At 33.9% G+C, this 144,179-nt stretch overlaps 3 protein-coding genes across 4 annotated transcripts; 1 reads left to right on the top strand and 2 right to left on the bottom strand.

Annotated features, from left to right (window-relative positions):
• Window positions 1-25,116: 25,116 nt before the first annotated feature.
• On the top strand, window positions 25,117-119,359 carry LOC146536602 (adhesion molecule nephrin-like). Of its 2 annotated transcripts, none has more exons than XM_085188986.1 (17): window positions 25,117-25,254; window positions 42,599-43,023; window positions 75,095-75,218; window positions 88,928-89,136; window positions 89,253-89,366; window positions 89,546-89,731; window positions 91,758-91,906; window positions 92,191-92,335; window positions 106,965-107,101; window positions 110,403-110,562; window positions 111,174-111,331; window positions 111,710-111,869; window positions 112,095-112,252; window positions 112,967-113,162; window positions 114,326-114,506; window positions 114,790-114,968; window positions 115,396-119,359. In XM_085188986.1, the coding sequence occupies exons 2-17, from the start codon at window positions 42,942-42,944 to the stop codon at window positions 115,473-115,475; spliced, it is 2,418 nt and encodes an 805-aa protein (XP_085045112.1). In that variant the 5' UTR covers window positions 25,117-25,254; window positions 42,599-42,941; the 3' UTR covers window positions 115,476-119,359. The 2 variants fall into 2 exon arrangements, with proteins under 2 accessions (XP_085045112.1, XP_085045111.1); XM_085188985.1 differs by having other exon boundaries at window positions 115,387-119,359.
• A 2,297-nt stretch (window positions 119,360-121,656) lies between these two features.
• Window positions 121,657-122,769, bottom strand: LOC146536601 (uncharacterized). Its single transcript, XM_085189567.1, has one exon. The coding sequence runs from the start codon at window positions 122,422-122,424 to the stop codon at window positions 121,684-121,686; it is 741 nt and encodes a 246-aa protein (XP_085045693.1). The 5' UTR covers window positions 122,425-122,769; the 3' UTR covers window positions 121,657-121,683.
• Window positions 122,770-139,517: 16,748 nt separating this feature from the next.
• LOC146536600 (G protein-activated inward rectifier potassium channel 4-like) lies at window positions 139,518-141,920 on the bottom strand. Its single transcript, XM_085189375.1, has 3 exons — window positions 141,651-141,920; window positions 141,291-141,416; window positions 139,518-140,974 (listed from the first exon to the last, which is right to left on the bottom strand). Exons 2-3 carry the CDS (start codon window positions 141,412-141,414, stop codon window positions 139,899-139,901), a joined length of 1,200 nt encoding a protein of 399 aa, XP_085045501.1. The 5' UTR covers window positions 141,415-141,416; window positions 141,651-141,920; the 3' UTR covers window positions 139,518-139,898.
• Between the last annotated feature and the right edge of the window lie 2,259 nt (window positions 141,921-144,179).

Genomic DNA, 144,179 nt, shown 5'->3' with positions numbered 1-144,179 from the left:
GAGGTAAGACGCACGCACAGCCGTAACCGCTGTGCGTAGGAACGTGACATTTGGACAGATGTTTACTTTCGTAATCTGGACATCCACTAAGAAGGGATTTTGTAAAATTTTAACCCTAAAGGGGTGGAATGGGTATTGAAAGTTAGTATGGAAAAATCTTTAAATGTCCACCGATTTTCATAAAATTTGAAACTTACTCTTAAAAGTATTTAATTGAACACATGTTTCATGGTTTTTAAACGGTTTTATTTAGCTCACCCCGTTTGTTTGTTTGGGTCAAATTTAGTAATTGAAATTTAACCCTCTTCCCGTTAACCGATTGATCTGAAATTTGGTATACGCCTTTGATTCTGGTGACAATACAATTATCCATATTCAATATTATTGTGAATCCAAGATGGCCGCCGCTACAAGATGGCGGACAACTTAGTTTTTTTCAATCCCATCAATATGGATATCAAATGAAAGAGCTTGTCAAGTAGAATTCAGTGGACTATACAAAATCAAAATCCAAGATGGCCGCCACTATAAGATGGCGGACAAGTTAGTTTTTTTCAATCCTATCAATACGGGTATCAAATGAAAGGGCTTGTCAAGCAGAATTCAGTGGACTATATAAAATCAAAATCCAAGATGGCCGCCGCTACACGATGGCGGACAAGTTAGTTTTTTCGATCCCATCAATATGGGTATCAAATGAAAGGGCTTGTCAAGTAGAATTCAGTGCACTATACAAAATCAAAATCAAAGATGGCCACTGCTACAAAATGGCGGATAATGTAGTTTTCAATCCCATCAATATGGGTATCAAAATAAAGGGCTTGGTAAGTATAATACAGTATACTATACACAATTACAATATGAATCTCCCACCTAAGTCAAGATCTGGTATCCTGTCGAGGACTGTGTGGCTATAGGGTGCCTAAAAATGATACGTCGCTAGGGGTACCACCCAAGGTAAAAGGTAAAAGCGCGCCGAGAACTGTATGGCACTAGGTGGATAAAAATGATATGTCGTTAGCGTTTTCCCCTCAAGATTCAGGCACATCTTGTTGTACATAGCCTTGTCCCTCTATTGGACCTCTGGGGGGGTCGTTCGTAACATTCTCCATTAACCTTGCAATAATGAGACATCGAGCCTCATTTCAACGAATTGAATAGCATGAGAAATAAAAACTAAAAACTTAAAAATAAAAAAGTATAAAAAAAAATTTAAGTTAAACGGTTTTATATTGCAGATAAATGTACTAAAAGCTAAAAAATAATTTCATAGAAATTATGATTACTAAAATAAAATCGTGGGGACACTTGCTACTTACCACTAGGTGGGTGAAGTCTCACGCTATGTCTTTCAATTGTAGATATTGGACGTGCCCCACGATTAAATTTTAGTAATCATAATTTCTATGAAATTATTTTTTAGCTTTTAGTACATTTATCTGCAATATAAAACCGTTTAACTTAAAATTTTTTTTATACTTTTTTATCTAGAATTATCCCCCTAAGGGTGCAAATAAGGGGTTGAAAGTTTGTATGGAAAAATCTTTAAATCGTCACCGATTTTTATAAAATTTGAAATTGAGACTCTTAAAAATATTTCATTGAACACGTATTTCATGGTTTATTAGAATTCACCCCTAAGGGCCCAAATAAGCGAGCGAAGCTGCGCGCGCCCACTAGTTATTTATAAATATTTTCATTTCATCGCTCTGGCATCAAGACAAAAGCCCGGCGTTGAGTTTTGCCACTCAACACGTAACACGTTGTAATTTATCTGTAAGCTACGCCTATCAAGGGTCTTCCAGATCCAGCTCTTTGAGATCTTAAATCTTCCAACAAGCAAGCAGAAAGGTGTGGAAGCAGCCCTAAGAAGCATAAAAATATCTAAAAGAAATATTAATACGATAGCGATTATACAATTTATATAAAATACAGTCAAACAGCACCCTATGCCCTTTGAACGCCATTAATAATACAGAATTTAAGTAAGAAGGGCTTTCGAGACAAGACACGTCGTTTACTTACATTTTTTATAATCAACACGAAGCCTTCCTTGGAAGACTCCGCCATAAATTCGTTGCATGTATAAAGTTCGGGAGATTTACTCATATATCCCATGAGGGTGCAACCTCCTCTCTTATAATGAACAGATTTGGCTTATGGAAATATGCCTTGGTTGAGATTTTGTTTTTTTACCGACTTCAAAAAAAGGAGGTGACTTTTGATATTTACACTGAATGATGTTGTTAAGGTCGTAGTGGCGCAGAGGTAAAAATGTGCAACTGTTATGAGGTCGGTCGTGGGTTCGGAGAATGGAATATTTATTTTTTTAATTTCTTCGGTCTGTTTAAAAAAACGTGCTGTGTCTTCTAGAACTGTAAAATAACTATCGAACCCGCAACCATCGTGGTTACAATCAAACGGCCTAAATATATGACAACACTAATAAAACATTTAAAATGTAATAAAACTTCACCGGCCATATCAAAGGCCATCTGTTTGTGTGCATTAAAAGCTGTTTATTTTGATATAAAATAAAAAAAGTTCAGTCTTATTCCTGTGAGAAAATGATTCGTTTTATTTCGGGTGTCTAATAATGAGTTCAGTAGGGTTCCTTTGTGTTTTTATTAAAAGTTACAGTCGATTATGTAATATTTCACATATTCAGTTAATTTGAAAGGATTTTTTAATTTTTATTGCGGCGTTGAGTTCCGCTATGCCTCGGGAATTTGGTGGAAAGCGGAGAACGGAAGGTTTAATTGGAAGGGAGTTTCTTAGCACTAGGTTCCTGAATTCCCTCTAACTACCTAGCTATGTGTGAGATACAGCGTGAAGTTAAAACAAAACTGTCTTTGTCTATGAGATACAAATGCGTGGCAGACGGACGGACAAACAAAAGAGTTTTCGTTATAATGTTCAACTTTTCCATATGGAACCCTAAAATTACATAATATAAACTCTATTTTTTGTTATTTTAAATTAATAAGCTACTATTTCTTATATATATTTATTTTTTCATACTTTACTAAAAGCTTTGTTCTACTCTGCTTATTATTTCATACTATTTCTAACTATGTGACGTCACCGTTTCCTATAAGTCAACGAAAGATTTATAAAGCCGAAGTTAGTGCACGTTGTAACCAGATGTTGTATGAAGTATTTTTATATGTTAAACATATTTTGATAAAGTTTTAATTAAGACCGACTGGCAGGATTGTTATGTTCATTGGGCACCAGTTCGATTTCCACGTTGGGTAATTTATTTTTGTGAAATGTTTTACATAGGTTCGAGTAGAGTTAATTAGACCATATAGCGGTGTTTATATTTTTCTGTATTTCTACTATTATATAACATTTTGTTTCTCCAGTGTTGTCAGATTATGTGCTGCGTTATGTTCTGGTTATGCCCCTAAAATGAGCTTACCTTAAAATAGCAGACTAAGAGCTTAGACATTTAGATATTTAGCCAAATTTTCTCAGGCACAAGTCCTGGCACGTCTTATCTATATTAATATTATAAAGCTGAATTTCATTTGCTTATGAACGTGCTAATCTCAAGAAAATTCTGGTTTTAAGTAAAAAATATATTTTATAATGCGTATACACCCTATTTTTTGCAAAGCTTCACGCCGGGATACATCCCGCAGATAGCAGTATCAGGTCATACAATTATTTTTAGTTATTTACTCTTTTACCACGATAGCCAAACCATGGGTTTAAGCTTGTATTGTATTGTATCAAGACAATTATTATAGAAAGTCACCTTAACAGCATTTCTGCTAAAAATATGTAAATAAGTTTATCTAAATGTCCATTATTGTAAAATATAGCAAAGAAAATTTTCAATATTACTTATATTCATTGTCAAAATTAAAATTCCTCTTAAATTAAATAGGGTACGAGTGAGCTTAGTGATTCCAATATCAAATTAATCCCGGCTCTTGATGGAGATTGTCTCTGAAAATCCCATCAAAGTAGGGATTGAAAATGATGGTAAATTTTGCTATCTAATATACATTGCGAGGCTGTACTGCTATTGACGGATGAATTATTGTAATATAATTATATTGAGGTTGTTGAAGCGCAGGGGTATGAGCGTGTGGCTGTAACGTGATGGTGGTAGGTCTGATCCCCACTCGGGGGATATTTTCATGTCTTTGCTATGCCACCAAGGCTCAAGCCCGGCGTTGAATTCCGCCACTCAATAAGCAGTGCATCCAACATTTCAGCAGAAAGTGGGAAACGGGAATATCTTAACAGTAGGTTACTGCCTAACCTGCTTTATGCGGTATACAGTGTGATGCTGAACACACCGTTCTTCATTTCCTTGAAGTTTGCTATTTTTCTGTTCACATTATGTCCATTTAATCAAATAATAAAGCAGCCATATTTAAAACATACACATCATATTTGCCCACATTCCATATTCATTTTTTTTATCTACAAAAATAACCCACTCGCTCACATACGTACGTCAACAATATCATTGAAATACCAATACCCTGCAATAGTTCCCTACATATGTATGTCATACAAACATACATATGCATATGGGAAAAGTCCCCAGTTCAAATTGAGCCCATTTACATGACAACAATATGGTATAATAAAATTCTATCTAAACCTATACTGGGATTCAATTGATAAGGAAATCAGGCCGCGCACGTAAAAACTCAACCACCAGTGTGGACTGGAATCGCATTACCACGATTGGCATTAGATTTATTCTGTCACGGCGTACGCTATGACACTTGTTCCGGTAAACGAAATAGCTTAGGGGGCGGCTGGTGTAATTATCTTTTAATATTTTTTACGCTTCACGCTATATTTTTAACGGGATATATAGAAAAAACGAAGTACCAATCACTATGGTCTCTTTGTAATTCTTCCGCTTCATCCACTGTTATTGACATCAACATTTTCATATATCCCTGTCCAACAGTCAGAAGTCATGTAATTTTTTTCCAGTATCATTGGTACTATTTTCTTTTACAACTCACTCTTTTTTTATTAACTTGTTATTGTTTTTTATACAGCCTATATATTACAGAATATAATAATTATGTTTATGACATAACTTTATTATAATCAAAAGTGAAGGAGATATACGCATAACGGTTTCCTTTTACCCTAGCGATGCTACTGCTGCAGAGTTATGACGATTCTCCTTCTGCGCATAGAAGGCCTGCGTAAAAGAATTTCCCAGTGTTACAAAAAAGTAGCTCGATTAAATTATGGTCTGAATTTCTAATATTCATATTTAAACTATAGCAATTAATATCAATGTGTGTAAACTCTGTAAGCTAAATTAACATTAAAAAATATTAAAAAAATGCATTTGTTTAACTAAGGTGATGAAAGTAACATTTTGCAAGTAACGAGATAAAATGTAATTTCTCAAATCATATTTGGCTTAGAGAATAATTTTAAGCAGATTTACGTCTAATAATGCAAATTGGTCCGCCGGTTTCGCTTTTCCGCAATGAATTTAGGATTTTGCTCAGGGGCGAATTAGTCAATTAGCTAATGAAGTGGAAATATTAATTCACACGCCAAGACCCTTGCGATTAGCATGAAACGTTCACTATTAGATTATAATTGTTTTGGTTATGTCAACATAACAGGTGCTTTATAATCGTCTTTAGAGGATATGTTGCGAGTATGGTTTGTGATTTCCATTTACTAATGATATAAAATTCATTGATGTTGTGTTCAAACATATATTGTGGGTTAATATTTAATAAGGCCCAAGCTAGTATCAAAAATATCATTAAATATATACGTTCGCCAGTTTCCGTCAAATTCTGGATTTTAAGTGATGGAACTCAACACCGCCCTTTATGCGCCAGAGCCACGACACTAGAGCGAAGAAAATGAAAATATTAAATATTTCCTAGAGTGGGAATCGACACCACAACCTGTTGCGTTTACAATCACACTTTGTACCCCTGCGCCTCGACTGACCTTAAATATGTCATCGGTAAATATTAGTCTACAAAATACAAATTGAAATTGTCTTTTAATAATTCAATTCTTGCAAATAAGCAAAAAATCCAAAACTAATCCTACCGACAAATATTATATTACTCAAAATGTATACTTATACCTTTGTTTTAAATATAGAAAATGTTATTGACGAGCCCCGTGCTCTATAGGATTAAAGAGTTCAGTTACACAGTGCAAAGTAATAACTTTAAAGTATGAAACTACATCGGATAGTGGAGGCTTTACATTGACAGCTCAGGTTTTATACGAGCCATAAACATGTTTAGTTTGAATGTGGGATTAGAACTTTTATATTAAATATTTTGTGTATTAACTGATATAGTTGTTTGTTGTTTGTTAAAAAATGATATTTTACATGGAATTATTATATATGCTTTTACTTTTTATTACGAAAAATTAAATTCAAAAATTAAATTAATTTTTTATAAATTTATTTTTTTTTTTATTTTTTTTATTTTCATAAATTTTAGTAAAGTTAGTCAGGGTGGTTTTTATATTTTTCATATAGTAATTGTTTTCTGATCTTTTTAGGCAAAGTTGGGAACTACCGTCTAATGGGATGTATTCTGAACGATAATTGTTCTAATACGAGTAAATGAGTAAATACTGTGCATTTTTAAGAATCCGTAAATGTCTCATGTATTTTTTTTGCCAATCGTCTATTTATTCGATTTAGGATTTGATTCTTCTATCATTCCGAAAAAAAAAAACATTCTGAATTTAAAGTTTGTCTCCTGGACTATAATGGAAATATTATTAGGAAAAGTAGGCACGTATGTCAACGTTTGACTTGTAAGAGACGTTTAAATATCATTATGTCAATGGAATTTTTATATGACATTTAAAATAAGGGAAATAAGTTTATAGATCTTCTTAAGAGGTACATTTTAGTAATTCTATCAACTTAACGTTGTATCCAGAACACAGCAGTGTAGGCAGAACGAACCTGGTGTTGAGACACTCCGTTCCACATATTCCGCCGAATTCTGGAGACGGTTAACAGTTAGTAAGATAAGTAGAAATAAGTATATAGACTTTGTCTCTTCTATTTTTAAAATACACAAGGAAATGTAAACAAGTGTTGGTGGATTTTTTTTGCAACTTCTACAGGCTAAGCATAGGGAACCTAATGTTCCTGTTGTAGATATGTGTGTGTTGAGTTCAAAGGAGCACTTTATGTACCAGTGTTGAAGAGCTTGAAAATTAGGCGGTGCGTTTGCAACGGACTGTATTAACATAAGAGCCCCTGTGCCTAGCAGGATTTGCGAGATAAGGCGTGAAGTTAGATATATTTAAAAATTAATCTTTTTAGAGTAACAATAAGAAGTTATTCCAAAAAACATCGAGCTATTTCAATTAAATATCAATAATATATGAGCATTTTAATGATAGAAGTGTTTATAGCGACGTACGCAGATATCGCACAATGTTAGGCGTGCTAATATTTTAGATCAAAGTGCAAATTTTAATGAATCCGCCGTCGTAATAACGGTTGATTGATTTGACACACCATTCAGATCCGTTTTAATTAAAATTTCATTTACTTTTCATATGGTAATTATGGGACTTTTTTGTATAATTTTAATTATACTACAGTTAATATAGTTTCAGTTAAGACCGTCGTGGCCTGGTGGCACAAGGGTGTGTTAACGCCACGCATTGTTTGCGAAAACTAGGAAAATTTTTATTACTCTTAACTATAAAAGCCGATCAAATTCGAGTTGGATTTGCCTATCGAGGGTTCCGTACCAATTTCTGGATTGTAAGTGTAGGTCTACAGGAGCTACCCTATAGGTTTTGATTACGCAACAAATTTCATATATACTACTCGTATTTTAGGATTATATTGACTTTGAAGCTTGATTTTTTCTATATTTTATGTATAAATTTTCATAGAATCTAAGATATTGACAGACGCGCAACCAAGTGTACCTATAAAGGTACCGTTTATCTTTTGAGGAACGGGAACCTTAAAAGTATCATAAGTTCACATACGTTCTCAAGTTCAACATTCAAATGTTGTCATAGATATTGAATTATGTAATTTATTATAGTTTCCAAATTTCATATAACATTAGTTCCGTTGGCCTCTCTCCATGTTTAAACTTTCTTAGAGGTATAATTGAAAAGCCATCGAAGTGAATTATTTTAGGCTTGATTTATGATAGTTGTAGAATTACTTTTTGTTTAGCAGCATTAGTGTTATTTTTTCATTTCTTTTGCACTGAAATACTAGTTTAATTTTTAAAAATATTAATACTAGTTTAATTTAGTATGGATAACTCTTTAAAAATGTTAAAAATAGTTCTTAAAGGTATTATACGAAAATACATAGAAAAAAAATCTCTTCAAATGTATATATATTTCCATAGCGATTTCACTACGAAAACCAAGCCAACAAATCTGTGAACTTACTGTTACAATAGTTCTTTCACCTCGTCCACTTTCAAGTTCTTCACACATTCCCTTCGATGACAGCAGCGACACCTGTCCTTTCACTTAATTTTTAAGCTTCCGTACTTCAAAAGGATATATCTTTAAATGCGGTATACCGATGCCTTATAGGATCACTGTGTTGTCCATTTGTCAAGACCATTTATCTTGAGATCGCGTGGATGTATCAATCTGAAATTAATATAAAATATTTAGGTCTACTGTCCAATAGAGCACAGAAAAAAATCAAGCCAATTATACTTATGTTGACTTATTACAAAATAATTATGTTGACTTAGAAGTCAACATAATCATAACTAAAATAATAAAAAAATATAGGCTGTTTAAAAACATACATATGAATATATACAGGAATGGAATTGTCAGCACCACTTTAAATGAAACCACAGTTTTAACTACTCCATAAAAGCCTAATATAATTCGGAAAAAAAAATTCCCAAAAATGAAAAAAAGTAATTTTTTCAAACAAAATAAATAATAAAATTATCGTTTTAAAATAAAACGTCATTTGTAAAGTATAACATAGGCACGCACACACTTACCTGTCAAATCGGAAACGTCGCACTCGTATGTGTGCGTCACACGAAATACAGGTATGGATAAAAATCGTGAAATGAAAAAAAAATCCTACGTCCAAACTGTTGAGGTACCTTGATTAATTTCTTAGGTGTGGGTTTGAAATATATAACCCTATATGCAGTTTCAATAAAAGAAGCGCTGCCTCTTCCATCCTGTATAATGTGATTCCTGATATGAATATGGTTGGGTGATTCTTATTCTCTGTAAATAAGTTTATATGATGATAAATATTATTAAAAGCAGAATTACAATATTATGTACCTACAAATGTTGTAAATTACCCGTAAATAAGACAAATGACAATTAAAGTTAATTATTCCTCTCTCTTTTTTATCTATTATTTCTATCCACTGTGCTTTGGTTTATAGTTATTAATCTTCCATTGCTTTTTTCTTCGCACTTATTAACTTTTTTATTCTTTCGACGTGGCTGTCAATTAACTATCGACATCCGACGGGTGTCATTAAAAAGGAACGCTACTCATATATTTAAAGAGAGTAAATTCTCTTTACATATACAAGGTGGAATTGACAGCATCACTTTAAATGAAACCACAGTTTTAACTACTCTATAAAAGCCTAATATAATTCAGAAAAAAAAAAATTCCCAAAAATGAAAAAGTTATTTTTTCAAACAAAATAAATAATAAAATTATCGTTTTAAAATAAAACGCCATTTGTAAAGTATAATATAAACACGCACACACTTACACACACTTACCTGTCAAATCGGCAACGTCGCAGACAAGAAATCGAGTCGCAGCAACTAGCGTAGGTATGTAGGCAACGGCGGCGAGCTGATTTTAAATTAACGCAACACTTAGGAATACACTTTACACACACTTTTATTGAATTATTCTTATTAGGTTTTTAATTTTACTTTTGTTGCACTACAAACTCATATTTTTATTTTCCCTTTTTAAACTAACACTCATTTTTAACATGTTTACAAAATTATTACAATTATCATTTTTTCTCACTTTTTTTAACAATAAATATTACATTTTCCGTCCACATTACATTCAGCTCGACAATGGCCCATATTATTACACTTGAAACATTTAATATTTCTTTTTACAATAAATGCAGATGATGATGATGACACAATTTCCCCCCGTAGTAGTATTATGGTTTGGAACTTCCAAACATTCCAATTTTTTACTTCTTCCAGTTTTATTACTGTGCTGTTTCCCTTCCATCGTGATTGTTTTTTTTGCTTGTTTTTCTTTTTTATTCCTTCCCGGCAACTTAACCTCCAAATTTGAATACCAACGCCGAAGCGTCGCGTGAAGTAACGCTGTTTTAATCTCGCCAGTATTTCTAATTTTCTACGATTGATGCAATCTTTTTTATTATTGTTACAACGTGATCTGGGCCCATAACCCGTTGTATTTATATGGTTTAGTAAATAGCTTCAGCTATAGTCCGACCCAACTACTATTGCGCAGAATGTACGCGCCGCACTGATTCTATGGGAAACCCCGGTAATCGGTGCGGCGTGAGCGGGGAGTCTTTGTGCAATAACAAAATTAATTTTTAATATTGATTGATTGTTTAATATAACACTATAATTCATAATAAATGTAGATTATACTTTTTACGCATGATTTGGTATTAAAATAATTAATAAAATTATCAAAACTATTTACGAATAATTACTAAATATTCATTTATTTCGTATTGGGTTTTCGTAGGTTCTCGTGTAACATTATAAAACTCGTTTAATATTTAATTTTTATACGATGTTCTATCAAAATAATTATACAAATATAAATAATAATGAAAATCTTAATAAAAAAATTAATAGTATATTCGATAAGTATTTTAGTTAATGGCAACTATTACAATGTTTTTAATTATCTGTGTAAGAACAGAACTTAGCCGCGGAACGGCTAAGTTCTGTTGTATTTACATTATTTTGTTCGACTTTATACGTTGAATAATTATTAAGTGTTTTAAATTATTTGGATGTTGTTTAATATTAATTTTATCATTAATCGAATTTCTAAAATCGTGATGAATGTTTCGTGATCGTGATGATGTGATATTTTTCTCAATTAAGAAACTATTGTGTCAGTATTTGAGTGTACTATCAAAACATACATTCTTTTAAGACATTTCAAACAAATGTTGAATTTTTAATATTACTTATGATGTAAATATTAGTGGTAGTAAAAGGAGAATGCGACAACGACGATGTAAAACTACTGTTAAATGTAAGTACCTATCTATCGTAGTTCAATATCGTTTTGTGTGTTAAAAATTTTGAATATAATTTTGTGGGTGGTTCAATAACCATGCAGTATTTCTAAATAACTTAATAATAAAAGTGATATAATAAATTGACTTAAAGTAGGATTTTATTAAACAATTTTAATAAGAGCTTTGAACGTTGCTTAGATTTATAATAAACTAGCGGACCCGGACGCGGCTACGCCTGCTTGAAATATAAGAATATAATTTCTATAGAAATAATTTCAATCTAGATAAAAATGTTAAGAGTGACTATTATATTTTTCATAAGGATGAATATCAAAATGACGCGGTAACGAACGCGGTCGCGTAGCGACGACGGTTGTTATTAACATGGCAGAATAAATTGTATGTCAAATTAGAAAGTATTTTAATTTATTAGTATATATGTGTAATGTAATATTATATAGCCTATAGCACTTCTGAAGAATGCAGCTTTCATATAAAACAAACAAACTCTTCCGCTTTATTATATTAGTATAGACTAGTGGACCCGGACGCGGCTACGCCTGCTTCAACTATAAGAATATTTATTAAATATATTCATTAAATTATTTTCAATTTTCAATAGAATTAGTAAGAAAATATAAGCTTAAATAATCAAAAAGAATAATAAGTAGATACACATTATTAGAAAAAAATATCTGAGTTATTGAAATGAACCAACAAACGGATTAAAAGTAACTAAAGGATAGGTACTCTTAATATTAGAAAAAGTACCTAAAGTTTTCCGTGCGTGCGTACATAGATATCGACTCTACGAAATAACTAAACATTTCTCTCTATTAAGTAGGATAATTTTAACGGGCAATATCAAATAAAATAAGAAGAGAACCAAAGTGTAGCTTAAATTAATTATAAACAGCAAATAATTACATAAACATTTACAATAGTTCGAAAATGTATGAAAATTTATAAAACCATCAACATCGTCTGCCCGTTCGCGTCGGTCACACTGTGCCGCCCGCTAGGTGGCTAGGTCATATCGAATCAGTGACGTCTCCTTAATTATTTATTAGAATGTTATACAGTAAACTATAATTTCAATCTAGATGAAATGTTAAGAGTGACTATTATATTTATTTTCATAAGGATGAGTATCAAAATGTCGCAGTAACGGTTGCGTAGCGACGCGACGGTTGTTATTAACATGGCAGAATAAATTACATGTCAAATTAGAAAGTATTTTAAAATATATTAGTTCATATGTGTAATGTAATGTTATATAGCCTATAGCACTTCTGAAGAATGCAGCTTTCATACAAAACAAAAACAATGAAAATCGGACCAGTAGATCCAGAGATCTTAGCGTTCAAACAAACAAACAAACTCTTCCGCTTTATTATATTAGTACTAGCGGACCCGGACGCGGCTACGCCTGCTTGAAATATAAGAATATAATTTCTATAGAAATATTATTTCAATCTAGATGAAATGCTAAAAGTGACTATAATATTTATTTTCATAAGGATGACGGTTATCAAAATGACGCGGTAACGCTGAACGCGGTCGCGTAGCGACGCGACGGTTGTTATTAACATGGCAGAATAAATTGCATGTCAAATTAGAAAGTATTTTAATTTATTAGTATATATGTGTAATGTAATATTATATAGCCTATAGCACTTCTGAAGAATGCAGCTTTCATAAAAAACAAAAACAAAGTAAATCGATACAGTAGATCCAGAGATCTTAGCGTTCAAACAAACAAACAAACTCTTCCGCTTTATTATATTAGTATAGATAGATAAAATAAAATTAGTATAGATAGGTAATTGCGTGAAAAAGAACGCGAGATATCGTTCTTTCTCGTTCGGTTATGTTTTGACGAATCAAAAGTAGAAGTTTGGCAACGCTTAGTAGTATTTTTGTAGTAGTATGTGAATGTGTGCGTCACACGAATACAGGTATGTAGAAAAATCGTGAAATGAAAAGAAAAATCCTGCGTCCAAACTGTTGAGGCATCTTGATTAATTTCTTTAGCTTCGGATTTGAAATATTTTACCCTATATGCAGTTTCAATAAAAGAAGCGCTGTCTCTTCTCCTGTATATTACATATTTGGTTATCTAATGGAAATTACTATATTTAGTTCAAAAATTGTCATCAAATATCAAAATAAGAAACAATTACACAAATACTAAAGCATACGTTACAGATAAATAATATGGCATAGAAATAAATGTATCCAACCACAAATCGTTTATTTGCAGTTCGTTTATTGTATTCAATTCTATACATTATTTTATGAGCACTAAATGCTAATTTAGTATAGCAATTTTCATAAATAACCTAACCCTTCTCCGACTTAAGAACAGGTGGTTCTTTTTGCACGCCTTGAATGAACAGAATAACCTCATAATTTCACATTATTTTAGTTAACATTCGCGCTCGAACGAATGTTGTACCAAAAATAATATGTATTTTGGTGAACTTATGAATGTTTTAGAACTCGGCTCGTATTGTTATGGGTGTTGACTTAATTGCCTTGTCTTGGGACTTTCTAACGTATACGTTTGGAGGGCGAGATATTGAAATTATAAATTTTTATCAATTTTCACTATCAAAACATATCTACACGTATAAACTAACTAAAATAAAAAGCTAAAGGCAAATATTAATCTATATTAAGATTGCCATAAAAATACTATACATAATAGTTGTTTGGTATAAAACATTCAAATCGATGGGGTTTAGGACATGTAAGTATGTGACCGTGTGTCTTCAAGGAGAGCACGCGACGCGGTATGCCAATAATATTCCTGTAATTTTATGAGCAAAGACTATGAAATAACTAATATAATATAATGAAATAACTGAATAATGAAAATTTGAGGAACTCGTGTGATAGTGAACGCGATTGTTGTACATTCGATGCCTATATGGTGGAATGAATTATTATTGTCTACACTCTCTGATAAAAAGCTGAAATCGTGGAAGTGAGTTCCGTTAATCAAAGTTACGGCGAATTTTTCTAGTTGAGTTACTTCATCATCATTATCATCAACAGCCATCGATTGTCCACTGTTGGACATAGGCCTTCCCCAATTCTCGCCACCACACTCGATCTTCAGCTCTTCGGATCCATCCACCTCCCGCCAATCTCTTTAGATTGTTGGTCCATCTAGCAGCAGCTCGACCCACCGGACGTTGAGTTACTTATATAAAATATTTATATCTAATTAGCTACGTTAAGACTGTTCCATGATAACAAGACATATTCTGCACAGCAAGGTCCGCAGAGAGATTCAATATTAAATTAAATTCATTTGGTAGTGTTTTAACACTCCGTTCGCTAATTTTCTCTCAATTTCAAATCGAGACAGTTCAATGTTAAGTGACGGAGTTTAACGCCGTGCTATGTCTTTTCAAATAAAAAAAGAATTTCATTTGAAATTTTAACATTTAATTGTTAATTGATGGTATTTCTGTTTACAAATAACACTCTATGACCAAAACCAGACTTCAAACCGTTCACAAATCAGTGAGAGCGATCGCTACAAAGAAATGCCTTTTGAATTTATTTATATTGTTATTTCAGGATCGAGACGCTATTTATGTTAGAACTGTGTGCTAGGGACATATTTCTGTACAAATTTATATGGGATGCAATGGTATTTACTTTTACTTTGTTTTTTTTTATTTTGAATGCACGCATACTCCTGTAAATAGATGGATTTAAATAACGGAGTGTTTTTGGAGAAGAACAGAGATAGTTGTGGGTTTGATTTCCACTTGACAGAATGATTGTTTTCGTTTCCTTGCTCTGTTAATAAGAAAAAGGACAAATAGCGGCTGAAACAAGAAGAACAGGAAGAACTTATCATTAAGATTCGAAAGCTGTTTTCGAAGAACAAGGAGTGATAAATCACTGTTACCTTTCTGCACTTTTTTTTAAATACATTTTTTTCTAGATTTTTTTAGGTGCGGTCAGTCGTGGTATAGGGGCACAAGCATGGTATCAAAACAAAACGCGGCGTTAAGATCCGCCACTTAACACACAATGCCTCCAGAATTCGGCGGAAAGTGGCTACTGGAGTGTTTTAACACTAAGCCCCCCTGCTTACCCTGCTAAAAACAGGATACAGAGTGAAGCTGATAAACAAAGATCCCAACTGGGATTCGAAGTTCGAACCCACAGTTCAAAGAAGGCAGTATTTATTTTAAAACAAAACAAAAAATAGGTTAAAAACAAGTTCGTGATAACAATAATTGAAGGGCTATATATAATATACGAGGGAAGGATGGTCACATCCAAACATGCGATACGCTCGTTTTCCCTGCACTTTATGAATACCTTGTAAATACTATAATAGTATTTAGTTCGTAAAAAAGGCTTACACTATATCTCGCATGTAAGAGGGCAAAGGGAGCCTAATCCTAAAATCCACCTTCTAAAATGGAAAGTTATTTATTTTTTCATTCTCGGTGTTGTTATTTCCGTAGTGTTGAGTACCGCCTCCCAACTGGCAATATCCCTTCCATTTTATATGGAGGGTACTGCGGGAAGCTAAAAAAAAGAATATAATGCTTTATCGGGAACTGTATACGTATTCCTTTTATTGGTTTGCAGGAATGTTTTACGGCGGCCATGTGGCGTGGGCACCAGTATCCGTTTAGATTGATTCATTGTTGTTCAATATACTTCATTTACTTTGATTTCTTTGAAAATGTAATAAAATACTTTTTAATTCACTTTGCGAAGTTATAAAATGTCTTCTTTTTTAATTTTTGATGAGAAGCTGGTCGTGACAGACAGACAACAACGTGATCCTATATGAGTTCCGTTATTACGTTTTGAGGTACGGAACCCTAATAAAGAATACAAATGGAGTATATAGAGTATATTCATAATAAGGATTACTTACATTTGTAAAACCAATATATGAATTTCAAGTAAAAAATATCAATTTTCAATAAAATTTCGGCAAAGGATCGTGTAAGAGTGGTTTATAAATCCAATCTCGTGATGCAACGCCGAGTTAATTGAAAAAAAGCTATAAACGAATCGTATATAAATCTGTTACACCTGTTTCTTTGACATGTAGAGCAAAAAGTAGATTGGAGTGGTGGTGTACTTAGATGCAGGTTAACTGTGTATCCCGTATATGTAGTAGGGTGTGGGTTTCCCTCATGTCGCGGGAGCACTAGCGTGCAACTGTAGCGTGTCTCACGAAAGTTGAGAGTTCGAATCCAGTCGGGGTTTGAAGAATACTATACCTCATTTTCTCGCTTCGGTAATGAAGGGAAGCTCGGCGTTTATTAGCGCCCCGGTAAATTCGGTGAAAAGTATGGAGCGAAAGTGCCTTAATGAGATCGGAGTGTCTAAACACTAGGTTCTCATTTTCCCTCAGCTTATCTTGCCACGTGCGGGATACAGCGTGAAGCTAAAAAAACAAAACTCCATTCACTACACACCGCTCAATTTTTGAGACCTTATTGTGTGTTAAGTAGTGGAACTTCTGTCGTATTCTGTCTTGTTACCAGAGTGTTTTCATTCATTCACTTTATTCCGCAAATGGCAGAATAGGTTAACTTAATCAGGTTTTTTAGTGTTTAATACTAAAGACTAAAAAAACCCGAAGATTCTTAACATATATATGTTAAGAATTTGTATATTAAATCAAATATATACAGATTCGTAAAAACAATTCTTAGTACATAGTAAAATTTATGTGATAGTCGTGTTTAGTCGTCATACGAGAGCGTCGCTGTTTTATTTCACATGAAATATGAAATATTTTTAGACGCGAATGTACACAGAGCTCATTAGAAATCGACCTTGTGTCCAAATGTGACTTGTGGTTAGGAGATTTCTTTTGTTGGAAATCTGTGAAACTGTCTTGGCATATTTACTACGTATACGAGTGGTATGGTCATGGGTTCAAGTCATTACAGTATAAGAAGAGAAAAAATCCTTGTTATATGTTTTCGTAGAGCACTGGAACAAACAACAAAAAACAAAATATATTTTTCAGTAATAAATTTTATCAGAATAAAAAATATAAACTAGCTTTGACATTTAATAGACTTCAAATGGGCTGGCCTCGTAGTATACAGTAACTATTACATAGAAGACTTTAATGAAAAAGTCTATTTTATTCTTACGTTGACGTTGAAAATAACATAAAATATAGTGTACTATCACTTACTTATTTTATTTTTATTGCCAAAATAAGGTGATAAGTTGATGTCAATAGCTTTTATGTTCATTCAAGATAAATAGTGGATGAGTGACTCAGAGAAATATACTAAGTGTGAATGAAGGGTTCTTTTACACTGCTAGTATGCATGAGATATTTCTTTTGATTATTTTAGTATTAGTAGGGGTAAATTAGTGTTAAGACAATTCACGTCTATTCTCCATTAATTTTTGAGGCAATGCGTGTAGTGCGGGGTGTGTGGAGGTGGAGTGCTTCTCTTGTTACCGGAAAACTAAAATGAAAATAATAACATACTCGTAATATACATATTACATATTGTTTGAACTAAAATTTCAACATACAATGATAATATTCATAAAAATTAGAATTCTATCATCAAAAGTCTTTAAAAAACACTAAAATGGTTGATTTTTTAGCGCATGATAAAGAAATTAGTCAATTCGGATGTACCGGAAACACGTTCCGAATTACGACTAACTAGTTGTCAAAGGATGGCTCGTATCGCACGTGTTTCCCAAAATAGGGTGACCATAATATATTCGTATATATGGTACATATATATTTATTTATCTTTCGGCTAAACGCTGTTTCCCACACATAGCAAAGTAAGCAGTGAGAACCTGAAAACCTATGGTTAAGACATTCTGTTCTCATTAAAACACTTCCGTTTCCCACTTTCCGTCGCCTTTTTAGTTATACGGCGTTTCGCCTTGTTACCAGAGAAATTGAAAAGAGTGGAATGGAGTTTCTTAACACTAGATCCCCTCTACCTAACCTGTTATTTGGAGATTGTAGAGAAAACTGTTTTTCTTTTGTTCGTAATTTGTTAACATGCACGCCCTACACAAATTCGAGTAGTTTTTGGCCAGAGAGCTTTGACCTTATGGGCTTGGGTGCTTACTTTTTCGGCGTTTTTGAGCGACGCCGCGTGAAATTGATGCTGCGACGTATGCATTTAGATGAATCGCGCGCCCCATACATTTGTTCTTGGATTTTTAACAAGTGTTTGTGTAAATTTGGATGAATAATTAATAATGTAGGAAGAACTTTAGCTTCACACTGTATCCCGTATATATCAGGGAATACAGAGAGTTCAGATACTCCGTGTCTTACTTTCTGCTTAATTTTCGAGACAGTACATTCTTAGTGACGGAAAACAAACCGAGGAAATGAAATTAATTTCCTCCCACCGAGAATCGAACTTACAACTGTTTACAGTTGCTATGCCGCAACATTCTATATCTTCAAAGATTATTTATATTGGTAACTTAAAAAAATATCTATCTAAAGTAGTCGTGTCAAGATATGTATTATAATCTACATATATGGCATACCAACTATCTTATCACGAAGAACACCAGATTTACCAGCTTCTGGTAAAACTGTCAGTTTCTATGTGAGTCAGTTTATATGTGAGTATATACAACGGCCAAAATAGCAATTTAATTTTAGTTCAATCGTAATTCACTCATTTATTGTTGTTCAAATTCTTTATTGTCGCGTCTGCATTTTTGGGGAGAAGTATTTAATTTTTTTAGCTTTTTATTTCGTGTTTTAAGACGTTAAGGCAGCTGTGGCGACGCATCATCTGACTGTTTACGACATTCGATGGTTATGGGTTCCATTCTTGCACGAGAAAATGAATTATTCTTAAATAAGTATTTGAATCCCATATTCTGGAATATGGGATTGAAATCCTTAAATATTTCGAAAGAATGGCTTGATAAAATATAAAACTGCATCCTACCGTTATTCTTTTATCTTAAATGTCAGTTTCAACGAGCTTCGTAATTTAGTTAAAAAATAACATATTGTATGTAAAATCGATTACGGACGACAATTTAACATAATTACGTCATAAAAATAAATATTATGAATTCAATTGAATTATTATCACTGAATTATTTTGCTTAATACAAATAATTAATCAATTGTTTTTTCGATAAATTAACATTTATTTGCATTCGTTAATTCAAATATATTTTTACTGAAATTATACAGATTAATTATACAAGTACTAATGGCTATTAACAATTTATATACAACAATTTTCAGTTGTAACAGATAATATAATACCTCGCATGATATCACCTGCTATTTAATATGTTTATTCTTTAATTTGATTTGATTTAATTATTAATAATAATTTTTGATAATAATAATAATAAGGCCAGTGGTGAGGCAGTGGCATGAGCGTGTACTCTACATGATAGGTTATGGGTTCAATCCGCATTTGCCGAAATGAAATATTCTCTCAATACACAATGCCTTCGGAAACTTTCCGCCGAAAACTGGGGAGCGGAATGTTTTAACATCTCTATGTCATCTATCCTGGTACCTATTTTTATTTTTAAGTGTATACAATATTAAAATTGTACATACATTAATCACACCCATTCCAAAGCTCATTCCTCAACAGATATTATTATAGGAAATAATAAACAAAACTAAACTCCACCAAAATGATAGCAAATGGGCAACGTTCAAATAAACGTATTGCGTTAAATGATTCATAGAAAAATATTAGGCTGCGTTCCTGGTAGTCTATTTTGGTACTGATAAATGTGTGTATTCTGTTTATTTATTGGTCAGCCGCTGTTTTCTGTCTGCACTGACATATTTTACTGATAGTTTTGTAATTATGGTAATATAGAAGGTGTAAAAGATGGTTTGATCTGGGTCAGTCTTGGTTTAGAGGCGTGAAACTACGAGTATAAGCACGACAGGTTGTGAGTTCAATTCCCTCTCAAGGAAATGAAATATTTCATGTTTCCTTCCCTTTCGTTCGTTGAGTTCCGAAATTCAACACACATTGCCATTAGAATTCGATGGAGAGGGGGGAATGGAAATGTTTTAATAGAAACGGAGTGTTTTTATATTAAGTTTCCAGGTTCCCTCTGTCTATTGTTCTATGTGCGGGATACAGGGTGAAGTTAAAAGAAAATAGATGAAACTACTCAGCGTTATTCACCCTGCGGTGAGTTCATCGTGTTGTAGGGTGCAAGAGCAGTTTTTGAAACTTGTGACTTAAGGGTAGGTTCAATGGGCACCCGTGAAATTTTGAGTTGCTTAGTAATATAATGTAGATATTAACATGAATATATTTTTATTGAATTTTACGTAAGTTAAATAAGCAAAAGAAGTACTTACGTAAGTTCCAAATATCTTGTATGTAGAAGCAAAAAATGTTTTTGATAAAAACATGTTTTGAGTGGATAAATAATTGATTTCCTGCAGTTAAAATCGAACGCAAAACCTTCGCTTTCAGTCAGATGTGCCGTTGTGCCACGAAGGCCTTTACGTTTCAAGATATCACTTCTAAGAGAAATATTATTCAAAATAAATACTTCCCAATAAAATGGGCCATTGTGCAGAATTAAAAGAAAATTATAATTGTTTGATTTTACTGAGGCTTCTCTATACAAATAACAATGGATTATAGAACAAAGAGATTGAAAATTATCAAAGTACAATACCGAATAGGCTGAAATTTTATTTATGTTATTTTGTTAAGTATATTATTCCAGACTTCTGCCTACCCTGCTCTGATCGGGATACAGCGTGAAGATAAAAAAAACAAAAATTTTCCAAAATTTGTATTATATAAGTGTAGTGTTTTCTGATATTTATATACTAACTAGCGGACGCGCGCAGCTTCGCTTGCGTATTTAGGGGTTTTTTTTTTATTTCTAATAACCCACGAAACATGTGTTCGATGAAATCTTTTTAAGAGTCTAAATTTCAAATTTTATAAAAATCGGTTGCGATTTAAAGATTTTTCCATACAAACTTTCAACCCTTTATTTGCACCCTTAGAGGGAGAATTCTAGAAAACGATAAAACACGTGTTCAAATAAATACTTTTAAAAATCTAAATTTCAAATTTTATAAAAATCGGTGCCGATTTAAATTTTTTTCCATACAAACTTTGAAGCCCTGTTTCACCCCTTTAGGGTTCAAATTTTTCAAAATCTCTTCTTAGTGGATGTCCAGATTACGAAAGTAAACATCTGTCCAAAGTTCACGTTTCTACGCACTGCGGTTATGCCTGTGCGTGCGTCTTACCTCAGTCAGTGAGGACAAGTCCTTTTATATATATAGATGTTCTCATTTTTAAGTCACGAGACCGAGGTAATGAAAATAATTCCTTTCATATTTTGAAAGCGTTCTTAGTGATCGGAGTGCTTTAATTTTTTTTAGAATTTCCATAACCATATGAAAATAACTCATTTCCCCAATTGGAAATCGAACCCACAACCGGACAGACGCTGTACCACTGCACCACAAAAGCCTCAACATGACAAAGTAACAGAATTACGACGTATTTATGTGCCACAAGTTTTTATTCTCGTCCCATGCGGTGACGTAACGTCATAGTAAAGTTTCTATGGGACACCATAAATAATTCTTTTAACGCTGTCATTTGCAGCTATGGGTTCACTTTCACACTAGCTTTTTTTTTTTTGCTTGTGAACGTTTTTTAAGTGTTATTTAGACAGAAACGTAGTAAGAAGTTTTTTTTAGTACCATTTAAAATAATTGCAAACTATATTGAATAACCTGAACCGTTTTATATGGGAAAAATAGAGGGGATAAAAATAGGGAACAACACGTAGACTACTTACCTCGGAATCGGGATTTATACAGGAAAAATCTAATTTTTGTCAGTAGGCAAGCGTAATTCAGTAGCTAATAGCCTTGTGAAATAACTAAACATTTTGTGAATACGACAATTTTTGTGAGCAAGATCAAATACAATCCTAAAAGACTTGAACTACATTTTATTAACTGCATAACAGTATAGATAACCATACTAAAATAACTAATAATTATTTCCTTAATACATTTAAATAATATTAGTTTGTATTAGTCCAGCAGGCGAAGCATCGTGGGGCCGCTAGTTTACAATATTTTTAAAACAATCTTGAAATCTCAAGCGAAAGAATATATAATTGCAAAGCGCAAGCAAAAACACAGAATATACTCTAAAATTATTTTATAAAGCGTGTAAATTAATTTGAAACTCAGCACTCATTACGGTAAAACTCCTAACAATATAAAGTAATACAACGCTCTACGAGTTAGGTGACTACTGGCGCGGTTGACACTTTGTTGAATCTAATATAAAAAAGTAATACATGATACTAGAGACCCACGCGCATGGGCATAGGCGAGGGGGAGGAGGTGTTAGTGGTCCATGCCCATCCCAAAATAGTCCACCCACCCCAAAAATTTTACTTACAAAAAAGAAAACAACAAAGCTCAAGTCCAAGCTTCCAATACCCAGAAAATAGTGTAAGTAGTAATATGTCTAATATTATTATTTATTTTTTTTACTTCTACGATAAAATGTAAACCGAGCATCGGACTCGTGAAGACATTATTAGGCAACACGATACCAAACGATATTAATTTATCACAAAAGTTAGTAAAGCACTTTCGAATTAATTACAAGAGATGAATAACTGTAGAACCTCACACATTATAATGTAGGCTCTTCATTACTTGTTTTTGCAATGAAACATGAAAATATTTGTTCAAAGTTTCATTATATTTCTAATTCTGAGATCGTCATGAAGCAAAGCTTTCTATCCATCTATAAACATCTATGACGATTATAGATTCGATTCCTATTCGAGGGAATAAATAATTTTCATTCTGGTAAGAAGGCAACACGTAATGCTTGGACAATTGAGTGGAAAGTGGGAGGCGGAGTATTTTACATTTTACGTTAGGTTCCCTCTGTCTATCGTGGTACCCACAGTAATGAACAGCTAATAAAAAGACATTGATGTGGAAATTCATGGATTAGGTGCAAGATCCCAATTACACTATTGAATAATTTTTTAGACACTAGTCAGTCAGTCAGTTAGTCTTGATGACAATACAGAAAAAAAATATAAACGTATGTGTGAAAGTCAAAAGAAAGGAGCATTAAAATGACGTAAGGGCGACTCAGGGGCTTATTAAGATCCCTATATTTCGGGGTGCTGTTCTAGCAAATTTCAATAACGTCTCCGTGAAGTGTTGGGAAAAGGAAAGATTTAATTATATAGTCAAGCACTAACTAAGATGAATTGAAAAAAATATGCTTTATTTTTTAAAAGTTATTTAAAATGTCAAAACAACTTCAAGTATCTATAAATATTTATTGAATATTGTTATTTTTATATATATTTTTTGTTATTATTATTTTATCTATATAGCTGCATGTGGTTAAATAAAGAACTTAATTTTAAGAAACTCGAATGCCTTGGCTTATTATTAAAGTCGGACCGGAATAGAACCCACGACTACGCGTTTACATTCACACGATCCACTATATTACGTCATACTAGCGCACTTACTAAATATATTCAAAGTTAATGAGAGCTCCTTATAACGCCAATCATTACTGTAGCATACATTCTCAAACAGATTCGACCCAAATATGCGAATGACATATTGACCTAGTAGTTAATTCTTAGATGGTTGTAGGTTCGAAGTCTATTCAATTTCTAGTATGTAAACGCTTCTTCTATAAGTGCATGCTTGTTTTTATATAAAATATAAGTATCTATACTAATATAATAAAGCGGAAGAGTTTGTTTGTTTGTTTGTTTGTTTGTTTGTTTGTTTGTTTGTTTGTTTGAACGCTAAGATCTCTGGATCTACTGGATCGATTTACTTTGATTTTGTTTTGTATGAAAGCTGCATTCTTCAGAAGTCATATAGGCTATATAATATTACATTACACATATATACTAATAAATTAAAATACTTTCTAATTTGACATGCAGTTTATTCTGCCATGTTAATAACAACCGTCGTCGCTACGCGACCGCGTTCGTTACCGCGTCATTTTGATATTCATCCTTATGAAAATAAATACAATAGTCACTTTTAGCATTTCATCTAGATTGAAATTATATTTCTATAGAAATTATATTCTTATATTTCAAGCAGGCGTAGCCGCGTCCGGGTCCGCTAGTATAATATAAAAAAAAACACTTCAATTATTATATTAAGACCCTCCATTAACCGCTAAAGTCTTGAGGCAATGCGTTGAGTGGCGTAACTCAACGTCGCCCTTTGCCTCGTTACCAGAGCGTGAAAATAAAATAATTCATTACCCTGAGTGAGCATGGAATCCACAACTATAGCGTTTACTTACTGGATATAAAAATTGAGAATATTTAACAGGCTAATCGCAAGGCAAGAACAATGGCTCTGAACTAGTCAATATTATTACTGTAACTTACGAGAAAAAACACTAAAGTAATTTTTCTTCATAACTTATTAGTATTTGGGTTAAATCATCAAACCCATCAAAATTTCACAGAAATATCTATGATATAATATAATAGATTGTACTTTTTAATTTTAAGATATTTTTTCGTAGAATTAGGCGGCGACATAAAGTAAACACTTATGTTACTATGTCACATATACTGACAATAATAAGTACAGTTCGTGAGGCTTAAGAAGAAGAGCCAGAAAAAAACTTGCAGCGTTGAATTCCGCCACTCACCACGCAATATCTCGAAGTGGGTGGTGCATGGGGGAAAAAAGCACTTAACACTATGTTCCCTCTACCTACCCTGCTATATGAGGGATACAGCGTGAAGCTATAGCATATTTATTTATAGTAGCTTATAAATTCAGTAGTCGTTTCGGGTTCGGCGGCGGCGCACGCGCACGCCTTTACATATGTGAGAGTGATGTGAAATTTTGTTTTGGTTGTTCTTACGTGTTCTTTGGATATGCTAAGAAGATAAAATCGATATGAACAAAAATTATGGTGTGAAATTATTTAATTCGGTAATATTTTTTTCTCTTATCAATAATTGTTTTAGTCTTTTTTGTTGTGAATTAGTATTTATTTATATTTTTTTTAATTTATTTAAATTAGGCATACTCTGAAATCTGCTTTCGTTCATGCTAATTAAAAAATTGTGAGAAAAAATTGGATTGCGTATACCTACCATAACTTACCCTGCTATGTTCGGGATACAGCGTGAAGCAAAAAAGAAAAAAAAAAGACAATAAAAGGAACTTCACGCGTTTTCATCATAACAGGTTCTTTATACCTCACGTTAATTTTGTTTTGTTTGGCTCAATTTACTCTGTATCATCAACTGTAGAGGCGGATAAAATTTAGTGTCAGGACACTCCATTCCCTATTTTCATCCTGATTTCAAATCATTTCCACATTGTTTTGTCTTACAAGAGCAGAGAAATTAAAATAATTCTCCCCGAATCAGAATGGAACTGATAATCAATAAATCGAACCAGTGACCCTTTATGAATGCTAATAATATAATTATATATATAGACTAGCGGCCCGCTCGCGGTTTCACCCGCGTGTACTATGTTATTATTAATTTCTGTCTCCATGACTACGTCCTAGTGACGTCTATGCAAAATTTGAGACTCCTAGCATTTGTAGTAACGAAGTTTCATACAAACTTACGACCTCAAAAACAACCCCTTAGAAATCGAATATTGCAAATTCCCGTCTTAGCGAGCACCTACGTCCTATAAGTAACTCCTATGCAAAATTTGAGATTCCTAGCACATGTAGTTTCTGAGATTTCGTGATGAGTGAGTGATCTTTCGATTTTATATATATAGATAAACATTTGTAATGGTCAAACACAACCAATATATCATTTTACATGACAGTCGCTTCTGTCATAAAATATATGACGTTTTTATGATTCTATATTAAATTGCTAGTGTCGTTCAGTCGTTAGTGTGAAATCAATCAAATAATCATATATTTAATGGGGATATAGTAAATATTTTTTTCTTTAATAAATATTTTTTTATATTGGTTGCCTATATTTTTGAGGCTATGGCGTAGCCACATAGCATTTTATTGTATACACAAGGGTTTTGCTCTCAAATCCTATTTGGAAGATATGTTTTTATTTCCTCACAATCATAAAAAGATAAAAAAAGAGCTTTTTCCATTAGTCAATTCGCCATATCTTGAAAATTAAATACAAGTTTGACTTTGTCTATCCTGGTTACAGCTTGTAAAATGTATGTAAAAAATACTTTTTTGTGAATGCAACAATTAAATTTAATTTTACGATTAATTTTAATTATACAATTTGATTTGTTGTAAATTCTGGTACTCAACACGCAATGCCTCAAGATCGAAGGAAAGTGGGGAAAAGAAGTTCTTAACATTAGGTTCCCAGGTTCCCCCTGCCTACTATATTACTATATTATTAATACCTTATCTTCGAACAACAAAGCGACTTTATCATATAAATCGATACAGTATAAATGATATGTGGAACAAGGAGGCTTAGGCCTCGGTGTATTCTGCCTACAGCTTAACTACTTACTGACTTCAGAGAGATGTAAAAGTTTCACGCATACATTAAACAGAGCTTACAATAGGTATATGTTTTACAATGTTGTCGTTATACTAACTAATATGAGAAATATTTTAGTTTAAGTTAGGGATTAGGCAGTTTGTATATACAATGGTCGTGGATTCGATTTCTATTAGGGAAGATTGCCTATTTTCATTTTCTCACTAAATATAACACAACTCTAGTGCTTAGTCAGACGTCGATTTTAACGCCTATTATTAAAAACAGGAACAGCGAGCACTTAAAAATGCAAAATATATATATGTAAGTTCCATACCTCAAAATGAAACCTGTCTGTCAGTCTGCCAAGACCTCATATCTCGAGAAGTTGAAATTAATATAAGATATTCAGGTCTACAGTTTCTCTTCATGGAGCATAGAAAAAAACAATCTTTTAAGTTAACGTTTGTATGAAAAACGAACGGAATTCGTACAGAACCTTTGGTGAGCCAGTTGTACTCGTGCTTGACCGTGGCTTTTTCAATGGTGTCATCAGTGCCTCATTATTCTGTTCTCTTTTTATTATTTATAAAATATAAGTTTAAGTAAAGTCACAGAAATGACTAGTTCATATATAAAATGAGGGAAGAAACAAATATTGACATTGCCGTGCATTCATCATTCGTTTATCTCGTGTTTCCGCTTTTATGCCCACTTTATTGATAATAATTGTCGACAACATAAATCCTTATTGGCCGTCTGTTTCCTAGGATTTTGTACTTATATTATTTTTTCTGTCGACTTATATATTTTTTGGTCATCGTCATCAAAGTAAGAAGCTTGGGCTTGTTTTTTTTTTTAATTTTCCGCATTCCGGATTCCGGATTTTCCGGATCCGTACCTTTTGTCATCTTATACATTTCTTTTAATATTTTAGTTTTTCTTTAGATATTACCTAGAACTAGACTTATTTTATTATAAACATATATTTCTATATTTATACAATATTTCCTTAAGAGAGTCCAGTTATTAATTTCAGTTGCCACTTGCTAAGTTAAGTATAACACTATAATGCGGGTTTGTTTTGAAAAGTTATTAAATTAGCTCCTTCCATATTATTTCTATGTTAATATAATTTGCTGTCCAAATAAAGTATAATTAAATCCCATCAAAAACATAAATGTAAAAAGAAAGCCAAGTTCTGTAATAAAACGTATGCTTTCAGCGATAAAAGAAGTGAGATGTAAATGTATGCCAAGTTCAATGGTCAGTCCTGAAATTTATTTTTAACAATATAAAATATTTTATAACAACTGAAAATGCCCATTCTTCTTACAACTTGGAGACTTTATTTATGTGTAATATCTGACTTGGCTAGTTTTCATATGAATTTACAATAGAATCTTAATAGAATAGAATAGAATTTGAATACATTCATTAATATCGATGTAAATTAATTTGAAAACTAGCCAAGTCAGATATTACACATAAATGAAGTCTCCAAGTTGTAAGAAGAATGGGCATTTTCAGTTGTTATAAAATATTTTATATTGTTAAAAATAAATTTCAGGACTGACCATTGAACTTGGCATACATTTACATCTCACTTCTTTTATCGCTGAAAGCATACGTTTTATTACAGAACTTGGCTTTCTTTTTACATTTATGTTTTTGATGGGATATCATTACTTTTTGTACAGAAATTATAAGTAGGAAGGTTCATAATGTTATCAAAATCAAAATATTCTTTATTCAATTTGGCCATTACAAGTACTTTTCCTATAGGAAGCTACTCCTGCAAGAAACTCATATCAATACGCTCAAACAAAGAATATGCAAAAGCATGAAAGAGACAGCTCCCATCGGGAGGCATTGGAACAATTCGGTGTAAGGTTCTTGTTTCACCCACAAGCAATTCTATTGAATGACTCATTGTTCAACATGTCTTGGAAAAAATATAAACAATAAGTTTATTAAGTGCTGACGGTACCAATCTGAATTGATATGATCCCAAGGTTAACTTCGTTCTCTGCCGTTTTCACAAGTGTTCCTAAAACCAGTAAAATCATGAAACCCAGGCCAAAAAAACCAATAAAATATGAGCGCCTTCGTACAATAAAATGTATCTAATAAAATTAGGTATTTACTTTTTTTATTATAGTCAATAATATTATGTTTTATTACTCTTAAGATGATATTTAATTATATATGAATTTAGATTATATTTATCTATGAATCTCGACTATAGTTTTTATTTTGTTGATTAAATGACAGTTGTCAGATTATAAAGTAATTAATGTATGCTGCGTTTAGAAATCTGATAAATTTATTATTATTTTTTTCTAATTTTATTATTTTGTTGAAATAACTCAACACGCAATACCTCCAGAGTTCGATGGAAAGAGGGGAACTGAGTGTCTTAACACTAGGTTCCCTCTGTCTACCCCGCTATGTGTGGGATACACCGTAAAGCGGATTTATTTATTGGAACGAAGTTCCTTACGGCAGGCTTGGAAGGGATAGGGATTTCGCTGCGTGATCGAACTGAAAAAAATGTGATAGTAAAATCGTAAGAAAAATGCGTGGAATAAAACCGTGAAATGAGACGTGCGCAGGCGCGACAGTCGCATACACAGACGAGTAATGTATAATACCTTTCTCTTTCTCCCTCTTTCTTTTTTTAGTTGATAATTTGAATTACGATGTTTTTTTATTTTAAGTAATTTATTATTTCCTAAAATACTGAATTTTCTAAATACTTTCTTGTACTTAAATAAAAACAAATCAGCAAAATTTAAGAGAAAAATCAAGAAAACCTACATAAAATTGAGCACGACTTTTTTTGCAATTTGTGTCGATTCTACATTAGCCGAAGGACTCGTCGTTCGTCGAACTTCGTTCCTACCTGGTGTCCCACGACACCACATTTTGGTTTTTTTTATTATTTTGTTTAAGTAATTTTTAATTTTCTCTTTTTTTCTCTTATTTTTTTATTAACAATTACTTAAATTTTTACTGTTAATAATTACTTTATAATTACTTCTGTTAAGATAGCTGGTAGGCTGACAATATTTCAAAATAAAAATCAAATCAGCTTCACTCTGTATCCCGCACACAGAAGAGTAGACAGAGAGAACCTAGTGTTAAAACACTCAGTAACTAGTAACCAGTAACCAGTCAGGTTTTACAGTCACACTTTATGCCCCTGTGCCACGACTGACCTTACAGATAGTATATTATTATTAAATTTTATATATATTTCTATCAATATAATTACTTTTTAAAAGCTTTTATTTATATTTATTTTTTAGTGTATTTTTTTCTGTTTTAGGATTCTGTACCTCGAAAGCAATAAAACAGAACCCTTATAGGATTTAGTACTTAAATATTGTAATAATAATTTGTTATAATAATTTGTTATTTGTTATCATTGTGCCGATAGTGGTTTCGGTTAACGGTTTAATAGCGAAAAGCCTCGACCAACACCTTAAGAGGCTATCGCTTAGCTGTTGGATCAAGAACCGGATACAGAAGGCAGTATTACTTGAGACGGCACGTATTGTGCAGAGGTTCCTCTCTCTGGAGCCCTAGCCACCGATGGCTTGGACCCTTGTCCCGCCCTCGGAAGAGTGGTTTTTTTATATTTTTAAATGTATCTTTTTTATAATCTATATATATAAAATCGAAAGGTTACTCACTCATCACGAAATCTCAGAAACTACATATTCTAGGAATCTGAAATTTTGCATAGGAGTTACTTATAGGACGTAGGTGCTCGCTAAGACGGGAATTTGTAATATTCAACTTCTAAGGGATTGTTTTTGGGGTTGAAAGTTTGTATGAAACTTCGTTACTAATGACATTTGTCTTTGTCATTCGTTACTAAATGCTAGGAGTCTCAAATTTTGCATAGACGTCCCTAGAACGTAGCCATGGAGACAGAAATTAATAATAACATAGTTCACGCGGGTGCAACCGCGAGCGGGCCGCTAGTCTATATATCTAAATAATCCTAAAGGGGTGAAATAGGGGTTGAAAGTTTGTATGAAAAAAAAATTAAATCGGCACCCACTTTCATAAATTTTTTAATTTAGATTTTTAATAGTATTTAATTGAACACGTGTTTCATCGTTTTCTATAATTCTGCCCCTAAGGGTGCATATAAGGGGTTGAAAGTCTGTATAAATTTTTTTTAAATCATCACCAATTTTTATAAAATTTGAAATTCAGACTGTTAAAAGTATTTAATTGAACATGTGTTTCATGGTTTTCTAGAATTCACCCCCTCGGGGTGCAAATAAGGGGTTGAAAGTTTGTATGGAAATTTTTTTAAATCGCCACCGATATTATAAAATTAGAAATTTAGACTCTTAAAAATATTTCATTGAACACAAGTTTTATGGTTTATTAGAATTCACCCCCAAAATAAGCAAGCGGAGCTGCGCGCGTCCGCTAGTAATTTATATTTAAAAATGTAAAAGTGATTCACTAATTTAATAAAAGTTCTTCAGGTATTTCATATCAAATACGTTAATCGACTATGCAAATGCTCTTAGTATAATAAGTACTAAAATGTTTAAATTATCTATATATATAAAAGGACTTGTCCTCACTGACTGAGATAAGACGCACGCACAGCCGTAACCGCTGATGGTAGAAACGTTAAATTTGGACAAAAGTTTACTTTCGTAATCTGGACATCCACTAAGAAGGGATTTCGAAAAATTTTAACCTTAAAGAGATGAAATAGCGGTTCAAAGTTTTTATGGAAAAAAAATTAAATCGGCACCGATTTTTATAAAATTTGAAATTTAGATTTTTAAAGGTATTTAATTGAACACGTGTTTCATCGTTTTCTAGAATTCTCCCCTCTTATTATTCCCCCCCTAGAGAGAACCTTTAGGGGTGCAAATATTCATAAATATTCATAAAATTTGAAATTCAGACTCTTAAACGTATATAATTAAACATATGTTGTATGGTTTTCTAGAATTCACCCCCTAAGGGTGCAAATAAGGAGTTGAAAGTTTATATAGAAAAATTTTTAAAACGCCACCGATTATTATAAAATTTGAAATTTAGACTTAAAAATATTTCATTGAACACATGTTTTATGGGTTATTAGAATTCACCCTTAAATAGGCAAGCGAAGCTGCGCGCGTCCGCTAGTAATAAATAATAATGAAGGATGTTAATCCATTTATTATATTTTTATATTTTTACGTGAAGCCCTTGAAGTCCACATGATGACAGGCTTTCTCAGGACATAAATTAGAGTCATTTTCAGCTACAAATGGAGATATATCTTATCTTATCTTAAAATATACTTGAAAGCATCGTGTTGTTTGAGATGGCTTACGTAAGTAATAGTGAAGTTAGTCTACAAAACAAATAAAATATTTACTAACGTGTGACATAAATAAAAGCAAATATATATAAATAATGCATTGCTCTTATTTTGTTGGCAGGCGCTATGCCTAAAAATCAGTTATCATTAACTTTGATTGCTATGCTTTCATTACAGGTGCTATAAGTAAATGTTCCTAATTGAATCTATTTATTGAAAAATTATAAGAAAATATTTAAAAAAATACTAGTTTCGGATTTTTCCCTTGGCATACACCCAATTACTTAACCGGATGCTAAATTTCACCATTCTAGATCATCTGGAACTTGGTTAACATTAAGGTCTATAGGTCAGTCACCCCCCTAAAAATTTACGATTTTTGGACGTCATTATCTAAATAACTGTTTGAGCTGTGTTTATGAAATTTTATGCACGTATACAGGTAGGGGGTCTAAATATTTGAGCCAAATATGACAGCTTTAGGTGGAATAGTTTTTGAGTTACGAATAGGTAAAAAGTGGCTTCAAATGGTTCGTGTAAAATAACACACGGTGCTGCTCGCCAGTTCTGAAACCCAGAAACTTGGCACGCGCTCCGCGCGTTTTAAATAATAAATATATATTTTTTTATCACCTCACTGAACTTATTATCAAAAGTTAGTTGGCGATTGCGAACACAAATTCCATTACAAGTTGCTGCCAAGATTAGCGTTCTTGACATCTTTCTATTAGAATTATATTTGAAAACGTAAATTCTCTTAGGCAATATTATTATTTTTTTGCTAAGAAAAGTAAGGCGATTTTTGTTTATTAAAGGTAAGGTTTTTGTTGAGGTATTCAGCATTTTCATTTCCTCGTTCTGGTAACGAGGCGGCGTTGAGTTCTGCCAATCACCACGAACTGCTTCCTGAATTCGCCGGAAAGTGGGCGAACGGAAGTATCCTAATGAGAATGGAGTATCTTAACACTAGTTTCCCAGGTTCCATCTGTCTACCCTGCTATGTGCGGGAAGCTATAAAAATATCTTCCTCGCATTTGAACCCACATCACATTTACAGTCGCTCCCACAACAATAATTTCAATTGTTAAATTAAAAATCTCGAGAAAATTACTAGATAAAGTAGTGCTAAATCACTCACAAATTAACATATTGACCCTATAAGCAAAGTGTTTGCGAATCGTTCAGAAGGAAGTGTCAAATTTAGCGAGCGAGTGTTAGAGGGGACCTAGAACAGGCTAGATCGCAATTTGTATAGAATCTATGCTATTTGAATGCAAATCATGCGGGATACATGTTTGCTGGTATATGACATTGAGATATTCAGCTAAAGTTATGGTTTTCATATTCAACAGGTAGGAGAATGTATAATGTTGTTGATTTAAATTGTTTTGTTTAGGTTGTAGTTTGGTATTTTGGGTGTGGGGAGGTTTTTGGTGATTAATTATTCCGTTTTTTTATTAATAGAAAATTAAATTAGGTTTTTGTTTTATAGAGAAACAAATCTCTCTGGAAATATTAATTCAATTGTTCTATTGTAAATTAGTATTCTAATTATATAGAACTTATTATATTACACTTACATTGTCTATCTTGGATTCGAATGTGCTAAAAACGGACAACAGAGTGTCTTAACACTAAGTAGCAGAGGGTTTTTTCAAAATTATAGGTCATTTTATATCAAAATATCTTCCTTCTTGCGTTTTGACTGGATAAAATGGAAACTTTTCATTTTCTCGAGTGAGAATCGAACCTACAACTCGTCAGTTTTACACCCACAAATACCCACTTATTGCCTCTGCGCCACGACTGGCCTCTTAACAATTATAGCGACAAAAAATTTTAAATAAACATCTAGAGATACAAACGTCATCATACTATTTTAAATACATTTTTGTGTCATTTTATAAAATGATTACTCACTTTTATATTAAAAGCTTCCTGTTACGCACCGAGAGGAGTGTTGACTTTTAAAAATATGTTTTTCCACAAAATTAAATATTGTTTACTTTAAACCTTTTCATCTTTCCGCCTTATGACCAATTCGTTTACCACGTTATATGTATTACACGAAAATAAATATAATTTATGTATTTACTCTAAAGTGACGTAAAGGCAACATCTGGCTGGAAGGTACAAATTCTTCTCTAAATAGTTTTAAGTGTCGCTGGTAATTTTGGAGCAGAAAAGGAGTTGGTTTAGAACGGAGTGGTCTAGGTTTCCTCTGCCCACTCGCAGCTGCTTTAAAGAAATATAATATAATATAATAGCACTAACATGTCAAAATATTTATTTAATTAATAAATCTCATTCTTGACATCTTTGACAGTTGAATGATAGTTCAAAATGAATGGCCTCTAAGTATACGAGGAGGCTCATTATAGAAACGGACGGAAGTTTATTTCATAATTATAATGTTTGTCGTTCTTCATGTTTTATTTATATTATTTTATTCAAATTAAAAAAATAATTATGTAATTTAGATTTTATTTTGTAGTTCTGATGGAGCAGAGGGGAGGGAACATTGGAGTCTTGTGTTAAGACACTCTGTTCCCATTAAAACACTACAGTTTCCCACTTACCACCAAATTCTAGAGGCGAGTTGAGTGGCGGAAGTTAACGCCGCGTTTTTATCTCGTTACCAGAGCGAATAAATGAAAATATGAAATATTTCTTTTCCTTACGTGGTAATCGAATCCACAACCTATAGTGTCTACAATCAAGTACTCTACAAGTAATTACTTTTAATTAACTCACATTACCAACTTTTACCGTTACCAATTCATAAATTTAACCATAATTTACCAGTATTTACCGCAAAACACATTCTAACAGTAGCATGCTCACATTTAGACAAGAATGTATTCAAAAATCAATGTCGGTAATTCAATACCACGGAATCCTTTTCTCATGTAAAAATATTATAATTATGTTAGAACGTTATTTTCTTGTTCTATATCGGTCGTCGCGCTTGTCACTTCTCGTGTAGATAATTGTAGTATTCGTACCTACTACCTCCTATAACAACCTATTTGGGTTTAAAGTTAATATGTTTCGTAAATTTACATAATATTCTTAAATATTTCTTGTTTTTCAATGTTTTGTCGTTGAAATGGCGTTTTGACGTGTTGTTTATGTTTAGTATTATTTCCTTTTTAGCATCACGCTGTATACTGTATACAGTGAGGTAGGCAAAGGGAACCTGGGAACATACTGTTAAGATACCCTCCGTTCCTACTTTCCGCCGACTTTTGGAGTTATTTCGTGTTGAGTGGCGAAACTCAACAGCGCGTGTTGTCTCTTTACCAGACTGGTTCAACATGCAAATATCTTTTTAACCGACTTCTGTAAGAAAAGGAGGTTATCAATTCGACTGTATTTTTTTATGTTTGTTACCTCATAACTTTTCACTGGGTGAACCGATTTTGATTTTATTTTACATTTTACAGTCCACGCTTTTGTATAATACGACTATACACTTATACATTACACATTTTGTTATTTGAATTTGAACCTATAACCATTTTGGCAAGTATGACATACCCCAGTTCTACTGATCACGGTGTCAATTACAGATCACTTCAGTTATTACGTAGTTCAATTGTGCATATTCTTGTTTACAACGTTGCATTATAAGAATAATAAATTATACGATGTAATTGAGGCTAGTCGTGGCGTAGAGGTACAAGTGCGACAGTAAGTACAGGTTGTAGGTTCGATTCCTACTTGTGGAAATAAATAATTTCCCTGCTGGATGAGACGAAGAGAGGCGTTGAGTTACGCCACTCAATAATGTTTCCAATTGTGTTGGCAAGTGCAGAACAAATTATATTGATAATAGCTTTTCCGTCCTACCTATTGCTTTATCCCACGTATAGCATTTGCGGGATAAAGCGTGAAGCTAACAAGTGACAGCGAACATACATACTAAAAGCATAATCCCATAATTTGGCTACGACGCAGTCGGTTAAAAAAATATATAATTTGAATTAACCTTGACTTTGTTAGATCAGTGTCGGATGTTGATGATGTGACACATCATGTTGCAAAACTGCGCCTGGAGGTGTATTCCAAATATACTAAAAACCTATATATATAAAATCGAAAGGTCACTCACTCATCACGAAATCTCAGAAACTACATGTGCTAGGAATCTCAAATTTTGCATAGGAGTTACTTATAGGACGTAGGTGCTCGCTAAGACGGGAATTTGCAATATTCGTTTTATAAGGGGTTGTTTTTGGGGTCGAAAGTTTGTATGAAACTTCGTTACTACAAATGCTACGAGTCTCAAATTTTGCATAGACGTCACTAGGACTTCGTCATGGAGACAGAAAGTAATATTAACATAGTTCACGCGGGTGACACCGCAAGTGGGCCGCTAGTATTTCATATAAGTAGGGGCAAAAAAGTGTGACTGTAAAATCTACTGGTTGTAGGTTCGATTTCCACTCGAGGAAATGAAATATCTATTTAAGTTTATATTGTCATTTCTTTGCTCTAGTGTCAAGGCATAGGGCGGCATTATGTTCTGCCACTCAACACGAAAGTGGGGAATAGAGTGTCTTAACACTCGGTTCTTTCTGCCTACCTGCTGTTTATTTTTTTATATAAAATTTTGCCAAAACGATGTCTCGCTCGGTGAAAAAGTTAGCCAATCTTGTAAGTCCTTATATCAATTCTTATATCTATAATATCAAAGTTGGTGGAAGTTTCATACAAACTTCCATTTTTAGTTTAGGGGTGGGGGAGTAAAAGTTTAAAAAATTATATTTTTTTTTGTTTGTGTAGTAGTACTACAAACCAAGCTTTAATTCCAAATTGACGAAATCTTATACAAACTATCCTTTTCTAGATTATTATTTTCTAGATAGGGGGGTGGAAATTAAAATATTTTAAGAAAAAGAAAGATTTGTGTACTAAACTAGTCTTATAGAATTTTGAGAAGTTAGTTATTTATTATATATTCTTTTATTCGAGTCTTATTGCTTAGATTTTTTTGTATAGGTACAGAATTTATATAGAAAATATATTTGTATATATTTATATAATATATTACTCTATTTTGATAAGGAGCGTTAATATTTTTATAATCCTAACTGATAAAAACATCATTTTGTAAAGAAATTGTGTCAAAGCGCTGTTGAAATTTGTGAAGAAATTTATTAATGATTGATTAATATCTACATCTTTTATACTTATACACTAATAGGCTAGAGTAAGCTTAAAATGACGGTTGAACGCCCTAACCTCAGGAAGTACTCATAAGATTTTTTTTTTCTTATAGACAAACTATCCATCATATTTATAAGGAAGGAGATAATATGTGAATCGTTTCGATGTGACTCACTCTGCCTGGGGCCATTTGTCCATTTTTTCCTATCTTCCCATATAATTTTAAATTGATGTAAAAACAAACAGAATTCATTATAATTCACAAGACCCACTAGCGATTACGGCTTCTTAAGCTTATCGTTATATTATATTTAAATTAATAAATTAATTTTTAACAAAAACAAAAACCGACTTCTAACAACTAACTAAAAAGTGAAAAATAATTATATAAAGATTTTGTAATTTTGAAGTCGGTGTCAAACTACTGCTACATCACCTTTACTACAATATCTAATTACTAAGCCTGTTTGTTTTACTTGGCACCGACTTCAAAATTATAAAATCTTTATATAATTATTTTTCACTTTTTAGTTAGTTGTTAGAAGTCGGTTTTTGTTTTTGTTAAAAATTAATTTATTTTACGATTTTTAGTGATGGGTAGATCTTAAAATGATGCTTCTTGAACGAGTGGTGATGGTGGTGGTAGTGGTTGTCAACGAGTGGTTGTGATTGTTCTATGTAAAACTTCATTTAATTAGCTATTATTTTTGTGCAAAGTTACATTTTGGTATATTGACAAGAACAAACATAAAAAGTATTCGGGTGAATTCGGAATCTCCCTTTTTTGAAGTTGGTTGAAAATGAGAACATCCTCTTTTTTGAGAGTGGTTGAAAATAAATGCAACGATCAGGAATCTCACTTCTGACATCTATTTAAAAAGTTTTTGCTTGTAACTATTACAGTATAATTAATTTTTGACCAAAAAAAACAAACTTTCTCAATTTTCTCCGGATTCCATAATCGAAACCTAACCAAACTTTCACCAAATTATCCTTGAAGTGTATCCTTTCAAATAAAAAAAGAATCATCAAAATCGGTTGGCGCGACATTGAGTTATTCGGCTATTAGTCGCGCACATGCATAATGCAAATTTAAGACTTATGTGATTTTCTCATGGATACCATTGTCAGACATGGACCAAAAAAAAAAAATGGGACCATTCGGGAAGCTATACCTTTCAAATAAAAAAAAAAGTTATGAGGTAACAAACATAAAAAAAAAAAAAATACAGTCGAATTGACTCCTTTTCTTACAGAAGTCGGTTAAAAAAAAGGCAGGCAAAGCGCCGCGTTGATTTCCGCCACTCAACACAATGCCTCGAGAATTCAACGGAAAGAGTCACCACGGAAGTGTCTTAACGAAATAGAGTATCATATCAAGATAAAAACATCATCTTGTTACCAGGTTACCAGGTTCCCTCTGCCTACACTTCTATATGCGGGATACAGCGTGAACCTAAAAATATACAGATAAAAAAATAGATAGTACACGCTGCCATTTTATACCGCGTAGGCAGATAGAGATATCCGCCTATTACGGGACGCATTAGGTGACGCATCCAAACAAACGTGTCGCCAATATAGAGAATATAAAATTATTTTATTTGGAAAATGAACTTATGCTTAATGTTTCATACAGAATATATGAATATATAATTTCATACAGAATGTGGCTGTAAGCGTAACACTTGTGGGTTCTATTCCACTGGGAGAGACGATTTATTGCATATTTTTAATTATACTAAACGAATTATATCGCGGTATAGAGTATGATCAATAGAATTCGATGAAAAGTGGGAAGTGGAGTGTCTTAACACTGCTCCCTCTGCCTATCTTGCTTCATGCGGGATACAGCGTGAAGCTGAACAATAATCTTATTTTAAAAGTAAACGAAAATATTTATAGAAAATAGAAATAGACTTAATAAATGACACGAGTTGTTGCTATTTTATAATAGTGATAATAATCAATTAAATATAGATATATCTAAATATATCTATATTTTCCAATAGTCTACTATATTTTACTTCCCTTATATTTCCGTTGCTATAAAGTCAGTCGCTGAGTTACGCCCACGAGTATATTCTAAATATAAGCAATCCACAAAAGGAATTTGAACCTACAGTCACCGTGTAATTAATAAACGTCCTTTTTCTTATATTAGACATGCAACGTGTGTGGTACAACTGAAATGTAAATGACACTTTTAATATGCAAATATTAAATGTAATAAAGATTGGCGCCGTTGCCTCGTGGCCGATGGAACAGTGTTTGAGTGGTTCGAAAGCTTGTGGGTTGGATTCCGATTCAGGGGAATGATATTTTCATTTTCTCTCTCTGGTCACTCAGCAAAATACGGAGAAATATAATATCTCGAAAATTGGGCTAAAAGTGGTTTAACAAGGTTCATAGGAACTTCCCCTCTTCCTCACAGCGTGAATCTACCTTTATTTTTCTAAATACTGACACAGACATTCGTCTTGCCATCTTTCCTGTCTTAATTGCACCGGCGCCGACACGCCGTAGTGTATTCCAGGAACCTATTTAATACATATTAAAATGGCTAAAAATAAATTTAAATAATACTACGAAGTTACTAGGTAGTTAATTAGTAGGATGATTACTAGAAATATGTTTTTAGATCTTCTTAATAGTCTATTAAATAAAGTGCCCTAGGTTTCCTTTAACTATCTTGTTGTGTGCGGGATAAAGCGTGAAACAAGAAACAAAATAGGTTTCATATATTATCTTAAAAATTAAGTAATTACGAGACTATATTAAGTGAAGAAAGAAGAACATGAAAGACCTAAGGTGAAGATATAAAGTCTAGTAAAGTCACAATATTAATAAAATTTGATGGGTGTTAGGGTTTTAACCTAAGGTTCCTTAAGTCTACCCTGCTAAATGTGAACCCACTACCATTAGATTTAGATACATTTATTGAAGAAACGCCGCGATGGCGCCATGTGGACATTCCACACGAAAATATGGTATCTTCAGTCCACACGTCATTAAGTTAAAAGAATCTATAATTAGTATAACAATAATCGGTACGGTGTGCGCCGTAAGGCAAAATGGCGTATAGCATTTTTTGTATACATATGTGTCATATCAAAGAGATTAGTTCAAAAGAGAGGAGTGACAGTTTTATTTCAACTGCTCCTTGGAAATCCTTTAAAGTGAGATGGAGTAAATTTAACAGCTGTGTGACATTGGCATTGGAGTGTGAGACTGTTGAAGTGGGTTCGATTTCAGCTGTTATAGAATAAAACAATTTGGGGGGGACGAAAATAGTAATAGAATTAAAAAATTAATTTGTTATTCAATGATATTTAACATTTTTGTCAGTATGTATTTCTATAATAATTTTCTTCTTGCTTTAAAAAACATCTAATCTAAGTGTTTCATCTATCTAAAAAAATACTTAAAATTTTAAATGTCCTTTCAACAAAATCTCCTAAATTAAACTCGAAGAATGCTAACAGTCACCGTGTCTTTTTTTAAACTCGTATCCTAAAATGTCTCTCCCTACTTTTAAGCATTTCTCTTATAGATTTTTTGTTTCATCATAATGCATCCTAATTACGGATTTAATGTGACAAGTAAAACTTTAGTTTTTGTCATCACTCAGTACAGTAGCTGACGACATACAAGAGTGGGATGGTTTTTTATAGTCATTTTATGACATATGGAGAAACTGTTAAAACTTCAAAGCTGGTTTTTTATTTTTATATTAACTGTGGATTATCTTAAATGAAGTAAATACATAAAAAATAAACTATAATAACTTCTAAACTCACCCCACAAAATTATTTAAGATAAGTATCATGGGGGTTGGAAGTACACGTTATCTATAATAGTCACTTCTATTAAAATATCGTTACAACTTGTTAAAAATATATTTGTAAAAGTGGCGTGATGGTAACTTTTATTAATTTTTCCTTATTATTTTTTATTGTTTTTTAACTACTTTTATAATTGAAAGTCCTCCTGGCGCTGTGGCATAGCGTTACATACATAAATGTAAACGCAACGATTGTAGGTTTGGTTCTCACTCGAGGATATCAATTTTTTTTTAATTTCCTCTGGTAACAAGTAAAGCGAGGCGTAAAGCTCCTGAGTGACGTGATAATTCAGAGGAAAGTGGGGAAAGAAGTATCTTAATACTAGGGTTCCCTCTTTCTAGCTTGCTTTACGCGAAATGTACAGCGTAATGCAATAAAACAATAAAAAATATTTATTTAAAGATTAGACACAACCGTTCAAAATACATGCAAATTCCACAAAACGTTAACAATCTAAAAATTAAAAACGTCATCACATTATTAATAAGAGTGAAAAACCCATAAAATTTAATTACCCAAACTGGTACCACTTGTTAATAGTTAACATTTTCAAGGTAAAGGATACACATCCGTAGGGGATTGTAATTGGAACGGAAGTTGAGGCCGAATTATTTTGATCTCTCGCTAATATGACGAGTGATACGGCTGTCGGCTATAGCACGCTAATTGGTTCTTTGATCGTCACTTCTAGTTATTGACGTGACGTGGGGGAGGTTGGGGTAGTAAGAATTCTTAAAAAAAAGCATAAATATTATTCGGTTGTTGAGCGTTAGGATTTGCTTGACTGATGGTAGACACGATTGCTTTAGACGTTTTCCTCCCAAGAAATATTTAAAATATTTCCTTATTTTTTTATTCACATCATTTCCTTATTATAACTTCACGATGTATCGCGCGTATAGCAGGGTAGTCAGAAAGAACTTAATATTAAGATACTCCGCTTTTCATTTTGCACCGAAATCTCGAAATACGTGAGATCTCACAATACGTGAGTGTAGAGTGGCGAAACCCAACGCCGCTCTACACTTTATTACCAGAGCGAGATAATGAAAATATTAAATAATTCATCTTCCTGAACAGAAATCCAACCCAAAACCAGATACATGTTTGTGCCATTGGGCCATGAAGGTCTCCAATTTCTTATTTTGATATAAATTGAAACTGTAAACGCAATGGTTATTGGTTCGATCCTACTTGAGGGTATGTTATTTCACTTTTCCCATTCTGTTAATTAAAGTGCGTCGTTAAGTTCCACCATAAAATACGCAATGTCTCGATATAATACCGAATAATACTGGATAAAACTTGAAGTAGCATTTTTATATAAAAAAATCAATAACCCCCACCTCATTTCACCCAATGTCACCCTTCAAGATCCAAACACATCACAACTATAATGATTATTTACCAAAGCTTCAGCGTATCGCAAACAAACTAATGTTTATTTTATGAAAAATAATATTTCTTTACAGATTTCCATCACGAGGATCGCGAGGGAACGTGAACGAAAAAATATCTTGGACTCTATCCAAACATGACATTTTGATCAACGGAAATAGAATCACGATTTTAGATGAGATAAAGAAGATTTAGAATCACAGTTTTTTTAAAATCGCATTTTTCTATGAATCCGATTTAGAAAAAAAATAAAGAATAATGTAAATTTTGTTTCAAATAGAGCAAATTTCTACACAAAAGTACTTGCTTGTGTTTAAAATATACTGTTTCGTAAGTGAAGTTTGAAGTGTTATACATCAATGTGTGTTAAATCAAATTTTCCTGTGGAGTGCAGTGCAGTACGGATTGTTAGTGAAAATGGGGAAAGATTTATATGTGATTTTGACAACTCTAGTGTTGCTAACCCTGGTTAGGACCAGTGAAGAGATCGTGGAAGCGAGTACGTATATATATTTTTTTAATCTTTTATTATATTGTTCCCTTATTAACAATATGAATTATATTATTATTAATATTAACAATTATTCCCTATTTACAGTAGCGAGCAAATATTGCTAGTTTTTTAGTATTTCTTTGGATTAAAAGTGTTTTGTGGTGATAATTATTATATGGATATTTTAAACACGTTAAAACATAACATAATAAAACAGTATTTTCTAGTATTTGGCTCTAACATATCATGGATTATTATTTATATGAATGGATTCAAATACGAATTAGGAAACTTTAGAATCATTTTTTTCTCTTTATTGGACTCAATTTTGAACCATTTCTTTGAAAATATTCTTATACTGAGTTCGACGACTTCTTTTATAGTTTATTTTTAACAGCTGAATATTTAGATCAAAAATAATATAATTTCTAAATAACAAAAATAAATCCTTTTTAAGCGCAGCAGAGACCTATTAGTTACTTAATTTCAATAACAAACAAAAATGAACCTGTAACTTCCGACACCCCCAATCAACTCAATTCATTTAAGTCAAATAATGAATTAAGGTCCTTTGAAGTACCAACAAAAGCTAGCCCTTTCATAATTAAGCTTCTATCCTTTATAGGGCACGTATGACGGTTGGGGCGAGTGTACCCGTCCAAAATTGTAATTTACGTCTAAAGAACGCAATTATTATGATGGGCCCTAAATTGTGATATATTTTAAGGGATTGTACTTTTTTTTACTTTCACGCTGTATCCCCATTTAGCAGAGTAGGCAGAAGGAACCTAATTTTGTTTACCGATCTCCAATTTTCGCTCATTTTTCAAAGCATTAATTGCTTTGATAAGCTTGGCCGAGTTTTGTAAAACAAAAACCGTATTTGTTGTTAAAATGGCAACAGAAATACACCATCTGTGAAATTATCTACTGCCTATAATAGTTCATAAAGTACAGATGGACAAACAGAGGAGTCATAGCAACAGGGTCCCGTTTTACCATTTGGATACGGAACCCTAAAAACACACATATTATTTGAACATATTCATATTATAGAAAACCAATTTCCATTTACAATCTACAATTAAAGCCAACCTATTGACAAGGTACACACATACATTTGTATGTGTTATACATATATATATTAGACATCCGTACGAGTTAAAATTCTTCGAACTTGGCCTCGAGCCAACGAAAGGGTCGATAGTACATAAACGTCGCACCTACTGACACTGAATTCAGGGATTATGTAAACATTGACCGCTTGTGAGCTTTGTTGGTTAAACTGACAAAAAAAACTAGTTTTTAGTTTAGCTTTTGCATATACCTATACTAATCTAGGCTTTACCTAGAGACCGATAGTTGAAAATAACTAAAAGATGTGTATGGTACATTTAAGGTCTCCTAGGTAACTGCTTGCGGCTCAGGTGCATTGGATTATATAGACACGATTTAGGTATACCTATCTATACGATATATTATAGCTTTCCTCGATAAATTGACTATCGAATACGAAATGTTTAATTCGAACCAGTAGTTCCCGAGATTCGTTTGAAAGTTCAACCAAACAAACTCTTCAGTTTCATTATATTAGTAGAGTACCATAAATACACCAACGTAGTGTTAACCTTTAAGTATGGACGTCGGGTCTCACAGACCCATCTAGGTCTACGAATTCTACAAATCGGCCACTTCTCGGTGACCTCTGCTACTGAGTCGCTCCTCTCTGCTACCTTTCGTATTAATGACAAAATGAATGTGGATAGCAGTGGTTGTGTCTCTGGGTTCAAAACACGTGAGTATTTAACTTTCTAAACGGGGCCTGGGTCTGTCAGACCCGACGTCCATGTTTTCCATACATAATGATTTCAAAACACCATATATTTTTATAATATTACAAAATATACTTTAATATTTTAATTGTACTATTTGTATTCAAATGTTTTTGTTGTTATATATCATATATTATTTTGCATTATTTGTTATATATTTTAGTAATATAAATATTATTTACCTAAAAAAGATTAAATTTTTTTAGTTTTTATGATAAAATGAAAAAAAAATATCGACCAAGCACGTCAGGGACAAATATATCGGTACTTTATAATCAACATCAAATAAAAGAATGGGACGACGACATTTTATAAAGAAAATAGCACTTTATCAAATAAAAAGACGCGTTTCGTATACTAAACTACTCTAAGAATTGAGAATGACTTTGACTCGCGTTTCGCGATCTGATCTATCATTTATTGAACATGAAGCTAAAAAAATAGTGTTGGGTTCTTGAAAAACATGTATACTTTGCCCCCATAAGATATATAGAAAGACAACACATACTTATGTTGACTGCAATCGTCCTGTTAGCCAACAATGTTGAAAGCCATTATGTATCGATGTTCAATTGTACTATAGCGGTTGAGATGTGATACCACTATTTAATATGATCTTATTTATTTTACACTAAATGAGTAAAATTAAAAATCCAAATTTTGTGGAGAAATTGTCCAAATTTATTTAACTCACAGATACGTGAAGAGAAAATAATCACAGAAGGAAATAAAGAAATTTAAATAAATACCAATAGAAAATACAAGCTAAACTAGCACGTAATAGCAAGAAGTTAAGGTTGAGAATTGAATGCAAACTAAGAGAGCAATGGATACACAAGTGAATGTCGCAAGCGATTCTAGCCGACTCTTTAAACGTGGCGATGCTAGCTAGCAGCCTACGACACGCATAGCAAAAAAACTCGGAACAGGTTTGAATTGTTCCAATGCGCTGCGTGCGGATGATTTTAGTAAATGTAATAATATTAATTTAGAATAAGTAATGTTCCCTACAGTACTCCCCCCCAGAGACCTGGTTAAGGGCGATAGTAGTCTGGAAACTTGACTCTTCTTCCGCTTCTTGTCCGCCTCTCAAGTGTCTGCTCCACGTCAGATTGAGAGATAGCCTTTGGTGCTGTTATTATCCTCTTTGATGCAGGAACGGCCTCTCGCGTAACATATGCGGGCTGGATCCTGTCCACACTAACGTTATTAGGCTTACCACATATGTCTATTTTGAAATATTTAGGAGTCCTCTTGAGAACCTTGTATGGGCCAGCATAAGGTGGTTCGAGTGGTTTTCGGACGTGGTCCTGCCGTAAAAAAACATGTGTTGTCTCTGCAAGGTCAGCTGGCATATAAAAAGGACCTGTCCTATGCCATGACGTGGGCTTCGGTGAGAGTCGTGCCATACCAGCACGAAGACGAGTGACCAGATTTGTGATATCTGCAGTCCTGTAGTCTTCTGAGGGTGCCAGAAATTGCCCTGGAAGTCGAAGGGGCTCCCCGTAGACCAGCTCAGCCGCTGAAGCCTGAATGTCATCCTTCCAGGCACTACGGATGCCCAGCAGCACTAACGGAAGTGCTTCTGTCCAGGTCGAAGAGGGATGGCACATGATAGCTGCCTTCAGCTGCCGATGGAGTCTCTCGATCAAGCCGTTGGAAGCTGGATGATACGAAGTAGTCGTAAAGTGATGTGCACCAACCATGGCTGATAGTGCCTTGAAGAGATGCGACTCGAATTGACGACCCCTGTCGGTTGTAATTCGAAGAGGGCAGCCAAATCTTGCTATCCAACCAGAGAGAAGAGCGGCAGCACAGGAATCAGCTGTGATGTCCTTAAGTGGGAATGCCTCAGGCCATCGTGTGAAACGGTCGATGACAGTAAGGCAATATCTGAAATCAGACGAAACAGTTAAAGGTCCGACGATGTCGAGGTGGATGTGTTCAAACCTCGATGTAGGAGTTGGAATTGAGGATAAGGGAGCAAGGGTATGACGGTGAACTTTGCTCTTTTGACAAAGTACACACTCTCGTGTCCACTCTCTACAGTCTTTGCGAATCCCTGGCCATACGAATCTCTGTGTAACCAGCCGCACTGTAGCTGTCCTACCAGGATGGCTCAAGCTGTGTAAAGTTTCAAAAACTTGTCGGCGAAACTTCTCAGTAATGAACGGGCGCGGAGAAGACATTGATACGTCACAGTATAACTTCTGGTTACAGTGTGGCAAATCTACCTTAACCAGTTTTAACGATGAGCCTTTTTGAAGCAGACCTAGCAGTTCAGGATCAGTATCTTGAGCAAGTGCTAGAGCCTGGTAATCAATAGATCGACTCACCTCTTCCAGTCGTGACAGAGTATCAGCCACTACGTTCAAACGTCCTGGTAAGTATTGAATAATAGTTGTGAACTGAGAAATATAATCAAAGTACCGATATTGGCGCGGTGAGCATTTCTCTCTGTTAATGTTGAATGCATATGTGAGAGGTTTATGATCCGTGTGAATCACGAAGTTTCGAGCCTCAACCATGTGTCGAAAATATTTAATGGCTTCATAAATGGCTAACAGTTCTCTGTCGTAAGGACTATACTTCTTCTGCGCAGATGTTAATTTTTTAGAAAAGAAACCAAGAGGTTGCCATACGTTATTAACACGTTGTTGAAGAACTGCTCCAATTCCGACATCAGAAGCATCAGTGGCAATAGCTAGCTCTGCAGAAGGATCTGGGTGAGCCAGTAATGTGGCTTGAGATAAACAAGTCTTACATTTTTGAAAGGCTTCCATCATCTCCGGTGTCATAGTGATCGGCTTAGCTCGTTTCATCTTAGGTCCTAGAAGCGCAGCATCTAATGGTGCTTGGATATTTGCGGCGTCGGGAATAAACCGCCGATAAAAATTGAACATACCGAGGAAACGTCGTAATTCCTTAGCAGTTTTCGGCACATTGCACTCCTGTATGCTCTTTACGTTCGTCTCTAAAGGTTGAGTCCCAGAATCTGACTCTAGGTAACCAAGAAATTTTACCTGTCGCTGCCCGAAGACACACTTGGATGTGTTTATCAAAACACCATACTCTTTGAGCCTGGTGAAGAGTAGTCTGATGTGGCGCTGATGTTGTTCTTCAGAACTGGAAAATACCAAAATGTCGTCTAAGTAACCAAAACAAAAGTCATCAAAATCACGTAGCACTTCGTCCATGAACCTCTGAAAGGTTTGTGCTGCATTGCGCAGTCCGAAGGTCATGTACGGGAACTCGAAAAGTCCAAAAGGAGTTGTAATGGCTGTTTTGTGGATATCATTGACGTGTACTGGTATTTGATTGTACGCCTTGACTAGATCGATAGTTGAAAATACTGTACAACCAGAGAGTTGGTAGGAAAAATCCTGGATATGGCGTATCGGATACCTGTCAGGTACTGTGCGAGCATTGAGTGCTCTGTAATCACCACATGGTCTCCATCCGTCGTCCTTCTTCTTAACTAAGTGCAGAGCGGACGACCACGAACTGTTAGAGGAGCGGGCAGTTCCCTGTGACAGCATATCGTCAAATTCTTTTTTGGCTGCTTTCAGTCTTACTGGGTCTAAACGACGAGGTCTACTGGTAACCGGTGGTCCGGGAATGGTTTTGATGTAATGCACGGTATTATGCTTAGGTAAGGAAGACGTACCTGATGGTCTCGTTACCTTTGGAAACTCATGAAGCAGCTGATGGTATTTTGATTCTCCCGAAATGGCTTTGACTGACGCAAGGTCATCGGAGATATTTTCTTTTATTGCTTGCACTGACAGAGTGGTATTTCCATCGACGAGTCGCTGACATCTGCAATCTACAAGAAGATTGTAAAATATCAAAAAATCTACGCCGATAATAGGCTTTGAAACATCAGCGATGGTAAATTTCCAGGTGAAAGTACGCTTTAGTCCTAGGTCTAAGTGTAACAATGTAGGACCGTAAGTATGAATGACTGTACCGTTCGCCGCCATGAGTTCATACTTTGTCTTGGTACAGGGCGCCTTGGTAGCCAACCGTGGAAAAACGCAGAGATCCGAGCCAGTATCAATGAGGAAAAGCATTTTTGAAATACGGTCGGTAATGAAAAGACGGCCTGTAGGTAAAGGGCAGACGTTGGCCGCTACTTCCGGCTGCCCAGAGAGTTTTCCGACTCTCCGTAATGACATGGCTGCACACATTTTTTAGCATTTGAACCAAATTTAAAATGGTACCAACACTTTTGCCGGGTAGTCGACTTCCTGCGATGTCTGGAATGGCTCCGGGAACGCTCTTTAAATTTTGATGAGACCGAGTTGTGACGTACCTGGGTCGAGAGTTCCGATACCTGCTTGGTCAGGAGTTGGATCTGCTTGGCCATTTCTTCCAACATGGAGGATGCAGGGGGTGTGGCCATCGCAGATGTGCTTGCGACCTGTGGTGATGAGGGTGCTATCTCATGCACCTAGTCTGCCAGGTCAGCTAATTTTTCGATAGGCAGATCAGGCTGTGAAGCTATAACCGTTTGAATGTTTTGTGGTAACCTACTCGACCATAATGTTTTTAAAAAATCCTTGGGGACAGATGAACCCGCAAGATCTTGCATGTATCGCAGAAACTGTGATGGCTTGCGATCACCTAGCTGCTCGTGCCTCAGCAACTGCATCACTTTCTTTTCTTGAGACGCAGACAATCTTTTAATCAGTTGCGTTTTAAGAGTGATGTATTTATCCGTCTCGGGAGGAGAAATGATAATATCCTTCACCTCGACAGCAAATTGATTATCTAACTGAGCGGCAACGTAATAAAATTTTGTAGTATCACTTGTTATATTAGATAAAGCAAACTGACCTTCCATTTGTGAAAACCAAAGGGCTGGTTCTTCCGGCCAGAATGGTGGAATACGCACGCCAATTCTGCACACGTTGGATGTAGTCGCGTCCTCCATCTTGTATCAGAGGTCACTTGCCAAGGTCGTTAAAATGGCCTCCTGCCGTTTTAAATCTTCTTGCCAGCAGTAAACGTAGGTATTTATTGTAGTGCTCACCAATTTAGGGGTCACCAATATAGCGGTTGAGATGTGATACCACTATTTAATATGATCTTATTTATTTTACACTAAATGAGTAAAATTAAAAATCCAAATTTTGTGGAGAAATTGTCCAAATTTATTTAACTCACAGATACGTGAAGAGAAAATAATCACAGAAGGAAATAAAGAAATTTAAATAAATACCAATAGAAAATACAAGCTAAACTAGCACGTAATAGCAAGAAGTTAAGGTTGAGAATTGAATGCAAACTAAGAGAGCAATGGATACACAAGTGAATGTCGCAAGCGATTCTAGCCGACTCTTTAAACGTGGCGATGCTAGCTAGCAGCCTACGACACGCATAGCAAAAAAACTCGGAACAGGTTTGAATTGTTCCAATGCGCTGCGTGCGGATGATTTTAGTAAATGTAATAATATTAATTTAGAATAAGTAATGTTCCCTACAGTACCTTATCTTGAGGTGTTGTCAAAATTTTTATTTTATACCATAAGATGTAATTTCTTTATTTTTTTTAATTGTTAGACTTTATATTTTGTTAAAAAAATATTTATTTTATTATCTGTCTTTTTTTATAGTATTATTTTCTTAAGAGTCATCCCATGTGGCCAAAGACTGAAATTGTGACTTTAAGTTACTTAAATCGTTGTGATGCGTAAAGTTTAATAAAAAGCGATTTTATTTATATTGATTTTGTTTGATTAGAGGCTATTCATGTAAACTAAAACATAAAATTATCTTCTTCCTTTAAAAAACAGACGGAATATGACCAATAAATACACTGGTCTGACAGACCCGACGTCCATATGTGTGTTATAAAAAAATCACGTCCATAGTTAAAGGTTAAGAGAGTCGTTCTGGAAAGAGCTGACGCAAGAAACTAAGCAAGACTTTTTTTAGATCAACTATTTACAGAAATAGCTTAGCGTAAAGATAGTCAATTCCCCACGCACCACCCAATTTTGCAAACATTAAGTGTTAATTAGTGCAACTTAACGCCGCTTTCTCCGCTTACCGGATTGAGGAAATGCAGATAATTCCTCTTAATGGGCATCGAACCCAAAAGCATCTTGTTTATTGTCAGACGTTATGCTACTATGCCAAATCGTCCTTTATAAATTAAAATATAACTATAAAATGACAACATAAATTAATATTTAGTATGTCAATCTAAATAGAACGCTAAAAGGAAGACAAATCGTACAGTGAGCTAAAATAGTTCAGTACCACCAGTTGACAGTAAACCACCGATGCCAGCAATTGGCAGTTAGCCGAATATTTGTTACTACATCTTATTAAGATTAATGTTAACTTTCTTAGAATGGTATAGAGACATAGATTTTGTAATTATATGTGAGTTATTTCTTTTTCTAAGAACTTTTAATTGGTTTTAAATGGTAGATAAATCAATATAAAAAGGCAAAAAATGAGGTCATCGAGGTTGTTTTTTCATTCTCTTCAAACAGCGTAGCATTTTGTTTCTTTCCAACATGTAGTAGGGCTGGAAAGGGCCCGGGAACCTGGGAAACTAATGTTAAGACACTTCCGTTCCCATCTTTCCACCATCATCTTCAACGCCGTTACCAGAGCGACTAAATGAAAATAATAAATATTTTATTCCCCCAATTCTAAATTGAACCCATTCGCATTCACAAAATCACGTTTGTGCCCAACCCTTGGTGGGCGAGGGCGACTTACGCTTGTCCGGTTTTTGTAGGCAAAGATTACAAACTACTTTTCAAGCATTTTTACCAAAATAAAAATCTTCTATTATAAAAAATTGTTTATTTTACTCAACCAAAACAAAAAACCTATATTTTCAATAAAAACACAACTAAAATCGTTCCTTAAGCCACTTAACTATTCAATTATAATAAAAATATGAATGTAAACAGATTAATTTTCATATTACTCAAGATGGAATAATCCACGGCTTTTCCAATATACCTCAAATTGGTGCTATAAAGTGTTTTAATGTTACTCAGATATTCCGATGCTACGGATTTGCATAAGCTCGATAAATAAAATATCATCCAAGCCTTCTATTTTGCTCATTTGTTATTATATTTTCTGCTTTTTCTGTGTTTCCGATTAAATTTAATTTTTTTATATTTCATTAACGAAACGAAAGTGAGATATAATGAACGTGATTAGTGTCTGAGCACTAGGTTCCCAGGTTCCCTTTGACAACTCTGCTATGTGAGGGTAAAAAAAAAACAAGAAAAATGAGACTATATGGAAGAAGGATCATAATAAAGTGTGTGGTAACACTACACTACTCTTTTAATCCAACGGATGACCGACAAAATAAGTATGCTATGAGGATTTTTAAGACCAGCACAGTAATTGTCCTAAAGAGAGTTAAGTAATGGGCATTCGGTTAATTTAAACCGTAGTTAAGTTGAATGATTTTGTTTTTTTGGCTTTAATCGTAGTGGTTTTTCTAGTTAGTCGTGGTGGGAAGTACTTAGGATGTTTTTTAATTACAAGTTAACTTTGGAGACACGAGAGATTGAATTATTTTCAATAAAATCTGGTTAGCAAAGCGTGCCGTTATGAAAATTGGGTGAAAAGTGGGGAACGGTATATTCTGGGTAAACCTAGTGTTAAGACACTCCATTCCTATTAAAACACTTCCATTGAGTTTCGAATTTTCAAATATTTTTTTAGCCGTATAGGCTACGATCAGTGTAATGGTCGTGGGTTTAGTCCCCAAGAATAAAGATTTTATAAGGGTAACGGGTAACGGCGTTGAGTTTCGCTATCGTTCAAAAAACTTGAATTTGGGCTCAACAGATAGCAGGTTAGGTTTTCTCTGTATATCTCATTAAGCGGGATAAAGCGTGAAACAAAAATACAAAGCACATCATCTATCAATTAGCAAACCAAAGCCTTTATTAAGCGTCAGGCGACACCAGCACACAAGTCCAACAGTAACAGGTGACAAAACGTGGATGCTCTCCAAGCTGGGTCAATACCCTGCGTAGTACGTACGTAGTCTAATTTGTCAGTGCTATTTCTAATACGTACCTGAGTGTTTATTTATGCTCACCACTAGCTAGGTGGAAGTTGAAATATATTTTGTTTGGATTTTATATTGATTTTTCGTTTTATCCTTCTATTGGCATTGTTAAAATGGGTAACTTTACTCGTGGTGTTTAATTTTTAGGTTTAAGTGATTTTTAAGTATGGGGGCCATTGCAGCATGATGTGATTATAGATGTGATGGTTGTGGATTCTATTTTCACTGAGGGATTTAGTTTATATTAAAATTATTTTCATTTTCCCCGATCTGCCTGATGGAGTTTGACGAGCGGATTTGAGTTGCGCTATTTAACACGTAGTCACCAGAGCGAAGAACCTAATAGGAACTAAACCCACAACCTGTCGCATGCTTGCATGCTTGTGTCACTGCGCCACGACTGGCCTCAAAAGGAAAAAGAATTATGAATTTCTTAAAGACGTTTTGGGTGTATCAGCATATATTTTAGAAACTGAAATATTTTTAATCTCAAAAATAAGTATAGCAATAGTGGAAAATAACATAATTTATTCCAATTGTACTAATACTATAGAATCTTATTTTTATTACCACATTATGTTCTAAACTACATCACTATTTGACATGTGCTCTTAGATCAATTTATTTCCTTTGGCGCGCAGCCAGTGTACGTATTCTTTATATTACTTACTAGCTTTCACCCACAGTTTTGTCAGTTTGGTGAATGGAAGTAAATATGATATAAGTTACAGGTTGTGAGTTCAATTCCCACTCAGCACTTCAGCACTCAATGCCTCCAGATTGCGGCGAACGGAGTGCTTTAACATTAGGTTCCCATCTCTGCTCTACCTATGTGTATTAACGAGGTTTCCCCATTTTCATACTAAATTTACAAACACACCGTCATTGATCACAACATACGTTTAACTCTCACAAAATTTCCATTTTGCCCATCGCGTTGTAGTGTGAGGATCTCAGGGACTGGAAAGCCTGGACTTGTGACTCAAGAGAGGCTTTATGGCCTTCATCCCTTTGACAAGCGTAGCGTTCACCTTTACTGTTCAAGCCCCTCTCTTTACATTACCAAAGAAATGATCCTGCTAATACCGCCTTTGATAGATTCGTTCTAGAAACGTGATTTTTTCATCTTTACACCTTATATATTTTGTGGTTCTTTTCTAGTGGCGCTACGGTTAGTCTAATTTTATATTTGATCTTTGGCTTTCGTCCAAATTATGCTGATCTCTAAATATCGGATGTCGCGTGCAATTCTGTATTTAGGACAGTTTTGAAGGGGGATCGGTTATTTTTAGAGCGGAGTGACAGTTTTTTTAGATACACTCAACGTAAACATAGGAGTTTTTGTCGTTTAATTTTTTTTGAATTTAGTGGGCTACTTTAGATCGTAAAGCTTATGAACCCATATTGGATTTTTCTGCTGTGTTCCATGTTTAAGAGTTTTACAAAAAAGACTTATTACCGAAAATAATTTTAGTAATAATATTTATTGGTACCTATTGAATTAGTTGTAATTCGTTTTATTAATAAACTAGAACCTGTATTTTAGGGGAGTAGGATATTTTGGGAGCAGAATGACACTTTTTTTAGATACAGTCAACCGACACACTAGACTGCTTGTTGTATTGAACTTAGTTACATCTTTTATTGGGCTAATCTTTTTAAGTTTATAGAGGAGAGAGAAAAGAGAGAGAAAACTATGTAATTTGGTGGTTTTTTCTTTTTTTTTTATTTAGTTTTAAATATAGGTATGATTTGTTTTTAGCTTCACATGTATTAGTAGGCAGAAAGATCCTAGTATAGTATACCTATAGCACAGAGTTAAATGTTCTTTCTGCCCACCCTTCTACATGCAAAAATATAAAATGCTTAATACAGTTATTCATTAATTTAAGTGGAAGCTTAAAAAGGCACTTTAAAAAAAAATATTTGATTGACGTAGGTAAGATCACGTCACTTTTAGACAAGCTATGTCATCGCCATACATGTTACGGTTTGTTGATATCACATTTACCGTTTTTTATTGTTTTTTTTATGTTTTGGAATGGATAATATAACAAATATTTTTTATAACTCCACAGTGTATCCAATATTTATCATGGTGGTCAGAGGGAACCCAATATTATGGCACTCCGTTCGTAATATTTCCTCCAATTTTCGTATGTATTTCGATCCCGTTCTGTTATAAAAAATAACTTTAGGAAGTATAATATGATTCCTACTGACAGAAATATGGCTTCATCTACCTAGACTTTTTATTATAATATACCTAAATTATATAAAATGCTTAAATAAATTGTAGTTTGTGTTGTTCTGATTTATTATATTACAATAAATGTTTATCTTAATCCATTCAGAAGTGCGTAAAAGTGAAACAAACATCCACCCCGCAAACTTTCATATTTATAATAAAAGTAAGATAAAATTAATAAATTAAACTATAAATAAACAAATAAAATAGAAACTATAGCACATTAGTTCTTACTTCGCTAAAGACAGCGTTACATCAAAAGACGAGAGCCCGACGAATTGAGTTAGGTAGAGAACGTTTCCATTGACAGACGAAATAAACAAAAAAAACAGATTCTCTGGATAGGCAGAGTGAACTATTTCTCTTTGAGCGGCGGAACTAAACGCTGCATTATGCCTGGCCAGGACAAATATTTTTTGATTTCAGAAAATATAGATCGAATTTACAATCATTATGCTTATAATCAGATACTCGACTACTTATTCTAATAAACTATTGAGTTTATTTTTTCTTTTTGCTATCGGCTTTTCTGTTTATTTATAATATTTTTTTTATTTCACATTTTTTTTATACAATTTCTTAGCATCGTGTATTCCGTACATTATAGTGATTTGAACCTGCTTTCAATTATTTTTGAATACCTATTCATTGCTATACCATTTGACTTAGTTTGTCAATTTTTTTCATTTTGCCAACATGATAATTGGTTGTCGTTATAGTAAATTTGGATTACAGTAATCAAGTAATTGGGTTTAGTGATATCCTCAAGGTTAATATAAATCGATTGACAAACATCATCAAAATTGATCCAGACATTTGGTCTCTACAACGCAACATAGGAACACACGTATAAATATACATGCATAGACTGATAAATACATTACACTTCTTTGCATCGCGCATTCGGGTAAAAAGATCAAAATAACTAAACACGCACGTCAAAAATACCGTGTCGTCTCTAACAATGTAAGCAAAGTGTACACACGCACCGTTATTAGATCATAGCTGGTGTGATGCGGCAAAGAGTCTCTATGTTTTATGTATGCGGCGTTCTGTACCGTAACGACCGCTGCCATATTAGACCGGTTTTACTGGATACGAAAAATAACATTTTGTTTCGTATTATGAAAGGTTTTCAAATGAAATTGCTGAAATTTGGTGTGATATACAATTTTGTTGTTACGTTTTGCCGAATTATAATTGTATTAGAGAGTTTCTTTTGGCAGTGGAATAGTATGTGATTGTAAAATAAATGATTGTGGGTTCGATCTGTGATCAGGGGAATAATTATTATAGGTATATGGGACTGTCACATGGCCTGGCGTTGAGTTTTGTCATTTGCGCGGAAAACGGAGAAAAAATGTTAACTTACTAAGTATTTATTTTTCGTCATTTATTGTGTCGATGCCCCCATTGGAATTTATAAATTCATTTTTTGCGTTTTTTAAATATTACTTATATTAGTATTGTAAACGTGAAACTTATAAAAAAATATTTTTTTTAATTATTCTGTATATAACATTTTTTAAATTTCTAACTTATTCTTGAAAAGTATGAAGACAAGGTCAAGTAGTACATACTTTCGAGATACTCTCTTACACTTTCCACCCTAATTCGAGACATTGCGTGTGTTGTCGTCGCGTGGCATTGTTGTTAAATGGCGGCACTCAACGCCACGTTCTGTCTTTACTAGAGCAGTGATATTGATATTTTTAGTATTTTTAAAATGTAAACGCATAAAAATTTGAACATAACGTGATTTGAACCCGTCATGGGAACCGTTCAAGAAGCGTGGGTTCAAATCCCGCTGCTAAAGTCAAGTATCAACGAAATGAAATTAAAAGGAATATAAATTTTCCGAGCAATTAACACTAGTGGGTAGTTCGTTATATGATTAAAAATAAATTAAACTTTTCTACAGCAGAAGCAAAATTTTAAACTGTAACTAAAACAAACTGCACGCGTATCATAATTATGTAAAATATCATTCTCGTTCTCAAAGTATCTAACTTTAGTTAATTAACGTATATTATGAGTTAAACTAAAGCATTTGGATATACTCCTCTTTGGATATCTAATGTTGAACACTCGAGTGGTGCAGTTGTTGATTGTACCCAAGACCGTAGTGGATTCGATGGATGTTTACATTTTAGAAATAAAAAAAATGTCAGACTATAATTGCTTAGTAACACAGCTTGTGAATGTTAACTCGGTGGTTGTGGGCTCGATTCCATAACGGGGGAATAAATTATTCCTCGCTCCTGATAAGAAGACTAGGGCATGGCAGGTCAGGGAAGCATCATCACTGCTCATTTTAAAATGACTCAAAATTAAGTGCAAATTAGGGGACTGATCGGGGATGAATTGGGGATTGGGATTTGATTCTTCTCTGAGGTCATTAGGTTTATCTGGCTCTGGTGTTTTTCCAGCTCGAGCTCTTTTCTTCTTCGTTCTGACACAACGCGGCGTTGAATTCCTCCATTTAACGTACAACGTCTCTCAATTTGCGTGCGAAGATACAGGAGTGTCTTAACACTAATTTCTCTCCACTTACTGCATGCATACAAAAAAAAAGAATTGATAAAATAAATTGAAATAATAAAAAAGAGGCTTATTTGTAAAAACTTTTAAAAACCTAGCAGTGAAATGACAAAGAACCATCCTAGTTTTATTTTCTCAGCTACTGTACTAATGTAACTGTACAAGATAAATTTCATTACAGTCTGTATAAACTCAAAGCTTCTTGGGACAAAGTTAATAAACATAATATTAAATTTTGGATCTTAATCGAGTTGTAGGGAAGATGCTTGAAGGCCTTATCTTAGTGTGATTGTTTTAATAATTTTGGTAGCTATTTGAGGTTTAAGTTATCGAATTATTTAAAAATGTAAAAATGTTGAAAATGTAAAAAATTCTCATAATTTCTAGAGTGGTTATTTAATTTGCTTATAGTTACATTTATTACTCATAGCTTCACGCTATATCCCGTAGGCAGGACAGGGTAGACAGAGGGAATAAGGGAATATAATGTTAAAACACTCCGTTTCACTAAAAAGATGGTGGATTCAACAAAACCCTCGCTTTGTCCCGTTACCATAGTGATGAAAAAAAAAACTTTCATTTCCTCGAGAGAATATCGAGCCCACAACCTACAATGTTGATGATGCTGAAGGAAGAAGAAGCTTGAAGACCCCTTGATTATAAAACAATTTCTTATAAACTACATTTTATATTTAAATTATTTTCGTTTCTTAGTCTCGAAAATTGGGAGGAAACTAGAGGACGTAGTGTCTTGACCCTAGATTCCCTCTACCTATCCTGCTATAATGAAAAAGAGTGACTACTTCTTTAATTTTAAATTACAAATTCTTAATAAAGACTGTATAAATCATACTGTCTATATTGCATACCAGTTTTCTCAGTAAACAGGGAGGAATATACACGCATCTAGTAATTTCCTGCCTTCTGGGCTCCTAGATCCAAAACTGCCGTTCAAAATTGGCCTTTACCAGTACATCATAAGGTTGAATTTATTAAAACCATAAATGTGAAGTTTCCATTCAGATTTTACAAGCGTGTGAACGGCAAAGTGGTGAGCGATGTTAACTATTTCTGCAATGCCTATTCCGTCTAAAGATAATATTTGTATGTGCTTGGCCTTTTGCATGTATTGATCTATACTAACTATGTTTACTCGGGGATTGATGGTGTTTTAATGATTATATTTTAGTTTTGACAGCAGTTTGATTTCCATTTGAGGAAATTAATTATTTATTATTTTCAATTCCTCGCTCTGGTGGTGAGGCAAAGCGTGATGTAGAGTTCTGCTACTCATCTCGCATTGCATCAAGAATTTGGCGGAAAGTGGGGAACGGAGTGTCCCAATGTGAGTGTAGTGTTTTAACACCAGGTTCAAAGGTTTCTTATGCCTACTCTGCGGTTTACAGCGTGAATATTTGTTCAGAACGTGTCAGTATTTCCTGAGATTAAGGCGTTTAACAACACAAACTTATCAGTTATATTATATTAATTGAAGTTATTGCACCTTTATGTTTTTTCTCACATATCTAAAATAAACTTCGTCTATCACTTTACGTCCAAATTTCAAAAATTTCATATTGAGGGCCAAAACTAAATGACACACTATATCTCACAAGAACAGGCAAATAAAAATATTTCATACTATTAATATTTATGGGAATCGATCCCACAACCACTATATTTACAATCACTGTTCTGTGTGTATCACACACGCCGTTCCACTGCGCATATCTTTGCTCCTTTAATAAAGAAACTCTTCAGACTTCAGCCGATCTTGAAGTCAGTATTCTATATGAGATCGAAGGCAATACACTACACTTGTTACCAATTTCCTCCAGCAGATGGCGCTCGTGACGGGTCTTTATGGAGTCGCAATATAGCTAAATTATGCCCAGTTTATGGGTCGTTCTTCTGAGGATCAGAGAAATGAAATTTAAAAGGCTATTTCAATATCTCTATGAGAGCCTGTATATGCCAGTATTGGTTCTGAGTTATATGGCTAGTGTATGTATGGGGGATTTGACGATTTTTAGAAGTATTTTAGATTTTTGTTTTATAGCTCCACGCTGTATTCTGCATGCAGCAGGGAAGGTAAAGGGAACCTAGTGTTATATATTTTATGGATTTGTGCTACATATATCGAAATTATAGCAGGGTATGCAAAGGGATACTTATGTTCCTATCCCATCACCATCACTCATACTCAATCAACTCAAATACATTTCAATTATCAATTTTAAAATTATGTTTTTAAATTTAATATATTATTAGTATTTTAATATACATTTATTTAAAACTAGCGGACGCGCGCAGCTTCGCTTGCCTATTTAAGGGTGAATTCTAATAACCCATGAAACATGTGTTCAATGAAATATTTTTAAGTCTAAATTTCAAATTTTATAATAATCGGTGGCGTTTTAAATATTTTTCCATATAAACTTTCAACCCTTTATTTGCACCCTTAGGGGGTGAATTCTAGAAAACCATACAACATATGTTTAATTATATACGTTTAAGAGTCTGAATTTCAAATTTTATGAAAATTTATAAATATTTGCACCTCTAAGGGTTCTCTCTAGGGGGGGAATAATAAGAGGGGAGAATTCTAGAAAACAATGAAACACGTGTTCAATTTAATACCTTTAAAAATCTAAATTTCAAATTTTATAAAAATCGGTGCCGATTTAAATTTTTTTCCATAAAAACTTTGAACCGCTATTTCACCTCTTTAGGGTTAAAATTTTTCAAAATCCCTTCTTAGTGGATGTCCAGATTACGAAAGTATACTTTCGTCCAAATTTCACGTTTCTACGCACAGCGGTTACGGCTGTGCGTGCGTCTTACCTCAGTCAGTGAGGACAAGTCCTTTTATATATATAGATAACCAAATAAAACTTAAATATGTTAAAGTATACCAATTATAAAACTACTAGAACATCTTATCAACTGATTGAGAATGTTTACTTCATGAGAAATGAATAGAATAGAAGTAAACTCATTACAACTGTGCTAAAGCGGAACTCGTTATAATGTTTCCGTTTAAGAAGTCAGTAATAACATTTACTTGTTGTATGGTACAAGTTTGTCAAGTTAACGTAACTATAATAGTTAAGTATATTAAACTTATTTAGTTCGAATTTAAATAGTATACTTGCTAAAGAAATGTTTGTGTTTAAGTTTCATAGTTTTGATGTCGTGGCGCAGAGGTATAAGTGTGCGGCTGTTACCGCGTTAGGTTGTGGTTTCGATTAGGAGACGGAGAGACGGAGAGTTCCAGGGTCTCTCTGCCTACTTAACAGATGTGTGACAGACGAAACTATTTGCTACGATGGAATTGAAATACATAGTTATAGGCTATTTAAGCTTCACGCTATAACCCGTACACAACAGGGCAGGCAAGGGGAAATTGGGAACTTAGTGCTAAGACACTGTGTTCCCATTAAGACTCTCTTTCCACATTTTCTTCCTCCAGAGGCTTTGCGTTGTGAGCCGCGCCTACCTTTGTTACCAGAGGAAATGGAAATATTAAATATTTCACTTCCTCGAGTGGGAACCGAACCCACAACCCAAACCAAGACTGGCCATAAAACTGATGCTACTTTTAACAACTATAACAATATATAATAATAATAATCTATATATATAAAATCGAAAGGTCACTCACTCATCACGAAATCTCAGAAACTACAAGTGCTAGGAATCTCAAATTTTGCATAGGAGTTACTTATAGGACGTAGGTGCTCACTAAGACGGGAATTTCCAATATTCGACTTCTAAGGGGTTGTTTTTGGGGCCGAAAGTCTGTATGAAACTTCGTTACTACAAATGCTAGGAGTCTCAAATTTTGCTTAGACGTCACTAGGACGTAGTCATGGAGACAGAAATTTATAGTTCACGCGGGTGAAGCCGCGAGCGGGCCGCTAGTATTCTATATATGTATAACATATAAACAATTTAGGCCCACTCAAGGTACAAAATGACTTTTGGAGGCCAAAGAGGTATGCCCGGATCGGGGCTATTAACGTTCCAGCCTTTCCCATCCACAGGGACGCGGTAATGGCATGTGGGTGAATTTTAAATTGTATCCTACTACACTGTAGATCATTGGGCAGTGTCTATATGTAAATATGAAGGCCGCAGATTCAATTCCTAATTGGGGAAGTGAATTTATTCTAATTATTTTAGTTTATCAAAGCAAGACGTTGAGTTCTGCTGCTCAACGCAAATTAGTCGGCAAGGGAGAGTTTTAACAGCTAGTTCCTTATTTACACAAATCTATATCTCTATACTTTTATTATGAAAGTCGTTCGTTCGTCTGGTTGTCCGGTGAAACGTGTTAATTTCAGGAACAACTGGTTCGATTTTTGTTTATTTTATTACATTTATAAGTGAAGTATTACTTATCGAAGAAGCCTATTAAGTTATAGCTGCGGTTCGAGTTATCATAGGCTATTTCCATCTGGCTTTGCAGGCAAAACCGTCTGAAAAACTAATACTTATATTATATAAATAGATAAGAGTTAAAACGAAGCAATGTATTCCTTTTGATTCTTAATAAAACGTATTTGGAGCGCAAAATTTACTCCAGACTCGTCTTCTGCTAAGGAAATTGCAAAGTGTTCACTTCTCTATTAAATTTAAATTAATAACGCTATGTACTTAATTGGTATTAATTTGTATGAACGAATGTTAATTAAATTTTAATTGTAATTAAATGATGAATTGTTTTTGTATTGTTTTTGGTAGGTTTAAAATTAATTTTCAGGTAGGTAGTCGTTATGATGTAGGTATTGTATTTTTAAATCGCAACTTAAAGTTTGATTCTCACTCTGAGAATCTAGTGCTAAGACACTCCGCTTTTTATTTTCCATTGAAATTTGGAGGCGTTGTGTATTGAGTGGCGGAACTTAACGCCACGCTTTGCCTCGACACTAGAGCAAAAAAAAATGGAAACACTTTTTTTTCTTTCCCTCAAGTGGAAATCAAACTGGTCGCGTTGGTGCGACACGACTGGCCTCTAAGATCTAAACATACTAGGCAGAAAGAAAGTAGAATTGAGACACTCCGTTCCTACTTTATTTCACTAAAGAGCCCACCCGTTACATATGAAAACTAATACAATAACCAGAAAGTCGAACACATTACAATAGTAACACATAAGTACGTATTAAAGTCATAAGTCGATATAAGGGACAAAACTCTAATTAAACCGGATACGGCCGCCGTCCTGTAATTAGTTAGGAAAGGATTAAATGATTCAAAGGGGGTGACCGATTTAGAATAGGGTAGTAATGATTTTAATTAAAACACGGTCTATGCTGATGAGATTATAATTTTTAATTTTAAGGTGATATCCTCGTGGTGTACTTTAAATTTGAATGGTCGTTGTAAATTTTAATTTATTTCAGAAGACTCAGACAGCAATATTTCAAATATATACAATACTAGCGGACCCGGACGCGGCTACGCCTGCTTGAAATATAAGAATATAATTTCTATATAAATATAATTTCAATCTAGATGAAATGCTAAAAGTGACTATTATATTTATTTTCATAAGGATGAATATCAAAATGACGCGGTAACGAACGCGGTCGCGTAGCGACGACGGTTGTTATTAACATGGCAGAATAAATTGCATGTCAAATTAGAAAGTATTTTAATTTATTAGTTTATACGTGTAATGTAATGTTATATAGCCTATAGCACTTCTGAAGAATGCAGCTTTCATACAAAACAAAAACATAGTAAATCGGACCAGTAGATCCAGAGATCTTAGCGTTCAAACAAACAAACAAACAAACAAACTCTTCCGCTTTATTATATTACTAGTGGACCCGGACGCGGCTACGCCTGCTTGAACTATAAGAATATTTATTAAATATTATATAATATATTAATTTTTATAAGGATGAATATTAAAATATAAGTTCATTTTGGGTGACGTTTTCTTAAAACGTCTTAAAAAAGAAACTGTGCAAACCGGTGCTTAGCAACGACGGTTGTTATTAACATAGCAGAATAAATTGCATGTCAAATTAGAAAGTATTTTAATTTATTAGTACATATGTGTAATGTAATATTATATAGCCTATAGCACTTCTGAAGAATGCAGCTTTCATACAAAACAAAAACATAGTAAATCGGACCAGTAGATCCAGAGATCTTAGCGTTCAAACAAACAAACAAACAAACAAACAAACAAACAAACAAACTCTTCCGCTTTATTATATTAGTATAGAAGTATAGATAGTATAGATTTGAAATATTCCTCTACTTAATACTAGAGGAATATTCCAAAAACACAGACTTCCTTATAACAATGTAACGCTATATTTTTCTTTAGGTAATGAGGAACGTAATTTTCTATGAAATCGTTATAAATTTGAATCTAAAATTGCTTACTTCAATTTATATAGGTAAGTGTATTCATTGTATTGATTTTTATCAAATTGTAAGTTCAATTTTTTAAATTATCTTAGCGAATTATGCGTGGTGGGTACCTTTTTTAAACAAGCTTCTATTAGGCCGAGCTTAGAGTTCTAATGAATATTAAAAATATAGCAAATATACAATAGGATTATTCACCGAACATCTCCACCTAATTGCGTACTACAGAAGCTAGCGATGATATCATAACAAGCTGATAATAGAAAAGTGAAGTACTCCACTGAAGCTATTAAATGATGGGAATAATGAAGTGCTTGAATTAATGAAAGCTAAACATTATTCAATGATTTGTGAATGCGTACGATTGAAATAGTACAGTGTATTTGTATGTTGAATTATGGAAATTTAAATGGTTATTATATTTGAGGCCAGTTGTGGCGCAGGGGAAATGCGAAAGGTGTGGGTTCGATTCTCACTCTAGTAAATTATATATTTAATATTCTCCTTTTCTTGCTTTTGTAACTGTTAAAGCGCGGTATTAAGTTTCGTCATTCAACACGTATGTCCCCAGATTTTGGTGGAAAATGGGGAACGGAAGTGTCTTAATTGGTACAGAGTGTCTTGCGGGATATAGAGTGAAGTTAAAAAAAATGTTTAGTACCTGAGAGCCTTAAATTGGTCTAACGTTACATTTCTATAGAAATTCTGGAAGGAAAATTTTGTGAAATAATTATTTTTTATAAATCAAACACTTGCTAGTATTTCATTCAATAGATTCATACTGTTCTAAAACAATTTTACATTATTATATGATATGCAATTGACCTCATCACATAAAAAATTCTATTATTTATTCAAATTATATTTTTAATGTACAAAAAAACTAATAATTATTGCATCTAATAATAACACAATCAACCACCCAATTTCAAACTCCATTGCGCCAACACGAAAAAATAAAAAAAACCTACAACAGAAAAAAAAAATCAATAAAACAGATCATTATGCCATTGTTTGGCACACACAGAACACACAGATATCAAAGTTATAACACAAAAGGCACAGCAATCATCACGAACATTGATAGATACTATAAAAAATGGCAACACCGTAACGAAACGCGAACTGAAAACATTCAATACAAATAAACAATGTGTTTACAAAACGTGAGTATTTCTGAACAAAGCAAAAGCAATCGATATACTGTTTCAACAGTACTTCATTGAAATGTCCTACTTAAGAGTAAAAATGAGTGTTGCCAGTATTGTTGGATGCAAATAGAATGTACGACTTGCAAGTGCTTGGAACTGTGTCGGGGCTGGTCATAGAGCTGGTGGGTTGTTAGAAGTGATAGATGAACTATCATGGATCGTTTATTTATAATTTAATTTCTTAATTTTAGGGCCAGACGGACAGTTGTGAGTTTGATTTCCAGTCGAGAAAAAAAAAATTAGATATTTTCATTATTTCGCTCTGGTAACGAGGCAAAGTTCCGTTCCTAAACACGCGATGTCTTCAGAAATCAGCGGAAAATAGGAAACGGAAATAAATATTTTTGTAAATAAGCATTCTGCATAAGAGTAGTCTAGTGTTAAGATACTCAATTCTCCACCTTCCGACAAACCACCAGACATTGGTTTCCCAACAGATATTGGGTGTAGAGAGGGAGTACTCAATACCGAACTTTGTCTTCAAAAATTCATGAAAATAATTCATACCCTAAATACAAATCGAATCCACAAACCGAGTTGGGTTTATAATCAATCACTGCATCGCTGCACTATAACGGCCTTATAATAATTGAATATTAAATGCAACCTTTCTACAACATTGACAATCTCTAGAGAAGGAGACAAAGATATCGACGTCTGACTAAGTTTGAATGCTATCTCCGTAAATGAACTCGTACCTATAGATTAGTTCGCTGCTCGTTGCATATAATTTAACTATCAATGGCGCCGTATGCCTGAACTTGTACGACCGGGAAGATAATTTGTATTACTTGTGACACAGTTGACATTGTTTCTGGAGTCTGTGGTATGCTGAGGTGAATATGAGGGAATATTCTAATAGCACTTCCATGTATGTAATATGAGGCCTGTCGTAGCGCAAGGTTAGAAGCGACAGGTTCTGGGTTCGATTTCTACTCGAGGAAATTCAAAATTAATATTTTCATCTCGTTGATTCTTTTGATTTACAATTTTTGATTAATTTCTTCGATCTGGTAACGAAAAAAGTGGGTTGTTAATTTTCGTCATGCAATACCTAAAGATTTATGCGACAACTGGGGAACAGAAGTATTTTAATGAGAATGGAGTGTCTTAACGCTAGGTGCGTGAATAGTTTGTGATGAAAACACTCAAATCACTATCAATATTGATGACATATATCATTATCGAATGACTGAGAAAAAGATAACAATAAAATGAAATGTGTGACAGGAAAAAAAAAATAAAAAGTAAAAATCACTTTACCTTGTTATAGTTTAGTCCCACATTGGGTGCCAATTTATTTAATACAATCTTTTTTGAAAAAATCACCAATAATTTCAGTTTAGCTCCTATGTAAATATTCCTTATAAAATATCTAGTATTAATGTAATATATCCAGTTCAACGGAAAGTGGCAAACGAAAATATCATAATGGGAACAGAGTGTCTCATCAATAGATTCCCAGGGTCCCCTGGCTACTATGTGTGGGAGACACAGCTAAAAACAATTCTCTACTTCAAACCTACTATTCCCCATAGCGGGTGTCTCGAAGGTGCACAATTAACTTGCATCCGCCTGTAATTTTCTTGACACAAACTAGCTTAATGAGATAAACTGCGTGTGCGGACCACGCCACGTGGCGGCTTGTTAATTAATTACGACATTGTTTGCTTTGTGAATAATGTTGGGTGTAATTAATGGAATTAAATTTTGTATTATAAATGTATTGTTTTGTTTTGTTGGAAATTTTTGTGAAACGTTTACATGAAACTATCGATAAATCGAGATATTATTTAAACATTGAGGTTATACATCTTATTTATATTATTTTTTAATTCAAAAAATAATTGAAAAAAAGGACTTAAATTTTGCAGTGTTTTAGCGTAGGTGGTAATTTTCAGGCAAGTTTTACTAAAAAAGTGATTAAGATCATAAGAAAAAAATAGTTACAGTTAAAACTCTCAAACTGAGAAACGGAGTGTCTTAACACTAGGTTTCTCCTATTTTATGGGTCACATCGTGAAGCTAAAAGAATAAGTAGTCATAGAAACTACCAAAAAACACTTACAGAAATCTTCCCAACAATAAATCCACCATTGTTCATTACATAACAATCGTCTCTCATACATATTCTACGCACGCAATTAGCCGGCCGATAGTTTGAGCCACCAATTATATTCCAGGACGCTCCAGCTTTTTGCCGTGACTCCACTATTTGAATACGAGAGTATATTTCATATAATATACGAGTAATATGTATGTCGTGCTTTGTGTTCGCCTTTAATTTTTAGATCATATTAATTGCATTGTATACTCTACCGCATTTATCATGGGGAGTGTTCTGAGAAACTTTATGATCTGGCACCTCTGGCGATTTTCTGCCAATTTTCTGACAGCACAGTACGTCACGGACTCATTATCCCCACCACTTGGATACGTTGTTCTATAGGAACTAATTTCTACGCGCCACACACCTGAAGAGTGGCCTATCTGCGGCAATGTTTTCGGGTCGATACGACATGGGTACCTTAAAAAACGTATCTGGATGAGGTTTCTCTCTCGTACTATGACTATACACTTATTGTTTTCAACGGGGTCGTGGGCGTGGGAGGTCACTTACTACCAGGTCTCCCGTAAACTCGTTTGCTATGAGTCCTTTCAATAAAAAGACTGCATATTTTGGTGTAGTATGGTGTGTGATTGCAAATTTAAATATACGTATTTACAATGTTAAACATGTACCAATATCTTTATAATAATTTAAAAAAACATATATTTTTGCCAACCAGGCCAGTCAGTACCTACTAATTAAAAAAAAAACAAACAATTGAATCGATTTCTATATTAATGAAATAATCGTCGGTAGGAAACCATTTTGTTTTATAAAGAAGATAAAAATTCACAACATTCAACACACAATTACACTTTATTGCTACAAAAGTATGAAGAAAACTAAAAAAAGGAAACATTTAAAAGGTTTTATTATAAAACTCTCTCCGAGCTACTTCCCTACATTTAAAGAACATCCGCATTTCTATACAAATTCTATTTTGATTTCGCTTTGTTGTCCAATGCGGAGGATTAGTAGGTGAGTTTATATGTAAATCGTACCTGGACTTTCTACTAACTACTAAATGGATGACTGTATCGAGTATGCGTGATCCAAGCCTTGTATTAGAAAAAAATAAACATACCCAATATATTGTACAACCCATACATTGCTGTTTCATGTCCATGATATCCTAAAAACTTTGTATTGTCTAAGCAATGGATGTTGAAATTTTTTATCAGTCAATTTCGCTCTTACTGTAGCTGTAACGCAGTGAATGCTTATACAAAATGAAATTACCACGGTAAAGTCCATTTTTAATCGGAAAAAATCCCCACCGTGTTAATAAATTCTTCTTTACATTTTATTCTTGGGGTTTGGAAAATACCAATTTGCTTTTAAAAATAACGCAAAAAATTTATAGAAAATAGTGAATCTATTGAAAAATATCAGGTTTTTGCGGACGTTCATTTAGTATTGTCTTTGCTGGCGTGCATTTCTATTTTACCAATTACTGTGATACTGTTTAACATCGAGATATATAGTATTAGAGATTCTCGATATATGGTTGGATCAATAACTAAAATAATACTAAATTTCTTTTTTAAGCTCACGTTGTATCCTGTTCATTGCTGGGTAGGTAGAGGGTATTTGGGAACATAGTGTTATCATATTTCGTTCCCATTAAAATACTTTCCCCACTTTCTGTTGAATGCTGGAAGCATTGCGTGTAGGTACTGAATGCCAGGTTGTCGATCCAGGAGCGAAGAAATGAAAATGTTAAATATTCCTCATTCCTTAAGCGGGAACCTACAACTTTCGGGTTTATAATCTCAAGCTCGTGCTCCTTCGCCATGACTAGCCTAAGCTATATTAAAGTCTTGCAAATAAACAAAAAAAAATACCTCTGTTCAAGTATGTTCGTTCTTCTTACTTACGGCTTCGCGCTTCTGCCTGTTAGAGGGTAGACAGAAGAAAAGTTGAGGGGCAGAATTCAACATCGCGCTTTCACTTGCTACCATAGTGAAGAAAATGAAAAGAACTCATTACCCTGAGCGAGAATCGAACCAAAACAAAAACATATTATTTATAATACACCAAAAATATTAGCTATTATAAACAAAACAACAACCAATAAATACTATATATTGGCACTATAATAGTCCACTTCAGCCCGGATTGCCTTCACGGCGCGATTTCGAACGTCCTCAAAAATAATTGGTCGCTCAAAACTATCGGCGAGCTAATTGCGTCTTGCGCTGAATATGTATGAGTATGAGAGTCGATATTCAGAAATAATGAACCTGGACTGATATTGAAGATGGAGCTGGATGTGCTGGAATTATAAAATCCTTTTTAGTGTCATTTTCTGTTTGAAATTCTTTATAGTTTTGGTGAACTAAAATTTTGTGTTAGTTATACATTTGTTATATTATTTTTGTTATTCATTCGCATTAAAACTCGAAACTGGGTTCTTGAAGCCTTCGCTTTTTAATTATTAAGATTTTCATTTCTTAGCTCTGGCACCAAGACAAAGTGGGGCCTAGAGTTCCGTCACTTAACACGTAATGCCTCCGAACTTAGAGGCGAAAGGCGAAGTGGAAAAAGGAGTGTTTTAACACTAGGTTCCTTCTATAACGGTAGGAATATTTAATTTAAATGTTAAATTGGCAAACACGTAATAGTCAGTTACATTAATTACTAACAGACTAAAGGCTGTTAATAATATATTGATAACCCAATTAAAACCTCGATATTCTATTGTTTAAATCCTTTGTGTCAAAGACAAGGGCATATTTGAAATAGAAAATTATCTGCTTTAGAAAGCTTATGCCTTAATTTAATCTATTTCCTAATAATTGTTGCGATATTTAGACTTTGTTTGGTTTTTGGTATTTTTGGGACTACTGTTAACGCGACAGTTACAGGTTCGATTCCCATTCGTAAGGTAAAATATTTAGTATTTTTATTTCCTTGCTATATAACAAGGCAAAGAGCGGTGTTGACTCTCGCCACTTAATACTCACTGCCTGGGGAAAACTGAAAGATGGGAACGAAAGTGTCATAATAGGAACAGAATGTCTTAATATTAAGCTTCAATGTTTCCATCCGCCATAGATTCCAATATTAAGTTCTTGCCTATCTTACTAGGATAGGTAGAGAGAAACTAATGTCAACGCTTGTCTTCTTATCAGAGAGGGAAAATGAAAATAATTTACACTCTCGACTGCTGACGGAACCCACTACCATCAAGCCAACAAAGACGGTTTCTCTCAAATACTTTAACAATTAGGTAACTCATTATTAAGAGATTAGTCCGGATTGTAGTTTGACCACTTAAATTCAATTCGCATGATCAAACATTGTGGCTGTGGTTTGGAATTACACTTTTGTTAAATACTTGTGTGTTTAATGTAGGGGGACCACGAAGTTCAGATATATAGGATATTACCTCTGCTTTTTATATTAATAGTGAATTTTATGTTTTCAAAAAGTCCTGTCTCTAATCAAGAAAAATATGATTGAAATGTATTCTTTCCTTGCTTTTTGATTTATTTTTTAAATTTCGTCACGTTTGGCTTGAATCTAATTATAAAGATTATTTCAAAAAATATGTTGTAGTTGTTTAAACGCCATAGTTTTAGGTTCGATCAGGAGAATGATTATATTTATTTTATTTCCTTGCTTTTTTATACATTACACGGTGGTGAGTTTTGTCAGTCAACATGGATTGTCACAAAAATTGTATACGAATTTTGGAAAAGTATAAAACCAAGTATCTTCCCATTAGGTTCCCTCTGCCCAATCTACCATACGAGGTAAAACTTAAAGCTGTTTTACTTTGCTATTTTAAAGACCGTAAACTGTGGTTACCATACCAGCATACCATTGTTAATGAAACATATCATCTCGATTAAGATTTAATTGCTACACCATGAGGGGTTTACGTTTCTCATCAATTAGCTGAGTATATATTACATTTGGTTCCATTTGCGAAAGGCGTTACGGGGCGGAGGTTGAGGCCTGTTTTGTATGAATTTAACACGTTATCTGTACTAATATTGTAAAAGTGATGATTTTGTTTGGTTGAGCGCCCTAATCTCAGGAAGTACAGGTTAGAATTGAAAGTTATTTATGTGTTTGTAGATTTATTTGGATTATGCATATGCAACTCTTGGCTAACGCGTAACAATTTTAGTTCATTAAGCCATGTATAGAAAGAATAAAAAAAATGTATTTGAAAGTAAATTTTTCGTAAAAGGCTATAAGGCTTTTACTACGTGACATCCTCCTATATCTTATAAAACAAAGTCGCTTTTTGTGTCTGTCTGAACTTTCTAACTCTTCTTCTTCTAAACCACCCAACGGATTTGGATGCGGTTTTCACCATTAGGTCGAGTATTTCTCAGGGAAGGTTTATATATAGTTTATTATTTGTACATTCTTATGTAAATTAACATAAATACGATAAATGTGTATAAAGTCCTACCCGCTGGGACACTTTGGCGCATGCGCTGTTTTAATGGTAAATACTACATGAAAAAAATGTACTGGAGTATTGTTCCTCTTAATAAGATCTACAAAAAAGTCCGCGATGGCATATTCGTATCTTTTAAGAATAACGTGTAGTGATCATATTTCTGTCTAAAAATAGTAATTTCAATATATTTTTTATTGTGAGGGATATTTCTCCATAATGGTATTAATCCTTATCCTTTAAAATACTTTATTAAATTTCTACGTTAAACGAAGATAAAATTTGCTTTTTAAATTATTTCGAAATTGCGAATAGTTTTAGAGAAAAACGCATTTAATTATTGACACATCACGCCGTTCACACATCAACTGTATCGAGTCAAGTTTCACTTATCCCTTACTCTCAGCATATAAATAAGTATATTAGTTACGTTGGCCATTTAATGTAGATCAAAACTGTCTTTTCTGTTTTTCATTTTAGTAAGTACTTTAGAAGTTGTTACAATATCAAAAAATCCTTGCTGCGAAACGCGCCTCGCGACGTTATGCTTATACAAGCGAGTACGCCGCGCCCGCCTGCCTTACACGCATCGGTGGTTCAGTGGTAGAATGCTCGCCTGCCACGCGGGCAGCCCGGGTTCAATTCCCGGCCGATGCATTCTATTTAATTTTCGTCACAGGCAGCCACGTAGTGCTTGCTTTTCATCAGGGACAGAATACCCTCTTCAGCATTAACCACAAGCTCGAAAAAAAAAAACCCGCCTGCCTCTATAGCAACGAAGATTTAGATGCGTTTGCACGTATTGGATAATTCGAGTTGAATGTATTATTTAATGTCATTTAACTATCTAAAAATAGTAATTTAAATACATTTTAATAAGTACTTGAAAAGATTAGTAGCACAGATTTAAAATTACGGTACCTACTAAAAAATCCTTGCTGTGTAAAACAATTGGAAAATTCTTATTGAAACTACGAAAATGCGGGTTGCATTAGGGTTTAATTAATTTTCACATTATCTTAAGTGCTTTGCAAACATACATTATATGAATAATCCAGTAGTAAAAGCGGGCGAAGCCGCAATAGGGTCGCTAGTTATCATATAATTCACTCGACCTCGCGGCTCTTCCGTATGGTCAAATATTTCAATTTGACTATACGAACGAAGCCACATATAACAACCAGTATATTTGGCAGCTTATACATATATGTTCAGGTCATTACTTCCGTAATTGTTCAAAGGAGGTCAATATCAGGGACGAGGAAGGTCCGATTGAAAAGGCAAGCGTTAAGATGTGGATCAAAGAAACGTGTGAATCGAGTTAGAAGTGTGGGCATGACAAAAGATTTTAGGCGTCATTAAGTTCAAGCTTTTCCTGCACTGTGCTGTGTTTGGGTGCGTGTTACTTACTTGCCTTGTTGGCATATTGAAAATTACTTTTTTGACAATTGTTTAAAAAAATAATAATAATATTTTGTTTCAAGTTTGAGAAACGGTAAAAACAGATTATGACTGCAAAATGTTACGGTTGGGAGTTCGCTCTCCCCACTGGAAGAATGAATTGTTTTTATTTTTTTGCTCTGGCATTATAACCAAGGGCGGCGTTGAGTTCTCCTGCAGTACAGGCAATGTCTCCAGAACTAGGCGGAAAGGGAGTAATGGAAGTGCCTTATTGGGAAAAAAGTATCTTAATACTAGGCTATTAGATCCCTTCTTCATACCTTGCTATGTACAGGAATTAACCTGCACAAGCAAGCTGAAAGAACTGCGTGAAGCTAAATAAAAAAATATATAAAAGCAATTCCATAAGTGGGGAACGGAGTGTATTAACATTAGGTTCCTTCTGCATACCCTGCTGCGTGCGAGATACAGTGTAAAGCTGATTCAATTCCATAAGTCAAGACACGCTCTGTCAAACCCCCTATTTAAAATATCATTACCTATATGTTATTTACGCACTAAATAAAAATAAATATAAAAATAAACATTTAAACCACTAAATTCTAAGTCTAGTCCAGTACGAACACAGCACCGATGTGACGGTTACGGACAATAGTCCGCTTTTCACGCGCACTTGTACCGCCTCTTGGCAGCGACGATTTCTGGTTAAAAAATCCTTTGTCTAGTACAAATTTTTTTTTTGAACACACGCCTTTTTGTACTCCACGAACAAAACGTGGACTGAAATGTGAAATTTTCTGCCTGTATTGTATAATTAAAATTAAAAAGAACGATATAATAATTAAAAATTGTTGGATCTATTATTTTTTTTATTTGACGATCTGTGGCGCGTTGTACGCGCGAAGTCAAGTGTAAGCCTGGAATTGCGTAGTGTTCTGAACTATTGTTTGTTTTTTTCATCTGTACGTATATTTATGATATGTACGATTGCGATTTTTTGTCTGTGGTTTGAAAATGTGGATTTTACTTTATAGTGGTATGTGTATTTGTTTTGTTTTGTAGTATCACGAATTTAAAACGTGCATCAGGGTCACACAGAGAATCTATGTTTCATTATGATCCTAATGCAGCAAGCACTTTGTCTTACCATTACAGGATAAAATTTCCCTCAGCGAGGATCGAAGCTATGATCATGTTGTTTAAACTTATATTGTGCTATTGTGTCAAAATGGTGTCCAAATGTATTTCCAATGTTGCTTGATTCAGGTGATATATGTAAAAGGATAAACCTAACCTAAAAATTATTGAGGCCATCATGGCGTAGGCACAGTATCCAATTGTAAACGCGACGATTGTGGGTTCTCACTAACGCAATGTCTTAAAAATTGGACAGTGCGTGGAGTATCTTTACACAAGATTTTCTATCTACCCTCTTTTCTACGAGATACAGCGTGAATTTAAATAAATAATACTTGAATATAAATTAATTCTTGTGGAGTAAGGAACTCTATATAAATAAGTAAAATAAAATATTAAACGTTCTTTATGGATCATTAACTTTTAATTATTTAAAGTGTATATATAAAAATAACTTATGAATTGGTTTAATTTATGGTTGTAAATATATTTACCTACATAATATAAAACAATAGGTATCTTTTAAAAATAATTATTTTCATATTCTTGTTCTGGTAACAAGACAAAGCGAGGCGTTGAGTTCACTTAACATGCATATCTCGAAAATTGCGCAAGAAGTGGGAACGGAGTGTTTTAATATTAGCTAAGTTCTATCTACCTACCCTACTATATGCGGGATACAGCGTGAAGCTAAAAAATACTATATTTATATATTTCTTTATTTCAAGGTATCATACAAGTTTGGTCAGCGCCAGGAGGGGAAACGAGACTTCCATGTGATCTAGCCGCCTCCGTCCACGAGGTGGCTATGATGATGTGGTTTAAAGATGGCGACCGTATGCCTATTTACACGTGAGTAAATACTTTTTTTTATTTCTGCTGATATTTATTTAACAAAAAAAAATTAAGTTATTTTTTTTCCGCGTAGCAGGGTAGGTAGGCGAATCTTGTAAAGATTTCGGCGAAAAATGTGGAACGGAAAGACGTCAAGCCTAGAGCTGTTTTTAATAGTAAATAATTATTTATTTAAATATCAATTACTCGCTATCCCACGTATCGGAATATCTTATTCACATACGCAATAATCAATCTTCGCTGCAATAACGACCGTGTCTTAAAGGCTTATTCTGGATATTTACTCAAGGTACCACTAGTGACACGAACACGGCTTCGCCCGCTTAAACTTATTGCTATTATTCAAAATATTTACATAATTTGTGGGATATGTGTTATTCTGATGTATAAGCTACGAATATATAACTATAAAGTTTCATCTAAATGAGTTCAACGGTTTTTATTTTAGAAATCTTGATTTTTCTTTAGGTATCATCTTCTCATTTTAGTTTACACCGAATAATCAAGTATTTCAATTTTTTTTAATATAGGGCTCAGATGTTTAAACTTAATTGCATCATTAAGACGTTGAATGTGTATAGATGTATATATGAAGTTAGGATGTATTATATTAATTATATGTTATGGTATTAGGTTCAAAATACATCCTTTAAATATGAGATAAGATAAGTCGCTCCGTTCCTAGGTTCCAGTAATTATAGAGGCAATACGTGTTGAGTGGTGAACCTCAACGCCGTACCATAATGGCGTCACAGACTAGACTTTTCAGTCTTAATTAAGATTTTTGACGCTAATATCAATAATAGTGTAATCGCTTTTTTCAATTGCACAAAATATTTTTGACAGACTCTAGGAAACTATATATAGTTAAGTAAAATCTAAAACACAAAGTAAGTCTAGGTTCCCAGAATAACCTGCACGTCTTGGCGTTAGTTAATAAGCCCATTGTTTCGCCTCTTGAATAGCTTAATCAGGATCGACAATAGAACCGATACGTGTAGTGCTTTGAGCGCGCAAATATACTAAACGCAAGCGAGCTACAGTTCGGGATGAATTGTGGGTAGAACGTTGTTGGTAACAAATTAATGTATATATTATGATAGAGACTCTGAATTGGGTTTTTTTTTGTATTATCATGTTGTTAAAAATCAGCTTCAAGCTATCACAGGGTAAGCAGAGGGAACCTAGTGTTAAAACACTCCGTTCCAATTATGGCATTATGTTTCACACTTTTCCATGATTTTTGGCGGCATTGCAATCAATGCTGACTCAGCACTCTAAGCGGCGAACCTCAACGCTGTACTTTGTCGCGTTACTTAAGCGATGATATGAAAATATTAAACATTTCTCTCGCCTGAGTGGGAATCGAACCCATACCTGTTGCGTTTAAAACCGCACACTAACGTTTATTAACGTTTTAACTAACGTATTTATAAGAAATTCGAGTTAAAAAAATCACATACTTAAGTAATATTACAAGCGAATAACAGATTTAGCAACAACTTCTTACTTTTATAACGTGGCTTATTCAGAATTAATCACATTTAAATTTACAAATGTAAAGAGGATTCAACTGTTAAATTTGTTAAGCAGCTTAAACCTTTTGAGAAAGAGATTAACTATAGAATACAATATTGCTACGAAATGTACATAATGTTCGTTGTCATTCTATGGCTTCGTTAGGTTGTCACGCTTTTCGCTATTTTAAAAGGTAGAGAAAGACTTTCTCTCTGAAGGAGAGATGAGAGACACAGAATGTTAAAAACAAGCCAGGATGTCACGGTGAGAATGAAGAAGAACGTGCTCAGGTGGTGTGGGCGTGACGAAAGAATGGTGAAGAGATTTATTAAGCAGGAGCGATAGGCATGGCGGGTAGTAGAAGACATAGAATGGTCTTTGAGAAATTCCGTTCGCTCCAGCTACTTGACGTTGACTTTGATTCTATTAAAATATACTAAAAACATAGGTATATTAAATAATGGGACCGTTACCACAGAATTCCGGAGGTATTACCTGTTGAATTATGGAACTCAACACCTCGCTTTGTCTCGTTAATACAGCGAGGAAATGAAAATATTAAATGTTTCATTCTTCCAATTGAGGATCGAACCTGTTGCGTTACAGTCGCACACCTGTGCCCACGCACCACCACAGTTCTCGCCAGTGGTTTCACAAGTGCGTTGTCTGTGACGGAAGAGCGTAAATATTTTATTATTTCAATATCCAATTCTTCTAAATAATTCAAGTTACAAATACGAATTTAAATTAGATTCATACTAACATATGTATGTATGTACATATATGGTAATAGAGTGGCAAAGTGTCACAAACCATGTAATTAATTAGCAAACACCCGATGTTGACATCTGACGACGTTATGATGGATAGAATGTATCAGGTCTAAGCAGTTAATGAAAGGATATATTAATTTAATATTCGTATTACGGTTTTATAGTCATTTACTGGCACGGAGAGATTTAGTGATACGTCACTTAGTTTGTGATTTGTATATTTTGAATACCTATGTATGAGTGCATATGCCTACAAATTAAAGTTTGTCTACTTTTATAAATAGTACTTCCCGTTGATCCGAAATCTTGAATGAAAGCTCGGTGGGCGAGCCCGACTCACACTTAACCGAATTTTTAATTTAGAGATAAGCCTTGGTGACGTAGCGAGTACGGCGTTACATTTTTTTACCACTCAACACGCTGTCTCGAATTTAATTATATTTATTTGTTCTCGTGCGGATCGAACTCGCTACCATCGCTATAATAAAGAAATTTTCAGATTTGGCCAAAATTTCGAACAAACCTTAGTTAGGATTAGCATCAGCTTGTAAGCATCTTGTGTGGGAACAACAGAAGTTGCAACAACCGTGTTAAAGTTCCGACGTATGGGTTAGGTTAATTATCAGTTAGAGTCTTTAGACATGTTTAAGATAATAATGCATGTATGTATGCGTGTAGTGGCGGAACTTAACGCCGCGTTTTTGTTTTTTTACCAGAGCGAAGAAATGAAAATAATTCGTTTCTCCAAGTGAGAATTGAATTCACAGCCATCGTGTCGAATCATATTTACAGTAAGACACTACCTCTCAGTAACTTACTCGTATTACTGCATGATAATTTCTACTTACATTTCTAAAGAAATAACTTTTATTACCAAATTCTAAAGCATCGCAATGTCTAGGAATGTAATTAATTTCTTTTCTTTATATGAGTAAAATATATTTTTTAATATGAAACCTTACATTTCTAATATACTATGTATATAAATAGTATTTACTGTACTGTATCCTATATTATATAGGTCGTTCTCTGACACTGAAGTACTAGCACTAATTACATCTTGTACACTCGACGACAATTATATGTTTATTTGCTGCTTTTAATTTATTTTATATGTGATATGTTTATTATAATTATATTTTAAGCACGGCGTTTAGATCTGCAATTCATCAAATAAGCCTAAATTTAATTTTTTATAATTAAAAATTTGTTTCGCAGCAGGGCAGTTTCTTAACACTGAACCCTATTGATACTTTTCCAATGCGGGATAAAGCGTGAAGCTGTTAAAAAATATATTTGTTTTGAGTATTGGTGGTAGTGTTTGGAAGTGTTACCCAAAATATTACGTGTTTTGAGTTTCTTCATATCTTAACTTATTCTATTACGTATGTCTTAAAGGTAAGTAAAGGTAGTTTATTTTTAATTTTCATACATTAATATTTGACGTCGCTTAATTTTTTTGGATTGAATTATTTTCATTTCTGTCCTAACATTAGGTTCCCTACCATGAATAAACAGCATGAAAAAATAAAATAAAATACAAAATTAAATATCCACCAATAATTAGCCCCGACTGTACCTAGACAGTACATAAATTCACGCTTGTAACCAACACGGGCTTTGTCCGTAGCACTGCCATTTGTATTTCTCGTAAATTCCTCACATAATTAAACACTAAAGCCTAACTTGAGTTATGCGCTTAGTGCGAGGCTGCGGCGTCCGTTTCGATAATGATACTTTATAATTGAGTTGTGGAGATATTTCAGGATTGGATATACATACGTATGTACATATAAGTTTATGTAAGGATCTCTCTTTGTCTAAATGGGTTATTGGTATGTGTAGAAATTTTTGTTTAGCGACTTATGTATAAGAGTTATTTTCTTTCTCTTAAAAATATTATCTTTTTTTAAATATTATGTAGAATTCAACGTTGCGTTTAGTCTTCACACAGAAGTTACCAACATCAGGTAACAACCAGAGCGAGGAAAATCATTTCTGTTAGTAGAAATCCAAATATATTTTCTTATGAACCACCCAATTGCCGAGACATTGCGGTATAAATGGCGGACATCAACACCGTGCTTTGTCTTTTTTACCGGAACGAGGAAATAAAAATAATTCATTCCTCCAAGTAGGAATCGAAGCTACAACCTTCACACGACGGCGTTTAGCCACGTCGACAAAACAATACAAGATTAACTTCCCATAATCCCTTTATAAAGAACCTCTCAACTAAAGGAAAACTCAATATCAATACGAATTCGTTTCAATCAATAAGCTAGGGTCACCATAATTAATGTTAAGATGGACGTACACTGGGGCTATCTCGTATGGGACAGGGATGAGACAAATGGAGGTCAAAGGTACTGCCTTTGTTGTAATCCAAGAGAGCTTTGGATGATAATAGAAGACGGTTTGGTTTGTTGTCGATAAAGATAGCAGGTTCAGGTCCTAGTGGGAGTTTTTGTTTGTTTTTTATTTCTTTACAAAATTAGAGAAATTAATTGATCTAGCGATAATGAAAAAAGGCAGTGTAGGCAGAGGGAAACTTACTGCTGAGACATTTTGTTCTCCACTTTTCAAGATATTGTGCTTATTCTTCATACCAGACTTCGTAATGAAAACTCCAAATATATTACCAAAATAGTAATTTTCTTTGACCATAAGCTGCAATATAGTTTAATACCGGGACATTCTCTCTGCTCATTCACTCTAATTTGGTCGTCGCGACGCGACGTGTGAAAACTATGCGTCCCCTTACCCGTGAGACTTTTAATCATAGTAGTAATATTATACTAGCTTTTATTTGTGGCTTCGCTCCTGTGATTCAAAAGAAGAAATTGAAAAATGTTGTTTAGGCCAGTTACGTGGCAGGGGCAACAGCACCCCCTGAAACGCGGCAGATAACGGCTTCAATCCCCATTCCAGGAAATGAAATATTTAAAATCTGCTTCATGCTGTATCCCGCAACCAGCAGAGTAGGCAGAGGGAACCTAGTGTTAAGACACTCCGTTACCCAAACAAACAGGTGGGAAACAACCACACAGCCGTCATATATCTGACTGTAAGCAGTCAAATGTCCATCAAAGACCTTCTTAAATATAAATCCAAAATTTATATATAAAATTTCATACATATTTAGCACAGAACATAAAACTAACGGTAAACCGTCAACAGTTAATACGTAACGAGTGGCTTGGCGTCACTCCAACTCGATTGTGGAAGTTATCATCCTTTTGCACGATAGACCTAAGTTAGGCTAGAGCTTTCTGACTTGAAGCTCGTTCTAGTTCAGGCCGTATTTGAGATGATTATACAAGGGATAACGTGGTGTTGGCGTTGTCGGAATTGCTGGATTGAGTGCTTTTGGAAGTTATGGAAGTAGTGTTTTTTTTGGTCTTTTTTTCAGAGTAGACAGAAGGAACCTAGTAACCTTAGATTTTAATTAACAGAATTCAACGCAGTGTTTTGCTTATGAGATCAGAAAAATATGTAAATAAATTAATTTCCTTTAGTAGAGTTCTAACATACAAACGTCGACTTTAAATTCACATACTGTCCTACTAACCAAAACGGAACAGACATACATACGCTACAAAATCATTATCCTCTTTCTAACACGTTCGGTTAGTAAAAAAATAACAGTGACATACAAATATATGTATATTATATACGTATAGCATCACGAACCTTTCCTTGCTAATCTAACATTTATAAATAACTCAATATCTACCGGATCACAATTTGTAGAGTCCCATCGATTATCCTCTAAACCATTGTCAACCATATAATTGGGGAAGGAAGAAAAATAAATTATACACATCGTATTCCTATAATGGAATGGAGAAATGAATAATATATAAATATCTAATTAAATACAAGACCGTTGTGCCGCATTGGCGCAGTGTGGGAGTTCGATTCCCACTTTGGAATTTGAAGTATTTTCTTTTACTTGCCTTGATAATGAGACAAAGGATTGAGTTGAATATGTGTGAAATTGGATAGTTTCCAAAAACTAACCACCCCTCAGCTTGGAAGAAGTCCGGAATATGTTCGAGTACAGCAATAACTCTTGAGGAGGTCCTTACTTCCGGGCCAAAATCGAGACAATTCCGACGTATAGAAAATACTGTATAAGGTCCTACTGTTTTTATCAAAATTACATTTTAATTTTTATTATACGTTGAAACAATTTCAATATTAATAGAAATTCTAAGCTGTTGTGCATCTGCTAAAGCGGTGAAATGAAAAGATAACAAATATAATCGTCCCCCTAAGTGGGAATCGAACTCACAGACATTTAGGGTTAGAGGTTATCCTCTGCGCTATAACTGATCGTTATCCTGAATTTTGAAAAAAAAAAGCACTAGAACTAAAATACTCATCCTGGTGACATCTTATTTTAAAGTCCACAAGTCTATTTTCCCACAAGTTTATTACGTTCACGGAACGTTAAATATATAGCTCATTTTACGATCACTAGGTACCTGCCGCAATGGCATCGCTGATTATACTAAATTGGAATTTCTTCACTTTAAGGGCTCAATTCTTAAGGAAAATAGAGAAATAAAACTGTTTAATTATTCTATTATTAACGATGTTTTGGTTTAAAAATCTGTACAGGTGATGGTGATTCGAAACTGAGTCTAAAATTTATACTGGTATCTTACCGTTACTTACATTAACACTATAGCGTGACTGCACACGAGATGGTTTCGGGTTTGAAATCCACTTTGGGGAAATAATATATTTAATTTATTTTCATTTTGTCTCGAAAATTTTGCGGTAAGTGAGGAACGGAGTGTATTAACACAAGATTCTCTCTACCTTAGGTAATGTAAGCGGTGTATGGCGTGAAGTTAAAAAGAAAAACAAAGAATACTCAATGAACTAAGAATAGAAGACGTGAGGCGCGTCAAATTTCTTTCAAATTTTATTTTCTACAATCCCTCAACGGCTTTAATTCTATCACTTTTCTATTTTAATAGACCAAAATTATATAAAACTTTACAGTATTTGTTTTGTTGAAAGCGCTTATCTCAGTAACTATTGATTTCATTATTTAAGGCTATACTCTATATTACATTTTAAATTTATCCCGCAAATTGCAGAGTAGGCAGAGGGAACCTGGGAACCTAATGAAATGAAAAAGGTGTAATAAAGTAAGTGTAGTGTATTTTCGATCACATCAAAATTGTACAAATATTACTTGAATAGCCCGTTTTTTAAACTAATCCACTACTTTCAATTTGCATATATTTCAAGTATTAAGCTGTCAAAAGTCATTTGATTCATTATAATAAACACAAGTCACTCCATTTAAATAGACGCACGCCCTAGTCATGAGCTCATCATACAATCATGTCGATGTGAGAACCAAATAACCGCTTTTATTAACTGAAGTGGCGTGAAGTTGGGTTTAAATGAAAATACTAGTTAAAATTTTGTGTTAATTAAGCAAAGTTAAGAATATCTCTTTTGTAGCTTCTTGGTGTATTCCGCACAAAATAAGGTAAGTAGGGTGTACCTGGAAACCTAGTGGTAAGACATTCCGCTCCCATTAAAACACTTCCGGTCGGCGCATCTTGCCGAATTCTTCAGGCATTGCATGTAGACTGGACGAATATCATGTACGTGACATGTTTTGTCCGCTTACCAGAGCGCTCTCTCTACTCTACTCTCCCTGTACATCTTAGTTCTTTTTCTCTTTACTTTTTTTTCATGTTTATAACGGAGAAATCGATAGATATATAAACAAATACAGTTATCGAATGTAGAATCTCTTCCTCTTTGGTAAAAAAGTCGATTTTTCCCGAAACCGACACATAGAAAATCCGTTCCCCAATTTTCGTTAACTATTCGATAAATTGCGTTTTGACTGGCAGAATTTCCCATGAGTGTGAATCGAACCCACAACCGTGGCTATACGTTTTAAAACAATCATATATTATAACATAAAAAAAGCTAGAAAAGTCATATTAGTTGAATTATATACGAAGTCACGTACTTTATGGTGATATATATCTTCCTTTTCATAGAATATAAAACAGTCTTTATTTCTCACAATCTGACAGCGATCATTTATCACAACGCAACAGGAACTAACGAAGTTCAGGACTTCGATCCCTACTATAAAACGTAAACTACATTTACTCACGTATTTAAGTAGACGCCAGTTGTGGTGCAGGAAACAAAAATGTGATTGTAAACGTTACGGTTCTTGGTTCGATTCCAATTTAAGGGGAATGGAATATTTAAAAAAAAACCTTATGGCTGCGATGTAAAGAGTATGTCAACGTTTTCTATACATAGCTACGTTAGACATTTTACTATTATAAATCGTAGTAGCTCGCAGGTGATTGTTAGAACCTGGCATAGAACCTTACGCTGGACATCCGCCAACTATTGAGGTTCTGTTTTCAAATGGACTTTTGTTACTTCGTGCGTTCTAACTGTTATATTAGATATTTGAAGAATTTACGGTAGAATTTAGAATGAAAATGTAATATTATATTTTATTTCAGCTTCATCCTGCATACCAAAACATAGAAGATCAATGTGTTCCTGGGAACCTAATGTTAAGTTAAGACACTTCGTAACTATTGAGACACTTTCAGACATTTAATTTATTTGCCAATTCTTTGATTTCCGCCGAATTCTGGAGGCAGTGTGTTGAGTGGTCTAACTAAACGCCTCAAGTTACCTCATTACCAGAACGAAAAAAGTCTTTTCTGCCTACTCTGGTATATACCCGATACAGCGTGAAGCAAAAAAAACTTTAATCCACGTGGTGACAACAGTTTTAATAATTTCATACATTAATTAAATTCGTAGAAAAAGTCAGTTTACATCTGTTATTATAGTATTAGACAAATTAGTCAGTTTGTTTATTTCGTTTTTATGAATTAATCTTCTAGTTAAAGATAAATTACAAACAAAGAGACCTTAATCACCTTTGTCACGGTTGCATGATTCAGATCTGTTAAAAAAAATACACCATTTTCCTATACTTGACTTTAGTTTTTTTAATTTTGCAAATCTTAGTCTGCTAACTATTAATAACTGCTGTCGTATTTTTTATTTATCAGAATCATATAGGATTTAAGAGCCTTTCTCTCTATATTTTTCCTATTTACATCAAATTATAGGGCCAAAGCATTTGGTAAATTTTCTTTTTGACATATTTAATTTGAATCAACTACAATCTCAATCTGTCAAATAAAAATGTAAATAACAAAAATACAAAAAAAAAACACACACAAAAACACAATTTAACCATTGCATTCCAAACTTTAAAATATTTCACAATACGAGTACACAAACCATTAAAAATGAGAAATAGAATTCGCATTTCATTAAGAAAGTGCTCTAGCTCGTATGTTATCATTTGGTAGCAAATGGGCCTTATTTGGTCCTGAAAAAGCAGTTTATCACATTACCTTGGCCGTTCTCCAGGAGCTCCAGGAGCTCGAGCTAACAAAGAATCGCCAGGTTTACTATTGCATACATGAATTTTAAACTTACTGTACAGTCTAGACGTTGAAATTGCATAGTGACGAATGGTTAAGAGAGTTTTATTAAAAGTTAGGTTTTATAGACCCAATTTATTGTGTGGCGTAAGTTTTTTATCAGTCATTAAATGGTAGTATGGAGATTTATAAAATACTCGCTGTCCATATTTTTTATTGTTTTTTTTATTATCTTCACGCTGTATCCCGCACACAGCAGGGTAGGCAGAGGGAACCTAGTGTTAAGACACTCCGTTCTCCATTTTCTGCTGAATTCTGGAGGCATTGTGTGTTGAGTGGCAGAACTCAACGCCGCGCTTTGCCTCGACATCAGAGCGAAGAAATGGAAATATAAACGTAAATAAATATTTCACTTCCTCGAGTGGGGATCGAACCGACAACCATCGATAATAATAAAAAATCGTAAGTAAATATAGAAAATTTAATTGTTTCATCAAAGCTGAAAGTGAACGTTGTTATATTAGAACGAAACTCAACAAATTAATCTCGTTACATTCGCGTTCTAGCTACGAAAGTTAATGGCATGGGCGAATTACGTACGTCTGAAATAACCTTTTCCTTATTAAAATATGGCCAAAGATATTGTTATTTCTATATTTTTTGCATAAATTATATATATGTTTTAAATATTATGTAAGTTACGTGTAATAAATTTAGTTAAGTTAAGACCGTCGTGGCGCTAGGACACAAGATTATAGACTAAATGCGACAGTTATGGGTTCGATTCCCACTTAATTTATTTTAATTCTTTTTTTATTATCGAAATACATTTAAAATGTCAAAAATATGCAATCAACAGCATTTACGAAACGAATAACTTTTGAAAACTAATCCTATAATACCAATTAAGCAATTGTATTATCCCGAGTATGTATCCCAAATCTAAAGGATTTTTTTTAAATTCCTACTGCTAAGAATGAGTTCTAACTGACATATTAGAGTTTCAGAGTAGCCTGATAAGAACTACAACTTAGTGGTGAGAGCTGAACGTTTTCCAAGAGCCATAGATTCAAATCCCTCTACGCAAAAAAAAATACGCTTTCTACAATTATATATTTATTTTATGATGGCAAGAAAACTAAAATATATGAGAAAAATGAATTTAAAACGTATCCACCCACTAGTATGTTCAAGAACCCTGCGCAATACACCCATGTAAGAAATACGACGTCGTACGCTACAATTCATGGGCCGGTAGGATGCCAAATCGAGTTCACTTCCAGGAGCCATAAAATAAAGCTATTATCGTCGATAAAATCAACGGTTTATTCACGCTGAAACAAATAAACTTTTTAATTGTAACAAAAATTATATGTTTTGTAGCTTTCTTAATGTAAGTTTAAGGTGAAATTGATGTAGAGTCCAGGCGTGGCGCAGGGGTTCAAGGTGTGACTGTGAACGCGGTAGGTTGTGGGCTCGATTCCCATTCGAGGTAATTAAATATTTAATGTTTGTATTTATTTGCTGTAGTGTCGAGGCAAAGCGCGACGTTGAGATCCGCCACTCAACACGCAATGCCTTTAGATCTGCCTCTACCTACACTGCTATGTACAGAATAAATAAATAAAAATAAATTAATAAATAAAATATTTAGTCACCCAAACAAATTATTGATCCTGGCAACTCATGTCAGTCATAAGTGATGTAGCTTGCTTAGAACATATGGCTTAGTGGTCAGTGTGCTTGGACGTTTCTATGGGTTCGCTGGTTCAAATCCCGTACATACGATAAATGCTTTATACGTTTTTTAAAAAAGTATTTTTCTTTCATGAGTACTGCCGTTGTTATATAGGATCAATTGCTTCTATAAATAAAAACAGCAGCATAGATTTTTCCTCTAAATTACATTCATAGAACTATTTGAATAGGCCACTCTACCCGAAGAGAATGTAAAACAATAATTTTATTTATAAACTTTTATTTAAAAAATCTAGTAGAAATATAAAGTGTAGTCTATGAATAAAAGTGAAAAAAATAAAATAAAATAATCAAACAACTGCGTCAATAGCGTGAATATTGCTAAAACTATTATTGAATATTTTTTATAACATATCATAAAAAAGAAAATTTATTATTTTACGGTTATATTTGGAATTTTTATTTTAATTTTTGAGGCCACCGCGGCACAGGAGAATCTAACTGTAAATGTTATAAATGGGACAACTCGGACTGTCTTAGTTCTTTACTGGAGTTTAGTAGGTTTTCTCTGCCTACCTCTGCCTGCCATATTTAACAGCCAAGTATCGTCGTGCATATTTGTAACAAATACATTGATTGTAGCTTGCAACTCCACTGTGGGAAATTACAAAAAAGTTGTCGCATAAGATTCCGATCTTTGGCATGTAATCCTTTTGGACTGGTATACTAAGATAATATAATTTAAAAAAAAAATCAGGAACAGAGAAAATGGAATAATATAGACTAAGTTGCGGGCTATAACTTGTTTGATATATTATATTTATAACAAAATTACTAACTCTGTATTTCTAGTAGCAATATAGACACGATGACCGGAATACGGTGCCAAAGCATTACATGAGTCAGTTTCAAAACAAAAGCTTAGAAGGAAGCACAACGTCTTCCTCGTTCCTCGTTGGAAGTACTCCAGTGGATCTTGTTCCTTTATAGAACTTCAGTTTATATATCAAAAACCATTTGAATTATCGTAAATTTCTATTGATATAAAACAAAATTCAACAAAATTTGAACTTAACAAAACAATGTATTACTTTATATACTACTGTTAAACTAAATGTGTCGAAGACATAGTACATGGCCTGCGGGAGCCGGGACTCTAGCACCATCCTTATAGGTCCTGAGCCAGCCGTTAAGTCGGAGAAGTTCAGGTACCTTGGATCCGTTATGCACGAGTCTGGAGGCATCGATCACGATGTCCAAGGGCGGATAAGCGCTGCCTGGGCCAAATGGCGGGAGGTCACTGGTGTGGTCTGCGACCGCAGAATACCGCCCAAGCTCAAGGGGCTGATATACAAGAGCATCATCCTACCGGTTCTTTTATACGGCAGCGAATGTTGGCCGGGACTATCTCGGCACACTGAGGAGCTTCACGTCACGGAAATGAAGATGCTGAGGTGGATGTGCGGCGTAACGCGGTCTGACCGCATACGCAACACATTCATTCGAGGTAGTCTTGGGGTCCGTGACGTAGCGGATAAGCTCCAAGAGCGTCGTCTGAGATGGTTTGGCCACGTTACGCGCCGGCCTAAGAACTATGTCGGATGCAAGTGCCTTGCTATATCAGTCCCTGGAGTCAGACCTCCTGGACGCCCAAGGAAGCGCTGGCTGGATGTCGTGATGCAGGACATGGGACACAATGGTCTAACCACCGAGGACGCAAAAGACCGTGCAAAGTGGAGTAGGTTGAGTAGGAGGGCAGACCCTGGCAATAGCCGGGATTAATGCCAGGAGGAAGACTACTCAAAATTACTAATTATTACTAAATATTATAAATTCAACTGAATATGAAAACAAAATCAGAAATTGTAAATTCATATTGAGCCCATTTTTCCTTAACTATGCTATGACTTTCATATATTTTCAATATCGCAAAAATATATATATGTCTTAACTCTAAGTAATCTAAATGTTTTCATTTACATACGTACATAAATTTACATTTCAGAAAATAATGTTTTAAACACTACATAATTTATATATATATCTCTTTAGTATAGGAGTGTCGTACATATATATTTAGTTAGTTTAGTTAAAAGACCTCCTACGTTAAATTGGTATTCCGTTTTGGAACCAGTACTTCTTAAAGTACCAATTGAAGTTGTCAAAATATGTTGCAAAAAAAACTATTTTCATTTTCCATATGAAATTAATTATAATAATTATACATTTGTATTTCTTTCCACAGAGTCGACTTCAGAAACGGCCCATCAGTCCACTGGGCTGTAGCTGGTGAATTCGGAACTCGAGCTCGGTTCGTCCTGAACGAATCTGATCCATCATCAGCCCATCTTGCTGTGGACAAGGTGGCAAGATATGATGAAGGCGTATACAGATGTAGAATAGACTATATCGACTCTCCCACTAGGAATTATAGAGTCAATTTAACAGTTATTGGTTAGTTAATATGCTTGTATAAAAATAGGTTTAAGCAGATTAAAAAAAATATTATGCTAATACGAATACTATAATACTGCGATTTTTAAGATATAATACAGCTTATTAATTAACAGTTCCACCAGATGGCCCGAGAATATACGATTCAAAGGGCAAAGAAATTCTTGGTTCCATAGCTGGGCCGTTTCGAGAAGGACAAGATTTACTTCTATCTTGCCAAGCATCAGGTGGTGAGTAACTTCTTTATTTTGTAATATTTGTTATGGCTGCCATCGTGCATAGGCAACTTTAAAAAATATTTTTTTTTTAGGATACTTTAAAATAAATTATATTTTCTACATAACTATATGAATAACTACAATAATATTAATCATCAACATACAAACGATATTTAATTACAACTCAACAGGCAAACCCCCACCGGACATCTCCTGGTATCGGGGTGACGAGCGTCTAGCCGTTACAAAGGACGGTACCGTATGTCAGATACACTTGCCGTCTTTGTCGAGAGAGATGGCTGGGATGAAGCTGCAATGTAGGGTCGAGCCCCCGCTCCTGCAGCCGCTAGTGAGGGAAGTGACCATTAGGTTGTATTGTGAGTGTTTGTGTAATTTGATATTATATGAGTTTAGTTCTAGTGTAAAAGAGGCCATTAGGTGCAGTGGAACGGCTTCAGATAGTAAGCGATAGTTGGGGGTTCGTTGTACACTTGAAAAAAATAATGATTATTATTTTTAAGATAAAACATGGTTTGAGTTATGCTATACTACATGCATGATTCGATTTAGATGGTAAATGGAGAATGGATGTAATTAAGATACGATGGTAATTATCGATGAATTCTAGTTGAGGAATAATTATTTGTATTGGATTTTTGACACGTAGGTGTTTTGGACATTTTACAGAATATGCAGAGTGAATTTAGTGTACCCAATATTCCGCTCTCCACCTTCCACCCAAATTAAAGACACCTAAATTAGAGGCAAAACCTAATTTTGTATTTTGTCTTATTAGCAGGCCAGAAAAATAAAAATAATTTAAATAATTATACCTACTTGTAGACAGAACCCTACGAGGTTTAGGTTACTAGAGGTTCGCTGCGATCATTTAATTCTTTCTTTAAGCTACTATATTAAATGTCAATGTAATATATCCTGCAAATACAAAACAAAATTTTTAACAAGGTGTTACATTTTTCTATAGTAAGTTTTCCTGTGATATTCTTAGGAAATTGTAGAATTTCATTGTCAGTTGGTTTGCAGCATTCAGCATTTCTGTTCAAATATTACGTCCTTATTTATAGTTGACAAAGCAATTTAGTAAATAATGTAAAGAAAAGAATTAAGGGATCACTTAGTATTGGCCTTTGAGTATGTATTAAGCTCAAATATGGAAGCTAGGAACTTAGTAATGAAAGTAGAGAAATGAAAATAATTTATGTATTAATTCCCCTAGTGGGGATTGAACCCACCACCACCTTATATACAGTTAGGCGCTGTCCCAATATAGCACGACAATCTCTAATTTTTTTATCCTGAAATAGTTTTTTTTACTTTCATACAACAGAGTTAGCAGATAGAAGACCATGTCTTGCCAGGGTGTAGAAATTAAAATAGTTCTGTTACACCGATTAGGAATCGAATTTCCAACTATCGCAACAATCATGTTACCCTCAATAACATTTCTGCTGCTAAAAATAGAATATAAAAATGGAAAAAAGAAAAGACTTACCAAGATTTCCAGCTCTAGTATCTCTTGGTAAGCGTCGCAACTCCCAGCGGAGTGTCGACACTGTAGTAGATTCAAAAGTACTTATGAACTTCTATTTCAAATTTTTGAGATAACATTTTTATTTACGAAACCTTAGAGTAAATCTTTTATTAAAATGAATTTGGATTTAAAATGAATAATTTCTTTAAGTTAGTATTACTTTTGTATATAGTAAAAAGTTTAATTCCGTCAATCTTCAATTGTGGGATTGCATTATTGGCAATTCCTATAACTCTCTGCCCACCCTGCTTTGCGGTAAGAATGTGAAAGTTCAAATAAAATATTAAAATAGTTTTCTTTAGATCTGGTATTGTAGAAACATTGTGTGGGTTGCATAGTAGGTGGAAATAAATGGCTAACATTGTCTAGGCCGTTATCAGACAAATGTCTATATTAAATATAAGAAAATGTTATATTTTATCCAATTACTTAAGAATGGTGCAGTTAGTTATTTTGTAACGTAATGATCGACAAATATCTCTTTTTGTCATTCAACACGCATTGCTTCCAGAATTCGGTGGAAAGTGGGGAACGGAAGTCTCCTAATGGGAACGAAGTATCTTAACGCTGATTTCCTTTGCCTAACTAATAAAGATTTAGAATAATGAAAATTGCGGGAAGTGAGAACAGTACAAATAAAGGAATAATCCGAAAATTAGTAATTTATGGGTACATATATCACAGAAAAAAGAATGCGTACATACGCCCGCAAACTTAAAGAAACCGACTTCCTAATCGCTACGGAAACCTCAGTGGATGAACCCCACTAGCACTTCACCTATATTTTAATTACTTTTATTTTGTTCTTCGATGAAAATGTATAAAATATTTATTTACTTTTATTTTCGCAGTGAAACCACAATTTATCAGAGTGTCTGGCGGCGGACCCACAAGAGCTGGCCACGAACGACCGTTCGTATGCACCACGAGGGGATCTAAACCTGCACCTAATATCGATTGGTTTATTAATTCACAGAGAATCGATTCGGCTTTGACTCAGGTGACTTATTTGTTGTGTAACTTTTAAGGTAGAGAGAATAATATAAAATAATGTTAGGACACTATCTATATCATGTATTTAGCTTCACGCTGTATTTTACTGTTAGATACTTCATATCTCATTAAGACACTTCCGTTCCTAACCTACCGCCAAATGCTTCGAAGCATTACGTGTTGAAATGAAAATATTAAATAATTTCTATAGCACTAGTAGAATTTAGTGTAATAACAATATATTTTTCTCTAAATACTTAATTCACCCATATAATGCTTTATATACAACAGGTGGAAGTAGACGGTGAAGTCACTAGAAGTATATTAACGTGGAGAGTGCGGAGAGAAGACAGTGGAAGGCAGCTAGTATGTCGCGTATCCAACGCTTGGTTCCCAGCGTACACATTAGAAGATCTTCTTAATTTGGAAGTATTATGTGAGTATTGGTTTTTTTTGAGGCTGTAGTAATATAAGGTCTGATTCTAAACTCGACGGTCGTGAATTCGATTTCCACTCTTGGACATGATCTATTTAATCGTTCTGGTCATAGAACAAAACGTGGCTTTGCGTTTCGTTAGTTGAAAATTGAGTGAAAAAGTTAGTAACAAAAGTTGAGGAAATTTAATATTTAACACTTTTATTTCTTCTTTCTCTGGTTACTAGGAAAAGTACGGTGTTGAGTACTCAACACGCTCTGCGTCTGGAATTCAGCGGGAACTGGAGACCGGAATTGTCCTAATGGGAACAGAATGACTTTGTTTGCACGTTTGCACGTTCCCTCTGCAGTTTTACGCTGGACACACATAGTAGGGCAGCCAGAGGGAATCTGGAAACTTAGTGTTAAGAAACTCCGTTCCAATTAAGATTTCTGTTCCCCACATTAGGCCGAATTCTGAAGGCATTGTCTTGAGTAGTGAAATTCATCGCGGGGCTTTGCCTCGTCACCAGAGCGAGGAAAATGAAAATATTAAATACTACATTTCCTCGAATAGAAATCGAACCAGCAAGTTGTCGCGCTTACAAGCGCTTGCGCCCCTGCGCCACGACTGGCCTCATATACATATATATTTATTTTTGAAAAATATCTAGAAAATACAATTTCCATTCGATACCATATTGTAATTTAGGCACGTTGTTCCTTCTTTTCTATACGAGAGTATATTGGACAAAATAGAAAGAATTCGACTTTATTTTTTACTCGACTCGCTTTAGTTACTTATGCTCAGCACGTTTCTTTTAAGCGCCAGACTGAGCCAAGTGCTAGTGACCAGTATTGGTGGAGACTAAAATATTTTACATGGAATTTAATTTTGTATGTGGAATGAATATAGTAAAAACTGCGTTTTGTTGGCATTGACGTTCAAATAGGTAATTTTTTTATTCGGTTTTTTTCCGTTCCCATAAGAATTTTAAAAAATCTCCTCTCAGCGCTTCCATTACATGTAAAATTTATCTAGGTCCAATAGTTTCGTCTGCGCATTTACTCAGTAACAAGAGAGTATTACCGTATAGGGGAGAGCGGGGCTAAAAGTTACTGAGGTAAGTTGTTCCGATGGAAATAATTTCGCGGAGAAAAGTGAAAGGAATATTTAGTAAACATATAGTGAAATGCAATGTGACAGCGCACCCATGGCCAGCATAATGAACAATCCAGTGGCACCCGAAACCAATGGAATAGCACACGGGTGTCGTTGGTGCACGATTGTAAATATTTTTGCATTTCATATTTTTGGTCTATCTCACAAATTTTAACGAGTAACCTCGAGTATGTTAGTGTTTTTTTTTACATTATATTACCTTCTATTTCGGAATATTATTTGTAAACTATTTATGTTTTCTATATCTTATTTATATTTATTTTTTTTCAACACGTGTTTTTGGGGCTAGATGTTCCCTTTTTTTGGGGCATGTTGTGACCTGTTGTTGTGACGAAAAACTTTCGCCAATTCATTTGTACCAATAATGGGATGTAAATATTGTAATTTTTCATACTAAAAAATATTGTAATTTAGTAACATGCGGACTTATGCTCGGAAATCAACTCGAGGTTATGTGTCATATGAGTTGATGCAAAAAGCAGCGGATGTAGTTTTCAAAGATTGCAGGAATAAGATAAAAACTGTTACCAAAGTTACCAAAGTTTACATATACATATATAAATTTTTGTTTATTATTTTGGTTTAACAAAATCAAAATAAGTTTTATTTTATGTAAAATTATCTTTTACTTTTTAGTTCCGTTGTTTTTCGGTTCGGTTTTTTTTGTTCAAAATTAATTCTTTTTACGATTTTAAGTGATAAGTAACCTTAAAAGGATACTTCTTAAACGAGTGTTGGTTGTGGTGGTAGTGGTTGGTAACGAGTGGCATCTGATGTGATATGTAATACTTGACTCAATTATATATTATTTTTGTGGAAACTAACATTTTGGTATATTAACAAGAAAATACATAAAAAATATTCGGGCCAATTGGGAACCTCTCCCTTTTTTGAAGTCGGTTGAAAATGAAAACTTCTTTTTTGAGGTTGGTTGAAAAGAAATGCAACGATGGGGAATCTTACTTCTGACAATAATTTTAACAAAGTTTTCCCTTGTAACTATTCTAGTATAATTAATATTTACCAAAATAAAAACAAATTTTCGTAACTTTGACCGGATTTTATAATCAGAACCTAACCAAACTTTCATCAAACTATCCTTGAAGTGTATCCTTTCAAATAAGAAAAGAATCATTAGAATCGGTTGGCGTGATATGAGATGGGAGTAGAATGTGAGTGGGAATGGGAGTAGATGGGAGTTATTCGTCATTTTGTCGCAAACGTACCAATACAAATTTAATACTTATGTGATTTTCTCATAGATACCATTGTCAAAAATAGACCAAATAAAAATTAGTTCCCACATGGGAAGCACTACCTTTCAAATAAAAAAAAATCATCAAAATCGGTTCACCTAATCAAAAGTTATGAAGTAACATACATAAAAAAAAGAAACAGTCGAATTGATAATCTCCTTTTCTTACAGAAGTCGGTTAAAAAAGATTTGCTTTTGCGCCTCTTAGTTATAATGATACTGTTGATTATTCCTTAAATAAACAGGCTTTGTTCGATTATTTATTGTTTTCTATTTTGCAAATAATAGCTTTAAAAATATGGTAACAATTTACCCCGGTCTGTTAACAACTTGCCCCAAGTCGGGGTAAGTTGTTACTTTCCGACTTCAGTCATAAAAAAAATCATAATAAAAAAGTCTTACAAAGAATACCCCAAATTACTGTTTTAATTGCAAGTCTAGATATGTAAGTTGAAATTGATTATATTGTATAAATACTAAAATCAAGTATTCGTAGCAATATTTGAGGTTAAAAAAAAATCGGAACTTTTGGCCCCGCTCTCCCCTACGTATACATGTTAGCCTTTCGACGCCCTTTGCTGGACATAGGCCTCCTCCAAGGATCTCCACGTCGATCGGTCATGAGCTGCTAGCATCCAGCGGTTTCCCGTGATTACCATTATTATTATTTATAAACTACGGGTACTATAGGCCAGTCGTGGCGCGGAGGCACAAGTGTGCCCTTCAAATCCACTAAAGGTGTATTGACTGGAACACAGCTAGAATCGCGCAAAATAAATCTGCTTCACGCCATTTCCCGCATATAGTAGGTGATGCAGAGTGAACTTAAAATTAGGGCACTCCATTCCCCATACACTATCCGATTTTCGAGATATTGCGTACTAAGTGGCGGAATAAAATCCGCTAAAATAATTCAAATAAAACACACTTTTACTTATCTTGGAAATAGAAATAATAGAAAACTTTCTGTCATAATATTTACTACTTAGCTCTCCTAAGGTTTAATAATAATATGTTATTTCTCCAACATTAAATACGTTTCTATCGCAACAGCTCCGTCAAGTATATTATATGGCAGGACGCCAGCTCTGGGCATCGATCGTGTTCCAGTACGGCACCGGTACAACTTTCATCGAATGTATGAAATTTTGTATGGAAAATAAAATTTTGTGGATTTTTTTGTATTTGTTTTGTTTGTTGCAATCGATTTTGTGCATATGCCGGGGCAATGATGATGGTATGACATGTGAATAAATATGTTATTTTGTTTTTGTAAGCGCGATGGTTGTCGATTCGAGTGACCCACTCGGGGTAGTGTAAAGTAAAACGGTGGCGCGCTAAGGACGGCTATTTAACATACACTTACTCAGAATAAAAAGGCTATGAATTGTTATAAATACAAATAAATTAGTTTATCTTTTGTTTTTAAATTAAACAATTTTTACATTTAAATTAAACTTATTTTGGAGATTACATACTACAATTAGAAAATGTATATACAAAATTAAGTAACGAGATTCGAAGCCGCACTGGTCTAGATGGTTTTAACGAGGCAAAATACATTTTTTGTAGATTTTTATTTTTTCGTAGGACCACAGTAAGAACAGGTTTTGATTGCACGGTGATTTTTAGACAAAGTTCAGTAAACTATAAACAATTGCAATAAACGTTGTCTTGTCAATTGCCTTCATTTAGAAACTTCTATTAAATTAAAGCTCTTATTATATACAATAGTATATAATATGCTTATAATAACTTCCGCTTGATCGCGCTACAGGATCATAAGATAAATGGCCTTGACAGATGAACATACAGACAGACAAAAAAATGATCATATAAAGAGTCCATTTTTGTTTCTTTAGATACGAATCCCAAAAATGTAAGTTGATTCAAATTGAATCTCAAAGAACAACAAAGTAATTTGAAAAAAAAAACGCGTAAAATACATCAAAAGTAGCATAGATAGCGATGTTCCGGTGCTTGAGCTGCCAACTTCCACTCTCACTATCGGGCACATTATGTTGCTAACGCCATTATATTTTCACTTCAAAAAACCTTTTAAAGGATTTAAAATTTTTCAGTTTTATAGTTTTTATATATTTAAAACGCGCGGAGCGCGTGCCAAGTTTCTGGGTTTCAGAACTGGCGAGCAGCACCGTGTGTTATTTTACACGAACCATTTGAAACCACTTTTTACCTATTCGTAACTCAAAAACTATTCCACCTAAAGCTGTCATATTGGGCTCAAATATTTAGACCCCCTAACTGTATGCGTGCATAAAATTTCATAAACACAGCTCAAACAGTTATTTAGATAATGACGTCCAAAAATCGTAAATTTTTAGGGGGGTGACTGACCTATAGACCTTAATGTTAACCAAGTTCCAGATGATCTAGAATGGTGATATTTAGCATCCGGTTAAGTAATTGGGTGTATGTCAAGGGAAAAATCCGAAAATAGTATTTTTTAAAATATTTTCTTATAATTTTTCAATAAATAGATTCAATTAGGAACATTTACTTATAGCACCTGTAATGAAAGCATAGCAATCAAAGTTAATGATAACTGATTTTTAGGCATAGCGCCTGCCAACAAAATAAGAGCAATGCATTATTTATACATATGTTGCTTTAATTTATGTCACGCGTTAGTAAATACTTTATTTATTTTGTAGACTAACTTCACTATTACTTACGTAAGCCATCTCAAACAACACGATGCTTTCAAGTATATTTTAAGATAAGATATGTCTCCATTTGTAGCTGAAAATGACTCTAATTTATGTCCTGAGAAAGCCTGCCATCATGTGGACTTCAAGGGCTTCACGTAAAAATATAAAAATATAATAAATGGATTAACATCCTTCATTATTATTTATTACTAGCGGACGCGCGCAGCTTCGCTTGCCTATTTAAGGGTGAATTCTAATAACCCATAAAACATGTGTTCAATGAAATATTTTTAAGTCTAAATTTCAATTTTTATAATAATCGGTGGCGTTTTAAATATTTTTCTATATAAACTTTCAACCCCTTATTTGCACCCTTAGGGGGTGAATTCTAGAAAACCATACAACATATGTTTAATTATACACGTTTAAGAGTCTGAATTTCAAATTTTATGAAAATTTATGAATATTTGCACCCCTAAGGGTTCTCTCTAGGGGGGGAATAATAAGAGGGGAGAATTCTAGAAAACGATGAAACACGTGTTCAATTAAATACCTTTAAAAATATAAATTTCAAATTTCATAAAAATCGGTGCCGATTTAAATTTTTTTCCATAAAAACTTTGAACCGCTATTTCATCTCTTTAAGGTAAAAATTTTTCGAAATCCCTTTTTAGTGGATGTCCAGATTACGAAAGTAAACTTTTGTCCAAATTTAACGTTTCTACCATCAGAGGTTAAGGCTGTGCGTGCGTCTTACCTCAGTCAGTGAGGACAAGTCCTTTTATATATATAGATAATTTAAACATTTTAGTACTTATTATACTAAGGGTATTTGCATAGTCGATTAACGTATTTGATATTAAATACCTGAAGAAATTTTATTAAATTAGTGAATCACTTTTACATTTTTAAATATAAATTATTATAAAAAAGATACATTTAAAAATATAAAAAAACCACTCTTCCGAGGGCAGGACAAGGGTCCAAGCCATCGGTGGCTAGGGCTCCAGAGAGAGGAACCTCCGCACAATACGTGCCGTCTCAAGTATTACTGCCTTCTGTATCCGGTTCTTGATCCAACAGCTAAGCGATAGCCTCTTAAGGTGTTGGTCGAGGCTTTTCGCTATTAAACCGTTAACCGAAACCACTATCGGCACAATGATAACAAATAACAAATTATTATTACAATATTTAAGTACTAAGTCCTATAAGGGTTCTGTTTTATTGCTTTCGAGGTACAGAATCCTAAAACAGAAAAAAATACACTAAAAAATAAATATAAATAAAAGCTTTTAAAAAGTAATTATATTGATAGATCCTATATCTTATAAAACAAAGTCGCTTTTCGTGTCTGTCTGTTGTTTCTAACTCTTCTTCTTCTAAACCACCCAACGGATTTTAATGCGGTCTTCACCATTAAGTCGAGTGTTTTTCGTAGAAGGTTTATATGTAGTTTATTATTTGTACATTCTTATGTAAATTAACATAAATACGATAAATGTGTATAAAGTCCTACCCGTTGAGGCACTTTCGCGCATGCGCTGCTCTAATGGTAAGTACTACATGAAAAAAATGTACTGGAGTATTGTTCCTCTTAATAAGATCTACAAAAAAGTCCGCGAGAGCATATTTTTATCTTTTAAGGATAACGTGTAGTGATCATATTTCTGTCTAAAAATAGTAATTTCAATATATTTTTTATTGTGAGGGATATTTTTCCATAATGGTACTAATCCTTATCCTTTAAAATACTTTATTAATTTTCTACGTTAAACGAAGATAAAATTTGCTTTTTACACTATTTCGAAATTGCGAATAGTTTTAGAGAAAAACGCATTTAATTGTTGACACATCACGCCGTTGACTCATCAGCTGTGCCGACTCAAGTTTTACTTATCCCTTACTCTCAGCATATAAATAAGTATGTTAGTTACGTTGGCCATTTAATGTAGATGAACTGTCTTTTACTGTTTTTTCATTTTAATAAGTACTTTAGAAGTTGTTAAAATACTAAAACATCCTTGCTGCGAAACGCGCCTCGCGACGTTTTGCTTATTTATACACAAGCGCGTGATGAGCAGTCATCGGTGGTTCAGTGGTAGAATGCTCGCCGGCCACGCGGGCGGCCCGGGTTCGATTCCCGGCCGATGCATTCTATTTAATTTTCCTCACAGGCAGCCACGTAGTGCCTCGAAAACAAGCTCGAAAAAAAAACTCGCCTGCCTCTATAGCAAAGAAAATTTAGATGCGTTTCACATATTGAATAATTTCAGTTAAATGTATTATTTCAGCGCGATATTGGTTTCATATTTTTTGTATTAGTTATTAGTAGGTAGGTTTTTGTTTATAATTTCTTTCGTTTAAGTTTTCTGTTATTTGTGTTATTTATTTGTGTTTATTTTAAAACAATTGGAAAATTCTTATTGGAATTACGAAAATGCGGGTTGCATTAGGGTTTAATTAATTTTCACATTATCTTAAGTGCTTTGCAAACATACATTATATGAATAATTCAGTAGTTAAGGCGGGCGAAGCCGCGAGCGGGTCGCAATTTCAATATATTTTTTATTGTGAGCCATATTTTTCCATAATGGTATTAATCCTTATCCTTTAAAATACTTTATTAATTTTCTACGTTAAATGAAGATAAAATTTGCTTTTTACACTTTTTCGAAATTGCGAATAGTTTTACAGAAAAACGCATTTAATTGTTGACACATCCCGCCGTTGACACATCAGCTGTATGTTACTCAAGTTTCACTTATCCCTTACTCTCAACATATAAATAAGTATATTAATTACGTTGGCCATTTAATGTAGATCAAAACTGTCTTTAACTGTTTTTCATTTTAATAAATACTTTAGAAGTTGTTACAATATCAAAAAATCCTTGCTGCGAAACGGCTCGCCACTCGCCATGCGTCCGCCGCGCCCGCCTGCCTTACACGCATCGGTGGTTCAGTGGTAGAATGCTCGCCTGCCACGCGGGCGGCCCGGGTTTGATTCCTGGCCGATGCATTCTCTTTAATTTTCCTCACAGGCAGCCACGTAGTGCTTGCTTTTCATCAGGGACAGAATGTTTCAATTTCATCGTTTGCACGTATTGGATAATTCGAGTTGAATGTATTATTTCAGCGCGATATATTTGGTTTCATATTTTTTGTAGTAGTTATTACTAATAACTTATTAGTAGGAAGGTTTTTGTTGCTAATTTGTTCCGTTTAAAAATAGTCATTTAACTATCTAAAAATAGTCATTTAGATATATTTTAATAAGTACTTGAAAAGATTAGTAGCACAGATTTAAAATTACGCTACCTACTAAAAAATCCTTGCTGTGTAAAACAATTGGAAAATCCTTATTGAAACTACGAAAATGCGGCATTAGGGTTTAATTAATTTTCACATTATCTTAAGTGCTTTGCAAACATACATTATATGAATAATCCAGTAGTTAAAGCGGGCGAAGCCGCAAGAGGGTCGCTAGTATATATATAAAATTTAATAATAATATACTATCTGTAAGGTCAGTCGTGGCACAGGGGCATAAAGAGTGACTGTAAAACCTGACTGGTTACTGGTTACTAGTTACTGAGTGTTTTAACACTAGGTTCCTTCTGTCTACTCTTCTGTGTGCGGGATACAGAGTGAAGCTGATTAGATTTTTATTTTGAAACATTGTCAGCCTACCAGCTATCTTAACAGAAGTAATTATAAAGTAATTATTAACAGTAAAAATTTAAGTAATTGTTAATAAAAAAATAAGAGAAAAAAAGAGAAAATTAAAAAATACTTAAACAAAATAATAAAAAAAACCAAAATGTGGTGTCGTGGGACACCAGGTAGGAACGAAGTTCGACGAACGACGAGTCCTTCGACTAATGTAGAATCGACACAAATTGCAAAAAAAGTCGTGCTCAATTTTATGTAGGTTTTCTTGATTTTTCTCTTAAATTTTGCTGATTTGTTTTTATTTAAGTACAAGAAAGTATTTAGAAAATTCAGTATTTTAGGAAAAAATAAATTACTTAAAATAAAAAACATCGTAATTCAAATTATCAACTAAAAAAAGAAAGAGGGAGAAAGAGAAAGGTATTATACATTACTCGTCTGTGTATGCGACTGTCGCGCCTGCGCACGTCTCATTTAACGGTTTTATTCCACGCATTTTTCTTACGGTTTTACTATCACATTTTTTTCAGTTCGGTCACGCAGCGAAATCCCTATCCCTTCCAAGCCTGCCGTAAGGAACTTCGTTCCAATAAATAAATCCGCTTTACGGTGTATCCCACACATAGCGGGGTAGACAGAGGGAACCTAATGTTAAGGCACTCAGTTCCCCTCTTTCCATCAAACTCTGGAGGCATTGCGTGTTGAGTTATTCCAACGAAATAATAAAATTAGAAATAAAATAATAATAAATTTATCAGACTTCTAAACGCAGCATACATTAATTACTTTTTAATCTGACAACTGTCATTTTATCAACAAAATAAAAACTATAGTCGAGATTCATAGATAAATATAATCTATTTTCATATATAATTAAATATCGTCTTAAGAGTAATAAAACATAATATTATTGACCATAATAAAAAAGTAAATATCTAATTATATTAGATATATTTTATTGTACGAAGCCGCTCATATTTTAATGGTTTTTTTGGCCTGAGTTTCATGATTTTACTGGTTTTAGGAACACTTGTGAAAACGGCAGAGAACGGAGTCGACCTTGGGATCATATCAATTCAGATTGGTACCGTCAGCACTTAATAAACTTATTGTTTATATTTTTTCCAAGACATGTTGAACAATGAGTCGTTCAATAGAATTGCTTGTGGTTGAAACAAGAACTTACACCGAATTGTTCCAATGCCTCCCGATGGGAGCTGTCTCTTCCATGCTATTGCATATTCTTCGTTTGAGCGTATTGATATACAACAAACTAATAAATTGCGCGAGACTATAGTAGAGTACGTATGTCGTAACTGGAATGATTTAAGTATCTACACTAGCGCTCGAAACGGGAATCCTTACTCTTCTAAAGAAGACATGCTTTGCTTAACTACGTACGGAGCTACTTCCGAAATAAAGGCTGCAGTAGATTTGTACAGTACTAGCGGACGCGCGCAGCTTCGCTTGCTTATTGCTTAGGGGTGAATTCTAATAAACTTTGAAACATGTGTTCAATAAAATATTTTTAAGAGTCTCAATTTCAAATTTTATAAAAATCAGTGGCAATTTAAAGATTTTTCTATATAAAATTTTAACCCCTTATTTACACCCCTAGGGGATAAATTAAAATAAACCACGAAACTTATGTTCAATGAAATATTTTTAAGAGTCTAAATTTCAAATTTTATAAAAATCAGTGGCGATTTAAAGATTTTTCCATACAAACTTTCAACCCCTTATTTGCACCCTTAGGGGGTGAATTCTAGAAAACCATGAAACACATGTTCAATTAAATATTTTTAAGAGTATAAATTAAAAATTTTATAATAATCGGTGGCGTTTAAAAGATTTTTCCATACAAACTTTCAACCCCTTATTGGCACCCTTAGGGGAAGAATTCTAGAAAACCATGAAACATGTGTTCAATTAAATACTTTTAAGAGTCTGAATTTCAAATTTTATAAAAATTGGTGCCGATTAAAAAAAAAAACTATACAAACTTTCAACCCCTTATTTGCACCCTTAGAGGGAGAATTCTGGAAAACGATGAAACACGTGTTCAATTTAATACCTTTAAAAATCTAAATTTCAAATTTCATAAAAATCGGTGTCGATTTAATTTTTTTTCCATACAAACTTTGAACCCCTATTTTACCCCTTTAGGGTAAAAATTTTTCAAAATCCCTTCTTAGTGGATATCCAGATTACGAAAGTAAATATCTGTCCAAATTTCACGTTCCTACGCACAGCGGCTACGGCTGTGCGTGCGTCTTACCTCAGTCAGTGAGAACAAGTCCTTTTATATATATAGATATAGATAGAAGTGTATTATCACAATGGTGTCCTACTTGGTTTATTCGGCGAACAGAAATGTCCTATGAAGCGCTTACTCTAAACTATGTTTTAAAAAGAGCAACTCTTGAGTTTCTTGCCGTAGTAGCTTCCTATAGGAAAAGTACTTGTAATGGCCAAATTGAATAAAGAATATTTTGATTTTGATTACATTATAAACCTTTCTACTTATGATTTCTGTACAAAAAGTAATGATATCCCATCAAAAACATAAATGTAAAATGAAAGCCAAGTTCAGTAATAAAACATATGCTTTCAGCGATAAAAGAAATGAGATGTAAATGTATGCCAAGTTCAATGGTCAGTCCTGAAATTAATTTTAACAATATAAAATATTTTATAACAACTGAAAATGCCCATTGTTCTTACAACTTGGAGACTTTATTTATGTGTAATATCTGACTTGGCTAGTTTTCATATGAATTTACAATAGAATCTGAATACAATAGAATAGAATTTGAATACATTCATTAATATCGATGTAAATTAATTTGAAAACTAGCCAAGTCAGATATTACACACAAATAAAGTCTCCAAGTTGTAAGAAGAATGGGCATTTTCAGTTGTTATAAAATATTTTATATTGTTAAAAATAAATCTCAGGACTGACCATTGAACTTGGCATACATTTACATCTCACTTCTTTTATCGCTGAAGCATACGTTTTATTACAGAACTTGGCTTTCTTTTTACATTTATGTTTTTGATGGGATTATAATATTTCCAGTTACACAAAAATGTACGCAAAATATATTATATTGTTTGAGGCTGTCGTTTACTGTCTGTGATTGTAAACACGATAGTTATGAGTTCGCTTCCTCATCGGTGTGATGAAACACTTCATATTTTCATTTCCTCGCTCTGTTACCGAGTCAATGCCTCCAGATTTCTGCTTCTGAAGGGGAACGGAGTGTCTTAGCCCAAAGCTCCTAGGTTACCTCTAACCTGCTATGTACGTGACACAACGTGAACTCATCCAAAAAAATCCAATATTTTAGTACAAATGACCAAACGAATAATTAATTTAGCAAATTATCTACATACACACAAACATACATAAATTTAATATATTTAATACATACGTATATACAAAGAATATCAAAAAGTTATAGCACTCGAGAGCACAAGAGACCCGCAATAAACCCGACGAGGGCGATAATATTTAAACTTGATGGGATAAACTTGTGTGAAGTTGCCAACTGACTGTTCTGTCACGTTGTCGCGTCGACTCCGTTAGGAGTTTTGATGAATCAATTTTATCAAATTGTGTTATGAGTGTGGGAAATTTTAAGTTTTCTATGCAAATAGTTTATGAGTTCCAACTCTAAATGATGGACTTGAGTTGGTATTCTTTAGGTCTATGTTTTTGTTTTAGCTTTGGAGTTTGAATCTTTTTTGGAGATTTTTTAATCTTGTTTTATATACAGGTGTTAATGATAGGGTCAGACTTGGGATTGTGATTTCGATCTTCCTTCGTTTCTTGTCATACAGAAAAATACATGAAGTTGAAAAAAAATGTGATAATTATATTTTTGGTTAGTTAATTTTCCGGTACGTTTGGACGTTGTGGACCTTTTACTAAAAATGTCAGATAAAAAGATCGTATGATTGCAGTTTCTTACATCGTTCAAACTCAAACTGCCTACTGCCTAGACATGTCTTATACATGGTAAATTATATATTTGTATATTAAAGGTTTCTTTTAATTATTTAAATTTAATTTTGATTAAAAACGAAATTATATTTTGAATTATTTAAGGCATTTTTTTATTTTCTCGCCCTATATAAGGGTTTGCATTGTTTTGCCAAAACTCATAATGATACGTACTGTGTCGCATAACTTAACCTTGCGCTTCGTTTCACAAAAAAGGGAAAATTTAATTTATTTTATATAATACCATTCTTTCGAGTAGGTATTGAACCTACACCTTTCTTATTTACAGCCTTACAATACTGTACCACTGTGCTACAATAACCTCAAGTAACATGTAACCAAGTTGGCACACATCATCTTTTTCTAAAAAAGAAATTTAACAACTAGCTTAACTAAATCCATAAAGTCACTAAACAAAATGAATGTTGACACAATCCACCGAAAGGACCTGCGAGAGAATTGTACTAAGAAAATGTACTCTGTTATAATATACGAGTTAACTATGAGAAAGTTATAAGTCGAGAAAGTATAGTAGTAAGTTAGCACGCGTAAAATAAAATCTTATGGGGCATATGCCAAGAAAACAATGATTATGTTAAAAAAAAAATCCCTACTTTCCGCCGAATTTTGGAGGAATTGCGTGTTGAGGGACGGAACTTAACGCCGCGCTTGGAAGGAAATGTACAAAAACTATACGAGTATTTACGTATATTTAAACATATGCCTTTTAATTGTTGCAAATGCAACATAAACGATAACAACGAAATAAAACTCCGAGCTAATTGACTCAGTACAGTCACTTTAATAGTTATGAGTTTCAGCTGACGCTATACAGGCTGTTTAAATATGACACATAAAAATATATACTGCTTTAAATACTTCTGGTACAAATGTGAATAACCTGAATGTATATATATGGTGGGTATGGGTTTCATTACCTATCGTGGCGTTTGGTTCTTGGCGTAACGATTATTATTTAATAAATGTTTTAACTCATTCGCTCTGGAGAAGCAGAAAAAAAAGCCTGGAGATAGTTATGCTGCTCAGCACATAAAGCCTCAAAAAATTCGGCGAAAGTACGAAGGCGGGGGACGGAGTGTCTAAACACTAGGCTCTTTCTGCCTACCCTGCTATATGCAGGATGCAGCATGAAGCTGTTTTTTTTTTCGTTTTATGTCTAAATGGCCATATAAATGAAGTTACGGACTATAACTTCTACATTAGTATAGGATTTTTTTTTATAATTAATCTGTATATTATCTAATTAATATCTGAATATAACACAAACCCAAGACGCGAATGATTTCGCTAAACTGAACAACAAACTTAAAGCTACGAGTTTCAAGAAACTTCGCGGAGACTGGTTACACTGTTGAAAAGTTTAATTTGTTAATTCTACTAATTATATATTAAAATCATTTGAATTTATTTAGCTCGTCGGATGTGACCGGCAATAGTATTAGGAAGGTAGTGAGTTTGAATACAACTTTATAAAAGGAAACAAAATAAAAGAACTCTATTTAGTTTTTTTTGGTTCTATTAAGAAGGCATTGGGTGTTGAGTAGTGGAACTCCGTTACGAGAGCGAGGTATTCAAAATATTAAATAACATAATACGGCTGTGTTCGATCCTCACTCGTGGGAATTAATGATTATTTCTTTATATTTTCATTTATTCATTCTGGCACTAAGGAAAAAACCCGGCGTTTAGTTTCGGCACTAAATACGCAATGCCTCGATAAATTCATCGGAAGATGGGGGAACTGCCTTAACTTTATGTTGCTTTTTTCTGCCTACCCTACGGTACGCTTATATATATATATATATATTTTATATAACAAATAATATTACTATATTTTAGATCCACCAGTAGCACAAATATCGTTGATTCTACCAAAAGAGCCGCGTCTTCTAAGAGAGGATGAGGATGCTGAGCTCCTTTGTTCGTCCGACGCGTCGCCGCCCTCGTACAATTTCACTTTTTATAAAGGGACCGGGGTAACTATGTCTTTTTTAGTATTAATTATTGTATTTCACGCTGCTTACTCACGCTGTATCCCGCACATGACAGGGTGGGCAGAGGGAACCTGGAAATTTAATGGTAAAACACTTCGTTGCCATTACGACACTTCCGTTCCCCACTACTTAAACTTACTTAAATTAACTTAACTTACTTAACCTGGGGAGCACCCCGCATTTTCAGCCCAATTCTTGCGTCGCGCTTTGCCTGGTTACCAGATAAGGCGAGGAAAAAGTAATTTTATTTCCTCGAATGGGACTCGAACCCACAACCTGTCGCGTTTACAATCGCACGCTTATAATCCTGTGCTATGAATGGGATTAATAGTAGTTAACATTAAAACTAATAAAATAAAAATATATATCATAAATAACTCTTTTTTTTAATTAAATAACAAAAATAAAGGGGCCCGAGGCTATATTAGCAACTTCCACCACAATACATTACAAGTTGGCAACCAAGTAATATTATGTTTGGACCTAAACAAACTTTGTTATGCTCGGAGAGGCTTCCTTCATGTAACTAATTAATTATACCTATAAATTTTCTGATTAGACGCTTTTATTAAGCTGGAGTAAACTAAAAGTTCTTTTTTAAAAGCTCTTTTATGTGCTTTTTTGGTTTAATTAAGTTTATGATGAAGCCATTGAGTTCTGACACTCGATACGTAATGTGAATTCGGGTGGGAAGTGGAGAACGGAGTGTCTTGACTCTTCATTAGTTTGGTTTGTTATACACGATAAGATACTACACTAACTAACTAACACTACGCTATTGTTCTATTGTTTAGCAATGATAGATAGATTTCCTTAGCTTCACGTTACATTCTGAATATAGCATGGTAAACAGAGGGAACCTGCGAACCTCATGTCACACACTCCGTTCCCATTAAGACACTTTCGTTTCCTACTGTCCACCATTCTGTGCTTTTCTTGTTACCACAGCGAGGTAATGAAAATATTAAAAATCGAACTCACAACCTGTCGCTTACTCCACTTACGCCACCACTACTCTCAACAGACTTAGTAAAACATAGTAGAACTGCTTTATTTTAGGCTTCTTCGAATTAGGTCTCATATAAAATTTACCATTTGTAGCTCAGTTCTTGTTTGTTTATTCTACAGAACGTGGAAACTTGTGTTACTATGAAGTATTTGATTAGCCATTTCTAGCAAAATATTTGTTTTCGACGATTTGTTCACATTAAATCGTATTTGCTTCGTGGTGCAGCATTTTTCGTAAACAGAATGGTTCAGAGTTCCATTTACGCTTGGGGATACTCGTATGAGTTTTTTTTCATTTTCTCGCTGGGTTAAGATCCGCCACTCAATATGCAATGTTTATTTTTATTTTTTATTTATTTGGTGATAACAACAAGTACTTAAAGTCAGCTTACTTTTGAATTTGTAGCCTTCAGAATTCATCATGTGTAGCTCTAAATAGGTGTGAGAAGTGGAATTGAACTACCATATCGTTCCTTACCTCAAAAAATGCACACAAGCACCAATTTACTTGTGTCCAAACAAATCCACTAATAATTTCTAGCTATTTTAAATTAAGTTTTCACGTTGCCACAAAATCGCGTGCGCACAATCATAAATCGCGAATTTCAAAAAAAGAACAGCCCCAACACTTGCTGTTATAAAGTTATTTCTTTTAAGACATAACAAATAGAATTTTTCACGAAGCATTATTAGTAATTAAGGCTCCGGCCGCACTAGCGTCACGCCACATGAGAATTACGGCGTTCGATCGACTTAAGTTTCAATTTGCGTGGAAATCTCTTAAGTCCACCTTGTAGTGGTTAGAAAACATGCTAAAATCCACTCAGGTACGTCGAACTATACTTTTGTATGGAAACAATGGTTTTGCTAGCTTAATAAACTATTTATTGGTGCTGTTGAGTTCTTCTTTCAGTTTCACGCTGTATCCCGTATATAGCAGGGAACCTGGGAACCTAATGTTGAGACACTTCTTTCCGCAAATCAACCTGTCGCGTATATAGTCTGGCACTTTTGTCCATGCGAATTCTTGTGAATTCTTAGGGCGAATCTCTGAGTGTAAACTCGTGGTTGTAAATCAGGCGACATAAGGGCGAAGTTGTGGTTTCGATTCCCACTCGAGGGTAGGAAATATTTAATATTTTCAATTTCTTGTTTTGGTTACGAGGCTAGTACGTCGTTGATTTCCGCCACGCACCACGTAATGCCTCAAATATTTGGCAGGAACTCTATGGTTCCAGATACCCTCTGCCTACCATGGTATGTGCAGGATACTGGGTGAAGCTAAACAAAAATATTTAATAAATAAAGAAAAGAATAATAATAAATTACAGTTTAGTCTTTTAACCGAGGTTCGTCGGTACAACTTCATGCCGCCACTGAATTCGTAATTGGCGGTTGATTCTGTCTAGCAAGTTTTAGATCCGTTGTAACTTTTTCATGTTTAAAATTCATTTTCAAGTATATAATGTCTGTATATAAAAAAATATTACCTCGAATTAAGACGGCGTGGTACGCAGAGTGAACTTGGTGTTAAGAAACAGGTGGGGAATTTAAATAATAGAGAAAAATAGAGATGGAATTCACAACCATCGCGTTTGCAGACAGACTCTGTCTCACTGCGCCATGACGACCTCGAACTGTCAATCAAGAATTGTAATTAGTTTTTCCGCATACGTTGACATATTAGATTTTTTATAAAAAAAGAGCAATTACGTCTATTTTGCATCAAACGAGCGTAAATACGTAATACACGTATATACATGCAGCTATATTGAACTATGCCATCTTAATATGCTTGTTATTGCTGTAGTGCAGTGTGCATTCGTAGGTCATCATAGTTAGTCATCGATGGATATATAAAATTTAATCACTTAAGGGTACGTAGTACACTAGTATTATAAATTGCTATAAGGCACGATTATATATATAATTGAAATTCTATCCCGTGGGAACAAATAATATATTTTTTTCTTTAGTAAAAAAATGATACAAATAATAAATGTTTACTATACAAAGATATATATTTTATTATCTCAATAAAGTGATACCGTCGTTGTCGTAGCAGCGGTACAATCTCTGACCGCAGTGCGACGGTTATAGGATCGATTCCCATTCGGGGATGTTTATTTTTGTTTACTGACGTCAATACCTCAAAAGTTGTTGGTGCCTGCAGAACGGAGTGTCTCATCACTAGGTTCCCTTGCTATATACGACATACATCGTGAGATTATATATCGTATATTTCATATTATAAATTTATTCTTATTATATTCAGGATCATTTGATACGTGATGACCCCATAGGAGGAATATCAGTTGAAGGCAACAAGTTGTTCCTAAGAGGCCTTCGAAGGCATCATTCAGCGAGATACAGATGTCGAGCCTGGAACTCTGAGGGCACCGGACTTAGTGAACCTTTAACTTTGAACGTATTATGTAAGTAAATATGCCCATTTATAAAACAATAACTCTTTATTCTTTATGTTGAAATGGATAACTGTTGGTTTTTTACCAGCACTTCTCAGCAGAACTAGCTTTTAAACCGATGGTAGGCTTATGTTGATTTGACTGATTTAATAGTACTTGAAAAATTATTTGTTTAAAAATATTTTCAATTTGAATGTATATATATAAAGAGAAGTCATTGATTATATTATCACTAGTTCCAATTTCTTACGAAGAAAATTTATAAATATAGAAATAGTCACGAACCAGGTCTGCTAATACTAAACGTGACTGGGTTTTTGCTAACCCAGCATCTATTGTCTCTTAAAGCACTGAGCTGGCTTACCTTTGCTCGTATGAAAATAATTGCTTAGTGATCATTGATTTTTTTTGTATAAAGATATAGAAATCTAAATTCCATTAACCCTCATAATAGGGTAAAATACTCCGGCCATTCCTTTCTGACCAATTTTCGAGACATTTCATATGGTGTTGCGGTTTTTAACGCCGCAAATAAAAATACCATACCTACTAGAATTTCGCACAATAACATAGCTACAAATATTGTACGTACAAAATATTCAAAACGATAAACCTTTCAGCCCGGCCGGAGTGCTCTGCGGGCAGCGTGGTGCAGCAGTTGGCCGGCGCGCCCGGCGGCGAGGTCAGGGCGCGGTGCTCCGTGTCCGCGCCGTCCTCCAGAGACGCTGGCCCGTTGAGGTTCTACTGGACTTATAATGGGACTAAGGATGTCTTACCTGTTAGTGATATTGATTGTCTCGTTATAATTGATTATTTATGAAGATTATTGTCTTTTTAATATTAGATTATTACCTAAATCTAAATTGTATACAAGCAAAATCAAATATCGAGCCTTACTAAAACTGGAACGACTGAAAATTGGTAAATTTCCATGAATTATAATAGATTTGACATTTTATTTTTGTCTCTTTGGCGTTGTTTTAGGTATAAGTGGATTAAAAAATCATTATATTAAACATCAAAGCCTAGAGTTATAAAACATTTTATCAAATTTTAAAAATATTAGTTATGGATCCAAATACTTTTACGTCCAAATTTTTATAATTTGAAATTTAATTTTATTTGCCTCAGTAGTAACTAATAATATATTATTTAGATACCAGCATCAAACGTAACTGTCATGGGTTCGAGCAGTTCTGTAGTCCACGGATTGCCACAGCTCGATGGGGAGGAGGACCTCGGTTGGCTCGCTTGCTGGGCAAGCAATGACATTGGTAATCAGAGGGAACCCTGCTTGTTCAGGATTATGCCAGCAGGTTAGAAATATTTTCGAGATCTTGTTTTTTGTGGCGAAATTCAACGTCACTCTTTTGTTGCGAGAAAGAGGAAACGAAAATAAACATACCTCATTCTACTACATGAAAATTGAACCCACAACCATCATGTTTACAATCAGTGCCGCAGCGCCACGAAAACCTGAATATATTCAATTTATTCAACAATTCTAAAAACGAATGATAAAATTTACCTCCTGCTGACAGCCTTTCCTGAAGCTCCAAGTAATTGTGAAATAGAAGACGAATTTCTCAAGTGCGAGCCCGGCCATGACGGAGGATTGCCGCAGAGATTCATCTTAGAAGCATTGGAGGTACGCGCCCATCAACCTATACAAGGAGATGAGTCCACTATGAATGACCAGGTAAGACGTGATGAATATGAGAAAATTATGTCTTGTGCAATTGTTTTGAAGGGTACATTAACTAATTATACGTATAGATATTTTTTTTTTGTGAATATTGTTCGACGCAGCGTTAAGTTTCGTCATTCAGGATGAAATAACTCGTATTTGGTATAACTCGAGTGACTCAGTGAACTTGCTATGATGGAAAAACCTTGAAGGTGCGCCGTCAAATGAGTCCTAAAATATATTTATACATATACTAGCGGCCCGCCCGCGGCTTCGCCTGCGTGAGATACATTATTATTAATTTTTGTCTCCATGACTACCTACGACTTATAAGTGACGTCCATGTAAAATTTGAGACTTCTAGCATTTAGTAACGAATTACAAAGACAAATGTCATTAGTAACGAAGTTTCATACAAACTTTCAACCCCAAAAACAAACCCTTAAAAGTTGAATATTGCAAATTCCCGTCTTAGCGAGCACCTACGTCCTATAAATAACTCCTATGCAAAATTTCAGATTCCTAGCACTTGTAGTTTCTGAGATTTCGTGGTGAGTGAGTGACCTTTCGATTTTATATATATAGATTGTTGGCAAATAATTAATATGTGACAATTAAACTCATAGCCATTTTATTAAGGCACTATCTTAATAAAAGCACCCTTAAAAAATCTAGTAAAGTTACACTTCAAATAACATACCTTTATATAAAACTACACAACTCTAGGGCATATCAGGCCGAGGTCTCACGGAAGCTGTGTACCGAGCCAGTAACGACGTGACACCACAGTTCCCTTTAGACGCCCTGTCTCCAGGAAGATATACGTTTCTAGTGTATTCTGAAACTCCTCGTGGTAGGTCGCAAAGACCAGCCGCCTTACATAGCATACCAATAAGAACGAGTCATGATTTAGACGTACCAGGTGAGTTACATTAAACAATTTCTTTTACTTTTTGTAATGGTCCAGACTTACCTTTTGATTAGTAGGACAGGTGATGGCTCTATTCTCCACTCTCTGCCCAAATTTTGAAATATTATATATTATGTAGCCTTATTAATTGTAATGATCAGTCTAAGCTAAACCAACGCAGGGTTTTTCAATTAACATATTTCTTCGAATCTGTAAAATATAACAACATATCATAATTTTTCATTTATGTCTTTTCTTCTGATTAAATAAAAGTAATAATATGAAAATGGAGGATTCCAGGGTAAGCACTTATAATTTACTAGAAAATATGCAGAAATCCGTAAATATACTCGTATAGTTAAAAATATATTATAAATTAGTCTTTAATTAATAACTGTTGATAGACACAGTATTAGGTACATCAAGTACCTGGCAGCATAATTCATGCATGTATTTCCTACATATCCCTAACACTATAAATTACCCTGGCGACCTAATCTGATATTTATGACAAAATACCTGTGCATGGCTTTGTCTACATAATCCATATATGTATGTATGTCGGTATATATGTGTATACAATGTTTCATAGATATAGTATAGAATATGTGTATTTGCGTTACTTACTAAAGCATCACGTTATATCTTGTATAGCACAGACAGATAGACAGAGAGAGAAAGAGAGAAATATTATTAAAAGCAGAATTACAGTATTATGTGCAAATGTTGAAAATTACCTGTAAATAAGAGAAATGACAATTAAAGTTTATTATTCGTCTCTCTCTCTCTATTATTTTTATCCAATTTATTTTGGCTTATAGTTATTAATATTACATTGCTTTTATTTTCACACGTATTCACTCTTTTATTCCTTTGACGTCTGGCTGTCAATTAATTATAGACATATGACGAGTGTCATAAAAAAGGAACGCTATATTTAAAGAGAGTAAATTCTGTTTACATGTACTCGTATTTTCTAAGGTTTATTCGAACAAAATTCTAAAAACATAGAAAGTAACCCCAAATAATAAAAACATTAAAATTTATCTTAACTCAACTGTCTCATTATCTACATTGGATACAAGTATTTACTGTAACTAATAATATTTTATTTAAGCCGCCGATAACAAAACACTAATCATACAAATCACATTATATTATTTTTAATTTAACAGGATCACTTCAGACTATGACACCTATGCCACCTCCCATCCCACCAAGCAGTGATAATAGTGTAACTCTACTCATAGGAGCATCACTAGCTCTCGTACTATTGACAATACTTACAACACTATGCGTGACACTTGTAGTGATGTGCAAAAAGAAACGGAGACCACCACGAGATCCTGAACAGAAGTGAGTTTTTATAATCATATATTACAGTTTTAGTTTTAGTTTTTATAATCACTATTACACTACAGGAAGCATTATCGTAAATGTTGTGCATTTATCAATCAATCATTCTTTATTTGTCATTCGGGCTTCGCCCGCTTGAACGACGTAATTATTTATTTACCAATCTGATTTTTTTAAATATTAGGGTAGGCAAAGGGAACCTGGAAATCTAGTGTTAAGATACAATAAGACATTTTCTTAATATGAAATAACATTTTAAAAATTATCCTAATTTCCATTTCAGTACAATACTGAGACGAAGCGTAGGCGTGTCTATGTACAGTGGGTCATCGTTATCACAGAGCATTATGCCTACAGTCGTTGTAAGAGGGCACAGAGGATCCAGAGTGCTAGCTGCAAGGTGGTCAGGAGTTCTTGACGACGCTCCTCTCGCTGTACTAGCTTTAGACACTAGACCTCATGGTATGTTCGTTTTGCATTAACTTTTAGTGAGAGAATATTATAGTGATGTGAGGCCAGCTGTGGCATAGGCTCATAAGCGTGAGACTGTAAACGCAACAGGTTTTAGCTTCGATTCTCACTTGAGGAAATTAAATTTTTAATTCCTAGTTTTGATAACGAAGCAAAGCGCGGCGTTGAGTTAAGAAATCTAACGGTCTTGCGTGGTGAGTAGCGACGCAAAGTCTTATTAGACGGAAATAAAAGGCTTAATGGAAATCTTAATGCGAAATGGAATTCTTAATGAAAACGAAGTTTCCTAACACTAGGTTCCCAGGTTTTCTTTGCTCCCCTACCCTGCTTGTTTGGATTAAATTCTTATACTGTTTTTTTATATTGTTTCCTAAAAAAGGATTTTTCTTTCTGATAATTTATTATTCAGTTGACACAGATTCCGGTCACAGCGACGGGGAAATTCAAGAAACAGCGCTAACTCGACACGATGACATGGAAACTCAAACTGACACTTAGAGAGGCATAATAATATTAATATTAAATCATTTTTTTTGTATTTATATATGAAAAAGGGGAAATTAAGCTATACAAGCTAATTAGGATGTTTTTGATTGCACGAGATGGTTGCGAGTTCAAACTCCTTACCGATTCTTAAGAATACGACTGCAGTCTCCCATCACCACAGACAAAAAGTCGAGTTTCCAAAAATATAATTATAATATTAAATATTTGCAATTACTTCGGTTTAAGAGTTTTATTTAGAAATTATTGAAAAGGTGAAGATTACTTAAACCAAATGAGTGACTAATAAGATTTTCATGATTATAAAATTAACCTAAGAGAAAAGCCAGTACAAACCGATTATGTTTTAATGTTACTTAACCGCTAATTGGCATCTATAAGTGCGGTCGATCGAATGTATCAATGGGTGTGGAATGCATGCAGTATTATATTATAGTGATAATTTATTTTAAGATTTTATTAGTCAGTGCTGTATAAATAGTGGTATTTCAAATTCAAGAATAGGAAATTTGTTAAAAAAATACAGGATAGGCAGGGGAACCTTGTGTTAACCAGTTCCTTACTTTTCGTCTTTAGAGACATTGCGAGTTATGACGTTGCGGTACACTTGCCGGACTACAGTATGAACGATTAAGATTTCAGTGTGACGAGTGGGTTCGATTCCCACTCGGAGTATTAAGTTATTTGCATTTTTTCGCTCTAGTAGCAAAAATTAATAACCCAATACGTAAATTTTCGAAAATTTAGTGAAAAGTGGGTAAAGAAGTGTCATAACACTAGGTTCCCTCTGCCTGCCCTGCCATGTACAGCGTAAAGCTAAAAACAATACATTTATTACAAATACTATACAGGAAGAACATTTCTATAGTACGGGTATTAATTAGGTCAGTGTTTTAGTATATTTTTAAAACTCTTGAAATAGTTTTATAGATTAAATACCTTCATTTTCATAAAATATATGACTGTAATATATAAAAAACGAAGTATATGTCTTTAAATTAAATATTAAATAAAGTTTATTAAATCATTCGCATGCTCTCGCAATAAAAGTGGCCTATTTCAAAATTTCGTAGTTTGTCAAAAAATGAGGTTTTGAACGAATTTTTGAAATAACCCACTTTCATTTTAAGGAGCCGTATCGTGATATTTATCGTATCAATTTATTTGTAAACAAAAATAAGTTAATTTTTGTTATATATTTGTAGTAGCAATCTTTTAAAACCAAATTAGAAAAGACAAACCCGTCAATTTTAATTTACAAATAAAGATTCATATGGAGACGGGGTTATTTTTAGTTATTTTCGGGGTTATTTTCGGGTAAAACTGAAAAACTTCAAATGAAGTTCTAAAAACAATTTAATTCTTATGTATATATATTAATATTTTAGCATCGTATAAAGGCAGTTCAAATCTCACCGAAAGTAGCTTAAGGATTATTTGTGTTCATTGAATACAATTTTGTACGTAATATTTTTATATCATAATCTTTAAACTTGGATGTAAGTAAATAAAATTGCTGTTTTTGAAAAAAAAAGCAATATCAGTTTTGTAGTTTCTTTTGTTCAAAAAATGAAAATATATACACGAAATTAAAAAAATATTTACAATAATTAAAATTATTCACTTATTATCATAAAATACCAAAGAAATTTTATTATTTTAGAACAAAACTAAATAAATTATAATCATTTAAAGGTTCAAATGATATAAAATTAACATATAAATGTTTGTTCATATTTGAATATTATAATAGTAAGATCTGTTGTAATTAGAAACACATGCTGTATGATATTATTTTAATAGTAATTTGATTTTCTTTATAGCACAAGAGGTGACTGTTTTATTTTAATATCTTTCCATCGTATAATATTTTTTCATAATTTTGCATAATCTTATAGCACGAGCTCCAAAGGCAAGGATAAAAATTTGGCTACATTAAATTATTTTTATAATTAAAACAAAACCGCATGGAAAACGTTATCGTGGCGCAATTAGAAAGAATCTATAAATATGATGTTTGCAAGTTCTAATGAAGTGAAAAATATTTATTTTTTTTAATTTAATTAAACAACGTATTTAGAGGTTTCTTTCAGAGCAGGGTAGGCTCCATTCTTTGCTATCGCCTGACGCCTGATTGAGACTTTCTTAACACTAGAAGCGCCGCCGTCCCATTTTTGTCCCAAACGCAAGGTTGATTGTTTATAACTTTTTTCTTTGTTAATGTATGTAGATGAAACTTTTTGACTATTACCAATTTTACACCTTTATTTAATTAAAAATAAAAATAATTTTATAGCAGTCATACTTTTTGAAAAAAAAAGAGATTTACCTAGAACTGCCGCTGGGTCATTTTTGTCCCGCCATTATTATTTTATTATTTGAGGGTATAATTTGACATATTTTCATGCCTCGGGGACGAGGTGGAGGTGAAAGGACGATGCGGGGGCGGAAAAAAATTGAATAGTAGGTTTAGCAGTCAATACCTAAGTTTTTAGGGTTCTGTAGCTTTTAAGGAAAAAAAAACCCTTATAAGATCATTTTTTGTCCATCCGGCTGTCTTTGCCTTTATCTCAGGAACGCTTGGAGAAATCGAGTTGATATTCATATGAGTATATGAATATCAACTATATGACGATCTACAGTCCCTTGATTTCCTGAAAAAGCGCCCTTAAAAAAAGATATGACCATTTATATAGTAAAAAACGTGTATTTCGACACTATAAAGGGAATCAAATTAATAAGGTACTTTCAGTTAACTTAGAATTATGAAATTTGGCAGTTAGCATCTACATGTAGTACTAGTACAGGGAAAAATCTGAAAACTATACATTTATACATAAATCTTAAAAAATAATAGCCTGAAAAGTGGGGTAAAATTGGTGTCAACACTAAATTTCGCCGCTAGTTCAAGTGAGGTATCAGATGAAAGGATGACTAAGCTAGGCTTGAGTTTTAAAAAACACTCGATACCAAATGTGGGCAATTGTAGGGTAGGTGGAGGGAACCTGGGAACCTAGTGCTATGCACTCCGCTGGCATTTTCCGTCTAATTCTGGAGGCATTACTATGCAATGTTATAAATCATCTGTGTCACTGATGAAGAATATATTAATGCATTACTTGGCCTAATAATAATATTAACTAATTTCAATAATTTATAATTTTGTAAGAGTTATTTAGTTAGTTGTCACGACCTTAGAACGTATTTGAAATATTTGATTCTTTGTGTTTGGTTTTTTGGTACTTTTATGTTTGTTAAAGAACAAAAATTGATTATTAAAGATGATCTACATATTTTACGAATTATTTTAATAATATTTTTTTTGTATTATACCAAAAATCAACATAATAAGTAGAATGGGACAAATTTGTCACGACGGCGGTTCAAGGTGGGTCTCAATCTTCGGCACTTCTAGTGTTAATTGAGTGGACTCAACGTAAATCTTTCTGTTGTATTTTGCGGGGAAATAAAAATAATCAGCTTTAGGCTGTATCCCGCACGCAGTAAGGTAGGAAGACGGACACTCTATTCCTCAGTTTCTGCCGAATTCTGGAGACATTGCGTATTGAGTGGCGGAACTCAACGCCGCACTTTGCCTCGACACCAGAGCGAAGAAATGAAAATATAAATTCAAATAAATATTTCATTTCCTCCAATGGGGATCGACCCAAATAAACATCATGTTTACCGATGAGTCAGATTATTTATCAGCTTTCATTTTCTTGTCAATTTCCAACAAATTATTTTTAGTGAGACAAGACAGTCACCTCCTAGAGTATGATTACTTAATAGCTAATGTAACCAACCGAATGTATACGTTTTAGTATGACATTAATACAATAGACATTGTGACATAAATAAACTTTATTTTTCATCTACATCTTTGTTTTATTTTATAAGCCTCTCAGCCTTTGACTCCTATCTTATTTTTCCTGGTTTCTAGAAATGAAAATAGTAAATATTTCATTTCCTCGAGCGGGCAACGAATCCGCTTCCCCTCCGCCACGATCAGCCTCATAGTAATATAATATTATATGACAACGAAAAGCGTTTTAAGTAGATTTATGGAGAATCATCCCATAGAATCATTATTGATTGCAACGAAAAATTTAATATAACAACGATCTGACGTTAATTGGTTATAAATTATTCCGTATTGTCATTACATTATTTGGCACACAGCGCGCGCACTCCATTATTGTAATTTGATGTGCTTTACTTAAAGGATGGCGTGAAAGCCTGTGCACGTTGGAAAATTTTTTGAATAGTATTTATCGTCTCATATTATTAAATAAGGCCTGTTTAATATTATCATTTGTCGCGTTGAGTTCAGACCATGGCGAAAATGGGATAATGGAAGTAATTTAATGGGAACGGAGTTTGACACCGTTCCCAGGTTCCCTCTGTCTACCCTGTTTTGTGTGGGATAAATCGTGAAGCTGAATATACGATACGAATAATAGTCATTATAATTATTATAAGTATATTTATTGAGTTAAAACTTTTTTTTTTCATTTTGCGCCCTTACTCGAAATGCAAATGTGTGGCGGGAATTAACGCCGTGAATTATCTACTGGAGTTAAGGAAATGAAAATATATTGTTCCTCCGAATGAGGCCAAAAACCACCTCTTTTAAAATCAAACGCCGTCCCTGTTCACAACTGCCTCAATTACAACATCACCCTTTCCAAATTTGAACATGCGACTTATCTACAAAACGTAAGTAAACTTTCATACTTTTTGTAGGTAAGTTGCATGAATAATACAAACTTTTAAACATTTCCCACACAATAGTAAGCATATATGATATATAGATATGAATAGAAGGGAAGCCTTCCACAGTCTCCCTATACTTCCAAAGTATTGTAGTGTATTCCATCAGACCGTTTGCGCTGTGAAGTAAATCTATTTTTTACAACCACTCGCGCCGTGTGAGAACTGGAATCTATAAAAATGCTTACATAAAGCGAATCATATTATCTTTTGAAATATTCCTGCAATATTCGATATGTACATAGAGTATGAAAAGGAAATGGTAACGACATGCTGGTGTAAGAAGCCAGTGGTGACTGTTAACAAAACAGGTTGTCGGTTCGATTCCCACTCAAAGAAATGAAATATTTAATAATTTTATTTGCTTGCGGAACTCAACGCCGCAATTATGTATTCAAAATGAAGTGATGTGTTAAAGTAAGTAAACATCATAAAGTACAATAAATTTCACAGATATTCTATGAAGGATTTCACCATAAATTAAATTTTCTCAATAGTTTTATAAGGCTCTCACTACATCTACCAGAAAAGTCCACAATACTTGTGCCACAAATATGTTATGCACTCTGATATAAATAAATAACTAGTATTAGTTTATGCCACTTCCACTCCAGTTCCACAGTCGTACCCATTTCTACTTGGAACCCATCAAGAATATTAGGAAGGGGGCAACTTTTGAATCCGTTTTGTGTCAACTCGAGTTTCTCCGAGCAAGCTTGTTTGATTAAATTTGATTACGGATTCTACATAAATTTTCATATGCGGCGCGGCGGCGGCGTTCAATTCAGTTATTGATACCTAAGATTTATGCCAACAAAAGTTTATATGTAAAATTGTTTATTGTTTTCTCTTACAAACGTAATTAAAGTTAAGCAAGCTGGCCGCTGACCTGAGTCGCGGCGTAAGAGTTCAAAATGTATGATTTTTGATTGGGGGTTCGATTCTGACTCGAGGAATTTAAATATTTAATATTTTGATAGACTCCTAATCATTAATAATAAATAAAATAATAATAATAAAATAAGCCTTTATTGCTGTTAAACATTTTACAATATGGTATGTTGTTATCTATTAACCGATTGTACTATCCTATTATTACTATCTATATATTTATTTACTATCTATATATTTATTTACTATCTATATATTTATATACTATCTATATATTTAAATTATCTATATACTTGATTTCCCTTAATTAATTCAATACAAAGACGGTTGGCTTTCATGAACAGCTTGTCTTCCGACATAGGCCTCCTCTAATGCATTAAAAGTAGCTAGCTATGTGTACATCTGATGTTGGTTTACTTGGTTTTAGAGGGTCGCGGTCTTTTTCCCCCACGAGGACCAGTCGTCTTGGGGGAATAGGTTTATTTATCTTAATTTGTTTTTTATTTAGTAGACTGTACCGATCGTCGGTGCTTAATTGCTACTGTTTCGTTGTAGTTGTACTATTCGTAAAGCTCGTAGGAAAGGAATTGCTTCGCATTCGCATGATATCAAATGCATTTTTCCTATTCATTGATGATGGAAGTGTAAGTGTCTGTTGTTTCCTTTCTTGCGGCGAGTTGGATGTTTCTCTCTTCCTTTTATCGTTATACTTTGCATTCTTTTTAACCACGAGCTTGTCATACTTTATATAGGCAAGATTGCCTTCCTTCCTTTCTTCTATTAACAAGGGTATTAGTGCTTTCCTCTTTTCTAAAATTTCTTTCGAATAATCTTCAGTTATGTATATTTCCTTAAATTTCTTCTTATTTGCCATTATCTCTCTTTTTCTCCATCCACTTACTAATGCCAGAACTATGGGTCTCGATTTACCTTCTTTATTTGCTTTTCCAATACGATAAATGTCATTTATTTCCCAATCTTCTAATTTAAAGTTCAATGCGTTCGAAAAATGTTTTCTCACATTATCAATCAGTTCACGTGTAGACATCTCATCCTCCTTTAGTCCATGTATAATTATATTGTTAATTTTCTTCTCCCTTTCCAGATATTCTACCTTTTTTTCCAACTTCTCTATTTTGTCTTTCAATAATTTATTATTTTCTATAATAGGTTTTAATTTTTCATCCATTTTTTCCATTAATGTATTGGTTTGTTCTTCTTTTTGATTCTGCATTTCGATTTTCAATTTTTCAAATAAAAGTTGGAATTGTCCCTCCATTTTTAATATAATTTAAATAAACAAAGTAGAAATAGGAATTTTATCACTATCAGCTGATGTCACAGATCGCTGTCAGGTATATTATCTATGCCAAGATCAATGTCGGCAACATGTATTAAGTGACAAGTAATAACTTCTAACCTTAAAATTTATCGATTTTATCCTTTCTCAATCTTCTTTAATCTCACAAATCAGATGTTTTTCAATATTACGAACGGTTAGTTGCACTTTGTTTATTAGTTGGATGTGACAATCGTAAGAAAACTGTGATTAATTCCACTGATTATACAGTATTTTATAGGAACGTTAGCACTATGACGTTTACTAGTTAAGCACCGGAACCGGTCTTTTCCTCAATCATTAATACAATCTAACAATATTCCACTGCACCTAGAAGATTATAAATAAAAATATACGAAAACGATTTTCTCCATATTACGTATCATTTACACGGACCAGGCTACGTATTTCAACAGGAAAATTTGAAAAACAGAAATAAATTGGTTCGCCGCGTTATTAGGTACTAAATCACGCGAAAGTATTCGAATTCTTTAAACTTGTTTCACAAAGTTACAGTTTAGAACATTGTAAATACCTATTATAAATTGAATTTTAATTCTTGCAGCCAACTGGTAATGAAATGTTTGATTTCTTTAAATGACTGGAGGATGGTGTATGGAACTAGCGAAATTGATAGTTATAGATAAATTTTCACTTCTTTTTTTTTGTTTTTTTAGCTTTATCCTCGAAACGCCGGACATCTTTCCACAGCAGTAAAATAAAAATAAATCATTCCCCGCAATCCGAATAGAACTCACAACGATCACGTTTACACGCTAGTAATAATAATAATAATTACATTTTTCCAATAAAATATAATAAAAACACCCAATGAAACGTTAAGTTGGCACAGTAGAGTGTTGCAGCAGTATGGGGAGCAACTTAAGTGCGCCCGCAGTAAAACTCTGCCGTAACTGTTTGTTTAGAGCAGCCCGGGCTACGTTTCATATAGCTTGCTGGTTGCCGTAGACTACATTTGGTATAGAGAAAGTATTTGTAATATCTATATTTAGGAATTGTTATGGTTATGGTCTCAGAGGTAATATATCACACTTTATTATACAAAATACGGTGTTGAGTTCCAATACTCAACACGCCTTGTCTTGAAAGTTAGGCGAAAAGTGGGAAACGGATTGACTTTAACCCAGATTCCCTTTGCTCACCCTGCTATATAAGGGATACAAAAATTTTTATAACTCTGTCCTCCATTTCCAACCGTTCCCAACATGGCATATTGGGTGGTGGTTTCTAACGCCACACTCGTCATCTAAATGGAATGTGGCAGGTGTAGATAGAGATAGCTACAAGGAACGTTTACATCGTAGACTCTCGTAGCATAGCGTTTGGCGAGTGAAGTGCAACAAATCTTTTAGGATATAGTTTTATTTACTTAATTTCGATGCTAGTATAGGTTGCCAATACGCCAACCTATAATTTAAATATATAGATAAGAACACCAATCAAAAAGTACTATATTTATTTTTATATAATAAAGGTGTCTACAAATATATAATCTGTGCACAATAAAGACAAAGTAAGTTTAGAGGCAAATGAAATGAACGATGCAGCGTACCTGTCAAATGCACCCATCCTGTTTATACTCATGGTCCCCGACTGACGTGAGGACTGGGGTAGCTATGTCTTGCTTCATTTTATTGCTTCTAATCACTTGTAGGAATAAGAGCAATGATGTTTTTCAGTTTCACGCTTTATCCCGCATAGTAAGATAGGTAGAACCTAGTGTTACGACACTCCGTTTTCTACTTTGTGATCGAATTCGAGAATTTGCTAGTTTAGTGCAGGAACTTATCTAGCCAGGGTAGAGAGATGAACATATATCTCGCCCCTGTTTGGGAGTTGAAGCTGAGCAGTCCTCTACACCAGAACGATTTTCTTAATAATATTTCTGAAATGTGAACGTGCGTCCGAAAACATTGGATCGCATCCCGCACATAACGTACTCGTATATAAATAGGCAGAGAGAGTTTGGAAACCCAATGTTAAGAGAGTCCCTTCCTATTAATCTACATTTTTTGCCAAATTCTAGAAGCATTGCTTGTTGAGTAGCGGAACTTAACGCCGCAATTTGCCTCTTTACCAGAAAGAGGAAAGGAAAATATTAAATATACCATTTCATCGAGTGAGAATGGAAAATACAACTTTGCACGCTTGTGCCTCTGCTCCACGACTGGCCTCAAAGGATAGATGGAGCTAAAAACAAGTTTAGTCATGATGCAAAATTGTAAAATATTGCTACAAAGTTGATAATTTATACTTTTAACCTAATTATATAGTATTCCTGGCAATAGCTGGAGTTAATGTAGCTTTTATTTCGTCTGGGCAGCGCCATACAATGTATGTTATATGTATTGTTGTAGCGTTTATGGGCTTCTACGTTACTTCATGGACGCGTCATAGATTTTTATGTTCGGCCCCATCTAGTAACGTAATTCAAGTAGCTATTCGGTCTTGGTAGTATTTTTATTTAAGTTGCTAGAAAGCTCATTAGCGAGTTATAAATTTTTCGTTTTGTTCATATGAATATATAAATAAATGATTCCTGTCTTTTTATTTGCTCGCTCGTATAACGAAGCAAAGCGCGGCGTTGAGTTTCACCACTCAACACGCAATGCCTCCATATGTTGGCGGGAAGTAAGGAATGGAAGCGCCTTAATGGGAACCTAATACTAAATTCTGTCCGTCCGTCCGAAAAGAAGTTACCGACTTTGTCCTACTAAATATAAATTACCGATACTCTTATACATGCTTTCGAAAACATAGTAGGTATACATTAATATTAAAAAAGCTATTGCATTCAGGTTTTTTATTATATTTTTCTATTAATCTTTACGTTTTTTCAGTATCTATCAACAATATTGATCATGAAAACACCATAATATCATTCAAATCCTTGATTTCACCGTTTTTTCTATCACATACCCATAAATTATTATTTGGAGACACTTCATCCCTCACCCGCAATAAAATCTTGAACATATGGTAAAAAACCCATAAATGAAAAGGACTACCAACACCGTACTATAAAAAATCACCAGAATTCAAGCAAACCCTTTGCTAAAGTCATAAAGCTAAGGGCATGGACAGACGGTAATAATGCCTTATAAAGCATCTTCAAAGTTATTAACTTTAGATTGCAATAAACTAAAGTGCGTCATACTTTTATAGAGGAATTAGGGAACGAACGTTACGGCTAGGACAAGGTTATTTTCTGTTATTGAACAGGCGAATTTGAATCTTGCCCTTTTGGTATAAGAGCTATTTGTGGATTCCATATATTTTGCTCTGTTGTGTTTATGGTATGGTTTAGTAGGGAAATATTCGTTTTTTACGATGTAAGAATAGCCGAGGCTTACGTATGGGGACATTATTAATGTTGTTTATTTAGTCAATGATCAGGGTTTGCGTTTGGTCTGGTGAATTGTTTTACTTTTTTTTACGCTTTATGCCGTATATAGCGTATGTAGCGTAGTAGTGGGAACCTAGGGACCTAGTGTTAAGATACTACGTTCCCGTTAAGACACTTTCGATCTTTATCTTATTTTCGATTTTAATTGTGTGAATATCAACGACGCGCTTTGCTTCGTTACCACAGCGAGGAAATGAAAATCTTGAATATTCATTTGCCTTGAGTAGGAATCGAACCTAACAGCGCCACGTTATTCAAAATTTAAACCATAATTTACCATGATATCTAAAATTAAAATCAAACAAATGTGATAACACGTATCACAGAAATATGATAACAGGAACCAAGAAAGACCATTCCCCAGCAAAATCTAAAAAGCTAAGCGACAGTAACTCAAGCACTCAGACGTCGCATTACAAATACGTTTTGCCTTGTATTAGAACAGAAATAAATAGTTGGTTTCAAAATAAAGTCGCTTTTCCGCATTGTCACAGTTACAAGTATAACACTTATTGGGTACGTCGGGTGTTTTAGAAAGATGATATTGCAAGATATTTTGGAATAACAATTTTGGGGTGATAAGTGGTGATGTGGAACTTTTACTTGGATTCCTCGGTTAAGATAAGGTTTGAGTTTTGTTATATGGAGATAGACGCCCTTTTTGAAGGTACGCAGGTCGTATCGACCTGGAAACAGTGCCACAGGTAGGCATTCCAGAACCTAAATGTAAATCATACTTAACAACCATAACTTTTAAAATTAAATTAAAAATTGTTAACAATAATATTTTTATAACTCCATGCAGTATCCCAAACATAGTAGGGTAGGTAGCATTCTGGGGAACCTAGGAACCTAGTGTAAGATACTTCCGTTCCCAACTTACCATCAAATTCTGGAGACATAATAATGTTTATAAAGAAACAAAAGTTAAGATAGATTTTAGTTGCTCAACTGTTACGATCTTACTGACTAAGAGACGTTTACGCACCAGTAGACAGGACTGGGTGATTAATTAATGTGTCCATCAATGATATGTTTGAGACACTGATATAGTTAATATACTATTAGCATATTAATATATATAAGTAGGTACATATGTATAAATATTACAAAAAGGGTTGTATTATATTCAACTGTTAGTTTAATAAAGTTTAGGATGATATCCTGGTTTTATTCATCCCATCAAGTCTAAGCATTACCCACTCATATCTCTTTCGCGGTAGAAGCCGCTATATTATATTTATAGGTATAAACATATAATAATTATTAATTCTTAATGTAATAAACATGTTTTACTTCAACCACATAAGAGCCACAGGTAGGGAGAATATTAGATATTATTAAAACACTCCATTCTTCATTCTTCACATCACTCTCCACCCAATGCCGATTTTGTCCAAATATACTAATAACTGGAGGATAAGTATTTTAACCGTATAGTAATAATCTTACATTTCCTCATACAATATTATGTAAATTGCAACAACTAAAATGCAACAACAATCTTTGGATAACACAAATATTTCAGAGTTACCCAACTGTGTCAAGACGCAGTCGACAGTCTGCAAAGCTTACCGCTAAGTCCTCTCTGTTTTGAAAGTCATATTTTTGCTTAAAATTCCACCAGCTTTCATCAAATGTCACTTATCTTATAAAAATAAGTATGCATTCGTTTTGTTTGAAGCAAACATTGTACTGGAGTATAGTAATAGTAAAGCTAAAAATAAATATAGCATTCCATAATACGAGTATGTACTAAAATTGCCTTTTCATGTTCAATTAAATGTCCAGGTCAATCGTGGTGCTGGGGTACAAACGTACGATGAGTTGTGGGTTTTATTCTCATTTGAACAGGGCAATGACTTCAACCACTCAACACGCAATGCCTCCAGAATTCAGCGGAAACTGTAGAACGGAAGTGTCCTAATGGGAACGCAGTATCTGAACACTAGATTCCCAGGTTCCCTTTGCTTACCCCGCAATCTGCTAGTAAAGTTAGCAGTAAAACTAAAAACAAATATAGCATTCCATAATTGATACCAAATTTAGCTTAAATTTCAATGTTCAACTAAAAGTCTACAAATTCAGGACGTTTTGGACACAGTCAGTTAACAGTTTTAATTTATATCTACTGGATGAGTTTGCTTGTTTAGAATAAGAATAGATTAAATTATAGCATTCTATACACTTTGTATACCCTAAATATAATAGATGCCAAAAAATATTTTTATATCAATGTATTTTTTAACCAACGACACAAAAAGCTGCTTTTTTTGTAAGTTCGACTGTCTGTCTGTCTGTGTGGCATCGTTACTCAAAAGGATAGATGTGGTTTTTTATTCGATAGCCAGTTGTGATGTAATGTAATGTTTGTGTTAAGTAAAAATATGTATAGCAGTTTGAGGAATCAGTTCTTATCCATAATTATGTAATTCCTTTTTGAGTTTTTGGTAGGGAGTTTTTGATATTTTAAATTTTATTTTAGGCTTTTAACAGGGCTAACGTAAACATATGAGGTATATGTGACGCAGCGGCACTGCCTTTTACTGTAAACACGACGGTTATCGGTTCGTTTCTCGCTCGGAGAAAATAATTATTTTCATTTATCGCTCTAGTACCAAGATAAACACGCAATCTATTTTGACAACAATTGCGAAAGGTGGAAAACGGGGTGCCTGAACACTAGTGTCAAGTTATTTTTTAATTTTATCAAATTTAATATCAAAATTTATCATCAAATAAACAAATTTTGAGCCAAAATGTATAGAAAATTATCAAAAAACAAAGCTAAAAAGCAAACTAAACCCCACATTCATTATCTTATAAAAATAAACAAAATGACTATTTATTTTGCGAAACAAAAGCTCGACCGAAAACTTTTTATTTTTACTCCATTCTCACCACTTTTACTCATAAGTACCTATTTTAGTTGAAGATAAAGTTGCTACAAAGCTATGTTAATATCAACTGCGGACCTCGGGGCGCAGGTTGAGTGTTACTTTGTGCACTCGCTTGCAGGAAAGTTTTAAATTTGGATCAGGTTGGACCGAGATAACTTTGGGCCTTCAGTCAATTACGTGCTTTCACATGATAGGCGTTGCATGCAAAATACTATATTACTATATATAATTTGAATTTAGTTATTATTTTTGACGTGATAACGTCTAATAAATTGATGGTCGAACGCACGAAAAAGCATGACTCATTGTCACGTTCCGCCTGAGCCGAGGGTGCGAGCGAGAGAGGGGCAAACGATAGAGAGAACCAATCGCATCTATTCATTCTATGTTATTTGTAATTAAATAACATATGGTTGTAATTAATCTGTATAATTTAAATAAGAAAATATTTGAATGAACGGGTGTATATAAATGTTAATTTATCGAAACAATTGTAATTTTTAATTAACTCTTTTTTTTGTATCATAATAATCACCAGGGATAATATTTAAATTCTTATAATAAAAGTATCAATGTTTTATTATGACCTTATTACGTAAACCGACTTTACAGACAACCAGTTTACTACTTTCGCAAATCCATTTTATGTAAAGACATGTTTTTGTTTAGTTTTACGTTATTACAGCATACGAGTATGTACTATGTATCCCGCTACTATCACGGGGACTAACAATTTTTAATAAAGAGGTAAGTGAAGTGAGAAGACTTACCCTGTTGCTAGCAATGTTAAATGAGAGCTGTAAATGTGTGATTTTAGTTTTTTCTTAATAACCTTGTTTTTATTCTGGAGCTACCTTTACTTCGATTTCTTTTACAGTATTTGTAGTATAAATTAAAGCCTCTAATCAATCAATTTTCTTTATGTGAATCCTAGGTCCTATTAGTTCAGTTTATGAAGACATTCAAAACTGAAGAGTGATTTCTCATACATAAATAGTGATAAATCATATTATTTGCTTTAAATCGTTGAAATTGTAAATGATGATAAGGATATCCTTAACATTTAAAATATCATGTCAAAAAAATATATCAAAATTGAATACCATACTAAAATAGTTGTTAGAAAACGGATTATATTTCACATCCACGATACGCCTTTACTCATATTTTATCAGGGCATGTAACCGGTATGTTTTATTATCGGACCCTCAGCTACGTATCGATATATCCCCAATAATTCACAATAGCGTCTTCCTTACACAACATTCCCATCTCTGGAAGGCATCAAGGCAGCGAGAACGGAAATTTTCGATGGTTGTTTTTTTTGGTATTTAGGATTTTTTTTCTTGGAGGAAGAGAGTGGAAGGGAATGTTTTTTGGCTTTTTTTCGAAGTTAAACATTAAAATTAAAGCGCGACGTTTAATTTCTATACTCAGCACGCAATGCCTCCAGAATCCAGTGGAAAATGGGGAACGGAGTGTTTTAACATTAGGTCCCGAAATTAAGCTGATTATCTGGCAATTACAAGTTATTTAATACGCTTGATAATAAATAATTATATCTTCTAGTATGTTTTTTATTTTTACAAATTAATATGGAAATTATATTATGTTTAGATGAAAATAAAAAAGTTTATAAATTTCTACGCTTTAATAGGCTAGGCGTAATCGAAAGTCCTTTAACCACTTTTTTTTCCGTCTTTGGAAATTGAACCTACACCCATCCTTTACACTAAGATACTAAATAGCATAATAAGTATGCTACGATAATCTTTAGTATTTAAAAGAAGTAAAGCTTTGTAAATCCTCAGCTTAGTCTTGGACTATAACATACATCACATTGTCGGTAGGTAGGATGTTTATTGCGTCTATATTTCAGTAACAGCACTCGTCGATTTTGTACGCCAGCGGGACCCTGGCATCCGAGATTGATGTATTGGGCTACAGGTACCAGCTCCAAAGTAATGCTATAAGAATTTCTTAATTTATTATATCGGAATTATTTGCTTTAAATCGATGGAATTTAAAATGGATTGGTTTGAAATTTTGCTATTTAATGTTATAGAAAGCTACCTTTTTTATTTAATAAGCTTTACGCTAATATCGCGTATATAGCCAGAGCGAAGAAATGAAAATATTATCTAATAAATAATAATTAATTCCCCCCCTCCCCACTTTCTGGTGGCCCTGCCCCACGACTGCCCTCATCATAGATAATTATTTACCCATTAATCGTAACATACCTACAATCACGCACAGCTATACCTAAGTGTATTCTCCACGCCTAAAGATAACATCAGATATCACCATAATAGCCCGAACAAGGAAAGGTAATAGCTATTTGCCTCGTATAACATCTTAAAGGGCTTATGGAGGTATGCCTTTAACCCTTCTCAGATAGCGGCCAGGGATTGTGTACGTGGTCAACGGGACATTACGAGGTAGGAAGAATTTTTTTTATTTTAAGTGTTAATTTTTATTATAATTTATTTTATTGGTGTGGCCGTCGTGGCTTAGGGGTAGGAGCGAAGGATTAGGAGCTCCTTCTCGAGCACCACTGCCTTTCAGAAGGAGGAGACCGCGACCCACGACGTCTCGCTGCTGACCATGGCCTAGGCCACGACCGGCAAGGAAAGATCGTCCCCTATATGATTTTAGATCCTGATCATTATAATTTCCTCGACATACTGATACAATGAGATACTGAAAATAATTATAACCAATACAAAATTCGTAATAAAACGCCTCCTCCATACAATAATATTCGTACATCATTGTTGATGTATTAAAGTCTGGTTTACGAGTCGCAACGGCTAGAGAAGTGCAAGATCTAGTCAAGTGAAGAGAAATATATATCAGCGATACGTTCTATTGTGAAAGTGTTTATTTCTAGTACTCTTTAAAAGAAATAATAATACCTAAATATATTGTTTAGGATGACTGTAAAGCGATGGTTGTGGCTTCGATAGTGGATATCAAAATTTCGGGCTAATTGTTTTCATTTCTTTTCGCTCATGCAAAGCAAACTTTAAAATTTTACTATATCTAGCATAAGGTCGCTGTGGCGCAGGGGCGCAAACGTGTGACTGTGATTGTGACGGTTTTGGGATCGATTCCCAATCGGGGGAATTATTATTTATTAATATTATAATTGCTTCGCTCTAGTTAGGTTCCCTCTGCCTACCTTGATATATGCGGCTTTAAAATAAAGTATAGCTTACTATACAATAGCAATATACATTTATATTTATTTATAGTTGAGTACCAGCAATATATCACAAGTAAAACAATAATAGGAAACTATTTAGTAATGGGTATACCGTAACTAAACTAAACTATTTGACTATTTCATATTTCTGAATGGAATTACGACGATTCTAGGCTTAAAGTATTTATTAATTATGTAAGTGAAGCGTAAAGGACGTCATGGTGCACCGACTCGCAGTGGGTTCGATTCTCGCTCGGAAAGATTTATATATATACCTCTCAGCTTACCATGCTGTGTAAAAGAAAGTTTTAAAACAAGATTAATTTTCCTTTTTTTTTTTCATTTCTTTAGCTTCAAGATGTATCTTATACATAGTAAGGCGAGCATATGGTACCGACTTCCGTCTTATCTTTGAGACAATGCGCGTTGAGTGGCGGATCTCAACACCGTGCTTTGCTTCAAATTTTTGCTTAAACATTAAATATTTTAGTCATAACCTTGACCAGATATAATCGACCTGCCTGGCGGCCTGAGGGACCCTGGTTTCTAAGCATTGTCTGGTTCAATATAAAACGCAGGTTAAATGTTAACTAACGCTTGTTTATAAGTATATTCCACATAATTTGAAAGCGTTTAATAAAAATACATACAAATATATATTGCGATAGTTCGCCACATTGTTATTTTCCCAAGAAAACTTTACCCAAAATCACTTTGAAACTTTTAGTTAGTAATGTGAGAGTTGGATTAATTTATAAACTAAATACTATTTGTATAAACGTTACATTTTTTTTTATATTTTATATAAGGATATAATATGTAAATTGTACAGGTCTGGATAAAAAAATAAATCTTTGGGCTGCTGTATTTTGCTTAGATAACTAAGAGCACTCACCAGGGCGGTTCGATAAGTATTTGGCCTATAAAAAAAATATTTTGTAAATAGCAATCTATCTCTCTCACATTTCTTAACCCAGTGATGCTGAAATTTCTTTAACATGTCTGGAACTTTGCATTTATATTAGGCCTACACTTAGTGCTTAGAAAATAGAGCATAAAGTAGTGAACGGATTGTTTTAACACTATGCCCATTCTACCTACATTCCTATACGCAGAATACAGCGTCAAACTGACAAAAAATATTTTCTTCATCCAACACAATAGTAAATTGAAAGTATAATCGCTTATAACTTACACCACAAACGCCAAGCTCCTGTTTCGTCGTGTTATCGCGACCTCCGAGACGTTGCGAGCCCAAACCGCTTATTTCTACTTAAAACTTATAATGCTATAACATTTTGACTCCACTGTATGTGTATTACAGTCTACTATGAGGAACAGTCTAGCTCCAGTGAACTCTAGTGCAAGTTCGTGTGAGAACTATCTGTGCAGCGTGATAATTAAAATGTAGAAGCGACGGTTTATTCTTGGTTAAGTTAACTAACATTATTATTTGGTAAGAGTTTGTCAGAGATTTTTGATGTGCTAACGTCTTACACCTTGATAAACACTGAAATTTATTAAAAAACTAGCGACCCCCTTGCGGCTTCGCCCGCTTTTACTACTGGATTATTCATATAATGTATGTTTGCAAAGCACTTAAGATAATGTGAAAATTAATTAAACTCTAATGCAACCCGCATTTTCGTAGTTTCAATAAGGATTTTCCAATTGTTTTACACAGCAAGGATTTTTTAGTAGGTACCGAAATTTTAAATCTGTGCTACTAATCTTTTCAACTACTTATTAAAATATTTTTAAATGACTATTTTTAGATAGTTAAATGACTATTTTTAAACGGAAGAAATTATAAACAAAAGCCTACTATGAATACCTAAATTATAAACAAAAAATATGAAACTACTACAAAAAATATGAAACCAAATATATCGCGCTGAAATAATACATTCAACTCCAATTATCCAATACGTGCAAACGCATCTAAATCTTCGTTGCTATGCCTCTATAGCGGGCGGGTTTTTTATTCGAGCTTGTGGTTAATGCTGAAAAGGGTATTCTGTCCCTGATGAAAAGCAAGCACTACGTGGCTGCCTGTGAGGAAAATTAAATAGAATGCATTGGCCGGGAATCGAACCCGGGCCGCCCGCGTGGCAGGCGAGCATTCTATCACTGAACCACCGATGACGCGCTTGTATAAGCAAAACGTCGCGGGGCGCGTTTCGCAGCAAGGATGTTTTGATATTGTAACAACTTCTAAAGTACTTATTAAAATGAAAAAACAGTAAAAGACAGTTTTGATCTACATTAAATGGCCAACGTAACTAATATACTTATTTATATGCTGAGACTAAGGGATAAGTGAAACTTGAGTCGGCACAGCTGATGTTTCAACGGCGTGATGTGTCAACAATTAAATGCGTTTTTCTCTAATAATATTCGCAATTTCGAAATAGTGTAAAAAGCAAATTTTATCTTCGTTTAACGTAGAAAATTTATGAAGTATTTTAAAGGATAAGGATTAATACCATTATGGAAAAATATCCCTCACAATAAAAAATATATTGAAATTAATATTTTTAGACAGAAATATGATCACTACACGTTATTCTTAAAAGATAAAAATATGCTATCGCGGACTTTTTTGTAGATCTTATTAAGAGGAACAATACTCCAGTACACTATTTTCATGTAGTACTTACCATTAAAGCAGCGCATGCGCGAAAGTGTCTCAACGGGTAGGACTTTATACACATTTATCGTATTTATGTTAATTTACATAAGAATGTACAAATAATAAACTATATATAAACCTTCCCTGAGAAATACTCGACCTAATGATGAAAACCGCATAAAAATCCGTTGGGTGGTTTAGAAGAAGAAGAGTTAGAAAGTTCAGACAGACACGAAAAGCGACTTTGTTTTATAAGATATAGGATAGGATATTTGAATTAACGAGTGCATAATTCTATTCCATAGTAATTTATTTAAATATACATTTTTAAATTTTTCTATATTCTGTATACGTGCTTGTAGCTTAGTTCAATAAGGAATATTTTGATAGCAGAGTTGGCAGAGGAACTTAAGAGTCTTAACACTAGGTTAGGTGTATTAAGGTTTCGTTCTGTGTTGAGCGGCGGAACTAAACGCCAAGCTTGGTCATAAATCTAGAGCGAGGAAATAAAAATTGTAATTTTCATTCGAATTGAAATCAAACTTACAACAATGTACATTGTACATACTTACTTCAAGTACACTCCGTTTTCAGCTTTCCGCACGAATTTAAAACACGTGTTGTGGATTTTAACACCGCCACCCTCGCACCCAGAGTCGCCCATAATATAAATAAAAAAACATAATCAAATTTCACATAGGCTTTTCAAAATTATTCCAACAATCGCCTTTATTACTTTTTAAAACATTTAAAAACTTTTTATTATGGACCCAACAGTATACCGCTTGGCGACGGACCCCATTTGTGATTGTAATTACATCATTCCATGTCATAGAATATTTAAATGAAATCAATTTGTATGTTAAAGCAAAATGGAAATGTGATACGAAATACTAATTAAGCTGCTATACTACATTGAGTTTTAGAATTAGGGGGGGGAATATTTATATTAATATTGGGGGTGTAAGCTGAGGCCATGACTGGAAACGATCTCTAGGTTCGATGAAAATTTGTGATATTATTGTTTTATTTTTATCGATCTGGTAAGAGGAAGCGCTGATTCCGATAAAAGTGAAGAACGGAAGAGAAAACTTAGTGTTAAAACACTACGGTGAGTGGCGCAACTCAACACCATCCCGATTTCAATTATATTATTATAGTACAAAGTAAAAACAAATCAACAAACAAAACATTAATTTTAACTGTGATTATGATAACTCCAATATAAACTTATACGATGAACAATAAAAACGTAGAACGACATATTAAGCATAACATTTGAAACGATGTAACGACTTTATTACAATAAGCGACATTCGTTCAAAAATTTACAACTTTTGCTATACAAAATCCACTTTTATTTCGAAAGTTTAAAGTAAAAAATCGTTTGAAAAATGATTTTTAACTTTCATAAATATATGTGAGCCTTGGTACATTGGTGAAATTAGGGCAGGGATGAATCACGCTAGTAATATCATACGTGACTCTACCTCGGCTCGCGTCACGTAGAACAAGGCATTAGAAATTAAAACTGAAAGAACTGAAATGTCCATTAGGTAAGTGAGGACAGCTGAGGATTCGAGATTCTCTTCGGGAGAATTGTTTTGTTTTGTGTCCGTCTATAAAATATGGTTGGTTTAAAAATTTTATATTTTTTTATAGCTTTAGATATAGTTCCCTCTGCCTTCTTGCAGGTGCTTGACTTAGCAGGGTAGGCAGAGTGAATTTGGGCCAAGTGTTAATACACTCCGTTTCTATTAAGGCTTACCGCGAAGGTTTATTCCGGAGACATTCTATCTGGATTGACGGAACGCCGCTCTCTATATCATTACCATAGTGAGGAAATAAATATATATATATATGTAGAAGCATCAGAAGGGGGCCTCATAGCGGTCTTGGCTGTTACTATTCATTTGTGGGCGTTGTAGTAACAGAGATGTTTAAATAAAAGTCACACTTATATTCCAGAATGTCTTATTACTCGTTTACATAACAGTTTTACAATAAATCTCACAAGATTAACAAAATTACAATAGATTAGGAGCCAATAGGTTAATTGGTGAACATCTCACGCCATAGCTGTCAACCAATGACGTCTGCTATAACTCGTGGCTACACCTACTACCCTATTCGGGGTTACCCGCTCCATTTTAAATATTCTTCTAATATAATCCATTACATAAATCAATTAAAATCGAAATGTAATAATTGCGAAATTATAATTAAAACTAATACATAGCAGCGCGCCGTCATATATATTATTTTTCGAATGAGAATCAAACCCACAAAAATAAATATTGTTTTTTTCTTCTTTATTCTTTTTATTTTTCCTTTAAATTTTTACGCCTTGTGTTATACAGCAAGTTTAGTATCAACAGCAGAAGTGCCACTAATTTTATCAGAACGCATAAATAAAACTAATTTGAATATTTCCCCGAGTTGAAATCGAACTTACAACTGTCAGGTCAATCAGGTCAATATTTTTTTACTAAGAAAAAATGAAGCTATCGAAAAGAACACATACATTTCCCTCTACGGGCAGGTACGGGCGAGTACAAAAGCAATATTATACGTGACGGCACCAAATGTGCTTTCTATTTGATTATATAAAACAAAATTGAATATAGGCATTCTAGATTGCATACTCGTATGGCGTTGAGTCCCGCCACTCAACACGCAATGCCTAATGTAATTGCGGAAAACAGAGTGTTTTTGCACGATTATTTTAGGTGTATCCATTCAGCTATCAAACAAAAATCCGTAAAGTCTAGTTAGTCTACCTATTAACATATATACATAAAGTTCATTATTGAAGCCGCCGTAAATTGGGCGGTTCTGGGTTCACATCTTACTCAGGATAATGAATTATTTTCATTTCCTTGCCCTAATAAAGAGTGAAAATATTTAGTGGATATAATCACACTGGTAAGAAGTCAAAGTGTGTAATATGTCCTTTGAATAGTAGGTTTGCCTTAGGTTTGTCCTGTATACTAATATTTTTTTTTTCTAATATACACATTTAAATTATATTAAAATACCTTAATAAAAATATGAAATTGACAGTCGAGAGTGTGCGATTGAAACACGACAGGTTATGGGTTGGATTTCCACTCGAGGAAATAAAATATTTAATACTTCCATTTCGTCCCTTTGGTGTCGAGGCAAAGCGCCGCGTTGAATTTAGCCACTCAACAGGCAATACCTTCAGAATTCAGTGGTAAATGGGGACTGAAATGTTTAATGGGAACGAAGTGTTATAATTCTATGTTTCCCAACGGGAACGGAGTGTCTCATCTCTGTTCCCAGCTTCCTCCTGCTTATCCTGCGTTGCGAGTGATATAGCGTGAAGCTAAAAAAATGTGATGCTATTTTCAAAATCTCTCCTTATCCTCTTATAACCATCCATGTATAGTAAAAACGGATTTCATGTTTTAATTGAGAGTACACGCCTGTATTCCTAAAATAGCAAAACCACGGATCAATAGATTAAAGTCTAATATAATGTAGGCTCACCGGTTTCAAATGAAATTTAGTACATGGTGATTGGTTTTCATATCATGATAATTTAGGTTCGACGCCCTCGTGGCACAGTGGTACAAGGGTGTGTGTAAGTGCAATGTTAATAAGTTCGATTTGTTATCATCTTTATGAATAGTAAAATTTTAAAAATCCTGTAACTTTGATATTGTTAATTGTAAACAGATCGTTGGTGAGGTAAGTCGTGGTGCAGGGGCGATTCCCATTCAAGGAAATTATATATTTAATAATAGCATTTCAGTAAAATGACAAAGCGTGACGTTGAGTTCCACCGCTCAACACGCAATGTGTCGTTCATTCGGTGAAAAGTGGGCAACGGAGTATATTAACACTAGATTCCTTCTGCCTTTCTTGCTGTATGCGGGATTCAGCGTAAAGCTATTTATTTATTCTAAAATATCTTTAGTAAGCACGAAAATTTTAATTACACATTGTTACGTAACACCTTTATTTAACCCCACCTAGTTCAGATTTACGAGATTAATTCCGAAATCTAGCTAACTTTTGCTAATTAATTGGGAAAGCTTTATCTTCGGCCTCGTTATAAGTTCTTCAAATTTCAACCGACAAACTTAACAGCCCTTAATATTTAATGCTTACAACGCCTTTATGGTACAGTGGGGTAATTTGATTTTTTTATTTAATGGTAGTTAGTTCAAAGAGGGCAGTTATGGCGCAGGGGCACAGAGCGTGAGTGTAAATGTGACAGGCTTTTGGTTAGATTCCCATTCGAGAAATTAAATATTTAACATTTCCATTATTTTCGTTCTGGTCTCGTGGCAAAATACGGCGTTGGGTTCCGCGGAGTATTTTAAAACTAGGTTCCCCTTTGCCTACCCTGCTTTGTAGATATTGCTAAAAAAACCCTATAACAAGCTTAGTTTAAATAGCATAATTATGTGTACAGATATATATTTATATCCAGTTATAGTGGTGCAGTAGGACACCGTCTTAGGCAAAGGCTGTGGATTTACATTCGGGGAAATGATTGCAGTTCATTTACTTTCTATTACTCGCTTTGGAAGAATGAGAACGACGTTAATATCCACTTAACACGTAATATCACGTCAATTGGAAAGAAAGTAGGAGCAGAGGATATTAACATTAGGTTCCCTTTGCCTACCTTGCAATGGGGGAAAAATGTGAACCAAAAAAATCAAGCAGAAGTATAAAGGTAAAATAAAATATTATATTTTGATTAAAGAAACAAAGTACAAAAGACATTTTAATTTTGATATATTTTATAAACACAGTGTTTACACAGTATTATAAGAAATTCAAGTATCAATATTTAGATAATATTGGGTAACAATGCGTCCAAATATATATAGTTGTACAGTACATATTATGCTATTTACAGATTATTTCTTATTTTTAGCTTATAAATAAGTTTAATTTTACTATAGCATAAATTAAGCCAAAATTTTCATTTTGTATTATAAATAAACGGAAAAATAAAAATGATATCAAAACATACGGCTCAGTTAATTATTATGATCTGGTTGAAATCAAAAGACTTACTTAAACTATCTACGTATATGAAGTACATACCTAATTACCTATTAAATACATTTCTGTCGCTTGTCTAAGCAGTTCGGAAAAACAATATAAAAATCAAAACAGGAATCGAACGCACAACCACAGTAATTAACAGAATTTATAAATGCATTAGTACTTAAACGTAAACTTAATATAGGTAGTATTTTACAATTAAAACAAGCATAAATCATTTTCATAATTAGATGACATGGTTACTTCCTCTGAAAACATCGCTACCACCTGATGATACTCACTGGGCGAACATAATGGAGTGTCCACTTGTTCCACTTCAGATAGCTTCGAGAAATCTACATCGTAAGCCATTTTGTCAATATTAAAACCAACCATGGAAACAAAACGGTGACCCCAAAGTATGTTAAATTCTGTAAAACTAGATCTCGCCTGAACTGGTTGGCCAGTCGATTCTATAATACCTTCGAAAACTACTAATATTTCTAACTGGCTACATAACAAATCAGCTGCTGACAGTCTGTAAAATGGACTGTTCTCATCAATCACGTGAACAGCAGTTACAGGCCATAGGAAAAAAGTTGTTTCACACTCATCAACATCTAATTTTAATTCTATCTGTTCAGCATTATCCAATTCATGGAAATCTGTATTTAATTGAATGACATACGCTTTAGGGTTGATATTGAGTATTTTGGATTTCCTCATGTCCCCCACACGAAAAATTAAACAAAATTTGTCGTTCCTCATGTTTATTACAGCCTGATTACTAAATAGCATTGTTTGTGTTCTAGCTCTTGGACGTGTGAGTTTAGCAAATAAAATTCCCACCATTATTGCTTGAAAGATCGAGCTCACTATGCATTGAAGGCACATTGCTATTATCGTGTGAGGACATTCTAAAGTAATAGCTCTCTTGCCGTAAGCCACAGTTGTATGTATCTCTATACTGAACAAAAAAGTTGATGTGAACCCATAAATGTTTTTTATACAAGGTGTAAATCCTGTAATATTCTGATAGGGAGGGAGGTGGTCTTCGTAAAAGTCTTCGTGATTGTAAGAAATACTCCAGTATATAATACCGAAGAACAGCCAGTTGCACGTGAAAGCTGTGAAGAAATTCAAGAGAGTCCATCGCCATCTTGTTTCAACAAGTAAAAGGAAGTAATTCGAGAATACTTTTAAAGCTTTCGTTGATGTTCTGTAGATATTAAATTCGCCACTTTTAAACACAGCTCGCAGATATTTCCTTCGTATCGCCTTCGGGTTGGATGTCCCTAAAGAAAACAATGTAATTTATCAATTTAATTTGTAATGGAATGTTTCAAGAAATTTTATGGGTAACTGATATTATTGTTTTGGAAAATAGAAATTGTGAGACCAGAGGAAATTAAAAAATAAATTTTAGAAAGCAAAAAAAAGCAGCTTCTCACTTTTTCCTGTATTCCGTAGCTTCCGTACAATTTTTGAGGCATTGTGTAACGGGAAAATGAAAATAATTTAAATGTAATAATTTCTCCAAGTAAAGATCGAACACACAACCACTACTTTTATAGTATAGTAAAGGCATAACGGCAAATGTAAAATACGTACGATTTTTCCTATATACACCTGGTTGCACTAGTGTCGTCACGGAGTCATCGTCCTCTATATTAGTTTTCAATTTAGGGTCGGTGCATAGATCTGGCCAATGCAAATGATTATTATTTGCGTTCATATCTGAAAATATATGGTAATTTAATATTAATATTTTTTATTTGATTACTCAGACGCTATTGATCATATTTTTTTTGTTTTTTAGGTTAGTTGCAATGGAAAGTACAAGTCATTTTACGTCTTCTAAAGTAAGACTCGATACGTTATGTATTATTACAAACGGATTAAATATTTTAACCAAAATCTAGACTAGACTTAAATCTAGATTTAAAAATAAAATCAAATATAATAAAATACCTTTTAACTCCAAAGATTAAATTGTGAATCATTTGACCGTTGAATATTTTAGGTATAAAAGTAGAGTAACACCCATTCTCCATTCACTGAAACTCAATTACTAAATAATATTTCAAGACAATGTATATAAGGTCGTAATACAGCAAATAATAGATAAGATAGTATTTATATCGTACGTATCAAAAACAGCTATTTTTGCTGAGAGATTATGTGATGGTTTCTGACGTAGCTTCATCTAACGCAGCTATTAGCTTTAGCCAGTATCAAGAGGGTTACGGGTTCGATGTGAAGTGTACAAGAACGTTAATCAGCTCGATTTATCAGTTTTATATTGTATCTAAAGGAGAGTGAAGTTAGTGTTAGAAACTCTGCTCCCTATTTTCGATCAAATTTTTGATATATTGCGTGTTGTGTGGTGGCGAGAGCGAAGAAATGAAAATAATCCATTCCTCCAAGTGGAACCCACAACCACCACGCTCACGGTCTTTCACCCACCTTTGGTCACCCACTGTACTTTATCAATAGGCCATATTTTATATATAGGTTTCATTAGGAAAATTGTAAATATTTTTCTATATTCACTATTTTTGTGATTAAAATTACAAAATTAGATAAGTAATTTTGGTGATACATTGATCCTGATCTGAGTCACTCGCTTCATTATGCATCAGCGCCTCATGAAACATTATAATTTAAATCTGTTTCTTTATTTATTTAGTATTTTACCACTCCAGAATTTTCCAGTTAGTAACAACAATGAAAGTTGCTAAATTATCAAAAATTATTTCTAAATATAAACACGAGGAAACTGTCAAGAGAAGATTTAGATAAAATAATTTGGTAGCGAAAAACGACGTTGCGTGACTTTGTAATACGTTTCCATTGTTATATGTTTTTTTAACTTTACTCTTTATTCCTAGCAGGGTAGTCAGAGATAATAGGTCGCCAAACGCTACGGTCTCTGCAAACCTATTTTACTTCTGTAACACCCGTTTTTAATCGTGTTCACTCTTTTGTCGGCAGCATCACGCTCTTCTCTTCTATTTTAAGCTAGACTGTGAATTATGACGTGACATCTGTATGTTTTTAAAATTGACACACTTGGTGACTTTTTAAAGTTTAAGTTATGTTTTAAGCAATCCATACATATATTATAAATTCGAAAGTAACTCTGTCTGTCTGTCTGTCTTTTACGCAATTAGGGCCAAACCGCTAATTTAATTGTGATCAAATACTCATATAGAGATACTTGAGGGTCGCGAGATGAACATAGGATACTTTTTTTCTCATATTTCTATTATTTTCAATTTATACCAATATATTAAAATACTTATTAATTTGACTTGCAATTTATTCCGCCATGTTAATAACAACCGTCGTTGCTAAGCAACGATTTGTAAAGTTTGTTGTTAGAAAACGTCAAAATGAGCTTGTTTAACGCATCTCTATATTGAAAATTGAAAATAATTTCATAAATATATTTAGTACATATTCGTATAGTTCAAGCGGGCGTAGCCGCGTTCGAGTCCACTAGTTACTTATAAGTTACAGTATAAAGTACCTTATAACTGAGTTGGGATAGTTAGGTAGAAGGCTATAATATAATTATAATGATTTTGGATTTCTGTTATAATTGTGAATTACGTTCTGTTATTTGTGGATTCCTACCTGAGACAAAACGATTTACGCTGCATCCTACTTGTAGCAGGATCGACAAAGTTAACTAGTGTCATACATTTCAGTTCTACTTTCCGGCTAATTTTCGTGACATTCCAGTTTTGTATAGTGGAAGTCAAGACCACATTCTGTCTTATTATGAGAGGGACGAAGTGAAAATTATTCACCCACCCCAGTGCACCACGACGGACTCTACTTTTTAAGCAAAATAATTTTGTTTCTGATCATTCCTTCCTAATTGCTGGTACCTTGAAAGATCCATCGTTTTGAAAATTCAAAGAAAATGGAAACAAATATTTTATGATAAGGTTTATGAAAGTGTTGGTTGAGATTCGTTATAATAAGCCAAATGTTTGCTCGGCCTTTTTACATTACAATGTTGCATTATCAAACATTATGAATATATTTAAATAGTATGTACTCGTAGGTATATATTTATATAGTAATTTGCCAGATCTGTTTACAATATAACTTTTTACTTTCTTATTACGCAATTTTGTCGTATTACGACAGAGGAAATAAATATATAGGAAAGCTATTTCATATTTCATTCCGTCTTATTTATATATTTTAGCAATAAATAACGCCGTCGTAGCGCAGCGGTACAGCATCTGACTGTGCATCATGGTTGTAGGTTCGATTTCCACTCGATTGAACGAATCCTTTTCATTTCCTTTTTTTGCTGACAAGATGAAGCGCGGCGTTTAATTCTCGTATTAGTCTTTAAGTACTGATTCGATTTTCGTAGAACATACTAGTATTTTTGATCAAAAAGACGCACTCAAATAGATTCACTGATTCAGGAGATACGGTGCCTCAGACATACACACAAATAGACAGACCTGTCAAACT

This window comes from Heliconius melpomene, chromosome 8 (assembly GCF_056956725.1).
Source record: "Heliconius melpomene rosina isolate 202511_hmr_F chromosome 8, ASM5695672v1, whole genome shotgun sequence".
Taxonomy (NCBI): domain Eukaryota; kingdom Metazoa; phylum Arthropoda; class Insecta; order Lepidoptera; family Nymphalidae; genus Heliconius; species Heliconius melpomene.
This window is presented reverse-complemented; position numbering and strand designations above follow the sequence as displayed.

Excerpts from the sequence above, each read along its gene's own strand:
- LOC146536600 (XM_085189375.1), bottom strand. The coding sequence starts at position 141,414 with ATGAACGCAAATAATAATCATTTGCATTGGCCAGATCTATGCACCGAC. Across the intron at positions 140,975-141,290 it reads AGGTGTATATAGGAAAAATC|GGACATCCAACCCGAAGGCG; the intron begins GTACGTATTTTA and ends TGTTTTCTTTAG.
- LOC146536601 (XM_085189567.1), bottom strand. The coding sequence starts at position 122,424 with ATGGAGGGACAATTCCAACTTTTATTTGAAAAATTGAAAATCGAAATG.
- LOC146536602 (XM_085188985.1), top strand. The coding sequence starts at position 42,942 with ATGGGGAAAGATTTATATGTGATTTTGACAACTCTAGTGTTGCTAACC. Across the intron at positions 91,907-92,190 it reads TCGATTCGGCTTTGACTCAG|GTGGAAGTAGACGGTGAAGT; the intron begins GTGACTTATTTG and ends TATATACAACAG. Across the intron at positions 92,336-106,964 it reads TCTTAATTTGGAAGTATTAT|ATCCACCAGTAGCACAAATA; the intron begins GTGAGTATTGGT and ends ACTATATTTTAG.